This window comes from Pleurodeles waltl, chromosome 9, assembly GCF_031143425.1.
Source record: "Pleurodeles waltl isolate 20211129_DDA chromosome 9, aPleWal1.hap1.20221129, whole genome shotgun sequence".
Lineage (NCBI taxonomy): Eukaryota > Metazoa > Chordata > Amphibia > Caudata > Salamandridae > Pleurodeles > Pleurodeles waltl.
Genome location: NC_090448.1, coordinates 928,884,910 through 929,029,088, shown reverse-complemented (window position 1 = coordinate 929,029,088; position 144,179 = coordinate 928,884,910).

Sequence of the window (144,179 nt, the reverse complement as noted above, 5' to 3'; positions counted from 1 at the left end):
GCAATGTGCCTGTGACTGTGCTTTGTTGGGCTATCCTGCAGTTGCTGCTTCTGCCTGTGAAAGGGGACAAAAACTGGACTTTGTGGTATATTCCTGCTTGTGAAGAATCTCCAAGGGCTGGAACTGAGCTTGCCTCCCGCTTTGAAGTGTCAGGGCCATCAAAGACTTCCTCTGCCAGTAACTGGACTCTCTGCTGAGACTCCTGCCATGCCAAGTGGTGCCCTGTCCAGTCCCTTGAAAGATGAAGTTGCCAGAACAAGAGCTGAAAATCCACACACAGAACGCCATGCAGGGAAATTTTCGACACACCATCTGCAACATGGCTGATAAACGACGCGCCGTCAGCTTCGTGGCTATAATTGATACTCTACCTGCATTGCAGCTGGGAGGTCAATGCATTGTGGCTAGAGAAACGACACGCAACACCCACATGCGGCTGCTGATAATGACGCAAACTCCAGCAGCTTGTTTTTCTAACACCATGCAATCATATTTTCCACGCATTTTCCCTGGGCGTCAAAGTCAACCTGACTGTGCGAAGATCCAAGGTGCTCCATCTGGAAATCAACACATTGCTCTCTTGCGAGGGAGAAGAACAACGCATCACCTCCCTTGCAAGGAAGGCAATGCCATTTCCGACGCTCGCTAATCTGTGCAGCTTTGTTTTTTACGCTAATCAGGTACTTTGTGCAAAATTATTGTTTCTATTATTTTCTGGGGAGTAAGACTCTTATTCTTTTGAAAATTCATATCTTTACTTGTGTATGTTGGATTTTTGTGGTTTTGGTCTTGTTTGATTTAGCTAAATATTGCCTAGTTCCTAAACTAGTGTGGTGTCTATTTTGTATTGCTTTCACTGTATTACTGTCTGTGTTGGCACAAATACTTTACACATTGCTTCTGAGTTAAGCCTGCCTGCTCGTGCCAATCTACCAAGGGGGTGAGTGGGGGTTAACCAGGTGTGTTTCTCCTTTGCCCTGACTAGACTGAGAGTCCTTGCTTGGACAGGGAGTAACCTGACTGCCAACCAAAGACCTCATTTCTAACACTATGGATTAAGAGTGGCAGCACTGACAACCCTACAGGCTAGTATCAGGTTTAAGATCCTGTAGTCTACATTCAGGATTGCACTAAGCAGGTAGGATGTGAGGTTCAAAGAGTACTTCCCCAGTTTGAGCAATGAGGCCAAGGAGGCTTCATGTACCATAGCCAGAAGGGTTACAACAGCCAACACCCCTTTGTAGAGTTGGAGTAGCCACACAGCCAGCCTCCCCCTTTAAAGGACTTGTAAAATGTTTCTGTCTCAGATGACTTCCTGTACGTGTATCCTGAACTACAAAGGGGGTGTCAATGGCTGCCCGCTTAACTGGGATGAGCCTGAATAATTGCACTGAATCTAGAAACTCCCCTAGAGCCAGAGAGGGGGATTCTTTGGTGTGGGGCGGTAGAGGTCAGTTTAATAGACATTAAAGGCCTCATGAATCTCCTACTAGGAGAGAAGGAAGCTACTGTCTGAAGCACTTAGCTCAAGCAATGGCTTCTGCTTAGCAACCTTATTAGACAGTCATGCCAACATCTTGCCTGATCTGACTCTTAAATCATGTGCCCCGGCAGTGTAGGACACAAAGGGGGTGATTCCAACTCTGGCGGGCCAAAATTCCGCGGCCCCCATTCTGACATTCCCGCTGGGCCGGCGGGAATGAGGCCGCAACACAGGAGCCAGCTCCGAATGGAGCCGGCGGTGTTGCGGCTGTGCGACGGGTGCAGTTGCACCCGTCGCGCTTTTCACTGTCTGCCATGCAGACAGTAAAAACGCAGGCCGGTGCCCTGTTAGGGGGCCCCTAGGACACCCGTTACCGCCAGCCTCTTCCTGGCGGTGAAAACCGTCAGAAACAGGCTGGCGGTACGGGGGTCAGAATCCCCAGGGCAGCGCTGCTTGCAGCGCTGCTCTGGCGGATTCTCCCAGCCAGGGCAAAAACGGCGGATGACCGCCGGCCCCGGCAATCCGACCGCGGCTTTACTGCCGCAGTCGGAATGGGGATTGAAGCACTGCCAGCCTGTTGGCGGTGCTTCCGTCATTCGTGGACCGCCAGGGTCAGAATTACCCCCAAAGTCTAAACAGCGATGGTGTTCCAACAATCGAGTTTCAGTCTCCAGGAGAAGGGCCAGGGTAGGCAAGAGGTGGGGAGTCCTCAGCCACCAACCGCTCTTCAGCAAAGTAATCCCACTCGGTCCCCTCTAACTTATAGATAACCACAGGGTGGACCCTAACCACCATCTGTATACACTCACCCTGCAGCACAACCTTGATAGCCTCCCATGCCACTATTGATGAGGAAGCCATATCTCATTACGGTGAAACTATTCAGGGATTGTAGTGGCTAGTTGCAAGTCCCAGAATAGGGGTCCTCCTGGAGGAGAGCTGCCTCATAGGTATCAGGGAGGAAAGTCCACCCCAGTGGAGGTCCTCCAAAAGTGGGCTATCATTAGACAGCTCCATACCAAGATAATCTGGAGCAGGGATAAAAAGGCAGGGGGAATGAGAGGACGGAGGTGGGTGCTCAGATTGTGGTGTCACCACACATCTGAGAGCTCACATAGTCGCAACAAAGACCACAGACTCACTGAATTAACAACTGTGGGGATGAAGGGAAGCTAAGGATGAGAGCGCTCCAGCACAATCTAAAATTGCATTAAAAAATCACCTCCCATTAGCCATGGCAAGTGGGCCCATTGAGACAGAACAAAATGAGAGACAGTGCATGAACTGAAGCTGGTGGGTATTGAGGGGGTGCATACACCCCAGCAGAATATAATTACCATTAAGACATGCCTCTAAGAGTACACTCCTAACCTTCAGGTCAGTCTTCAGAGAGAAACCTTCTTAGAAATGGGGTCTTTGGTTGGCAGTCAGGTTACCCCCTGTCCAAGGAAGGACCCTCATTCTAGTGTAGGTAAGCCACCCACAATCCAAATTATCCTTTGCCCACCCTCTGGTAGCTGGGCCCTGAGCAGTCAGGCTGAACTTGGAAGGCAATGTGTAAAGTATTTGTGCAATAACTCATGCAATAACACAGTAGAACACCACAAAAATATACCACACAGTGTTCAGAAAAATATAATAGTTATCTGGTAAAATGCAGGTCAGAAAGACTAAGATGCAATAAGTATTTGTTGCGATATCACTGTAAAATTGATTTAAAGTGTCTTTAGTCTCTTAAAAGCAATACATTTCTTTTACAAGCACAAAGTACCTGGTTTGCATTCAAAATCTCCACAAAGAACCACAGAGGAGATGCGTGGAAAACAGGGAGGTGTGCGTCCATTTCTCAGGCCGCACACGGTGATGCGTTGTTTATTTTACATGCAGGGAAGGCTTTGCATGGATTTCTGGCACTGAAGCTTGGATCATCATCAGGTTGCGGGGTTTTTGGATGCCCCGGGGATGATGCATTGAAATCTGGCACTGACAGTACGAAGTCACAGGTTCTGCGTCGATCTGGTGGGTGTTGCATGGAAATTTCTACTGCACTGGTGCTGCGTTGATTCCTTTCAGGAAGTCGGCCTGCATCATTCCAGCTCAGCTTTGCGTCGATCCAGTGGGCCGTGCGTCATATTTCTGGTCGCTACGCTGGTGCTGCGTTGATCTTCTCCTTGCAAAGTCAGGCTGCGTCATTCCGGTTCGGTGTGCAGTGCATTTTTCATCGCGATTCAGTCTGTGCGTTGAGAGTTCTTCTTGCAGGAATGAAATCTTTTTGGACCTGAGACTTCAGGCAACAGCAGTCAAGCTCTATCCAAGCCCTTGGTGAGCACTTCTCAGCACAGCCAGAGAGCAACAAGGCAGCAAGGCAACAGCAACGCAGCAGTCCTTCACAGAAAGCAGTCAGGTGAGTCCTTTGGGCAGCCAGGCAGTTCTTCCTGGCAGGTTGCAGGTTCTGGTTCAGGTTCAGGTTCTCTTCTCCAGGAAGTGTCTGTGAGGTATAGTGTCTAACCCAGACGTGTCTAAGTTGGTAGGGTCAGAGACCCTGCTTAAATACCCAAATGTGCCTTTGAAGTGGGGGGGGGGGGGTTCAAGGAGTTGCTTAAAAGTGCACAAGGTCCCCTTTCAGTTCCATCCTGTCTGCCAGGGTCCCAGCAGGGGGTGTTGCAGTCCTTTGTGTGAGGGCAAACTACTGTCCTTTGACATGTAAGTGTCAGACCCTCCACCCTCCCAGGCCAGTAAGACCCATTCATTATGCAGATTTATGCAAGTGTGACTGAGCTTACTGTGTTTGGGATTTGTCTGAGTGAATGCACAAGAGAGCTGCCAACTAAACCTAGCCAGACTTGGATCAGAAGACATAGAAGGATTTAGGTGTAGAGAAATGCTCAATTTCTAAAAGTAGCATTTCTAAAATAGTAATATGAAATCCAACTTCACCATTAAGCAGGATTTTGTATCACCATTCTGGCCATACTAAATATGACTTGGCTACTCCTTTGAGATCAGGATCTACCACTCAAACAGTATATGAGGGTAACCCCAATGCTATCCTATTAAAGGAGCAGCCCTCACAGCAGTGTAAAATGAATTTAAGAGTTTTACACTACCAGCACAAATGTTCATGTCCTGCCTTTTACCTACACAGCACCCTGCTTTGGGCTACCTGGGGCCTACCTTAGGGGTGACTTATATGTAGAAAAAGGGGGGTTTATGGCTTGGCAAGTACTTTTAAATGCCAAGTCGAGATGGCAGTGAAACTGCACACACAGGCACTGCAGAGGCAGGCCTGAGACATGGTTAGGGGGCTACCTATGTTATTTCTTGCTGTCTAAGGCTCTTGAGGGATCCATCGCAAGTCATCATCACTTTGGTGCAGTAAGATGGAAATCTAGCCATAAGCATCAAATCTGAGCTAACCTGGTGCATGAAGGCTGATTGAAAATTTGCCTGTAACAGATACATTGTTCCCTGTCTAACCAGGCAGTGAGTTTGGCATTGCAATGGCACGATATGATAATGTGGGTATTAGCTGGCTTATGATCACTCTCCTTACTGCACTTATATCAGGGAAAGCCATGTTCTCATATATTTTTTTGGAAAACTCTGGTTATTGCTTGAGAGGCGTCCTTAGGGCTTTAAGGTGGGTGAGCTTGCACCCCCTTTCATCCACTGATATCCTCAAATACATGTATGCTGATGATCTCTCAACCTTGATGCTGTTCATGGTCATAGAACCGTTTTTCATCCACTTTCGACCAAAGATCACCAACTTGGTATTAACAGGTCTGCTAGGCAATGATTTCACAATCTGCTACTGATTTTGATTGCCCATGATGGTGTAACTCTAACCTTCACCCACTTGTCAGTGTAAAGAGTGACTATGCCCTTGGTACATCTTGTTTGCTGCTTTCAAGTATGGATGAATCTGTATCAGAAACCTTAGTACAGCCATTCATGTTCTTATTAAGTCATTGATTGTCTTGTTTGATTGACATGGGTATGCTCACACTCATCCCCGCAGCATTATATTTGAGGGAAAGGCCTTGGACTGTCCTTGGCTGGACAATTAAGAGCATTATTGATACTGTCACTGTGTGATCACTGGGTGCTCCTGCACAAAACCTTAACTGCTGAGTATCCTATTGGTGAAAAATAATGATGTATGCCTTTGTCTCCTTTGTTAGGTCCAGACACATCCTTAGCATCATTGGCAGGGAAGGCCATCGGTTTGCCCTCAAGGGAACACCTATTTTCTTTTTAAGTTCTGAGTCAGGTTCTGCTGAAGATTGCTTTTATTTCTGTTGTGCTGGCTCAACTATGTTTCACTTATTTTACTTATTCACTGCTTCCTCGTTTGATTAATTTCCCAAGCATGGGCTTGTAAACACAATGAGCTATGGGTGTCCATTATAGGTTGACCTTGGGTGTTAACAGGAAAGTCCTGGATGTTGAACACTCACCTGGTTCTGACCATGGAGACAATGCTGGTCCTCTTATTCCCCCAGAGGGTAGCTAATGACCAAGGAATAAAAACCATTTAATAATACACTGCTCCAGAGAGGAAGGGGAGTTGGGATAAAACAAGAATAAAGATAGACTTACGTCACTGGGTCTACTCTGCTACCTTGCAACACTGCTGAGGAGTTTCTGTACTCACTGGACCTTCTAGGGTTGATGACGGTGTGGTGCACTAGAAATAACAAGAATGGTTGTATTCTTATAGTTCTCAGCATATGGTATTTAAACTGTTATTTACAACAGTATTACTTACAGGCTCCATCACAAATCAAGCTTGAGAGCAGGTACAGTTCAAAGGAATACCAGAGTTTTCAGGAAGTCCGCTGAATAACTAAAACAAAAAAGCTAAATTCAAAACTTGAAAGAACAGATTGTGTACTCACATTCTTTCTCTGTTCTTAATACAAAAACGTGTCCATACATATGAAATGAAGACCTTCAGTTCTGAGTCAAATAAAGTTTATAGTACCCAGGAGGTAAAGTGTCCGGAACACTAGTACTTTTAAAACTTAGAAACACATAATGTTTGATTTCCAAGAATGGGCTTTCTCCTTGAAAGAACTCAGTCTTAGACACATCTCAAAACTTAACTAAGGATTAGTGTGCACTAATCTGAGAATCAAGAACATCGCCTATTCTTTGATTCTTCAACTGGAATCAGGAGGAAGGCTAAAGGCTGAGCAGCAAAAAGCCCAAGAGGACGTGGAATTGTAGCTCTGGATGTGAAGACATTGGAGACATCAATGGAGACAGGATCATGGGATCAACAGGAGGGCTTGGAAGACTAGAGTACTGGAGGTTTCTAGGCAACTCAGCAGGTAAGTGCGGGAAGATGCTTGCTCAAGCCTGGAATGAGACCAAGCCCCAACTCAGGTTCAGACAGGGAATTTATACCCAATGGGAGAGACTGTTCTAGAAGGGCATGTGGCTCTCATGAAAGGCCGGAAAGTTCCAATGGGAACCTGAGAGAAAGCATGTGTTAACCAAATGGATGTGATCTTTGCTGATGGCAGGTGCAAGTGACTCTTGAATCAGTTAACCAAAACATCAAGAACCAAAGAGCATTAGCTATTAGAGTAAATATGTTGTGACAAATGTTGCCAATAACTAAAGAAGATGGAAATATAAGCTTAAATGGTTACATGCAAAAGGTAATGGTGGATGGAGCTATTTAACTAGTAAACATGTGATACTCTTGCAAGAGTGCAACCAGGGGGAGCAATGGTAGAGGAGGTTCAAGGGGGTGAAGAGCTCTGGGAAGGGAACAATGGTTTGCAGGAGGACGTGAGGTGCCACAAGGGAAAAAACAACATGAGCCCTTTGTGCAAAAAACACAGTAGAGAAGGCACAAAAGGAGGTCATGACACTGGAACCTTTTTCGGAGAAGAGATTTGTGGTCGAGAGAACTAATGAACTGAATAAGTTCAAAGTTCCACAACAGGACCTTTGCTTGATCACAGGACCTAGTTTTGCAATTTTGCACCATGTAAAAGGACCAGGACTAACTTTGCAACATAAACAGCTTCTGACTTTAGAGTTTTTAGAGATTCAGATGTCGCGCACATTTAGGGCTGCATTTTGGCTTGCAGAGCATCAATGTTTATGTGAGAAAAGGGGGGCTACAAGTCACAGCAGGGTCGCCAGTCAAGGGCTTCTGTGAAAAGTGGAAGGCAAGAAGAAAGAAGATTCTCCGGTCCTCATCACCAGTTCCTCAGACCACCACCTTCAGCACCAGCCCCTCGTCGACCAGGAACCAGCAAACTATCCCTTTAACATTTTCCCTCTCGAGCCGCTGCTGCCTCTAATCCACTGACATAATTGCAACAACCAAGTTGGGGTGGGAGGGGGGAAAACAAATCCAAATAACAGATGTGGCTTGGGCCACAGACAGCAGCCGAGTATGGGGAGACACACAGACAGCAGGGCTGATCCAGGCAATGCAGGCAGAGGACAAATGAAGGTTGAGCTCCCCTCACCATCCCGGCAGCCACTTATAGGAGAATCCCTGCAGCTCAAGCACTACTGGTTTCATGTAGGCATGGGTATGAGGCAGTAGGGCTGTAGTCTGGACAAAGTACAGAGGCACTGGAGGTGTCGAAGTGGGGAGCTGCTTGGCACAAGGAAGCGCAAATGGGTGCTAGCCAAAACGGCAGTAAATCCTAGCAATGAGCAAACTGACCTATGGGAGACAGGAGCGATGAGTCTACTCACCTCTATAAAAGCTACTGAGTATGCTCACCGCTCCCAGCACTCCTGGTGCTCCTTCCATCTCACACAACACAGCTCCACCTCTTGCGACCTTGGATCACTCCCAACCTTCAACCCTCACCATGCCTTTACGGCTCCACATCGCCACACCTCCTCACTGTTTCGTTTCTGGGGTTAGCATCCTGTAATTAACATTAGGATTCATAGTTGGTGTAAGTCTATTTAATCCATGATATTAATGGATTTATTTCAAGGGGGGGCTAGTCTTGGGATTTTGTAAAAAGCCATTATCATGGTCGTTGATGACATTCAAAACTCCTTTCCATCCTCTTTCCTTCTTGGAAATGGTCAGATTTATCTCCAGTATGGAGTTCTCTGCTCCATGCATCAGGTATGGGATCCTATTATTTCTTCTCTGCTCTATCCAGCAGGGACAGGATCCTGCTAGGAAGATCACATGATCTTCGCATGAATGGGTATGACAACCTGCACCTGGTGCAGCTTTCCTTTCTTGCTTGCTTAATCCTGGGAATGCTTGTCAGTTCCAGAAAGCAGTAAATCTGCATTTGTGCTTAGATGTAAATCTCTTTACCTAGATGCATAAGGTGTAAATACTTTCTCAGTGAACTGGGATCCTAGTGACAGCTGAAACTGCCTGGGAACATGTGTTCAGGTTTCTGTCCACTGCGTCAACCAGACATCAGTGGTTGGGACTCCTTGCCCAGCAAATGTCCCATCAAAGTGTTGATAACACATTAGGATAAGGGCTGCTAATTATTTAGGAGAAAGTAACTGATCTCTTGGCACCAGCCCAGTGGAAGGTCTTGACCGGTTCCTCTGAATTCCAGCTAACCGATCCAATTAGAATACTGAAGCTGGCTTCTGTGCATAAAATTACATCCTAAAAACAACATCACCTAAGGGATATGTTTGCAAACCTTTTGGTGAATGGTAATAGTCCCTCATATTAGTTTCCTATGTCATGCAAATTCAAAGTCTAAAAAGAGCATTTACCATAGACGTTATGAAGCTGAAGTGGTTCTCGGAATGCATATAGCAGGTTACATTCAGTCTGTGGAGTAAGGATGCTTATCTTTCTAGGTCAGGCTTAGTGTAAGGAGGATAAGACTGGGAGAGAAGAAAATTAAGCAAAAGGCTAATTCTTGCTAAGAACCTCTCTAACAAGTGTTGTTTGCAAATAAGCAACCTTACATGCAGGAGTTGGAAGAGAAACATGGGTACCCGCTCCATAGTTCGAAATCAAGTCTGCAGGAAGCAAACAAGAGGTGAAGGTGTAGTATGGGTTTATTTGACAAGGAAGGGGATACTGAAGAAAATAGAAAGAGAAGTGCATAGACAAGAGATGCTAAAAATTACCTTGAATACAGCAAACGCACAAAAAGCAGACATAAAGATAAAGTGGACAAACATATAGAGGTCAAAATGGTCTCAATGATGAGACTTTAAAACATTATGGACGGGCGACAGGGAGACCTTAAAGAGAAGGCAATATCAGAACCAGAGGACAGCCAAAATCGATTTAGGAAACAGAACTAAAAAATGGTTAGTAGGCCAATAAAAAGAACCCCGAATTGGTGCCCAAATGCTTTAAAAGGTATCTCAATAAGCTTTGTTATTTTATGTATAAACGACTGGGTGTGCCGACCAACCTTGTATTCTTTTTGGAGATTAGTGAATCCTGAGGACCATATTTCTAATATATTTGCAAGCAAAGCGGGGTAATATTCATTCTTTACAAAATTCCTGGCCCCGAGGGAGGCAGTGGATGCTGCTGGTCGTTGCCATGTTTTCACTTCAAGACACAGCCACACTCAGCTCAGTACCTTAGCCAGCGTGCCCTGCAGTAGGCGGGAAGCAGTCTAGCTTGGTAGCAGCTCCTGCTAAATAAAGATGACATCTTCCTTGGTGCTCAGGGTGATGAGAGTTCAGAGAGCTCTGGTTTCGAAGTGGCAGTAGACTCTGTGGAGTTAAAGTGGCTGGGCAACACAATATTGGCTTCAATGTCATGTGGAAATTCAGGAGTATCTTCAATCTACTACAAAGTGCTTCGAGAGTTTCAAACCAAAATTGAACAAGAGCCAACAATTAGGGACGGAAATAATATCTATCCCAAGAAGTGATTGATAACTTTCTTCTTTTGGTCACAAAAGCAGGGGCTTGAGAAGGCCATTGAAGGAAAGTAAAGCAGTTATTCATCTTAGTTGATTGAATTATAAGGAAGGCATACTTTTTTCTGGACTCTTTACCTAGATAGACCAACTACACATAAAAAGCCATAGGAAACCTTACAATCCTTACTCTGAAAAACACCAAATTGACCCAGATTTAGAAAGCAGCTGAAAACGTTAATACACAAAACAGATGTAACATTCTGTAGTGGGCAGCAGTAAGATGATGGCACAGCAGAGTACAGCTTTACATTCCAGCACTCTCACTTCAAATTCCAAAGCAAATAAAATATGAAACGCATGTTTATTTGTCTCTGTATGTAATTACCGCGCTGGCAGACATTTTGACTTACATGATTACATAAATGATCATCATGCTTAACAAATAAGTTCAATTACGTGTTGATTGACATTCAAGCAGGCCTTTGGATCAAAAATGGAAAATAAATAAAATAAAACTTTTTTTTCAGCTCCATGAAGACCACTTACTTTATAAATATTTATCCCCAGGAACTTCATGAATGTGAGAAGAGGTGTTGTTATTCAAGGATTTCGATTACAAATTCGTAAGTGAAGAAATACGATTTTTTATGGATTCATGATAATTTTTATTTACAAATGTTTCACACACAATGAAACGAGTGATACTTTTCTCAAACGTTTCAAATTGGCTTGCATCTACTCTACAACTATTTTCAGTTTAAATTAGTTATAAATAAGATTCAGAGGCAACATTTTTGCTAATTGATCTGTGCAAAACAGAACTAAAAGGCTTTTTACAATATGGTTATCATTCATATTCTCTGATGAGCAAATATGCAGTGACATTGCTGTATCATTTTTAACATCAGAGTAGTTGCCATATCTCCTCATACGAAAAAGTCCTATTTTATTTTAACATAATAGAGTCGTTGTCAGATCTCCTCAGACAAAGAGTACACCAGAAGCAAAGATCCACGGAATAAGAGAGTCCCTGAATTAAAGCTGCCCAGAAAAATGAGATGCCATGAGCAGTGCTCCTCAAAGTCGTTGCTGCTCAAATTGAGAAGTCCTCGTGATAGGAAGATTGCAAATCCATAGCTCTTCAGACAAGAGGGTGTCAGAACATAACATACTTGCAGTGTCAGACTTAGACCCAGGGACTAGGGAAGACAGACAGGAGTCAATGTGAAAGTTGCCCTGTCAGGAAGGATATGACAGTCCTTCAGAATAGAAGTCACACCACAGTTAGAGCACATGACTATTTCATTGTGAATGAGTTGAGTTTCTCATATGAGAGGTTGTATGAGCTCAGATTACCATCAAAAACTCATAGAGCCCCTCAGTGTAGGACGTCACAACCCACAGACTGTGGGGTCTCAGAATCATATGGCATTAGAGCATTGGTTCATGAGGCCTACTCAGGGGATCTACAACTGTTTTACTAAATTCTATAATGTTAAAATGTATGTACCAATACAAAAGCGGTAGCAAAAATGAAAACGTGAAAACTTCTATATCTGATTTTGAATTAAAGTAAAGATTTCAATATTAAAGTATTTCCTTGTTTTTGTATTTTTTTGTTTTGTTTTGAGGTTCAAATCATCGGAATAATTCAGGCTGGGGGTCTCCTGGTTCCAATAATGACTCTGTGTGGGGTCCCTGGATTCCATTAATGATTCAGTGGGGATCCACAGAAGTCAAAACGTTAAGAACCTCTGCCTTAGAGTAATAGGGTATCAAAGTTTGTTCCCGCTTCAATACAGTAGAATCATAGCCTGATTACAAGTCAGGCAGAACGAAATGTATGCATGTTTTTATGCTTTAATTTTGCTTGACCTGATTATTAGTGGTTAGGTTTTTCCACACCAGAATTTACGGGGTACAAAGTACCTCACCGTATTATTCCAGGGAGGAAAAATTGAATGATTATTCCGGTGGGAAATTTGCATGGAACTTTGCCTGCAGCCACCACCACGTTTCATGCTGTTTTTTATTCTATTAGGGAAGCACACAAAGATTTCCCCTGCTACAAAAAATCCCCTTCCATTCTTTTTTAACCCTGACTTACCCTCCATCACCCTCTACCCCATGCTCTGTCCTCTACAAATGTGTACCCCCTGCTGATAGAAGATTGTGAATGTATGAAGTAAAGCCTTATAAAAAAAGGATGTCCATGTGATCTTATCACCAGAAAAATTGGCCTCACATGGTAATTCCCTATTTCATGGTGTTTTACTCAGAATTGCAATTTCACAGTGCAGTAAAGTGTCCACAGTGCAATGCAACTTGCAATTTGCTCCTCTGTGTCAAGATAATAAACTGTAAACTGTAAAAATGATAATGTTAAACTGCTACTTGTTAAAGGGAGGTGAGCTGCAATTCTTCAAAAAAACCTTTATTAAGTGCTGCTGAAAATAGGAAAAAAGGAAGGAAAAATCTGTTAAATAAATAAATAAAAAGAGGTGATTATGCTCAGCTCTGCCCAATGTTTACATGAATGGCCTGTGGTATTTTCACCATGCTGTAAGAGGACATCGGCAGAGTTGTGGCTTCACAAACAAGTAAACTGCACTTTTAGAAAGAAAACATGGGACTTCAGAATACTTGCATTACACTCCAGAGAACGCCATCAATCGCCAACGATTTGTAACTTCTTACATTTTCTCCATCACAGTCACGTTGTTTAGCGAATTTAGGACTTTAAGGCCATTAAATTGACCGAAAGAGTTTACACCAACAGATGGGATTTTCTTCCTCTTGTAATAATTTCTAATGCACATCTCTTTGTCCAGTAATGACTTGCACCCTGGTGTTGGAGTCCAGCAATCTCTCAGAACGAGCAACTTGTGTGTATTAAAACAGTTCACAATAACAAAGTCATAGAGCCCTCAAACTTAAAAAGATGCGAGTGCCCAAAAATCCATTGTCCTGGCAGTAAAAGGCACTAAAATATTTTCTAGGACCTGAGAGTTGTTCCTTTTTCTCAGTAAGAATTCCAGATTCCCAGCCTTAGTTAGATCTGGCTTACTGTTGTTTCAGCAGATCATCTTACAGGATGCATTCTATGAAAAAGAGAATGAACTGTTTTGTAAGACAGAGCTTAATATACATTTCTTTTGTATGTGTGGTATTGTTTTGGAGGCGCATGGGATTCTATCCTTTAAAAAGCATTCAGCCTGATTTAGAATATGGCGGATGGACTAAGTACTGTCACCATGGTGGAGTACTTCACTCCAGGAATGGTAGAAGTACATCACCTGCCAAATTTAGAGATGTCCACAGTTTCTGTAAATTCTTTGAACGATTGATGGCTCCATCAACATGATGGAGCTGTACTTCAAACCTTCAACATTTTGTTATTTTCAGAAACACAATCCCTAAAGCTGGATTTTGATTTTGTAAATAGAAAAAAACAATGACCTCCCTTACCATGGGGGCCATTATTTAGTTTTCATTGTCTCTTACTGACAGGTTTTACCTAATGGTGATGGACAGTGAAAACTTGAATTTGTTCACCCATTATAAATAGGGCAGGTGGTCACATGGCTAAACCTCTGATAGTCATTATTTGTTTGGGCCATCTGGAGCATATGTCAGTGATGGAGACAAAGCTGTTTCCATTATAGAATTTCTAAAGATCCATCCCACTCTAAAAGAAGTGGGCAGACTTTCAGTTTGGTGAAGAGGGTACTCTATTGTGGTGAGAAGGAATACCCTCTCTGCCAAACTCTAAATCAGGCTCACAGACTCACAGTACAAATTGACCATTATTGCATGTGATATGTATCACACCAATAAAAACTGACAACAAGGTGTTCAGCTTTTATTGACTGCATGAATTATCACCTATCGCCAGTTTTAGTAGAATACCACGCAGATTTTGTTGTGCCAAGCACACCAAAATCTGCTGATCTAGTATTTACAAGGCATATGTCTGCTGATAAATATCAGCATATTTGACATGCAAAAATTAAGGGTTGCAATTTTTTATAACAAAACTCATAGTTGTAATATACATGGTAAAAGGAGTTGCTGCACATTTTGGATTTTATCTGCTCACTCGCAATAAGGGCCATGGGGCTATTTACAAGGATTTTGTGCGGGTGTTAGTGTAGCTCAAAGTGATGAAAACCAAGTCAAAATGATTCAAAGTATCGCATCAGTTTTCTTACCAGCATTAAAGCCTGCAGGGCAAAATCGCCAGATCCTCGCGAGCGTCCTCGCAGCCAGGAGTGGCTTGTGGTGCATTGAAGGGTCGGGCGTGGCAGTGCGTGGAGGGGGAAGAAAAACGAATAAAAAAAATTCTTCCTGTTTCCCCACCTCTGCAGCGTTCGGATTGGCCGGAGTGCCAAGCCAGGGCACTCCGAGGCAGAGTGGGAGTCTCTGCCTACTGTCTCCAAACCGGCAACATAGTGCTGGGTTTGAGAGTGCGCAGTGCACATTGTGTGAGACGGCCGGCCAATCATACATGCGCACTGAGGAGAGTGCTGTGCACGCCCCCTCCGTGCTCGTCATAGCCCTTGGCCCCACCCCTTTAACAAGCATAGTTTATTATTGTTTTATTGCAAAAGTTTTGCAGCTGACCCATATTAGCCAAAAGCTTTAAAGTACACACATCAATGCACTTTTGTGGTGAAATGCAGTAAACTTGAATGTATAGGCAGCAAAAAATATAATTTTGAAAGCAAATCCCTCATTATGTCTGGTCCTGAAGGTGATGCATGCTAATCTTTATATTTATTATAAAGGTTTATCTGTGACAGGTCCTAAGAAACACATATACATTGTCATTTCAGAAGCCTATCTACATGCTTATGCTGTTGATGGACAAACCTAATAAAGTAACTTAGGCCCATGTGTTATTGTTAAAACAGGAGTAAGCAGTATTAGTGCTTGCACCATTTTTGCATGGCATCCTGTAGCTAATGGTAATTGCCTGTGCAAAACAGTGAACAAGGGATTATGACACATGCACCTTATTTCCTCTTTATTTACACACCTGTCGAAACTGGTCAAAAGCAAAAGCAGCCCCTTGCTTACACATAAAGGTAAATTAACGTGCAAGAATTAATGAGTGATCACGCTTGCCTAGCTCTCCAACTAGAACAAAAAATCTCTAGGCTCTGGGGTTAAACCTCAGCCACGTTCTTTGCGGTAGAAGAAATCAGGTATGAGGGTGACAGCAGCACAATATTCAGAAGGTAAAAGTTTAAGGTCGAACATGAAACCTTGACTTGTTCCCTAAGAAGAAATAATCAGGCAATCATTCCCAGCTTTTACATGGGTCAGAATGTATTGTTGATTAACTTGACTTAGGGCCATATGTACGAACACATTTTCCCATTGACACAGAATGGGAAAAACCCTTTGCTACATCTGGCCCTTAATGTAGCTCCGGTCGAGCAAACAGTGGAGTAGCAAAATTTTTTTTAGACCAAATAAGGAAAATAACCCCTTCCAATTGTTGATAGTAAGAACAGCTATATTTAGCGTACATTGGCACATCTCATGCCCCTGAGCCTCAATGCAACGGCACCTGCTGCACTATTGAAGGCTACGCCCCTTAGAGGATAGTGAATTTGGTACTGAGGCAGATTGCGATGAAAAAGTTCTGGAAAACTTAAAATGAAATAAACGTTGGAAGATTGGAAATGGCGTCGGTCAGATCTGACATGCCCATCATAGCTCTTCAGGGTGACATTTATTTAATTATTTTTGCTTAAAATGCTACTGTTTTATTTCTTTCGTGTTATATATGGTTTAAAACCAGCAACACTGAAAGCAGATTCCTAAGGAAACTGTGGCCCCATGCACTTTGATGTTTTTTATAAAACAAATCTATGCTATGCTATAATGCACATTGAATGTCTCTGCTTTTCTTTAAAGCAGCTTGCATGTTATCTCTAGTATTTTTTTTGTTGCTTGGCAGCACTCTTTTACTTTACAAATGATAGTTATTCCTATATAGGCTGAGGCAGTTACTCTTAGAATGTATCCAGTACAAAGAAAAGTATTTTCGAATCCACGCTCGATCCCTCCACTTTATTAACCTACCCATCTTCTATGAGGCAAATAAAAACTTTCACAGCAGTGAACATGGCAATATTTCACACTCAATGTCAGAACCGGACCCCCTTCTGCACATAGTAGTACAGTCACCTGACGATTTTCTTAGGCTCTCCTGCAAAGCATGACCTCAATTTGCTTGTCTGAAGGGGGCAATACAAATAAAAATCATTTGTTTTCCAATACTCAAACTGAATAAAAATGAATAATAGTACTATTCATTTGTGGAATGTTCGCAGCCCTTGGAAGCAACTATATCCATTGTGGGTCAAATAAAATTGAGTTTCCATACTAACTCAAGGTCATTATTCATGTCAGGTTAAATATGACAGATTGAATTTTCAGAGAGGGTGTGTCAAACAGATTAATAGGTGTCTGGAAAAAGTAGTATAAATGCTGTGGTGACTTCAATCTCTGTCAATAGCTTTTGCGATTTCATTGGTTAATGTGTGAACAACGTAGTAAACAATGGCAAAATGTGTGTTGGTCTAGCATTCCTGACTCGGTCAAAAAAGGGAAAACGATAAGCATTGATTACAATACAGAAAGGGCGTCTACAGCAGTAATGGGACAATATAGAGCCTGTTTCATTTCATCTTTCCTTTGCAATGGCAGACGTGAGGCTACTGCTCTTGAATCAAGCAAAGCACAATAACCACAATGTTACTGAACGTCCATAGGGATGACATTATTGTGCAATTAGGGCCAATGCACAAAGCATTTTTTAAGTTGCATCCGTTCCGACTGGGAGTTTGCAGCAAGAAAAACGTTGTTCAAATGTGCGTATCCTATTTTATGAATCAGCAACCTTCTACCAACTTCTAAATAAGGATTGCAGCCTTATATAAATTCTGCGTTTGGAAGGGGAAAGGTTGTAGGCATCCCTTACACATACTGAATTGAGATGAGCTATATCAATATTTTGCAACCCAAATCTAGTTGAAGAGCATTGAAAATTCACCCACTTCCAATTTCAGTGGAAAATGTATGAGAACCCTTCCTTTTTGTGAATATGCCAAAAAAAGCTTGTTGGGATGTAGTCAGAGGTCCAGGGGACCACTGCAAACTCTCAAATAAACTTTTCTAAAACATAAAACTTTTCTTTTTAAACACAGTCCTGTTTCCTTTAAGGAAAAACAGACCACATTTAGAACAAATGTTTACTTTATTGAAACACAATCACAGACATGGGGGTCTGTTGATTCTAACAGCCCACCACCTTGTGATGGCCACTAATTGAAGTGAGTCACAATTTGCATCCTACCTCATTAACCCCGTCCCTGCTATGCCTTTTCCCCCTCTGCTAAGCCCCTTTTTTGGCTATTTGGTGTAGTTCATGCTTAGGCCTCCATACTTTTGTGTCCACATCAGCTATCCATGCCAAATTTCTGTCCTTTTTTCCGACATCCTGGAGATTCCAAAGGTATCCAGGGTTTGTAGATTCTCCAGGAGGGGACGGAGAAAATAGGCAAAACACAGCTATGTTTTTTTTGGGGGGGGGGGGAAGTGGGGAAAAAGTGCTGAAGATGAAAGAGTCTGTTTTGTTCCCTGCAAAAGGCATAAGTAAATAGTCTGCAGTGCTACAATCACCATCTCCCCAGCTTTCAGGACCAGGGAAACTTGAATTAGAAAAACACTTTTTTTTAACACAGTTTTGATATCATACAGGGAAACAGCCCATTTGTTCCTATTTTTTGAACTTTCCATCTCCTTCCAGTTAGTGGTAGAAGGGAGTGTACAACAAATGATGGATACCAGAAAGCTATACATTTCTGAAATGTAGACAACAGTCTGAACTCATCAAAGGGTCATTTGTATGGATCCTTCAAGGTTTTCTTATAGAAAGTAACAGTTGAAATAATAAAATATTGAAATTGAGTTGACAAAAACAGCCATGTATGTCTATGTTTCATACTTAACTTTTTCTAACTATGGCAAATGTTGGCAGCAATATGTCTGCTGGAACCTTCTGGTTGTGGGGATACATAGGCTTGCAGGTTCTTCAAGAACCCGAGGTACCCAAAGCCATATTAATACGTTGCACCTTGCAATGGTTTTCATTGTGTACCAGGTACACAGCAATTAATTTGGTAAATTATAAAGAGTGAAAAATAGGTGTAAAAAAAACCTATGTGTTAGAAATGGGGTTTTTGGTTGGCAGTCAGGTTACCCTCTGTCCAAGCAAGAACCCTCACTCCAGTCAGGATAAGTCACACACAATCCAAAATTAGCCTGTGCCCACCCACTGGTAGCTTGGCACGAGCAGTCAGGCTTAACTTAGAAGGCAATGTGTAAAGCATTTGTGCAATAAATCATACAATACCATAATATAGCACCACAAAAATACACCACACAGTGTTTAGAAAAATATAAAATGTTTATCTGGGTATATGCAGGTCAAAACGATCAAAGATGCAATATGAATTTGTAAAGATATCACTGAAAAGTGATATAAAGTGTCTTAAGCCTTTAAAAAGCAAACAAAGTCTCTTTCAAGCACAAAGTACCTGGTTTCTGGTGGAAAATCTCTGCAAAGGGCAGCAGAAGAAGAGATACGTGGAAAAATGGTGTGTGCGTCGATTTCTCCCCTGCACACACGGACTTGCGTCGTTATTTTTCACGCGGGGAAGTTGGGCGTCGTTTTCCGGCGCGCCAACAGTCTCTTTCTGTGGTCGCGGGGATTACCAGATGTCCCGGGGTCTGTGCGTGGATTCTCCTGCTAGTTTTCCGGCTGCGCGTCGTTCGGCGGGGCTGTGCGTCGAAATTTCGCTCTCACGGCAGGCGTCGTGTCGATTTCTCTTCTGGAAGTCGGGCGGCGCTGTCCTTGCGAGGCCGTGCGTTGAAGTTCGGTCGCCCCGAAGGCGTCGCGTCGATCAGCGTCGGTGTGCGGAGTTTTTCTCGATGCAGAACAAGCTGTGCGTCAAATTTTTCGGTGCACGAAGAGTCCAAATGACAAAGAAAAGTCTTTTTGGTTCTGAGACTTCAGGGAACAGGAGGCAAGCTCTATCCAAGCCCTTGGAGAGCACTTTTACAGCCAGACAAGAGTTCAGCAAGGCAGCAGGCCAACAGCAAGGCAGCAGTCCTTTGTAGAAAAGCAGACAGGTGAGTCCTTTGAGCAGCCAGGCAGTTCTTCTTGGCAGGATGTAGTTTCTCGTTCAGGTTTCTTCTCCAGCAAGTGTCTGATGAGGTAGGGCAGAGGCCCTGTTTTATACTAAATTGTGCCTTTGAAGTGGGGGTGACTTCAAAGAGTGTCTAAGAAATGCACCAGGTCCCCTTTCAGTTCAATCCTGTCTGCCAGGGTCCCAGTAGGGGGTGTGGCAGTCCTTTGTGTGAGGGCAGGCCCTCCACCCTCCCAGCCCAGGAAGACCCATTCAAAATGCAGATGTATGCAAGTGAAGCTGAGTACCCTGTGTTTGGGGTGTGTCTGAGTGAATGCACAAGGAGCTGTCAACTAAACCTAGCCAGACGTGGATTGAAGGGCACAGAAAGATTTAAGTGCAAAGAAATGCTCACTTTCTAAAAGTGGCATTTCTAGAATAGTAATATTAAATCCGACTTCACCAGTCAGCAGGATTTTGCATTACCATTCTGGCCATACTAAATATGACCTTCCTGCTCCTTTCAGATCAGCAGCTGCCACTTCAACAATGTATGAGGGCAGCCCCAATGTTAGCCTATGAAGGGAGCAGGCCTCACAGTAGTGTAAAAACGAATTTAGGAGTTTTACACTACCAGGACATATAACTACAGAGGTACATGTCCTGCCTTTTACCCACACAGCACCCTGCTCTAGGGGTTACCTAGGGCACACATTAGGGTGACTTATATGTAGAAAAATGGGAGTTCTAGGCTTGGCAAGTACTTTTAAATGCCAAGTCGAAGTAGCAGTGAAACTGCACACACAGGTCTTGCAATAGCAGGCCTGAGACAAGGTTAAGGGGCTACTGAAGTGGGTGGCACAACCAGTGCTGCAGGCCCACTAGTAGCATTTAATCCCCAAGGCCCTAGGCACATATAGTGCACTCTACTAGGGACTTACAAGTAAATTAAATAGCCAATCATGGATAAACCCATCAATAGTACAATTTACACAGAGAGCATATGCACTTTAGCACTGGTTAGCAGTGGTAAAGTGCCCAGAGGTCAAAAGCCAACAACAACAGGTCAGAAAAAATAGGAGGAAGGAGGCAAAAAGTTTGGGGATGACCCCGTCAAAAATCCAGGTCCAACACTATGTATTAATGAAATGGGCACAAAGTATGGGGTTTAGAAGCAGTTGTTCTACTAGTCCGTGTTCCCCCAAGTCTCTCGATATAAATGGGACCTAACTTGTGTGGGTATGCCTAGTGCCCGCTTCAGGAAACGGCCCTAAATGCAAGTGGACACATCACTTTTTCGCACTGAAAACGGACTTGTTTTTTGCAACGTGCCTAGCTGTGTATTTTTAGCCCCAACACATCTAGCCTAGGGAAATCTAGCTCGTCAAAAAGCCAGGTCCCACATGACCCCCTACCAGCCTAAAGCCAGGGGAGAACAATCACTATCCTGATGTACTTCCCTGTTTGAGATGACAGAACAAGGACCCAGGCCCACAACAGCAGGGGCATTCTCCAGTTCTTCGCCTTCCTGACTCCAATGGGATCCCTCTGTCCATACTCTCAGAGCCCACTAAGCCAACCCATGGGGAACATTTCTCCTTACCTGCGGATCCCATCTGTGCAGCACCTAACCTTACTTTGTTCACAGATGTATCCCAGGAGTAGGATAGTACCACCAGGACCAACACAGTGGTGTTGCCCACTCTACCCCCGGGGTGTGACTCTTGTCCCCTCCCCAGGGATAACTCTGTCCACCTGGACAGCAAGCCACAGTGGTTTCTGACAGCTGTTAGGGATGGGAGCCAGGCCCCAGGCCTCTCAAGGCTCTCCCACCACTGGGGCTATGGAGAGTGGGGGGCGGTAGCCCCAGGTGCTGGGCACCCTTTAACCACTAGCCCTTCCACCAGGTCAGGGATGACAGCCTGAACCTGGTCCTCCCCTCTGGGGCTCCGTACCCTCCCACCTGGAGCGGTACCCCCAGAGTCCAACAGGGTCAGGGTACTTATAGAAGCCGCCCTGCACCATTCCTCCACCAGTGCAGGGCTGTTAACCTGCAACTGGCCCTCCAACCTGGGGTCTGTACCTTCAGGTTGGACTAGGGCCCGGGTGAGGCTTCCCTCCCCCTGCCCTACCTTCTGGGGTCCAGCACCCTCCAACTAGGAGTGGCCTCCTCAGAAGACAACATGGTAGGGGCACTGTTGTCAGTAGCACCCCCCTCCATTTCCGGGGGGACACCCTGAACCTGGCCTTCCAGCCCAGGGTCTGTACCCTCAGACTGGATCACTGCCTGGCAAACCAGGACTTTCTGGGGGGCACGCCTACCCCCCACCAGGTCAGAGTTTAACCTCTGAACCTGGCTATCCAACTCAGAGTCACCACCCTGAGGTTGAACAATTGCCTGGCATGCCAGGACTTCCTGTGGGGCACACCTACACCCCACCAGGTCAGAGTTTAACCTCTGATCCCGGTTATCCAACCCAGAGTCACCACCCTGAGGTTGAACCATTGCCTGGCATGTCAGGACTTCCTGGGGGGCACACTCACCACCCACAAGGGACACACCGTCCCCAAGGGCCACACAAGAGTCTGGTTGGCGCAGGTCTCCTGACCTCTGCCCATCCGGCAGAGTCTGGATCTCCCCCAAACCAGAAACTGTTTCACCTGGGTCATTCCTGGGGGACTCTGCTCTCAGAGCTGACCCCTGACTCTCCAGGTCCTCCACTGGGGTCCGCAACCCCCTCTCAACCCTCTGTCTGGACTTCTGCATCCCCTCACTAGGAGTGGTACTGCCAAACACCAGAACTGTTGGGATGCTGGCTACAGTCACCCCCTCAAGTTCTTCTGACACTGCGAGGCTTCCCTCAACAGGTGGCCCTACGGTACAGGCTAAGCTTCCCTCCTGCCGTTCCCTCATGGAACCCTCTAGGACCTGGGACAGACCAGGGACATTACAATCCTCTCCCACCTCACTTGGTTTGGAAACACCTAGACCACTCCCTTCAAGAGCACCCCCAAATGCCTCTTCAGACTCTCTGGTACCCACCCAGAAGTCTGCCTCCATTGTAAGCTCCTTGGGGTCGGAGAATTCACACTCCACTAGGTCTCGGCGTAGCTCTGGAAAATAAGGACCAGACATATGCTCTCCAGCAATTACACCACTCTGCCCTCCGAATGTATTAACCACAGTACCCTTCACCCAACCATCCAGTGACTCAGCCTTGAAAAAGCACTCTACATCACCCTCCTGAGACTGGTGAGACAGTATCTGACTGTCCCTGACAATCAACCCATACTCTTCTGGGATGTCTCTACACTCTATACCCAGGACGTCCACCAAGGGGGAACCCTTTTCTCTGTCACTCTCTTCTAGAGCCAGTAAAGTGTCCCTCCCCCAGTAGGGATGTGACTCCTTCTGACAGTTCCCCAATCCTTCTCAGGGACCCTGTGCATAACGGGAACTACCTCATACCCTTGAACCGCCTGGGGTGTGTCAACTCCCTTCTTCAAGTTGGGCACCACATCTCTGGGCTTGTGCCCTTCTTCAGCAGTACTGGATGCAAGATTTTTGCTGCCACCATCAGAACTGGACTCAGCCCTTCCGGCCTCCAGTTTCAGCTCTTCACAGCTCAGCTCTTGAGCTGCAATCCTTTCTTTTTCCAGGGCTAAGGCGCTCTCTGCCTCAGCCCTCTCAATAAAGTCATCTAGCTCCTCCATCCACCGCTCTTGAGCTAGGTGCCATTTATCTCTCACTGGTTTTCTTTCCTTGTCTGAGTAGTCTTCCGCCTCATCTGAGCAGTCCTCCTCCTCATCTGAGGAGTACTTAGTCATTTGTTTTTTTGCTGCCTCTTCCTCTGCCCATCTTTCGTCCCCCCAGGTTATGTAGGTATCTAGCAGTTCCATCTTAGTAGATCTCCTTGATACAGGAAGGCCCCATTTTCTGCAAAGCCTCCTTAAGTCAGCCTTAGTGAGGTGGTCAGTAGGCACAAAGTATGATATACGGTAGATACCCATTCTCAATCTGATAAGGTATCACAGGCAAAGACCAAAATCCAAAGTCCAAAATATCAATAATATATCCAGGAGGACATCAGAGAACCAAAAGCAAAAAGATGAAAAACCAAGTTGACCTTCAACTGTGAGTAGGTAGTGACATACTTAGCTACTGTATGTCACTGCACAAACACAAGTCCTATCCTCACCGCTGATCACCAATGTTAGAAATGGGGTTTTTAGTTGGCAGTCAGGTTACCCTCTGTCCAAGCAAGAACCCTCACTCTAGTCAGGGTAAGTCACACACAATCCAAAATTAGCCTGTGCCCACCCTCTGGTAGCTTGGCACGAGCAGTCAGGCTTAACTTAGAAGGCAATGTGTAAAGCATTTGTGCAATAAATCATACAATACCATAATATAGCACCACAAAAATACACCACACAGTGCTTAGAAAAATATATAATATTTATCTGGGTATATGCAGGTCAAAACGATCAAAGATGCAATATGAATTTGTAAAGATATCACTGAAAAGTGATATAAAGGGGGTCATTCTGACCTCGGCGGTAAAAGGCGCCTACCGCCGGTCAGAAATCCTCCATAATCCCGCCGCGGTCGCGGAAACCCGCCACGGTCATTCTGACCCGCAGAAGGCAAACCTCCGAAAATCCGACCGCCACAACAGACCGCCAGACCAGCGGTCGGCGGAAAGGTGGAGGTGACCAAACCTCCACCGCCACGCCAACAGAAATACGCCCATGCCATTACGACCCACGAATCCACGCGGCGGTCATTCAAACGCGGTATTCCATTGGCGGGACACACCGGCGCGGTCAGAATACACACAAACGAACAAAACTCAGCCACATTGGACGATGTGAATCCCACACACCTGATACACATACACACACCACTCCCACACACACAATACAATATAAAACACACACCCACATCACCCACAAACCCCTACGCTTAAAAATTCGTAAAGAAGACAAGAGCGAGACACCAGCATCCAAAACATAACAGCCACAGCCACTCAACACCATCACCCACACACTATCCACACACAAAACAACACACACCACCACACTCAACTCACTTAAATACACATACTCCACCCCACACATCATACACACCACCCCATGGCACCCCAAAGACAACCCCGCTTCACAGACGAAGAACTCAGGGTCATGGTGGAGGAAATCGTTCGGGTAGAGCCCCAGCTGTTCGGCACACAGATACAATACACCAGTATTGCCCGGAGGACGGAGCTATGGCAGAGGATTGTCGACAGGGTGAACGCAGTGGGACAGCACCCCAGAAATCGGGAAGACATCAGGAAGCGATGGAACGACCTACGGGGGAAGGTGCGTTCCATGGTATCCAGGCACAACATCGCCGTGCAGAAGACTGGCGGAGGACCCCCACCTCAACCCCCACAATTCACATCATGGGAGGAGGAAGTCTTGAACATCCTGCATCCTGACGGCCTCGCAGGAGTCGGCGGTGGATTGGATACTGGTAAGTTGAAGCTTCAATACTGCTTCCCCCCCACCTGCATGCCAAATCAGACCCCAACCCTCACCCCCATCCTCGAACCCCACCCTCACCCCCACCCCCATCCTCACCCCCACCCTCACCCCCACCACCATCCTCACCCCCACCACCATCCTCACCCCCACCACCATCCTCACCCCCAGCACACCTATTCCCCGCCAATGTCTCACCATCACAACCCACACATCCCAAAACCTAGGCCTGCATGCGTCCACTAAGCATGGACACCCATCACCAAAGCATGCCCAATGCATATACACATCCCCCCCACAAGCCACCCTCACCAAAGCCCCCACACACGAATGCCAGCACTTGGGGACACGAGAACCCATAGATACACCCATATGCCACTCATTGAAACTATAACCATACCTCTATACCCCTGCAGGACCCGACCGTCAACACACCGCGGCGGAGGGGCCAGAATTATCCACACCCCCCACCCAAGAGGCCGTCAGCGATGACAGCAGCTCTGTCGATCTGGACACCGATGACCAGCCCGGACCATCGGGGACCTCTGGACAGTCGGTTCCCCTCACACAGGCACAGGCCACTACAGACCCTAACCCCTCTGGGAACACCAGCACAGCTCCCACCCAGCGGGCCCATGCCTCTGTCTCCAGGGCGCGTCAATCTGCGGTGTGTCTACCACTACAGGGCACCCAGGATAACCCACCACCCCAACAACAACAGGGACCTGGGGGCAGTGGTAGTGGGCACACCGGCCAGGGGGCAGAGGCCCAGGGAAACAGGGCAACTCGGCGGGCAGCTGTGCGACAGGGGGGGGAGGAGAGGCCCAGGGAACCCACTCTCCACGAGGTCCTCACCACCATCACGGGAGCATACAACCGCTCCCAGGAGACGATGGCGACGGTACTGGCCCGGTTCCAGGAGATCCAGGCGCTGCAGGAGGAACACTATCGGGGGTACAGGGAGGACATCAGAGCCATCAACACCACCCTGGTTACCATGGTAGGGCTGCTGCAGGACCTCGTAAACAGCAGGGCGGACACTGAACAACACCCAAGGGCCCCTGCCACTAGCCTGGACCAAGAACAGCCATCCACCTCCGCCGGCGCTAGTGGACAGGAGGCCCCCGCACAGCAGCAGCCCACCAGACCCCCACCTCCTGCAGGAGAAGAACCACCCCGCAAGAGGGCCCTGAGATCTCGCAAGAAGACAGAGTAGGATGTCAAGACCCCCGCCAGCAATGGATACCACCTGATGTCATCCCACTGTCCCACATTGTCACCCTGTCCATCCTTGAACTGCCCATGCTCCATCTCTCCACAGGCCTCTGGACAATGCACCTGTGTGACTGTTACTCTGGACTCTGCCATGGACATTCCTTCACTATAGCCCCCACCCACTTGAAACCACCCATCCCATTTTGAGCACTTCAATAAACACCTATTTTGCACCAAAATATCAGGAGTCTGGCTGTGATTTCAATAGATTGTAATTGACATGACAGTGCAAATATGTCCTTGTACATGGTGAAGTCAACAAACAGCTGCCACAAAGCTGTAGTCCATGGGGAAACGAAGCACAGGACTCGTAGTGGGGACCCCAGATCTGAAATAGGGAGGGAAAAGCCAAAACTCAGTCATCATACACTGGGGCAAATAGACAGGCAGCAGAGATGCTGCAGAGTAGTTAACATTTACTAAATTATCTTTGAAATGTTACCTGTGTCCTATTGGAAGTACTGTTCAATGATTCTGTCCCTGTTGTCTGTTTCAGCCCCGTCGTCTTCCTCCTCGTCACTCTCCTCAGGTTCCACCGCTGCCACAACACCACCGTCTCGACCATCCTCCTGCAGGAAAGGCACCTGGCGGCGCAAAGCCAGGTTGTGAAGCATGCAGCAGGCCACGATGATGGGACACACCTTCTTAGGTGAGTACATTAGGGATCCACCGGTCATATGCAGGCACCTAAACCTGGCCTTTAGGAGGCCAAAGGTGCGTTCGATCACCCTCCTAGTACGCCCATGGGCCTCATTGTACTGTTCCTCTGCCCTGGTCCGGGGATTCCTTACTGGGGTCAGTAGCCACGACAGGTTGGGGTACCCAGAGTCCCCCACTAGCCATACACGGTGTCTCTGTAGCTGTTCCATCACGTAAGGGATGCTGCTATTCCTGAGGATGTAGGCGTCATGCACTGACCCTGGGAATTTGGCATTTACATGCGAGATGTACTGGTCAGCCAAACACACCACCTGGATGTTCATTGAATGGTAATTTTTTCTGTTCCTGTACACCTGCTCCCTGTCTCTTGGGGGAACCAAAGCCACATGGGTCCCATCAATGGCACCAATTACGTTGGGAATATGTCCAAGGGCGTAGAAATCACCCTTCACTGTAGCCAATTCGCCCACCTCAGGGAAAATGATGTAGTTCCTCACGGTTTTCATCAGGGCAGACAACACTCTGGATAACACCTTCGAAAACATGGGCTGAGACATCCCGGAAGCAATTCCCACGGTTGTCTGAAATGACCCACTTGCCAAGAAATGGAGTACTGACATGACCTGCACCAGAGGGGGAATCCCTGTGGGTTGGCGGATGGGGGACATCAGGTCGGGCTCCAGCTGGGCACACAGTTCATGGATAGTGGCACGGTTAAGACGGTAGGTCAGGATAATGTGGCGTTCTTCCATTGTCGACAGGTCCACCAGCGGTCGGTACACCGGAGGATTCATCCGTCTCCTCGCCCAACCCAGCGGACGGTGCCTAGGAAGGACAACATGGAGCACACAGTCAAGCAACCCACAGGTACGTACTCACAGCTAGCACAGTATACGATTCTCTATGCAGTGAATGGCGTGTCTGAGTGGCTATGCAAGGCCTAGGCCTGTGTGACGCAGTTGAAATTGAGCCATGTGGGCCCTGGAAATGGCGGCTGCCTGACCTGTGAAGTCTGACAATGGGATGTGAGGTCAATGCGCTGGCGTGGCACACCGCGGCGGGCGGCGGGCGAAGACCGCGGCGCGAAGCCGCATTGGTTAACATTGAAGCCTATGGGTTTCAGGAGCCAATGGCGAAGGGCGCCGGCGGTGGCGGGACGCACCGCCGCGGTACGCACCGCCGCGGACGTGACCGCCATTTTCTATCTACTTATCCACTTGCGACTTGAACTTTCACAGGAGAGGACCTATACTGCAAGTGTTGCTGTGACCTCGGTCTGGAAGGGACAATGGCTGCTGCGACTGGGGAAAGGGCCCCTGCCTTCACTGGAGAGGAGTTGGAGAAACTTGTGGATGGGGTCCTCCCCCAGTATGCGCTACTCTACGGTCCTCCAGACCAACAAGTGAGTTTAATTCAATATGGATTTGGGGCCACTGGCTGGCTTGGGGGCCTGGCGGGGATGGGGGGCATGTTGGGCATGGCGGGGGGCCTGGCGGGGATGGGGGGCATGTTGGGCATGGCGGGGGGCCTGGCGGGGGGCCTGGCGGGGATGGGGGGCATGTTGGGCATGGCGGGGGGCATGGCGGGGGGCCTGGCGGGGATGGGGGGCATGTTGGGCATGGCGGGGGGCATGGCGGGGGGCCTGGCGGGGATGGGGGGCATGTTGGGCATGGCGGGGGCCTGGCGGGGATGGGGGGCATGTTGGGCATGGCGGGGGGCCTGGCGGGGATGGGGGGCATGTTGGGCATGGCGGGGGGCCTGGCGGGGGGCCTGGCGGGGATGGGGGGCATGTTGGGCATGGCGGGGGCATGGCGGGGGGCCTGGCGGGGATGGGGGGCATGTTGGGCATGGCGGGGGGCCTGGCGGGGATGGGGGGCGTTGGGCCACTGGAAAGGAAAATGCTGAGAAACTTGAACGTGGTATTTCTCCCTCCCTGTACGTGTCACATAGGTCCGCGCCCATGAGAAGATCGGGATTTGGCGTGCCATCGCCAAGGAAGTCCGGGCCCTGGGGGTCCACCATCGACGGGGCACCCACTGCCGCAAGAGGTGGGAGGACATCCGCCGCGGGACCAAGAAGACCGCCGAGTCTCTGCTGGGGATGGCCTCCCAACGTAGGCGGGGTGCCTGCCGTCAACTGAGCCCCCTGATGTTCCGGATCCTGGCGGTGGCCTACCCTGAATTGGATGGGCGCGTGAGGGCAGCACAGCAGACACAAGGGGGTGAGTACAAGCATTATCTACTCTGTTGTCGCGCAGTGGCGGTGTCTGGGTGGGGGAGGAGGGCTGTGGGTCCCCCTAGGCCAGGGCGATATCTGTAGGCTGGGCACCCCCGTAAGCCCCTGTGTCCCCAGCCACCACCCTCAGTAGTTTGTCAGTACAGCCATCCCTGGGCCGTGTCATCCATGGGTGCAGTTGTCAACTCTAGGCGTGTAGGCCATGTTCCACGGAATGCGTAGCGTACCCCAAGTGCGCAACTTAGTGCAGGGGGCATCTGTGTCTGTCATGTCCGCTAACTGTACCGGAGATCCATGTACTCAATATCCCTTTATTTCTCTCTCCCCCCCCTTTTTGTTTGTCTTTCTGTGCTTGTGTGCATCAGCATCATCAGGCGGAGGAGAAGTGGCATCGGGGCAGGAGGGAGCTGCATCTCACATGGCCCAGGAGGGCCATGCCACAGAGTCAGACTGGACCAGTGAGACGGAGGGCGAGGGGAGCTCCACGACGGGGACGACTGGAGCCTGCAGCGACACGGACACGTCCTCGGAAGGGGGCTCCCTTGCGGGGGTGGCACCATCCGTGCCCCCGCCATTACAGGTACAGCCGCCACCCAGCGCACCATCTCCGCCCTCCCAGCAGCCCCTCCGCGTTCGCCCCGTGCCCGCTCTGCCAGGAAGCCGGGCATCTCCTTCGCCCCAGGCACCTCAGGCCCTGCCCCTGTTACCCCCGCTGCCCTCAGTGAGGAGGTCATTGACCTCCTCCGAACGCTCATTGTTGGGCAGACTACCCTTTTGAATGCCATCCAGGGGGTGGAGAGGGAGGTTCATCGCAGCAATGCGTACCTGGAGGGCATTCATTCGGGTCAGGCTGCCCATCAGCGATCGTTCCAGGCTCTGGCCTCAGCACTGACGGCAGCCATTGTCCCTGTCTCCTGCCTGCCTCTACTAACTCCCTCCTCCCAGTCTCCTGTTCCTCTGCCTGTCCCACCCACACCATCAGACCAGCCTGCACACACCTCAACACCCAAGAGAAGCTCATCCAAACATAAGCACCACAGATCACGCAGACATTCACACACGCAACATTCCGATGCAGACATGCCAACAGTCACTACCACCTCTGTGACCCCCACCTCCTTGTCTCCCTCCTCCCTCCCTGTGACGTCTACACTCACACCTCCATTCACCTCACCATCAGCCAGTGTTTCCATCACCAGCACACCCTCCAGTCCAGTCCGCACACGTGCAGTCACCACCCCCACTGCCATTTACACGTCCCCTGTGTCCTCTCCCACTGTGTCTGTCACCCCCTCTTCCACACCACACAAACGCAGCCACCCACCCACCCAACAGCCATCCACCTCACGACAGCCTATCCCTCCTGCACCTGCACCCAAAGACAGCAAACGTGACTCACCTACAACCACATCCTCTCCCTCCACTCCCATTCCCACTGTACCTACCACTCTCCATTGTCCCAAGAAGCTCTTCCTCGCCACTACTAACTTCTTTCCTGACCCTGAGCCCCCCCCTCCTTCTCATCGGGGTAAGAAGAGCACCTCAGCCACCACCAGCCCTGCAGCCCCCTTGACAAGGGTGCAGGGGTATTGGAGCCCGCCAGCCCGCATGTCTGGATCTTCGCCCAGCAGCAAGGGGACAGCCAGCCCACCCCCTGGGAAGAGGAGCAGAAGGCGGAAGGGGCGCCGCAGGAGCCCGCCTTCTACATCCCCCCCGGACACCACCCAGAGACAGTCACCAGCCACAGCTCCAAAGGGAGGAAAGGGCCACAGGCCGACGACTAAGGAGGGCAAGGGCAGCAAGTTGGAGAGGTCAGGCAGCAGGCCTGCTGCCCAGGAGGAGCCCACAACCCCCATAGCCGCTGCCCCGGGAGGAACCGGCACAGCTGCCCCGGGAGAGCCCACCACCCCCATAGCCGCTGCCCAGGGAGGACCCAGCCCAGCTGGCCAGGAGGGCCCCACCACCCACAGCCCAAGTGGGCAGTGAAGGAGCACCATCCCCGCTGCCCAGGAGGGCACCACCAGGCAATTAGCAGTTGGCCATAGACCGTCCGCCGTCTCAAGAACCGCTGAACTGGGCCCCGCCGTCTCAAGAACCGCTGAACTGGGCCCTTCAAGGCAAGAACCGCTGAACTGGGCCCCGCCGTCTCAAGAACCGCTGAACTGGGCCCCGCCGTCTCAAGAACCGCTGAACTGGGCCTCGCCGTCTCAAGAACCGCTGAACTGGGCCCTTCAAGGCAAGAACCGCTGAACTGGGCCCCGCCGTCTCAAGAACCGCTGAACTGGGCCCCGCCGTCTCAAGAACCGCTGAACTGGGCCCTTCAAGGCAAGAAGCGCTGAACTGGGCCCGCCGTCTCAAGAACCGCTGAACTGGGCCCCGCCGTCTCAAGAACCGCTGAACTGGGCCCCGCCGTCTCAAGAACCGCTGAACTGGGCCCCGCCGTCTCAAGAACCGCTGAACTGGGCCCTTCAAGGCAAGAACCGCTGAACTGGGCCCCGCCGTCTCAAGAACCGCTGAACTGGGCCCCGCCGTCTCAAGAACCGCTGAACTGGGCCCTTCAAGGCAAGAAGCGCTGAACTGGGCCCCGCCGTCTCAAGAACCGCTGAACTGGGCCCTTCAAGGCAAGAAGCGCTGAACTGGGCCCCGCCGTCTCAAGAACCGCTGAACTGGGCCCCGCCATCTCAAGAACCGCTGAACTGGGCCCCGCCGTCTCAAGAACCGCTGAACTGGGCCCTTCAAGGCAAGAAGCGCTGAACTGGGCCCGCCGTCTCAAGAACCGCTGAACTGGGCCCTTCAAGGCAAGAAGCACTGAACTGGGCCCCGCCGTCTCAAGAACCGCTGAACTGGGCCCCGCCGTCTCAAGAACCGCTGAACTGGGCCCTTCAGGGCAAGAACCGCTGGCCCTTTGGCAGACGTGGCAGGGCAGGATCTATCTCGGGCAGGGCTGCAGGATGTCCTCTGGCCAACTTGCCTCCTCCAGTGGCAGTGGGGTCTGTTATGGACTGTATGGACTGTGGCTTTGCTCTCCCCAGGATGGCCCAGTGGGCAGGCCACCCACTGTATGGACTGTATGGACTGTGGCTTTGCTCTCCCCAGGATGGCCCAGTGGGCAGGCCACCCACTGTATGGACTGTATGGACTGTGGCTTTGCTCTCCCCAGGATGGCCCAGTGGCCAGGCCACCCACTGTATGGACTGTTTGGACTGTGGCTTTGCTCTCCCCAGGATGGCCCAGTGGGCAGGCCACCCACTGTATGGACTGTATGGACTGTGGCTTTGCTCTCCCCAGGATGGCCCAGTGGGCAGGCCACCCACTGTATGGACTGTATGGACTGTGGCTTTGCTCTCCCCAGGATGGCCCAGTGGGCAGGCCACCCACTGTATGGACTGTATGGACTGTGGCTTTGCTCTCCCCAGGATGGCCCAGTGGGCAGGCCACCCACTGTATGGACTGTTTAGACTGTGGCTTTGCTCTCCCCAGGATGGCCCAGTGGGCAGGCCACCCACTGTATGGACTGTATGGACTGTGGCTTTGCTCTCCCAGGATGGCCCAGTGGGCAGGCCACCCACTGTATGGACTGTATGGACTGTGGCTTTGCTCTCCCCAGGATGGCCCAGTGGGCAGGCCACCCACTGTATGGACTGTTTGGACTGTGGCTTTGCTCTCCCCAGGATGGCCCAGTGGTCATGGAGTCCCCTCGTGGATCTGGCGTCGTGTACTCAAGTGGCTGAGGTGCCCCCCCTTCCCTTCCCCCTGAGGTGCCTGTCCTATTTTCTTTCTGATGCCCCTACAGTGTTCTCTCCGTGGAGTTCTTGTCGTGGGACTGGGCCTTGCCCCTTTGCACAGGACCCCTGTGATCCACGGACAGTGGTTGGACTACATTTAGTAGCTGTATATATTTTGTACATAGTTTATTTATTTATTGGGATTAATGGTGTACATATTTCAATATATCTGCCCGTTTATGATCTCTTCTTTTGGTCTTTGCATTATTTCGGAGGGGGGTGGTTTGTGGGTTGTGACAGTGATCTGTGGGAATGCATTGATGTGTGTGTTGTAGTGGGTGTGGGTGGGTGGGTGTGTGCCGGTAATCTTTTCCCTCCCCTGTGTCGTAGGTGCCGTACTCACCGATGTCTTCCGCGCCGCCGGGCGTGCTCCTGGTATATGAGGAGGAATAGGAGTGCGGGGATGACCTGCAACTCTGGCTCCATACTGCCGGAATCTCGCGTGGAGTGCGTAGAGGTGAGCGTTTTCCCGTTCGTAGTCTGTTTCCGCCGTGTTCTTATCGGCGGTGCTCCCGCCCCGGAAAAGGTGGCAGATTGGTGGGTCGTAATAGGGTGGGCGGTACTTTGTCTGCCGCCGGGCTGTTGGCGGGAACCGCCGCGCTGTTTGTTTGTACCGCTGTGGCGGTCGGAGTGTTAAGTTGGCGGGCTGTGTTGGCGGTTCCCGCCAGGGTCAGAATTGCATATTTTAGACCGCCGGCCTGTTGGCGGCTTGGCCACCGCTTTATCACCAACCGCCAGGGTCAGAATGAGGGCCAAAGTGTCTTAAGTATTTAAAAAGCAAACAAAGTCTCTTTCAAGCGCAAAGTACCTGGTTTCTGGTGGAAAATCTCCGCAAAGGACCGCAGCAGAAGAGATACGTGGAAAAATGGTGTGTGCGTCGATTTCTCCCCTGCACACATGGACTTGCATCGTTATTTTTCACGTGGGGAAGTCGGGCGTCATTTTCCGGCACGCGGACAAGCTCTTTCTGTGGTCGCGGGGATTACCAGATGACACCTAAGGGAATCCAGGATGGTGTCACTTGTGTAGGTCTCACCAGGTTATGTTACACAGAGTCCCCTGCAAACCTCAAAATGTGTGTAAGTCTCCCGATAAAAAAAATAACTTCACTTGTGTGGGTAGGCCTAGTGCCCAAGGCAGGAAATGGCCAAAATGTAAGTGGGCCAGCATTTTTATCTGCAGAAGTGGGGCAATGCTGGGCGGTAGGAATGTTTGGATTCCTGCAGATTCCAGAAATTTCTAACACAGAAATATGAGAAACACTGTGGGGGTCATTCTGACCCTGGCGGTCCATGACCGCCATGGCGGAGGGCGGCGGAAGCACCGCCAACAGGCTGGTGGTGCTTCCTGGGCAATTCTGACCGCGGCGGTAAAGCCGCGGTCAGAAAAGGGGAGCCGGCGGTTTCCCGCCGGTTTCCCGCTGGCCCAGGGTATCCGCCATGGCGGCGCTGCTTGCAGCACCGCCATGGGGATTCCGACCGCCTTCCCGCCAGCCTGTTTCTGGTGGTGGAGATGGCGGGAACGGGTGCCGTGGGGCCCCTGGGGGCCCCTGCACTGCCCATGCCACTGGCATGGGCAGTGCAGGGGCCCCCTAACAGGGCCCCACAAAGATTTTCACTGTCTGCTGTGCAGACAGTGAAAATCGCGACGGGTGCCACTGCACCCGTCGCACCCCTGTAACTCCGCCGGCTCCATTCCGAGCCGGCTTCATTGTTGAAGGGGCTTTCCCGCTGGGCCGGCCGGCGGTCTTCTGGCGGTCGCCCGCCGGCCCCGCGGGAAAGCCAGAATGGCCGTCGTGGTCTTTTGACCGCGGAGCGGTCTTTCGGCGGGAACCGCTTGGCGGGCGGCAACTGCCGACCGCCGTGGTCAGAATGACCGCCTTTGTGTTTTTAGTCAACGTTTGAGGTTTACAGGGCATGGTAGGTAAGAAAATGATGTGGGATGGATGTGAAGCTCACCATCCTGGACTCCCCCAGATGTCTAGTTTTCAGAATTGTGTGGGTCTAAGGTTTAAGGTAGCAGCCTACACAAGCACAAAAAGTGTTGGTGTTCAGCATTGCAATTGGGATGATACTGGGAGGTAGCCAAACTCTCCTGGCCCAATTGTAAAAACAACATCCAAAAGAATCAAACACCCTCTTGCTTGCCATTGGGATGAGGTGCTTTAGTCAACAGGGCAACAGAAAGACTGTTTCCCAATTTTTGAGGTGGTAGGGGCATGGCAATACCCTACAAAAAAAGGAATCCCTGGTGTCTAATGGGTTTTTTGCCCGGGGGGCAAATAGGGATATTTGCCCCCATCTGAACCCTGAGGAGGCAGAAAGACTTTCCCTTTTTGTGGGAGGGGCATGGCCATGTGCCTGATGGGCAGCCACCACTGATAGAAATTAAAGAAAGTACTCCCTGGTGACCAGTGAGATTTCTGCCCACCCCAGGGGGCAGATGGGGTAATTGGCCCCATCTGCCCTCTCGGATGGGCAGAAAGACTGTTACTCTGATTTTCTGAGGTGAGTGGGGCATGCCCATGCTGGGCAGCCGCCCCAATACAAAAAAAAATAATCTCTGGTTTCCAGTGGGATTTCTGCCCCACCTGCCCCCGTGGGGGCAGAAAGACAGTTTCTGTTTTTTTGGAAGGGATTGGGGCATGGCCACACCCAAGCTGGGCAGCCCCCACAGATACAAATATTAAAAAAGTAATTCCTGATGTCTAATGGGCTTTCTGCTCCCCCAAGGGAACATATAGGGGTGTTTGTGGGGCTGAGGGACATGCCCATGTCCATGTTGGGAAGCCCCCATTGATACAAATCAAAAAAAGTGATCTATTTTGTCCTGTGGGATTTCTGCCCTCCTAGGGCAGATGTGGGCAATTGCCACCGTCTACCCCCCACCGTTTCTGGGGGTGGGTTGGGAATGGCCAACCCCATGCTGGGCAGCCCCCACCCTTACAAATGAAAAAAAGTAATCCCTGGTGTCTAGTGAATTCCTGCACCTCTAGGGGACAGATTGACCTAAAAATAAGGCCACTCTGTCCCGGGGGGGGTGGGGAGGGTTCAGAAAATGGCCATAATAAATGATAACCCCATAATGGAGAGTGTCCCTTGCCCAATGGGCCGCTACCCAATTTTTTTTTTTTAAGTCCCTGGTGTCTAGCGAGGGGCAGAAAATGGCCAAAATTGATTCCCAAATGTTGGGCACAGACCATCCCTAAGGGGCTGCTCCTTGCTCCCAAAAAAAAAAAAATCCCTGGTGTCTAGTGGGGTGGTTCCCTGCTTGGGGATCGCCCTCCTTGGGTGAGCCCCAGGCAGAGATCCACTTGGGAGAGATACCATTGGAAAGCGGAGATTGTCCCCTTTCCAACAATACCTCTCCTGTGTGCTTTGGTGCTGAGGGCGCTGAGATAGCACTGTGAGCATCAAAGTTGTGAAACTGAAATGAGCCAATCGGCTCATGTCATTTTCAATGTAATGACATCAGCGTGCCGTGCGTGCGGTCGTCTTTACATTGAAAAAAATGCCTCAGACAGCTGAGAATGCTCTTCCTGAGACTCTGAATCACAAAAAAAACAAATAAGGAAATCCCTCTGCTGTTTCCTGCTAAGGTATTTCACGCCCATGTGATGAGGACAAATGGTTCCGTCCTCCACAGACAATTGCAGGTGCCTATGATGGAACCATTCTGTCAGGTGCACAGAAGGGATTAATTTTCATGAGGTAGGTTAGATTGTAATTGACTCTAAATCAAAAATGTAGTCAACTAACCTTTTAGTACTGAAGTAGCAGAAATGTTATTGCTACTTTGACATCACAATCTATTTGTAACCATAACTGTATTTTGTTATTTGAAGTCCTAGCAAGTCAAGTGTAAAGTAGTGCAAGGAAAGCCTATATTAACGTGCATTCACTGTAGAATAAGTGATGTGAAATAGCCCTAAAAACTGAAGTATAATCATTTGTAATCATTTTTACTAAAACAATAATTAATTTCTGAAAAGAAGTGCTTTAAACGTCACATGAAAATGTTGACAATCTGATTCTATATCATACCTATTAAAGAGTATTAACAGAGTTATGTTGTTTTAAATCTGCTGTAACATGCACACTGACAAAGCTTATTAATGAAGAACTCATAATTTTGAATGTTATGTGTGCTCTAATTGATATAAATGAATGTACCATCTTAATTTGATTTAGTTAGCTGAAGTGAGGCCTGAAAGACCCTGTTTCATAAAAAGTGTAGACAAATGTTTAGTTCTTCTTGCTAACGTGTCATTCTTTTCATACTACGTTCCCATGAAATGCTACCTTGCAAACAGATGTCCTATTGCTTTAGCCTTAGTGAGCCTCAGAAAGCAACTTTGAACCCAATACATTAAGGAACTGTGGAAATGGACTCTATGCAACTGTTTCAAATCACATGGATGAGCTAAGGTGGATGCCTTTCACATGCTGCTAAGGGGAATCTTTCTGATGTTTCAAGTGACTGTTGTACGATGGACTTTGATTGGACAGTGAAGTCTTTTAATTTATGTCCCACTGCAGATGGATGAATCATTAACCATTTTGAGCTTTAATATATTGCTACTTAGCTAGATTAATCACAATCTTCTTCTTTTCAGGATCTCCTTGGACTCTGAACGGTACAGACCTCTCTGCCCTCACCCTTCATTTTCAGTGCTTTGCTGAGACTTAGAATTTTTCCTTGACCCAAGAAGAAGACTCTCGGCCGAGCTTCTGTAATGCTGACACCTTCCCTTTACATCTACCTTTTGACAACTTTGGTTAGCCATATTTTGACCTAAATGTCATTTTTCCAAATTCTTTTTTGTCCTTTATTTTCTTTTTACTCTTTTCCCCATGTGCAGTAGCTCAGCACATGCTAACTTGTGACTTGTTAATCTGTTGGGATTTCCTCTGTCCTAGCTGGCTAAACTTAGATGGCTCTCAAATTGCCTTTATGCTTAAAAGAACTGTACAGCACTTCTTTTCAGATCACCACAAAATTCTCTTGATGTTTTGCATTGCTATTTTTGAGTGTTTAGTCCTTTTAATGTTAGTTCTCTAAACTTCTTTTGTTGCCTAGGACAACCCATACCAATTCTGTATCTTTATAGGTTTGTTTTGAGAATTTGAGCATGAGTTTGTAATAAAAAACACTAACTTCATTCCCAACTAGAGTTTTCCTTGTTTGGCCAAATGGGTCATACTGTCATTTTGAATTATTGTTTGTGTTTTGATGCCTAACCTTTCTTCCCCTTATGCTGGTTGAAAAGATCCATTGACCTTCTTAAAAGCATACCTTGGAAATCCTTTATCATTTTGAGTATCAATGGATGGTTTCTCCCATGAGGTAGGAAAGTAGTTAGGCATAGTGTTAGGGAGTTAGAAATTTATGTCATGAGATTTCCCCAGCCCGAAAGCTTTTGTCCCATGGTTCATTCTGAAGATAGATGGAGTTCCAGCATTGTTCCTTTGCAGCAGATGGGTGAGTGTTAATAGGGGTTGCGCTTGCATTTCTTTTAGATAAAGATTGTGGTGAAGTGTGATGGTATGAAGTGTTTAGCGGAGTTCATGAGGTTTTTGAGTGGGTGTGGCACTTTCTGCTAAGCGGCTGTGTTTGTTCATAGGTCCGTCGTGGAGTAAGATCCCAGGATAATGCACAAGTGTAGAAGGCACTTGGATATTTTATTGTCTGCAGTGTAAGGTGCTTGTGGTGCAACGTTGTTGACAGTGCCAAACGTACATCAACCAGGGTTACAGCAGCTGATCAAGTCTCATTTGTGCTTGTGCAGTTGCAAAATCATAGTCAGAAAGTGTGGCTCCGTACTTCTTTGAAGTTTTTGGCTACCCCATCTTGTAGTGAGCAGGTAGGTTGTTGATTTTGTTTGCAATATATTGCATTAGATTTACATGAAGAGTGATTGTGAGAGAAATTGTAAAGGAGGGGGAGCTGCTGCAAGGAGTGAGAAAAATATCACACTGCACTGAGCTGGTGTAGGTCAGTTGGTGTGAACCCAACCTGCTATTGGTGTACTATGTCATAGAGTGTTGCACTGCTATTGGTTGAGATCATCAAAAAGAGAATTAGGAACAGAGAATTACTTCCTGTTGTGATAAAATGTAAATTGTGAATTTTCCATTGTTGATTGAAAATGAAGTTCTTTAAAGCATTGAAAAGTCTGCTGAAATGTGATGTATTTGTCTCAGTTAGAGAGGGATAGAGACCGAACCAAAAGGTACTCCATGTCATCATGTTTTGTCTGAAGTAGGTTTTTATGCATGTTTGTGGCTTGAGCAATGGCATAAGGTTACGAGAAGATGGTTCATTAGCATTTCCTTGCTATGGAACATTTAATTTAAGAAATATTGAGAACCTGAGGCAAGTACTTTATGAAATGAAACACCACAAAGACCAGCACAAGTTGAAGCACTTAATACTTGGGAACATAGGGCTCATCAGAAACAGAGATAAATATGAGAATAGAATAAGGAAAGCAATAAGGACAGATGCAGAGGCAAGATGGGATAATTAGCAAAACACTTGGAGAGGAGACATCATTGAGGGACATAGGTTGTATCCAGCTGTTACTAGTGAAGAAGGAGAAAGCACTAGACTAAAGAGCAAGAAAACGACAGAAAAGGCAGAACAGACAACAGATACTGAAAAGAAAGATGAAACTTATGAGAGTGACTCAGATGATGATTTTAAAAATCAGTTATTGTCAAATCGTCCACCTCCACACAATTCTGAGCAAATAGGAGTGAGAGGTGAAGATGCAAGAATTGTGAACTTTGATATGCCTACTGCACCAGTTGAACAGACTCCTAATCAGTAGGACACACTTCCAGTACAAATCAACCAGTTCAGAGTTTTAACACAAATTAGTCAGTGTAGAGGTCTACCATGAATCAGCCAGCACTTACTTTTATTTCAAATCAGCTTGTGCAGTATTTTACCCCGAATCAGACAGGACATGGCTGAAATACTGTTTTGACAGGACAGAATTCAGGAATGGCAGTCCCACAGAATCCAAGGAATTACATGAACCCAGATGCATTGATAGTTGTAGTGACAAAAGGTTCAGTTTTTTCATTTGTATGCTCCAGACAAGGCTGATATAAATCCACACACCTTAAATGTCCTAAATGTTCAGAATGTTCCGAATACCCCAGTTGTTCCAAATGGTTTTTCATCAAACAGTGCACATGGCTTTGTAAGCCCAAGTGATTCAGACATAGAGAAAATAAATTCTCTTCTGAGACCATTGACCCCTACACACATTTCAGATCCTACTTCAATGACAAGCCAGACAATATTTATCCACGATGCAAGGTTTCCTCAGAGATCCTCACCATATTTTGTGCTCAGACCAGAATGGACCCCTAATATTGGTTGGAGTACCCCGCTTAGAAGGTTACCCTTTAACACTCCAGAAGATATGTCTATTGCAAATACCCCAGATCAAGCTATTGCAGGCCCTTCAAGAACAGAGGCAATGTTGAATACTCCAATACATTGGTGAGGTTCTACTGCTGAAGAATTAAATGATTGGCTGGATAAATTGAGTCCAGCGGGTAAAACAGGAGAAACAAACTGCAGTGCAAGAGCACAACACACTTCAGAAAGAGAAAGATCATTGGATAGCCTCAGATTAAAATTAGAATTAAATGAGATGATATTGGTAGCTGTAGACACAGTTCAATTTGATGTTTACACCGAAGATGAACTGCAGCTTGTCTGCAAAGACATTACAAAATGCATAGGACAAGCCTATGAGAGATTAGCTGAAGAGAGATATGATGTTGATTTGGAGAAATTGAAACCATTGAGAGATTGTTGCAGGCTTTCAAGCATTCTAGTGGAACTGAGGCCATGGACACTAAATATATAGGTAATTTTGTTTTCAGATTTGTACAGGGATTGAAGCCAGACATAAATAACATGATTCAGCAGCATTTGATTTGTTGGCAGAATAAACCAATTGATGAGATCCTGTGGTATGCAAAATACAGCAGTAACCAATTGGAATTAAAGCAGAAAAGTTGAAGGAGAAGTTGACGGTGATGTAATTGAAAGCTGCACGGAAAGCTAGTCAGAATCAAAGGTTGACAGGGAATACTGGCACAACGCAAGTAGTGCAATGAACAGGGAGGTAATCATTTCCAGCATCAAAGTAAAGAACAGGAGCCCACATTATAACTTTGGCGGTAAAAACCGAATACTGCCGTGGCGACCGCCACCAAAAGACCGTCGCCGCGGCTACCAGCCGTCCGTCATATTATGACCACAGACGGATTTCCGCCAGAAGAATGGTGGAAATCGGGCTGTGGCCAAGCTGGCGGATGGTGGTAAGGTGGCACTGCTACCACCAGCAGCGCCACGCCAGTAGATGGTGTTCTGCTGGTGGGTGCTACTGGCGGTAGCAGTGCCCCGTCCCGTCTCCAGCCGGAGGACCCCCTGGATCCAGGTAAGTTGGGTCTCCGACAGGGGAGGGTGGTGGGGGGTGTTGTGTGTGTGGGGGGGTGTTAATGTATGTGTGCGCGTGAATGCTGGTGTGTGTTGAGTGTTGAATGTGTGTGTGCATGTACGGATGTGTGACAGTGTATGTTGTGAAATGTGAATGCGTGTCTGCGTGTATGTTGGAAGTGTGTGCGGATGTGTGTGTGATTGGATGTATGCATGCATGTATGTATGTGTGTATGCATGTGTGTGTGGGTGGTGGATGTAGGGTGGGTGCGGGGTAATTGGAGCAGTGACCCCTATCAGTGACAGGGAAGGAATTCCATGGCGGTAGGCGGGGTCATAATCCTGCAGGTGGAACAATGGCGGCCACCGGGCTAGAGACGGATATCTCCCTGCCCATGGGAATACCGAGGGCCTACCTTAGGGGTGATGTACATGTAGTAAAAGGGAAGGTTTAGGCCAGGCAAGTGAGTACACTTGCCAGGTCGAATTGGCAGTGCAAGACTCCACACACAGACACTATAGTGACAGGTCTAAGACATGTTTACATGGCTACTCATGTGGGTAGCACAATCAGTTCTGCAGGCCCACTGGTAGTATTTGATTTACAGGCACTGGGCACCTCTAACGCACTTTACTAGGGACTTACTAGTAAATCAAATATGCCAATCAGGGATAACCAATCATAATCATATTTTATCCAAGGAGCACTTGCACTTTTACACTGGTCAGCAGTAGTTAAAGTGCCCCGATTACCAAAAAAACTGAAAAAACGAAGCCCAGCATACAACCAAGAAAGTAGGAAGCAGAGGCAAAAAGACAGGTGAAACCACACCAATGATGCCAGGTCTAACATTCAATTCTGTTCTGCTTTAAGCTTGGCACACACCACATAACAAGTTGAGGTTGATTTCAGTCTTTTTTACTGACAGAGTTTTGTTTGTTTCCTAATTTTTATATAATGTGTCATAATTCTTTAACTGGTTATCTGAGATGTTCTCAAAGATAGCTTGTGACAAAAGAACAAAGAATGGGTGGTGAAAATGTTTGGGTAGAGCCAGGGAAGAACTGAAACATTTGCCAAAGGACCACACGATATTACAATAATTAATGTTTTCCAAATTATTTTATTGGAATCCCTGCAAAACACCATGTAAAGGGTATCCTTACAGTCCTCATTCAGAGTAGTTAGGGTATACTGAAAGCATTTTCCTGGTATGAAGGGAACATTATTCTTTTCGTCTGCAAGATCTTCTTACCTTTGCATGGCAGGTCTGGGCAGGGAAGTTTGTGCGGAAGGGATCAGAGTCTGGAAGGGAGACGGCCTATGTATTAGGCACAAGGGTGTTTATGCAGGGCCAAGCCTGCTCCACTCCTGTGAGATATGTCACTGTTTGAGAAATCATTTTTTGGTTTGACAACTTAAAACTGTGTGCCTGAACGTGTCCGCCATCAGTTGTACCTAACGGGTGCAGCCATTTTCGTTGTTAATTAATTTCGTTGTGACATTGCACAGGCAGAACATATGAGTCACAGAGGCAACAAGCCCCAAACTTTTCAGGCTGAAGCCATGGGCTCATGTGCTTGCTCATTGGAAGGACCACCAGGCGGTGGAGCAAATATTTCCTCTTTGTCCTGTACATTAGACCTTACCTAAGTACGACTGAGGGTGTAAGGACTTGTAGCTGTTTAAGACTAATCAAGCATAATGCCTTTTCTCCAAGGTTGTCTTGTCTTCTATTAGCGACATGCTTTATCACTTTTTTTGTTAATGATTTAAAAAGCTTGTGATTTGATGCTGACAACCATGGGCTCTCCAGGCCTAGCAGCTCAGTTGAGGCATCTCAATAGTTTCGGGCCCGAGAGCAGGACTTCTTTGATATTTCCTATCATATGTAACGGTTTATGGAGTTCCCAGCTGCATTTCTCAATTTCTGGCAAAAATTGATGAAAGCTGCGCACATGGCAAGAGACAGTTTGAGCAGGCCAAACTCCAACCTAATCTGAGCTGGTGAGGTATGTTGGGGAAGCTGAAAAAGGTGCCGGTATATGATCACTATGATGTCATCCAAGACCTTGGAATCTCTGCCTTGAAGGGCAAGGCTTCCATAGGCCAGAGTAGGAACCACCTTTGCTCTAGCTACTTCTAACAAAGGGCTGAGTGTGAACTTATTCAGTTTTTCCAAAAGCGTTTGAAACCCTGAAGAGAGGTCTTATTTCGGCCCTGTGTCTAGTGAAGGAGCCATGGCATACAAACAAGTGGCCAAGGTATTTCTAGGTGTCAGTTTCTTCTAGCTTGCTCCTGTCTAGACTCCAAGCTGCCCCCTTGAGGGTTCTCCTGCATGAAATCATAATTTTGGTATTTTTGTGATTGATTTGCAGCCCGTTCTTCATCGAATAAGCTTTGGTCACATTCAGTAGGTGTGTCATTCCTACCCTAGGTCTGCTGAGTAATACAACGTTGTTGCCACAAAGGCAGTTTGACAGTACGGCCAAGCCCAGCTGTGGTGCCTGTAAATTAATGGAAGATAAAACTGTTGAAAAGTCAGCCAGGAAAAGATTAATTAAAGTTGGGGCCAGGACACAGCCTTGACTTAGGCCTCTAGTTGTTGGGATCCTCGTTGAGAGGTTCGATTAATTCCTCAGTTTGATCCTGACCCAAGTTCTGGCATACAGATCTCAATGGCTTTCAGAAGCTGTGGCAAGACTTGCCAGCTGTTGAGTTTCCCCCAGAGCTTGCTTCAGTTGACGCTGTCAAGGGCAGCTTTAAAGTCAATGAAACAGAGGGAGAGTGCAAGATTGGTGCCCTTTGAGAAGTTGAAAACCTGCGATAAGGTCGTAATGTTTGTTTCTGTACCTGTCTTGCTGGTGAACCCAGTTTGATTTGGGGAAATTATTGAATTTTGACTGGCCCATTAGTAAAGATGTTCAAGAAGGACCCCAGCATAATATTTTGCTTTGATGTCATTTAATGCTATCAGTCAGTAGTTCCTAGTGTCCGATTTGTTCTCCCTTTTGTAGATTGGAGAAATGATTGATCCTCTCCAGGATTCCAGAATTGACTCGCCAGCCAAGGAGTGATTAAAAAGAGGAACCATGGCATCCACCCACTTGGACAGGTCAGATTTGCAGATGGCCTGTGGACTTACTTTGGGCAGGGAGCCCCTGTTTTCCTCCCCCTGACTTTTAGCTGTCAGACAGCTTCAGGAGTGACGTTGGGTCTGCTAGCCTCTCTCGCGGTCAATGTGGTGGTCTGGTTCTTCAGAATGACTTGACCTAGCTGGTGATCTGGAAAGTGTGGTGTTCTCAGCGCATTTGTCCGGGTAGAAGGGAGCTTTTAGAAAAGACGCCCAATCGGCCTTGGAAATGCATGATTCTGATTTGTGGTCATGTGGATTTTCTAGGGCATTTACTGTATTCCAGAACATGCTCATGTTCTTATGTTTAATGTCCCAAATAAGTTTAGCCCAAAATGTCTCTAGGTTCTGCCTCCTGGTTCCTCATACAGCTTGCTTCGGATTAAATTTTGCTTGTTTCAGGTTAGCAAAATGGCATTCTTGTTTTGGGGAACAACAAACAAGCTGGAGCACTTGGTTGACATTTCTATTTGGTTGTCTCAGGGCACACAAGGGTAACCGTTTCTTTATGAGCATTGGGGTTTTGCTAGAATTGCCTCTAGGTGTGGTAACCTGGCAAGTTGTTGGGTATATGATTAAATAAATTATGACCATTGGCCTTTGACTGACCCTTCAGTTCATATTGAGGTTTGTAAATGATGAGCAGCTTTCTGAGCCAGGGCACCTAGTTAGGCACAGGTCCCTTTGAATATTTTTAGATGGCACAAATATTTGGAGATAGCAGGATTGGCAGAATGCTTATTCACTGGAGGGGTGAGGGAGAAATCCACTTCCTGAGGTAGGTGGTCACAATCTGAACTTTGGCCCAGTTTAAAGGAGAGGACCATCTGCAAAAGGGGCAAAGAACCCATGATAAGTCTTTTAATGAGTCACCGTTTGTGGAGTGAAATGAGAGAGATGTAGGAATGATTTCAATCAACCGAACTTTTACGGTTTTGAGACCTAGGTGCTCTAGTGAGCCCCTACCCGCTTCAGGATGGTGCTAACACAGTATCCATTTTCATGACCTAGGGGGTATAAAATGACAGATAATCGATGTGATTAGCATAATCTACAAAGCAGGAATTTGTGTCATTGCCCACCAATCTCCACCAAACATTAAATGGACTAGTTAGAAAAATACTGCAGCCGACCAAATGTGCCTGTTCCTTCAGCTTCAATACAAATGTATGTGTTTACAAGGTTACCCAGTAATAATAAAATTGTGGAGGTTCTGTTCAAGCTGCTTATTTTTTAATGTGACTATATCTTCTCAAGACTATCAGTTTTCATACTGTCACTCAAAATACATGCTTTAATATAATTAAGGTAACAGTAACAATACAATGGGAAATAGTGGCACCCTTTTCTGTTTAGAACTGTCACAGGTGCAGAAGGATGATATTATTATGATTATTATTATGATTATTTTTATGATTGCTGATATAATTTTTCTGTTATTATAATAATAATTATTATTATTATCTTAACGTGTATATACGTATATATATGTTATAACTATTTATTATTATTATTGTTATTGGTGTTATTCTTATTACAATTATATTTACCTTGACATGTATATACTTATAACTATGTTATAGCCATGTGAATGTTTGAAAAAACAATGCTATGGGGGTCATTCTGACCCTGGCCGCCGGTGACCGCAAGGGTCACCGACCACGGGAGCACCGCCAACAGGCTGGCGGTGCTCCCGAGGGCATTCTGACCAAAGGGTAAACCGGTGGTCTCCCGCCGGTTTACCGCTGCCCCATTGAATCCTCCATGGCGGCGGAGCGCGCTCCGCCGCCATGGGGATTCAGACACCCCCTACCGCCATCCTGTTCATGGCGGGAAACCCGCCATGAACAGGATGGCGGTAGGGGGTGCCGTGGGGCCCCTGGGGGCCCCTGCAGTGCCCATGCCAATGGCATGGGCACTGCAGGGGCCCCCGTAAGAGGGCCCCGCAAAGTATTTCAGTGTCTGCTTTGCAGACACTGAAATAAGCGACGGGTGCAACTGCACCCGTCGCACCCCTGCAACTACGCCGGCTCAATTCTGAGCCGGCGTCCTCGTTGCAGGGGCATTTCTGCTGGGCCGGCAGGCGCTCTTTTGGAGAGCGCCCGCCGGCCCAGCGGAAATGTCTGAATGGCCGCCGCGGTCTTTTGACCGCGGTGCGGTCATTCGGCGGCGGAACCTTGGCGGACGGCCTCCGCCGTCCGCCAAGGTCTGAATCACCCCCTATATTCCTTATTGTTGTTAACACTTGATACCAATCTCTGCATTCAGAAGCTGAACACCTTCACACATTCCATTTATCATTGTATCCCTATTGACGTTGTTCTTCCATTTGCGGGCACTATCTATCAGATTACATGCATGATTGAGATGGAGTGCATATTGCAGGGTCCATAAAGATACTTTTAAAAACAAATCTAAATATAATCAATAATAAAGACTGACAGGAGTTCAGTAAATTAGAAAACCTTGAGGTCTATTAAAATATTTAGCAGCAATACAAATGGCAAAAATATAGTAGTCTCAATAACTCAATCAAAATACATGGAAGTCAATTGTCATGAAGGTTCTTAGCATTTAAAATAGATGCAGCATTTAGCAAGATCTGGAAAATAGACAAAGGGCTTGATTTGGAGTTTTTCAGATAGGGTTACTCCATCACAAACATGATGGCTATCCCGTCCGCCGTATTAGGATCCCATTATATCCTATGGGAATCATAGTACGAGATATCCGTCATCTTTGTGACCGAGTAACCCGTTTGCCAAACTCTAAATCAGGCCCTTAGATGAAAATGTGCAGCAAATCAATATAAAATTGGTCAGCATACCTAGAGGCTCAGAATAGAGTTTGGCTCAACCCCGATTGGAGAGACGTTTATAAAAAAAATTGAAATGGAAAGCAAAACAATTACAATAACACAGTCAGCAAAGGGTGAGCAAATGTAACAATACAAGAAATACAGCATTATGAAATATCAAATAACACCACCATCCTAACACTATACCCTTAAATACTTATTATTTTCCCTGGCTAAAGTCATCAGAGGTGTCAGAACAAATCTAGATATAGATATGTCAAAAACACACTCTTTCATTTGGCACATAAAGCTAAGAGAAACAAGTCAGCACACCAGGATAGTCTTGGCAAATTTATTAACAAATGGTTCACAGGTTTCAACCTCCGGTCTTCCTCAGAGCCACATGTAAGAGCAGTTTTCCAGTTTTATAGAGTGTTAATGCTGTGAAAACTTGATTAAACTATTTTGAAACCTCTGAGCTTTTTTACTTTACAAGAAGAAATGAATTAACACGTATGACTCGATGTGTGAGAGTAAACACATGGGGCTTGACACACAAACTGCACTGTGTAATATGTTTTTAGTACTACATTATTTCTACACTTCTTACTGCAAAGTGCTAGCCACAAACTACAGGTTTGTAGTAACTTTCACTTTTGAAGTATGTCCGTACCTCTATTATTTGTTATGAGAGGGGGTTGCAGTACCAGTGGTTGGCCATGTGTAGTGCTATATTGTTGGAAAGTGGACTACTGATGAGGGGAGGTAGGTACCTACACTTAGCAATGGGCCACTAACCCCCACTGAGGTCCAGTTAGGTCTCAATAAATTAAACCCAGCTCAACCCTTGGTAGCTTGGCAACGAGCGACAAGGCTTATCTTAGGAGACAAGTGTGTAAAGCATTTGAAAGTCACAAAACAGTAAATAACTAAAACACAAAACACAAAAAAATCCAAACAGCAATTTATAAAGATAGATTATATTTTTATGTTTAAAATGGCACTAAAACAATTAAAATGAGGGGAACCAGAGGTATACATTTTTAAGGAATAAATATTTTCTAGCACATAAAAGCAAATGGTGCTCAAAGGATTAAAAAAAAGGTCTCACTGGGCAGGTATAAAGTCCAGAGTTCAGGCCACCAAAGATGTAGCACTGTTACACTTGCGTTCAGAAGTGTTTCTTGATACAGGAAAGTGGTCCACAGCACTAGCCAGGCATCCAGAGGCTCTGGTTTGCCTCTTGGGGTCTGGGACTACAACTCCCACAATGCACCTCTTCAACTTATGGAGCTGTTTACAACAGTTGCTCCAAAGCTCTCCAAAATCCTGGATCTTCTTTCAGAGGTCCTTTTTGGGTCCTTGAAATGTCCACAACCTGATCCAAGGTTCCAGACACTCTGAGTTGCTCCTTGGGGGTTGGGACTACAATTCCTAGAATGCACCTGGGCAGACTCCTCAAATCGCCACTGGACGCTGGTCAGCTGGGCTCTTCTTGCAGGACTTGATTCAGGGGACTCTGGACAGCTCCTTTGTTCCTGTAGCTTAGAGGGAATCCACTCCTGAAGTTAAAGAAGCAAGGCAAAGTCCTTTTCTTGTTGAAGCCCAAAGTGTGCAGCTGGTGTAGTCCTTATGAGTGCAGTGTCCAGGTGCAGGCCAGGGGTCCAGCAGGGCAGTCCTTCTTCTCCATTATTTTCTTCCAGAAGGGATCTTAGGTGTGGGTGCAGCTCTGCCACATTTGTCCTTGCTCTTGGAAAAGTAGGAAGGCCTGACTGTCCAATCACAGGCAAGCCACTTCCCCCTAGGATGACCACTACCTGGGAAGTGTGGCAAAAATCAGTCCCAGGGCGCAACATTCTTCAAAAATCCAACATGGCTGAAACCGATTTTTTGATGTTTAATCTGGCTGACCCACCCACTGGTGTGGCTAAAAATGCTAAACACACCCTCTTCTGACCTCTCCTAATCTAATCAAGAGGGCACCTAAATGTCTGGTATGGCAGGAAATGGGAGAGGTCCTGAGCTGCTCCAAATGTTCTTCCCTGCCTCTGAAGACAAGTTTGGCTGCTCTCCCCCTCTCCCCCCAATCCTGTTTCACCATCTTTTGTGGCAGATCCCCTCACCCAGGCACATTGTTTGTGTTCAGCCCAGGTCACTTCACACCTCATCAAGGTAGCCAGGCCAGGCTGCTAGAGGCTGGTCAATCAGAGAAGGGCACTACAGAGCTGAAGTTAGCAACTTTCAGGTAGAGTTTTTAAACTATTTACCTGAACTAGTTATATTAAATTCAACAATGGAAAGTTGTGGGATTTATTATAATAATTAATTTGATACCAAACTCAAGATATCTGGCTCTTATGGGGACGTTGTTAATTAAAATCTCCCCATTTTAACCTATGGAGGCCATTCACTACCATGATGCCATGAGGGAAAAATGAATTTGGCTATTTTACCTCACCAGGGCTTATAAACAATTTTTATAAGTTCCCTGCTTATTGTTTCATTGCACCCAATCTTAGGGGCACTTAGGGCACACCTTAGAGGTGACTCATATGTAAAAATAAGATAGTTTAAGACTTTGGAATTACTTTTAATTCCAAAGTCGAATTGGCATATACCTATAGTTTAAAATCAGCTAGCAAGGCAGGCCTGCCTATAAAATGACACTGGGCACCTCAGTAGTGCAACTATGGGTGCAATACCTATGCTCGGGTCTCTAAACTTACTTGCCATACCATATTCTAGGGACATAGAGGTAGGTTGATACTGCCAATTATAATTAGCCTAATTTGCATACTCATTTTACACACAGTGCAGGCCCTGGGACTGGTTAGCACTACCCAGGGCACTGTCAGAGTCAGGAAAACACCAGCAAAAAGCGAAAAATGAAGGCAAAAAGTTAGGGGGCATCTGCAATCAGCCCACTTTTCTCACATATAACTAATACAAAAGTACAGCTTGTGAAGACCAAAAAGTAGTAAACTTACTGAAAGCTGTAAACGTACTCAAACATTAAGGGGGTCATTCTGACTCCCGCCGGCCGCGGTAACCGCAGGGCCGGCGGGAGCCGCCAGAATACCGCTGCGCGGTCAGAAGACTGCTGCGGTTATTCTGGGGTTCCCGCTGGGCTGGCGGGCGACCGCCAGAAGGCCGCCCGCCAGCCCAGCGGGAAACACCCTTCCATGAGGATGCCGGCCCCGAATGGAGCCGGCGGAGTGGAAGGGGTGCGACGGGTGCAGTTGCACCCGTCGCGATTTTCAGTGTCTGCATTGCAGACACTGAAAATCTTTGTGGGGCCCTGTTACGGGGGCCCCTGCAGTGCCCATGCCATTGGCATGGGCACTGCAGGGGCCCCCAGGGGCCCCACGACACCCCATACCGCCATCCTGTTCCTGGCGGCCAAAACCGCCAGGAACAGGATGGCGGTATGGGGGTCGGAATCCCCATGGCGGCGCAGCAAGCTGCGCCGCCATGGAGGATTCCCCAGGGCAGCGGAAAAACGGCGGTACACCGCCGGTTTTCCGTTTTTGACCGCGGCTGTACCGCCGCGGTCAGAATGCCCATGGGAGCACCGCCAGCCTGTTGGCGGTGCTCCCGCGGTCCCCAACCCTGGCGGTCTCGGACCGCCAGGGTTGGAATGACCGCCTAAGTTCCTAATGTGAATAAGGTCCATGGTATTCATCTATATTTACGACTTATATCTATTTTCTCAACACAGTGGGACCTATGCACAAAGGATTTTTTTAGTATGTGAAAAAGTACATCCAAAGTGGGAATAAAATGGAAACATTCAGGGACTATTCAGATATATTTAGTGTAAATTAAACTGTGTCCTCTTTTCATTTTTGCTGAAAGTGTGTTGTACAGTTTGAGTTCAGTTCACAAAAGCATGTAAGAGTACGTAAAAGAGTTCTACAGAAGTACACTTTTACAAACTCAAAAATGCCTTTGTAAATAGCCTCAATGTGTTTGCACTGTTCTTATTGTGTCCAAAACTTGTAAGGTGCTTAAGGACACTTTTAGATTGTGTTTTTTATTATTTGCTTGGGTACACTTTATTTTCTTTCAATGAAAATATTTTCATAGAACGATAAGTCATTCCTGTATACACCCTGTGAAAAGATGATATGATGGTGTACTTTCACACACTTTCTGCATCACTTTTTCACCCTCCAGGAGTGAGCTAGATTTGTGGATTAGCGATAAAATGTGCAAATGCACAGATTCACTAGTTAGTTGGTATACCTTTTCCTAACCACCACTTCTTTGTAGTTTACAAATTATGATTATCATACACTACTTAAAAATCACACACACTTCACACAACCATAACTTATTACTTTTGGATGCCTAAGGAACATTTGCACCCAAAAAGGGTTTTTTAAAAATGTGCAACACAATTTTCAGAATCTGTGTCCACTTGTTACAGCTGCAATAGTAATGCATTTTGTGGCTCCCAATTTTCCTTAACAAACCAAAGATGTTTTGCAACCGGATATGCAAGAAATGTGACACTCATATATAATATATGTTCCCATTCACATGTACCAGTGAAGTAAAATATGAATTTCAAAATGTGCAATTTGGATGATTGGGGATTTTGCGCGCTTGACTCTAAATCCCCCAATTTACCTTCTGACATATCTAGTGTATTACTTCAAACGTATGTTTCCAGTTAATTTTAATGTCATAAGCTCAGTTTCTTAGAAATCTGACTGGTTCTAGATTAAAATATTCTACAATCCATCTTGCAGCACTGTGACAGAAAACCTGGAGGAAGGGAGACAGTAAGCAGACACGAGAGTGTGACAGGTAAGTCAGCTAGCAAAATGTGGATGAGCTTTTATCTATTAAATATCTGAATTATGGCAACACTGTGAATGATTTTCCTAATTAGAGGTTATTGGCAATGCCATCTCTGTGCTTTATGGATAACTGAGTTTTATGTGACCCAATTCTGAACAGAAACAATAGCAAGGAAAAGGTATGGGCATGGAGCAAAAACGATATACATTCGACTTGCTCTGCTTTTATCTCCAAAAATACTTAGACCAATCTTAACTCATTAAAGTCCATTCTGGTATTGTTATATTGAATATGATGAAAAGAACAATGTAAGTATATGACACACAGTCTGCACTGCAAATCATTCTAAAAAGGAACAATAATATATGTCATTCACTTAATAATAAAAACAAAAACAGAATAAGCAATGCAAGTGGTAAAGAAAAGGATACAGTTTTACAAATAGGACCTGCATATCAGGATGCATGGCACCAGGTAACCCTTCATCCTCATAGCATGGACAAAAGGCAAATTATTTCATATATCAGAATACCCGACAGCGAAAGAAATCAAAGATGTTTTCCCTTTGTGAGAAGAAGCACGTTTGAATTTTGTGTATGCACAAATGTGTGTTGGGAATTTGAATCATGCCTAATGTAACTAGGTCAACTACCTCATCAATACAGATTCAGGCTGCCACGGCTCAAATGAGGTTGACACAAGGAAAGCAAGAAAGAGCAGAGTGATGACACAAATTATTAGTGTAATCTTGACATGATAGCAGCCTCAGTTGACGCAATCAGACTGCTGCGAAGAACTTCATGTGCAGTTAATTACAAAGGACACAGGTGGCTAGCAAAATAACAGAAGGGCTAGCATGAGCTACTTTCACAATGGTTATCTGCTCACAGAAGTGGTTGATGAAGGTATACTCCTAGCAGCAGCATCTAATGCACATTTTGATTTGTACATTGTTTTTGTCATAGTAGGAGTGAAAGTGTGAACCATACACTGCAATCCACAGTTTCGTAGGTCGTACTCAATTAAACAGTAAGCTTCTAAAAAGGCAAGCCAGGTCTACAAGGTTACATCCCCCAGCACAGTATTCACTGAGAGGTTTTTGCAGTCACAGCTACATTACCAGACACCTATCTTGGATGGTTTACTATTGTTCTCTAGAGGACATTTACTACCATTGGTTGCTAAGTTGTGGGTACATTTGTGTGAATCACATTTCTCTGAGATTTATCTGTTCTTCTATTGACAGTATATTTGAACTTCTATTCGGTGAATATTCATATTGCAACGTATCGATTTCGGATCATCTGACATCATTGTCTAGTGCTAATAGTGTTATTGGATTTTTAAGGTATTGTGTTTTAGAACATTTTTATTTTGGTGGTTTTATAGCACTATGGGTGGCATGATTTTGGTTGTTACTGAGTTTTTTAAGGATTTTTCACGTATGTATAGCATACAGTTAGCTTCTACTTGTTCAGTGATTGTGGGTATTTGTGTAATGGTCCTTGAGGTTTCCTGAATGTGTGATCAACTTTCTTTTCACCAAATTCGGGTGTATTTTCAACTTTCATTTTTCACCTCCCTTTGGGCTTGGATACATATCTGTTATGAATTTGACGGTTGAGCATATTGGTCTTAACTCGTGTGTGTTGTTTATGATTTCTAGCCCTGAAGAAGTCGTAAGGGATGTTAATTATTCCCAAAGACGAAACACGTGTTGGCTGGAAAGCTGGAAGTACATATTGCTTTGGATTGCTGAATGTTCAATATGAAATCACATTTTCAATAAACTCTGGACTGATTTATTTTCTGTACTGATTTACTCCAAGACCTACTGGTGGCATCATGGACTGATTTTTGCAACAATATACATGTGAATTCTGTATCTATTTGTTCTTTGTGTACTTTAGGGGCACCTCGTTGTGCATTTTATGACTTTGACATAAGTCTACGAAGTGTGTTTTCCCTCCCACAGGTGTCATGGGTGAACATGGTTCAGTGCACCGGAGATAAATGTGAAAGACAAATTATTGTAGCCCTCTCAGCACTATTCAATGTGTAATTGATATAGAATTATTGCTTTCGGGTTAATAACAATTCCATAAAGGGGTCAAGTGCACCATGGAAACAGCAACAACCTTATTTCATTATCCCCAGTCTCACACGCACTGTACTAAGAGGAATTAACACCTTTAAGTCAAAAGTATTTATTACTCCAGGAACAATCTTATTTAGAACATCTAAATAACTATGCAAAATATAAAAACAGCATCAAGACATTTCCAGCAATGCTAAAAAGTTTTTAAAAATGTTATCTATTTCCTAACAACCTAACACCTACTTGTATGTGCTACACTACAGCATGATGGGCAGAGAAACTTGCAATCTAGAGTTTCTTAGGGAGAAAATATGCACTGCATACCCTGTTGACAGCAATGGTTGTCTTTATCAGAGGAGGCATGAAGACAGTGTTCCCCAGAAAGGGCAAACACCCACTGTGGTAGCAGTCAGTCGGTCTTCCTCTGAGACTTATCTTTATCGCCTCCAGTCTTCAGGTGAGATGTTTCATCTGCGAAGTAACAAGTGTGCGGGGAGCAGGTGAGATTGTCTCTGGCAGAACCTCCAACGATAATCTGGGTGAAGAACCTCTCCTGACAAGTGGTCAAGTGGCAGTCCTAAAACTCTAAATTTTATCAGAAATTGGAATTTCTGACATAGGTTTAGGAATGTTTGACATAGATTATGTACATCAAAGTATGCTTCCAAGGCATTTCCTTATGAACATATAAGGCAAAAGGATGTCAATTCTGACTACATTATTTTGGTTAAATGTCTGTATGAGTTTTTTTGTTTTACCTTGAAATGGTTAGGAGTACACATTTGACCCAGACAAATGTCACATTAGATGTTGTATCAATGTCATAAATTGAAGAACATGGCATTATCACACTTTAAAAGGCAGACATGGCAATGAATCTGCATAAATCAGGGAATATGGCAGCTTCCATTTTCTAAGTTTAGAAGATGGTAGCCTCTGTGAACTAAGGTGGAGTTAGGGGCCTAAATAAGATGGAGTCAGACATTAGGGACTTTATGTGCATTGTATTTAAAAAGTAGGAGATGTATGATTAACGTCTTACATACCCTGGCAGTGAAAAACCTCCAAAGTCATGTTTCACTGTAAAAAGGCTGGCTTTGACATAGGCTAACAATAGATTACACTATTGCATTTAATAAGTGCTGAATTCTGTTTGGCAGTAACTAGAAAGTTGGTTGAAGGACTCATTTAATAGTAAGTTAAAACTCAATTTAATAGTAAAGCCAGATTTTATATTGCTATAAAGGTGTAAGCCACTTTTAGAAAGTTATCTATTGTCTGCCTAACACTAAGGGCCTGATTACAACTTTGGAGGAAGGTGTTAATCCGTCCCAAATGTGACGGATGTACCACCAGCCGTATTACGAGTCCATTATATCCTATGGAACTCGTAATACGGCTGGTGGTATATCCGTCACATTTGGGACGGATTAACACCTCCTCCTAATTTGTAATCAGGCCCTAAGTGTTTTTCCGACCAGTGTTCACATGTCACCTGACCCCTGATTGCTCACCAGGAGTGAGATGTATATTGCTCCAAGACAGTGGACAAAGGACTTTGGGTGTGGTGAGGAGTATTTCCTCCTTCGTTAGGATGGCCTGGGGCTGACTGCAGCCCCTTGCTCATTGTCAAAGAATGCCTACCATGTCACTGGCAGATATAGCTCACACCGTGGCCTGCCTTCCTTTGGTTTTCCTGGTCAGGCTTGCTCCACACCCAATGAGAGTTGAGAGTGACCCTGGGGAGAGTTTGTCAGTTTCAATAACCACACCTCTAGGTGGGCACAGGGAGATCTGCACAGGGCACTAAAGGTTCTGCCATGTTGGGTATGGGTAGAGAAGTGCAGTGTGGGATTGTTTGCTGCTATGCAAATGGGAGCTGCGGCAAAAGTGAGTAGTGTTACCCCTGACAACCTTTTTCCCTAATGGTTAGTGAGATACCAGGAGTACCCCCACCCACGAGCTAGTGCCAGGCATAAATGTGGTACCTTAAGGTACCACATTCAGAATACTCCTGAAACTGTGAGACCTGTGAGGAGAACCCTAAGGTATGGACCTGTTCCAACTTCTACCTAGGGCAAATAAATAAACATCAAGGGTCAGTTGGGTGACTTCCTGTTAAGTTACAGGAACCTAAATGCTGCAAGAAGCACAACTGGACCTGCTCTGGACCTTGCTGGTGGCTTCTACTGGAGAAAATCCCAACCCTCAAGTGCTTTTTCTGAGTTCCTGGAGGCCTTGGCTGGTGTCAGAGTGTACTCCTCCTGCCTAATCCTAAAAGTTGGGACTTTTTGCAAACGTTTTGCCTGGAGTACCATCAATGGACCAGGACCAACCTACCAGCCAACCTTCCAAAGGTGCATCATCAGTTACTTCTCCACTAGATAACTGAATCCAAAACAATAGAGGATGCTATGATTCCATCCCACAGCTCACTCAATGCAGTAATTGACAAGGACCCTTTCTGTCTGCACAAGCCCACTGCCTGCTTTCCCGGAATGCTGTTGAAGAGGTAACTTTTCCAATGGTACAAGCCTGGTATCCAACTGGCAATCCATTGTGGTCGCCTAAAAACGTACTCTTGTCCCATTGAAGCATGACCAGTTGCCTGCCGTTGGCACTTTGTGCCTTTTTGTGTTATTTTGATATAAGACATTAAAAATTATTATCTACAGGTCTCTTGTGGGATGTTTGTCATTCTGCTTCCATTGCGTTTATTCAAATATTCTCTATTTTTATAAAGTTGAGTGTGATTTTTATTGTGTTGTTTTTATGATTTACTATATTATCAGCTTTCATTGTCATTAACTGGGCTTTCACTTTTGAAAATTATAGTTTTGCTTTGGTCTCTAAAGTTGAAACATCCATTTAAATTGCCATGGTATTTTTTACCATGACATTCCTTCCATCACCTGCAGTAGACTTACTAAGTGTGATGGGTATGCCCAGGTGTGGGTCTCATGTTCACTATATCATAGGATGCTAGCTATAACTCACTGATGAGACCTCTGTAAGTCAATACTGGTCTGGGGTTTCCTGTGTTTTGCACTGCAGCAGTCAGGGTATAATTGCAATCCTGAAGCTATGTTTTCCTGTGTCACACCAGTGGATGGCCTGGTGAGTGCCACACTCCACTGGTGACTGTTTTTCTTCCATGAGAGCCAAACAATACAAGTGATTTTCTTCTGAACATTATTCTCCAGTTTTCTAACCCACAACATCACTCATGAGAAACATTGTTATTGGATTTAACTTTTCTTTCCCAAGGATGAATTTAAATCTCATTCTGAAATACACAGTATAATTGAAGAATAACTTGTGGCCATTGTTTTAAAATCAAAGATTTAACTGGCAATTAAATTCTAATAAAAATTGCAGACTACCAATTTTATCCTGCAAAGAATAAAAAACAGACGTTTATGAATCCATATTTGGAAGTTTTTTTTCAGATCACGGATGGGCCATATTTCTCTTTTATGGAATTTCAAAGTATTTTCTGTGAACAAAACTGTAAAAAAAATCTACAGTGGCTACATCTCATGAAAAGCAAAAATGCTACAGCTCTTTGGATTGCTGCTGGGAACCTTATCCCTCATTCCTAATTCAAACTTCAGAGAGCTTGTTTCTGATTGTATTTCTGTACTGAGAAAACTGCCTTGGGACCAGCAATGTTACTCTGTGAAAACATTTCCAATTATAACATTGATGAATTTGTGGATGGTGTATTACGATTTTTGATTGTCAATAATGGAAACATACCATTACTTTTGATTTTGGAACACTAATGCATTGTTTTCTGCGTACAGTACGATACCTATATCCATTTTAGACTTTCAGGCTTTGATTCAATTTAATCCAAACAGGCATGTTTGGTACCCTCAATAGAAATGTGTTCAGTAGTGCATCGTAGTTTCTGCTTAGTTCCAATTTTGAGTTATCCTACGTCTAGTTGAAAGACCAAGGACCAGATTTATACTTCTCCACGGGAAAGGATGCCAAAAGGGTGGGGGAGGCATAGGGGAAACCGGGGCTTGTGCACCGAATTATGGTGCTACCCTGTTTAGAGGCAGAAAAATCTAAAGACAGGAGCCATGCCCATCACCCCAATGGCTATGTCCAGGGGACAAATGTCCCCTGGGCATGGCCATTGGGGCCAGTGCCATGCAGGGGGCCCCAAGTCAGACGAAAATACTTACTGTGACTTACCTGGGATAGGTCCCCCATCCTGTGGTGTCGCTCTGGTGTGGGTGTCCCTGGGACCAGGGAAGGGCACCTTTGGGCACTTTCCATGGTCTCTGACCATGGAACTATGCCAACAGGTACCCTTACACCTACCCATACCCAGGCGTTAAATAATGGCGCTAAGCAAGCTTAGCGCCATTATTTAACTCCCTCATCCCCCGTGCTGGATTTTAGCATAGGGATAAATATGGTGCAAAGGCTATATCGTCCTTTTCTGGATGGGAGAAAATACCTTACATCTCATTGACGCAAGGTAGATTTTCACGTCCAGAAAATTATGGTAACTCCATAACTTTAGCACTAGAAATGTCTAGCGCCAAAGTATAAATATGGAGTTAGGTTTGCGCTGAATTAGCGTAAAAAAAATTATGCTAATTCAGCGCAAACCGAGTATAAATATGGGCCCAAGTTTTATATAAAATCTTGACAATCACCAATCTATCTGTAATCTCTTCAAAAATATATTTTCGACTATTATATTTTCGGTCATTGATCCACAGATTACTACCACGCCAGACATCAATAGGATCAGAAGTGCAAACTCATAGCTAGAAGTGAATTTCTCATCCCACTATGTATGTATGCTATGCAAAAATGCAGATCTAATGAATCCTATTCTCACTGATATGTCTAGTTTTATACTGCACAACATTTCATGTACAAGGGAATTCTTTGAGAATAACACAAAACATTTGCAGATTCAATATATTGTTAGTTCATGATTTCAGTAGCCAGGTTCTATTTTTTTATTTATTAAATAAAAAATATTTGTTATTTTAAATCCTATGAAACCAAGACCATTTCCACAGATAATAACACTGGGGTATTTTATTTTAACTCCTTAGATATGCTAAGGCATTGACAGTTATTGAAAGGGACTCCTGCATCATTATCAGCCGGTCTAGAGGGTCAGTGGACTAATACATCGATGACATGTGCCTGTGCTCATCCGCAAGATTCCACGTTTGAATCCCAGCACATCAGCTCCACTCTTCCATCCTGTGACAATGGCAAAAGAGCTCCACTGATTTGAGTAACAATAAGCCTTATTTCCAGGTCGAAGACACAGTTTTGGTGATGAGCCAAAACTTTACAAAATGAATTGTCATATGTGTGTCATGTTAAACAAGAGACAATAGAAAGGGCTAGTTAATGGCTCTTTAATCTCACACTCCACTATTCTTGACATATTTGGATACTTTAATGAACTTTAACATGATTAAATACCGAGCTTTCTTTTGGTCTCCTGGTTGGTTTGAGTGAGTGGCTGGACAGCCTTCAAATCATTCCAAGAAAGGTGAACCAAACTGGTAACCATGGATCGTAAGTGTCATTTAAAAGGTCATCGGCGTAAACCAGGGTTAATTGCATGTACCTTATTTATGAGACCAGTTTGGTTGTCAGCAGAATCCTTGGCACATCACTTACATAGGCCCTCATTATAACATTGGTGGCAAAAACCGTCTACCGCCGCTGCGAGAGCTGCCAAAAGACCTTCCCTGTGGCTACCAGCTGTCCTCCATATTATGACCACAGCCGGATTTCCGCCAAAAGAAGGGCAGAAATCCGTCTGTGGCAATAGTAGCAGATGGCGGTAAGGTGGTGCTGCTACCACCAGCAGCGCCACACGGGTATAACGCCGCCAGCCATATTATGAGAAATAATATGGCCTGGTGGTGTTCTGCTGTTGGGCGCTGCTGGTGGTAGCAGCGCCCCGTCCTGTCTCCTGCCGGAAGACCCCCTGGATCCAGGTAAGTTGGGTCTCCGACAGGGGAAGGGGGTGTTGTGTGTGTGGGTGTGTGCATGTATGTGTGTGCGTGATTGCAGGTGTGTATTGAGTGTTGATTGCGTGCGTGAATGTATGGACGTGTGAGTGCGTGTATGTATATAAATCGTAATGCGTGTCTACGTGTATGTTTTGAAGTGTCTGCGGATATGTGTGTGATTGGATGCATGCATGCGTGTATATATGTGTGAATGATTGTTTCTGCCTGCGTGTGTGTGTGTAAATGGGGGTCGTGGATGTTAAGTGGGTTGGGGGTGTTTGGAGAGGTAGGGGGTGGGGGGTGTTTGGAGAGGTGGGGGTGTGGGGAGGTGTTTGGAGAGGTAGGGGGGTGGTGGCCTCCTATCAGTGACAGGGAAGGAATTCCCTGTCACTGATAGGTCCTACGCCATGGTTTTTGTGGCGCTATGAACGCCATGAAAACCATGGCAGTAGGCGGGGTCATAATCCTGCAGGCGGTACAATGGCAGCCGCTGGGCTGGAGATTGTTATCTACACCCAGGCGGCTGCTACCACCATGGCAGCCGGAGTGGTAATGTCATAACGTGGCAGTTAGTACCGCCAGCCTGTTGACGGTACTACCGCCACATAATCACTGACCACTGGGGTCATAATGACCCCCATAGTGTATTGATACGTGTAGCCCAATGTACTGCCCATTGAATGTCAAATTCTGCCTGATATTTAGGTTAGGAGTGATGGAGGAAGAATTGTTTGTTCGGTGTGCCAGAGGATTGGTTTAGAGATGTTGCTGTGGATAGTTTGCACCTGTTGGAAACCATGCCTATTATGACTGATTTATATAATGTATGCTTATCTCATAACCTATGAAGGAAGCATTAAATGTCATGAGGCCTGGAGGGTGCATCAGTTGTGTCACTGTCAACCTGGAGCTGTGCACTAAGCATATGAGTGATGAAGAGATGTGCGCATGGAAGACAATTATGCTTTTCAGTAAAGATCATCTTCAATTGGGCTACTGGCTGTTAGAGGAGCCTACACTGTAAGACAATCTTAATTGGGTGAAAAATCAAGTCAGTTGCACCAGCAAGTCTTTTACATATCTATTTAAGTAGAGTGTCAGTCACCACTATGTAGTTGTAGTCAGGATGGTGTTTCTATCGGAAATTACGTTTTTTGTTTGCTAATAACTTTGGCAACGTTTGAAGAATCTTCATAAAACTTTGAAAAAGTGCTCTTTTTGGTTAGTTTCTTCATGGAAAGTTTTGGATTTATCTGTCTGAAAAAGGCAAAAGTCGCAAATTGCAAAATTTCCATGCATTACCTTAGATTTATTTGAAAAAGGCTACAGTGAAAATGTCTGGACAGAATTACACAAAATTTGGCAGGAAGCTAGATATTGGTCCAGAAAGTGTAAAGTGTGAGAACTATAGGTTCAAAATATTTGCATATCTGGACAGTTGGGTTTGCAAGAGACTTGTGAGAGTCCTCCGACCAAGCAAATCAAAAAATTGAACCATCTGAAAGTGAAGGGGGCTTTTTTCCCTTCATACATCATGCTGCTGCAGGTGAGAGAGGATCCTGTGAGTCCCAAGGAGGTATTGGCCCCAGGGGCAAGGGGGGTCCACCCCCCCCCTTTTTTTAAAATAAATAGCCCCAGGGAGGTGCTGGCCCCATGGGCCTGGGGGTTTGCAGAGTCCCCTCTATTTCTTTTATAGTATGTAGCCCCACGGAGATGGTGGTGCACAGGGCCCTTGGGTCTGCACAAAGTCCTGCATAATTATGTAATATAGCCGTGGGGGTGTGCTGGTCCCTAGGGTCTGGGTGGTCCACTGGGACCCCCTTTTTCATGAAATTTTGTAGTTCATCATATTTATGACATTTTGCCCTAGGGAGGATGGTGTTCTCGGGGCTTTGTAAAGCCCTAGGAGGGGGGACCCATACATCCCCTATTCATTTTTAATAGGAAATTATGCCCCGGGACCTGGCCCACCCCGGGCAATATTAAAAGCAAGTCCAGGTGGCTTCAATCCTTTTTTTAAAAAAACATCACAGATAAATTTCTGAAATTTGCTGTCATTTAAAAAAAAAAAAAAAATTCCCTGGCCGGGCCCCAGGGGGACCCTTGGACCAAGGCTAGGGGCTCAGAGTATTCCTACCCTGCCCCCTTTTCCTTTTTGTGTCTTTTATGTGGGACTCAACTGAAGCTGAGTACCAAAACAGCTGCCAACCCTTTCTGGTTGAAGTGCTGGGTGCCAATCGGATCTGGGATTTGTGAGGATTTATGCAGGGTTGGCTCCACTAGATATACAAATGTGGTAATGTTTTAATATTTCAATAACTACTTAACGGATTTACACCAGTAAATGGACCAAGAGCTACCTTTCTGCCAAATTTGGTGTGATGCCGCCCAGCGGTTCAGGCTGCAGTTGTGTCTAAGACCCCTATGGGAATCAAACATGGGGAAAAAACTAATTGTGACCCCCCCCCCCCCAGCTTGAAGGATCATCCCAAAACATTCCATACACAACAAGACCCAACTTCACACTTTGTTTGGAAAATTTTGTGAGGATTGGTCAAACTGTGCCAAAGATATAGGCAAGTCAAAAATGTTTTTGTTTTTTTATAGAAAATAGGTCCTACCTATATCTACCTACTGCAATCACCAGTAGGTAATATATATATATGCTTTGTGTGTCATGGTCACTCATGCACTATTAAGGTGGAGAAAATGTGAAAATAAAAGTATTAATCAGACCTGGATTGTGCCGCCTCATCTGCGATTTCCCTTGGGGCTAGGTGGAGAATTTGGACCATGTGGGGAGACAAAGGGTGTAACGAAAAAAAAAAATAATAAATAAAAAAAAAATATATATATATATATATATATACTCCAATTATATTTGTACTCTTATTTGTTCTGTTAATTTGCCCCTAGTACCCTATCAAACTTGGGCATATGTGTCATGAACATTTTCCTCAGAATCTCCCCTAATTTGCAGCAAGGGATCAGGTCAAAGGCAGACTTTAGGTCCACAAACAGTAAGTAAAGATGAGCCTTCTCGAGGATAACAGTCTTCTAGAAGATGATCAGGAACATAAAGAACTGGTCAATGTTGCTTATCTGGTTCCTAAAACCCTGCCTGAAAATATGACCTGGATTGGTGCTCCTCTATCCATAGGTCTAATTTTTTCAAGATCTGCCTACAGAAAATCTTCTGAGCTATGCCAATAAAACATATTGACTGTAGTTCAAAGGGGGAACTCCTTGGGCTCTTTTTGTAAACTGGGCTAATTTCTGTCACTTTCCAGCTTCTCTGGATATCTGCCACCACCACTTGCTTGTGTATAGGGCCCAGTTCTCAATATCTGACAGAAAAAGGCCCCCGGTAATACCATCAGGCATGGCAGCTTTGACAGCCACTGTGGCCTTGATTGCCCGCAGAGTCCCTCATCTCGATCTTTGGGGGGGAGTGGTGGCTTGTCTCTCTCAATTTAGAGGGGCCCTAGCAACCACTACCTGCACTGGAGAATAATCATAGAGATCAGAGACATGCTTTTGCCAGGTTTCAGCATGGATAGAGTGCTAGGAGAACTAAAGCAGTTTGCCCCCCATCAGCAACCACCTGCCAAGATTCCTGGTGTCTTTAGAGATAGCTGCCTCATAAATGTCTTCCCAGTCATGGTGTGCTTTCATTTGGGCCAGTTTATACTTTTTCTGCCTAGCTCTAAGAAGACTAATATCACCACACTCAAGGGCCTGCTGAAATTTAACTTTTCTTCCACTGCAATATTTGTTATTCCCTGTGTGGACAGGTTTAGCAGCTGTTGCATTAGACACATGATGCTGTATAAATTATTTTCTTAGAGTATTAAACAATTTCTCATGAATCAGAAGGACTAGAGTTTCTATCTTGTCTAGATCAGTTATGACATCCATCAGGGCCCTGTTAATTTTATACCTAATGTCGGGCACAGTGGCTATACTGTCCCATTTTATCCTGTGCCTGTTAATAAAAGGGATCAAGTCAATAGCATGTGATAGTAGGATATTTGCCAAATGATTGGACGTACCCTTTAATGAGCAATGAATGGCATTATGGTCACTATCAGTCTGGGTAAGTACCTTCATATTACCCACGCTACTCCAAAGAGAAAGAGAAATTAAGATGTAACCAATTCTGCTGGAGTGGCCCATCCATTAAAGGTGTGGGTGGCATTAGGGTCAGATGGTGTGCAGCCATTACATGCCCTCTGACCATATGATAATGTGAAGGACAGAGACTAATAGGCTGCATCTCTCCATCGCTTTACTGAGGTGGCATTGAGAAGAGGGGGAATACTCCTGGCCCTATGCATCAGATGGGGAACAGCTATTGTTGTCAAAGGTCTCCTGGGTGGTGTTTACGTTGCCTGTGATTATTAGGTAGTAGTGTTTGTTATAGAGGTATAGTAGTATGTGTTGAAATCTGCACCTGTGATGGTTATGCCTAAAATGCATTGAGAGACAATGGGAAGAAAATACAATTTAACATTAAGGGCGGCTAGTAGCCAAATAAGAAGGCCATCAGAAGTGAGATCCTTGCCAACGTGACATGCAAGGATGTAATAGTTAACATAGACCAACCCATGAACAGACAGGATAGAGACTCCAGGTTTCTTGGAGGAGGCATACATCATCAAACTGATCTATATATGCTCCCCAGACAGGGTGGCCAAGCTTTGATTTCACACCTGCAACATTCCAAGTCAGAATATCAATATTATTGGGGCACCTGGGTGGCTCTTTCAGGGTGGAATTCTAATGTGGCGGGGCTGGTCAAGTTGTATTCAGCCACGATAGATCATTGTCATGCTGTAGTATCTCATTGTTAATAGGATGCCCCCTCCCCCAGTAGAGTGTGGGAAGTCTGCATCTCCCATCAGTCCACTGAAGATGTACCCAGGGTCTCTGGTGGAATGGAGTTTGTCAGCTAATTTGTCATCTGTGAGTTACTAGTAGAGGGTGGATTGAGTTCAAACGTGCTGGAAGGAGGTTCCTTGAGCAGGTCAAAGCCTACCAATCTGTCTACCAGGAAAGTGGGCTTCAGATGCATCTTCATGCAATCAAAAGTACATGTATGTTCTGTGGGGCCGTGGATTCGCCCAGCACACAAAATATCTGAGTGGATGATAGAGTGGTAGTTGCACACTGGTGGGATTTGGTGTATGCAAGTATTTATTAGGGACTCCTCATCTTTTTCCAGCTTGGGGACCTTTGTCATGTAAACATGGCCAAGATGTCCAGCCTAAGCCACCCTCGCCCACCATACCTAAGATTAGCCACTCCCACCCATGGTTTATCAAAGCCACAGGACTGGGCACGAGAACAGGTCTAAAGCATCAGTCTGTTGGAACAATCAGGGATAGGATGGTAAGTATGTTGTATCACAAGACGATGTGTAACCTTATCATTCTTCCCCATATTCCTCTTGTCTATTAGGGTCGAGTAGGTGGAATGTAATATGTTTGAAGGGGATTTAAAACTGGGTGGTTTTACAGAAGATTTCAAATCTCCTGCTGTTAATGATTCTAATTGTGATCTGAGATCCCCAGCCTGTAGACTTCCTACCAAAATAACAATACTAGCAATGTTGAAGTTAGTGTTGCTTGGGACCAATTCAAAGGCTACAAAAGGATGGGTGGTGGAGTTCAAGGCACCAATCTTCTTCACAGGACCCTTGTCGATAGTGTGATTTGATGGAGACAACACAAGGATCGAATATCTATTAAAATATTTAATTGAGGGAGACATTGGCAAGGGGTTATAACCAATGGTGGCAGTGTCAGGAATAGGGGCAATAGGGACAGCCAACAGTCCCTCAGAGATCAAAGCAGAACCAGTGGTTTGGGTTGCATTTGGAACCAATGGGTTGAGCTTCTTTTTCTTCAGAAAAATGAGGCTTTACCTAAGGTTGGGTCTTCGGCTTTATCCCCTCCCAAAAATGTTTCAACTTCTTCAATTAATATAGCTATGTCTTCAAACGTTGTTAGATCTTTCACTGTGCCCTGAGTGGCCGTTGGGCGAAGTGTGGATTTTTTTTTCTTCTTGCCAGGTAAAGTATCTGTTGCCTTGCATTTGCCCTCTGCAATGCCCTCCATATAAGCAGGAAGCTGAAGCAAAAACAGGGATTAAGTTAAACTTGGGTGCAAAGCTTGAGACAGGAGGCTCATATGGAAGTGGAAGTCAAACTAACTCCCCCTACACAGGGGGACTCTAGCCCAAATACCAGCAACCTCACAGAGACGATAGGCAGAGCGACCTTGCGAAGACAAAAAGTGCGTAAGCAGGCTAAAAGATATGCCACTTCAGATGGCAGTGGTGGAAAAAGTACAAGGTCTAGGTCATCAAAAATGGACAAGTACCAAGCATCTTCAGTCTAGCCCTTTGTAAGCTTATCCTTGTCACCCACTCAACCCATACAGCACTACTATCAAATGTAACCAGGGCTCGGTCTATTGGTATGGGGGGGCCTCTAGGATCTGGGAGGCTCGAAACAACTACTTTGGGTTGCCACCAAGCAAAGACCACAGGAGGGGCCAAGTGTTCAGCCCACACAGATATAATCAATGGTCAAGGAGGGATTTAGACTTAATATAAGAGGTCTTACCACATCAGTTTTGTTCTGTTCAAATGTCAAACCAAGGGGGGTGGCCCTGCCCTGCCTCTTCCTGGAGCTGGTGGGCACAGGATGGGCCCGCACTTGGCCCAGCCTTTGCCCAAGCCCACCCCAGGCATGTCCCAAGTGTCAGACTGCAGAAGCGCTTATGAACGTGTTGGAGGAGGCCCTACCCTCCTACTACAAAGAACAATGGGGGATGAAGTCCCCGGGTTTTAGCAGGGTCCATGGGGGTAAGACCCTCACAAACGTGCATCCATGATGTCCCACGAGGTGGAATTGCAGAAGTGCTTATTAGCATGTTAGAGGAGGACCTACCCCCTTAAACACTAGCCTGGATACATGCCTCGTGGCACAAAGAATGGTAGGGCATGAAGTCCCCAGGTATCAGCAGGTTCTGTGGGGAGTGAGACACCCCAAAGCTTGCCACTAAAATGTCCTGTGTGTTGGAACTGCAGAAGCGCTTATGAGTGCTTTGGAGGAGGCCCCGCAACTTTAAATGACAGTATACAGCTGTGCCTTCTATAGCATAGAATGGTGAGAGATGAAGTTCCCAGGTATCAGCAGGATCCATGGGGTTAAGACACCCCATAACTTGCCACCAAAATGTTTCCTTCTAAATATAAGCAAGAACAATATACATTTTAGTTCACAAACAGTAGGGAAAGTGCTGGACTAGTAGGGAAAGTGTTTGACTTTGGAGGTGTTAGATTTATTACTCCCACTCCAGTCTAAGAATCAGTAGAGAATGTGCTAGACTTCGGAGAAGTTAGATTTATGATTCCCACTCTAATGTAAACAACAGTAGGGAAAGTGCTAGACTTAGGAGAGGTTAAATTACTATCCCCACTCCATCGTGAGCAACAGTATGGAAAGTGTTGGACTTTGGAGGGGTTAGATTTACTATTCCAACTTCAATCTAAGCTACGGTAGGGAAAGTGGCAGGGTCATTTTCACTTTTCCCACTTCACTCTAAGCAACACAAAGAATAGTGTTGGACTTTGCACATATATAGATGTAAAAACAACATTAAAATGTATATATAAATTAAATATAAAATTATTGAATACCTTAACTGCCAACAAAAATAACAAAATTATGAAATCATTATTTATTTGATCTCTAGTAATACATAAACAAATAAAATATAAACATAAAACTTATTCCACAGAAAAAAACTCACAAACATTTATTGTTAATAAAACGTAATAAAAAAACAATATACATAATAATAATTACAAATTAATAAACTACACATAAATATCAAATAATAATTAAATATTGTACATGTATTTTCTTCCCAAACTACTCCCCTACTAAAAACACAGCATTAAGCAGTATGTGTAATAAATATAAAAAAGTAAAATACATATTAAAAGAAATAAAACAGTACAATTACACTATAATGAATACATTTAGTAAATTACATGATTTATAATCAAATATTATTTAATTAGCAAAAATATTTAACATTAAATTAAAATACATTTAGTTGAATTTAACTTTCCACCCTATTCTCCTACAAGCCCAACAACCTGCAACTTCAATATATCCCTTGAGCATCTGTCTTTTTTGTAATTATTATCTTTCACTAACTGGAAACCTATTTCAAATATGCATGTATTTCAACAATCAAAGCCTGCACCTGTATTTTATACGCATGTTGCTCAATATTCAGGTGTTCGTTAATCTTGGACATTTTCTGAAATCAGCTTTTTCTAAGTGGAAATGTTTAACTATGTGACCAGTTCTCTTTTTATTAAATGTAATTTACCTTAGTATCTTTTTATCATAGTGTTGGTGTTTTTTTATTGACTGCAAAGCTTCTATGATTGTTTTAAAAAATTCAGATAAAGCTTTGTTGAAGATGATAAACTGAAAACAAACACTATTAAACTATTTATATAAGTAACAATCAATTAATTAATTAGCAATTAATTACTAAATTATAATACCTTGAAATTATTTATGCATTAATTAACTTCGCTCCCTATAACAACCCACTAATAAAGTATAACTTACTATTACTAATGACGAATTTAAAATTAAAATTACAATTTTAAATTGAATATCTAACAATTAAATAATTTAAATAATTATCAATTAAAAATAATTAACAACAAAAACAAATAACAATTACATTAAAAAAATGTCTTACCTAAATAACATCCACCCTATTCCCCCTACAAACCCAACAACCAGCTACACTACAAATTACTAATAACATTTAAAAAAAATGAATAAATCATTTAAAATTGCAAACTATACTTTGGCAAAATAATAATTATACCAACGATACTGACACCGAAAATGAATATATCAGCTAGAACATATTAAAATAATTTTAAAAAATGTTTCACAACTATAGTACTAACATTTTTATTAAAAGAACTATATTCTTGAAAACTATAATTTTTACCAAAACAACAACAAACTTGACAATGATACTCTACTGTATACTACAATATTTTTGCATCGTGTTATCCAAACACAATGTGTGTGGCACATATATAAATTGTCACTTATTTGCAGGCCATCATTGTGCAGATGTGTTAGATTATAGGCATCCGAGGAAATCTACAGAAAAAGTTAAAACTTTCAAAACGGAAGGAAGTTGCTGCTTCACTGGTTCACATTCTTCACAAAACCTAGCACTTCATAATTTAGCTCTATTCTCATAAACCCATGACATTCACCGTTGATTTCAAATTAAACATACTAATCTGTACACCTAGTTATTATCTCTTTGGATTCATGTGTTTGCCCCGTTTTTAAGAAATAATGTTGGTGTATCAGCCAATAGTTTTGATCCACATGTGTGGGCACTGTTTCTAAATGGTTTCTGTTACCTTGATTGTCGATAGTAAGGTCAGTTGATCAAGTTGAACACTGTTATTTTAAAAAAGATTTCCATTATACATCTTATCTGAACCATCTTTTTGCTTCTACTGTAATTTAGAATTATAGTGAACAAAGAGAAGGTAAAACTATTTGATTGTGAAAGTATACTAACCTTTGTACTACAGTAAAATAAATAAAAAAAATACTGACCTGTTTGTCTTTTTTGGTCTCAAGACAATGGCCATCCATGTCTACGTTATGTGGAAGTACATATTTATATATTATGCACCTTATTACGACCAGCAGTCCGAGGACCGCCAATGCTGCGGTGGCAGCCGGACTGCCACATTACGATGTTGGCAGGCAGACCCGACAAACTACCACCGTCCCCGCCAGGATCTTCACTCTCGACTGGCTGATGGAGGGTGCAGGTTGTAATCAGCCAGGGTGGCGCTGAAGTCAGTGCCGCCCTCCTCTTTACAGCCTTGTTCTCCGCCAGCCTTTTCATGACAGTAACACTGCCATGAAAAGGCTGGCAGAGAACAGTTGCAGGGGGCCAAAGGGAAGGTCCTTGCTCTGCCATGCCCATACCCAGTGCCCGGGTCCCCCTGCCCAGCACCCTCTAAATGCAGACTGTCTGCTGTGCAGACAGTGCACATTTCGATGGTGCAGGTGCCCCCTGTGAGCCTGCGTAAGGCCTGCTGCCACTTTCCCACTGGGCTGACTGGTGGAAACCATATTTTCCACCAGTCAGCCCAGTGGGAAAGTCATAATGGGGCTGCCGAGGAGGTCGCCAGCAGGGCGGCGACCACTCCATCTGGAGTTTGGCAGACGGGTGTTCCCGTCCACCAAGCTGGTAATCCACCCCTGTATATTATCAAACTGGCTGGATTCTGTACAAAGCTCAGGGCTAGTGAGCATGCACTCATTGCAGGTTAGAGTTTGCTCACATGCTTGTTGTGTCTGTGAGTGTCTGCAATCCAAAACAGACACTGAACCATCAAAGAATGGCCTTGTCCGTAACAGCTTTCACTATTGGAGAGTGTCCCAAAGACATTCCAATCATAACAGCACAGTCTAAATATGCCACTGCAAATCATCTGGATGATTTTTTCAGAGGCGTACCATTTTTCATGCTTTCATCAGCCAGTACTCTACCAGATGTTTCAGTGACCATACTCCCACAGTGCACAGACAAAGAAAGCACAAGGTGAAACTAGTGTTCCATAGTGTCACACAAACAATCATATTAAAAAATAAAGGATGCAAAAGTCCAAAGTTGTTCTAAAATTATTTGACACACAGAAATGCTAAACAAATCTGTTTAAGGTGATCAGGAGACTTTTAAGTTCAAGAAAACATCCCTGCAATTAAATAGGAAACAGTTTAATTTAGTCAATGGGAAAAGCTTGTAATCCAATTTGAACCTTTAATAGTTCTCAGCGTCCAATCAAGGCCTCCCCATGCACACATGATTTTATTGGTGTTGAGGTTTGGGTGAGTTCAAGATTAACCTTTGAAATTTGAAATGTTTTTGGAAGGATAATCTGTCTTTTCAGTCAAACAAACAGGCTATCTGTGTTGAGATGGCATTGAAGTCAGAAGCTCATTGTTCAAAAACACGGTGAACAAAGTAAACGTTGTCTAAAGGATAATGAAAGGTTGTTGGATAAGATTGAAGGCTTTTCTTCCTCAGTGCTTCTTCTGTGAGATTGCTAGTTGTGCAGTCCCTGCAGGTGTTGCTGATGATCTAAATACAATGCAGGCCAATAGCCTTTCAGATCTTAGGTTTTGCCCATCCAGAGACAATAGTGGTCGTCAATGGAAGGTGGAAGGATCACCTGAGACTACTGGAGTAGATTATGCAAGTACTGCAGAGAACAGACCTAACAAGGAAACCAAGTTGCAGAGTACAGTGAACTTGGTAGTCTACCTTGGACATTGTTAAGGTGGTGGGAAGAACGAGTCTCAAGTGCCTAATGATAAAACTGTTTTGAACTGGGAGGTTCTCAGAACCCCAATAAAGGTGAAGATCATTATATGGCCTGCCCACCTTACCTCTATTTCATGGAAAAGGAGGAGACCAAAATTTCTCAACTGATGGACTTCCAAGAAATGGCCCATACAAGTTAAGTGGACTGCAGAAGGTCAAGAGATCTTTCATGGGGCTGAGAAGAACAGTGCCTTCTATTTCAGGAGCCTGAATTTGAAAAGTTCTTTATTACAAATAGGTACCTATTATGCCATCTTATAAAAAATGGAACAATGTTGGTTTTGAGCACCTGATGATTTTCATCAGTTATGTTATTTACCCAAGCAGCATAAGAAAGCATCATAAGAATGACATGGAAAAGGCTCTGTGTTTGTTAGTGAAGAGCCACCTTCACATCCAGATAGACCACACATTCTTACACTGTCTAATGGCCATGAAAAGAACGAAAACAAAAAATAGTTTTGATGTTATGATTTCCGGCAAGTTCTAGACTTCACTGGATGGCTCAAGCTTGGACTAAAAGAGAGAATGTAAATCGACTTGATTTAAAGTTTACCTTATTAGGGGCCAGATATACAAACGATGTGCATGTTGCAAATCGGCTGTAAACAGGGTAGCCAATGCAAAAAGGGCTGTATGCCATGAACGAAACCCATTCGGTTACCCTAAATTCCGAAGCAACCAAATTGCTACTCGCAAAAAAATTGGTATTAGGGAATCGCTAGTACCACCAAGCAAACACAACAAGCAAACAGCATTATGAGGCAGTCACAAATATCAGTAGTCGCTATTTGAGCACCTGATGATTTTTGTCAGTTATGTTCTTTACCAAAGCAGCATAAAAAAGCATCATAAGAATGACATTGAAAAGGCTCTGTGTTTGTTAGTGAAGAGCCACCTTCACATCCAGATAGACCATACATTCTTACACTGTCTAATGGCCATGAAAAGAACGAAAACAAAAAGTTGTTTTGATGTTATGATTTCCGGCAAGTTCTAGACTTCACTGGATGGCTCAAGCCTGGACTAAAAGAGAGAATGTAAATCGACTTGATTTAAAGTTTACCTTATTAGGGGCCAGATATACAAACGATTTGCATGTTGCAAATCGGCTGTAAACAGGGTAGCCAATGCAAAAAGGGCTGTATGCCATGAACGAAACCCATTCGGTTACCCTAAATTCCGAAGCAACCAAATTGCTACTCGCAAAACATTTGGTATTAGGGAATCGCTAGTACCAACAAGCAAACAGCATTATAAGGCAGTCACAAATATCAGTAGTCGCTATTTGAGCACTTTGCACATGCAATGTACCACCAATATAATCCAGGTGGTAAATGGGTGCAAACTTTAAAAGCAGGCCCAAGATGCATCACTGTTGTCCATAATGGCAGCCCTGTACCTGATAGCAATTAGGATGCGCATACTGGCTCCACAGCGCAGGAAGATGCGGAGACAATAAATATTTTTTTGTGCCATGCTGACCCTTTTCAACAAAACAGAGGAGCCACGTTCCCCATGTCATAGGCTGTACAGATGGGACACATGTGGCCATATGTCCACCATCCCACATAGAATATCTATTTTGGATTTGCAAAAATACCCATTCCCTGAACATTCAGGTTGTATGCATTGCCCACAACATAATCACTGGTATAGTGCCAGAATTTCCTGGAAGCACCTATGACTCCTACATGTTTAGGCACAACAGAATTTACAGAAGACTTGAAAGTGGGAAGTTTGACAATGGATATATAAAAGGTATAGTAAATATATGTCCAAACGATTATGTAACTGCACAATGCACACAATATGCATGTTGTCTCACACCAATGTATGCTCTGAAGGTGACAGTGCGTATGCCCTACTCCCCTTGATTCTCACACCCTACCTCTCTCCCATCAACCGGAATGAGAAGAAATATAACACGCCACATTGTCATACCAGAACTGTGATTGAGTGCACATCTGGGCTCCTGAAATTCTGGTTTTGTTGCCTGCACAAAAGTGGGGGTGCCCTGCCTCACAACATTGCCTGCAGCAGAGGCCTACACATTGTCATGTCTGAATCTGATTCTGAGGATGAAACACCCGGACACTCTGCTCAGCATCCAACATAGGAGAGGAGAGCAGTGGAGGGGAGGAGGTCCAGGGACCACATTGCCACACATTACTTTTCAAGGTACGTCGTTCATATCAACATGATGATAAAAAAAATCTCACACAATAGTTTGAGTAATCAATGTTAACAAACCTTTATTGTCAGATGTTACATATCTGTATTAACATAATTAGTTTTGCACATTAATGTATGCAACTGTGCCTACAAATGTTGGCAGGTTATATCCTCAAACTAACACTAAACCCAAAATAGACCCTCCTGGATCCATATTCTTCATTTTTTCCTGGGACTGCGTCCGGTAAGGGAGGTACCATCATGAAGAGGTGCAGGAGTACAGCTACTACTATGTTTCTGTGCTCATATATCAGCAGCTGAGCTGTTCCTGACGCTCAACATTTCCTCACTATCAGGTTGGCGATCAACACACCCACATGCTAGCTGCACTCTCTGCATGGTCTCCATTGCAGTGGGTATCTGGGTAAGGACCTTTGCCACATCCCCACTGAAATGCCCATTTCGACCTGTAGTGTGACATTTCATTTTGATAAGGCTGAGGTGACATGACACGAGATGGGCATTGGACCTTGTTAAGGCACCCACACACACAACAGTGCTCCTCTCTCTGTGCCTCTGGTTGCTACTGTCCTCTGCTATCTGTGTGCATAGTTTAGCAATTACTTCAGTTAGGTTGTTCAACTTAGTGACCACTGTATTGAAACCCACTGATACAGCATACTGAATGTTATGCACTTTACAGTTCACTGATTTTGTTTGTTTGTGTTGCAGGCACTAAATATGCAGCGTGGATACCTCAAGACCACACAAAATCACTTCCTGTTCTGTATTTGGCTGGGAGACCGATGGCGCCTTCACATGAGGAGTATCACGGCGCCTATGGGCATGCACTGCAGTATGCTGGTATTGGGGCCTGACAATGTCTGGCTGGATTGTGGTGAGCAGCTGGATGCCATCCTCTTCCTCACATGATAGTGGCTGTGGGGCGAAAGACACACTGCAGGAGTGGGCATAAGGTGGTGTGAGCACACTATACCCCAATATTGTTCCTTCCTCATCCATTTGGACCTGTTCCTCTCCCGCACCAGTTGGACATTCCAATTCTTCATCAGGTGCATCTATTCAAAGAATGGACATACTATGAATTTCATTGTATGGGGAACCTATTTCAGTTGTACAGAATGTTTTGCAATAAATGTCTAATAATGAGTGCACCTTGTAATTACTTGACTACAAGTCCCATGACACACCATGAGGGGTACTTTTTCAACGTAATGGTGCCACTCTAATCTGCCTGTGTCTGTTCTATTATCATATGCATGTACTATACAGTGAAACAGGGGTGCATTTGCCTTGCAATGCTGCAACTGCTGATGTGTCAAGGCTGCCAAATCCAATGACTGCTTCTGGCTCCAGTGTAGTTTCCACCATTGCCTCCAGTGTTGTGAGGAAGGGGGCACAGTTGAGGGACCACCTCCTGTTGCCTAGGACTCACTGAGACATGTGGCCACCGCTTATTGGTGCGAGACAGGAGGTCATGCTACCTCTTACTTATTTCTTCCACTGAGCACTGTGCCACACCAACAGCATTTATTTTCAGCTGCATGTCCTTGCAGATCTTACATTTCTGGGTCAGTCATGGATGTGAATACAAACAGCTGCTCATGGTTGTTGCAACACTCCTCTGTCCTCTGTATCGCCAGTTCTTTGTCAAGAACTTCAATTTACACTTCCTTGCCCCTGCCTTCTTTTGTTTCTGTTGGCTGGACATTCCTGCGCACATTGTAATGCTTGTAGCACTCCTCAAATCACTAGTGGTGATTAGCAGTTCTCACCTCCTTACTGTGCCTGCTGTCATGGCTTCTCCTCGGCAGCACTCCCTGTGTCTGGGATCCTTGCCATTACCCAGGAAGGATTTTATTTTTTTTCCAATCTGGTCGCAATTTGTGATTGCATGTGCAATTTGCAACTGTATTCGCAAATTGCAACCAAATACAAATTTCAAATTGTGATTCCCTATTTAGCAAAGCGCTCATTGTTGAATCGCAATACAGTATTAGGCTGGCCTGCCCGCGTGCATCCCTAATTGTGAATCACAGTGGTTCGCAATTAGGAAATCACAAAGTGGAACTTTTCTACATCTGGGCCTTAATGACAGACAATCTTCCGAACAGGAGTAGTCTATAGCATATTTGAGCAAGTAAGTCCAGGCTTTTGGGTTGTAGGGCTGGAGTGCTGAAATTGCCTTGCATGATCAACAAGCACCTTATTGCTCCTCATTTCTTTATTCAATTTGACCTTGAATGTTTTGCTCTGCAGAGGACTTATATCAAATCTACTTGTGAGTCATTCATACATTTGTCTATTGGTCCTGATAGAGTTATACACTATACAATACACTGTTGGAAGGCAGGTTCTGCTGAAAGTGGCCCTGCCTTTATAACAGGTGAATACAATCTCCATCAGCAAGCCACAATCCATATAGTTGTTGGTGGCAGTCAGTCATGGATATAAGCAATTTTTGTTGCACCCATGGTGGAGAGACTACCCACTGCATCTAGTTCACAAGAGCCATGATTTTGTTTTCTACACTAAGTCACCTCAATCCCTCGGAACATGAGAAGTGAGTTTGAGGAAGTGCTTGGATATATGAGGGTGGGGTAGCCCAATGCAGACTTGACCCATTTGTATGTAGTTCTACGATTGCAGGGTACTTCATATGTTTATTGGTAGTCAGAAGGCTGTTGTCTATCATTACCTGCATTGCATCTTCCACTTCTCTCACTACTCTGTCAATTGCAATCCAACAACTTGTCTACATTGCAGAGGTGGCTGGGGTCCGTTGAAAATGGTGGAGCATACATAGCGTAAATCTTTCCCCCCAGTATTGACATAGCATGATCTCTCACATTATGGGAGTGCTTAACATGAGCACTCATTACATTTCCATGTGCTCATGTTAGGCGCTCCCATACTGTAAGAGATGGAGTTCGCGCTGTGTAAAAAACGGGAGAAAAAACAATAGACCTGTAGCGGCCGCATGGTGCTTCTAATGGGCTTTTGACATAAACAAATGTCACATTTGTGATGTCACAGGGCTATTGGAAGCATGCGTGTGCTACACAATTCTATTGTTTTTCCCTGGATTTTACATGTGCCTCTCACAGTATGAGAATGCTTAACATGAGCATTACTTACATTTCCATCTGTAAATGTAAATATTGTTCATGTTAAGTGCTCCCATACAGTGAGAGATTGAGTTTGTGCTGTGTAATATTGTTTTCCCCTCGATATTTACATTGCAAAAACTTGATCTTTTACAGTATGGGAGCACTTAATAGTAGTGTTATTTACATTTATAATACACAGGCCTCAAACAATAAAAAATAAAAAACTTACCTTAACTTCTTTCCATGTTGTAGCCCGTTTTTTAAATCCACAGCGCTGTCTGTCTGCTGCTGTCCTGATGTTATGCATTGGGGCACTAGCACCACACGCACCTCAACCAAAGGAAGCAGTGCTCTTATGCTGTTTATATTAGTTAACAGCATAAGAGCACTGCAATGATTGGCTGAGATAGAGGAACACAGCGCTCCATCAGAGATCGATAGGGCTGTGTGTCTGCTTCCCCATCTCCCAAACGCTGATGACTGGGAAAGTCTGAACTACACAGGACAGGCCGGCTGCAAGCAAAATACCGGCCAACGTGACATGCGCAGCTCAGATAAACAGCCCCAGCTGGTCATGGCATGTAAACCAAGCCTCTAGCATTACACCTCCTGTCTGCCGGCATAATGTATGCAGTATTATAGCTGGCAGGCAGGGGCTCAATGCCCCCTTGCCCTTATAGAGAAACCACTCCTGCTACATTGAAAATCATGTCCTTTTCAATAATGAAGATCAATTTCTTTGTGTCTATCCAAAGGCGGCCCCTCCACGAGAGTGGAGGAGCGTCGCCCGCTAAGGAAAATGCCCTGAGGAGAGAAAAATAAAATGATAATAAACTTTGTTTATTACCATTTTATTTTTCACCACCCCGTCTTGAACCAAGTGTCAGGACGGGGAGGAGCAATTGCTGTTGAGTGGAAGTAGGGAGCTGTGCACTTGTTTAAAGTGTGCATGTCCCTTTGGCGAGCCGTCTTGTGACATCCAACCTGACATGCGCACTTTCAATTTCTCCAACCCAGCTGTCTTAGGACAGCTGGGTTGGAGAAGACACAGGTCTCCAGCACTCTGGTGACAACTGAGAGACCCGCTTCCACCAATCCTGATGCTATTTTCATGCTGGTTACCAGCATGAAAGTAGCACCAAGATTTGCATGTGTAGTTTCCTGGGTCCTGTTGCACGTTGGACCCAGAAGAGAAGGAGAAACATCGAGAGGAGGACAGCTGTCTTCAGGTAAGTGGCGTTTTTTCTCATTTTTATTTTATTATTATTGTACCTCCCTCACACCCCATTGTAAACAAGAGTCAGTCGCCGCAATGTCCATCATTTCCAATCAAGCCACCTCTAGAATACCAGTCCATTGCCTGAGAGAAGAGTGACTTGAACAAAGGACTGTAGATACATGCATGAACAATGCAACATTCCTTCACAAAGGAGAAAGATTTCCAGTCCATACTCTGTATGTTTTTCCTGGAATTGTTGGTGGTGCAAGAGTCCTCATTGTACAACTTTCGACACATTCACTAGTGAAGTTTACATTATGGCACTTCAAAGAGATAGCATTTGTTAACAACTGTTGTCACATCTGTAATTGGGCACTATGGAGTAAGAAACAATGAGGCAATTGAAAGGCACCACTAAAAAATAGTTCCTTTCAACAGTTTGCACATATTAGAAAAGATGAGGCTCATCTGGGTCTTTTTATTAGGCCTCTGAGAAATCAAAATGACTGCAACGTAGTTTTGAGAATGTCACATTATCCTTGTAACGCATAATACTCAAAATGATGTCAAATTGCGTAAACATTTGCTGTTCATGCTATTCGTTTACAGTGAATTGTGGGAACAACAGAAGACAACCAGCTGTTTGTGGTGCTCGGCCTGAGTGTCTATCTGCTGTTCAGAAGGCTAATAAATGTTTTGTATGTTTTTTTTATTCACTAATGGTCTGAGTATTAGTTGTGAATGCGTCACTGATATTGTTAAAGTAAAAGAGTGCAATAAGAAGGTAGCTGTTTGTATACATGTTCCATTATAGGAAGGCCATATCATTATACTGTGTGTGTGTGTGTGTGTGACTTTTACATTATCTCTGACTAAATGGTGCTATTTTTGTCCTGAAAGGATTGCCATATGAATTGAGGCTCCCGAATTTGACCCTGCAACTTCGAAAGAAGAACCAGCACAATTTGCCCTTTAATCAGTTCTTTAGAATGATCTCTTCTCTTAATTTAGTCTTCGGACGTGTTGGTGTGTACCTGGGCTTTTAACAAAGCCCACCTCACGCCCATCACTACCACTCGTTCATGGGCTTGCCCTTCAAAAATCCTTTGATTACATTGGTAAATGGTTTACCTTTGTCCCTCCTTAGGGAGGTTTTGTTACCGCCTTGGCCATCGCCCCTGTTACACGGCTAATTGCACTTTTGTCGATAAGTTTAACTGCGAGCGAACTTCTTTTCCTTTTGTGTATCTCTTCACGCTGATGCTCATGGCGGCCGTGGCACTGTGAATTGGCTGCCTTATGTGAAAGTGTTTAACTTTCAATTTTCAATTTATGTGCCAAGAAGAGTCGGGTTAGGAGTTTATAACGCTAATAGCTCTAACTCGAGCAGATGCGAGACCCATTGCATGGCAAATGCTTGTTTACATTGGAGTAATGAAAACAACCAAACGCGTATTTGAAATATTAGTAATTGGTATTAAGACACTCTCGGCAATGTAATTCTAATGCAGTACAATTTCTGCCTGTGTATTTCCTTTCATTGTACAACTCTGCACATTAGCATATATTTGGAATAATTGTGCCCCTATCATAAATCTTGCACTTAATCCCAAATCCACTAATCCCATCTTTGAAGGTGGTATGTTTGGTTTTGTAGACTAAATATGCAACAGCCTAAATTCAGGTTAAGTTATTGTAACACGAAGTAATCGCTGAAATATTTTTGCTAGACTATATTCTGATAGTGAAGTGGTTTTATTTTTAATACCGGTTCAAATATTCAGACCGGGTTTCAACATGCAAAAACGATGATAGCCCCGAGGTTACTTTAAATAAAATACACAGTCTAATGACAACAAATTAAATTATGCCTTTCAAAAATTGCAAAGTTAGACTTGCAAAGATCTCACAATCTGATTGGACAAGAGCACAATATTTTTTCAGTGGCAATTAATCTAGGGAAATTGTAAAGTCGGCCGGCTAAAATATGAGCACCTTCCGGATGGCTGAGAGGGATCTTCGGCAGCAAAGGATGGATGCCTTTAATTGTTGGGCTGGCGTTGGTCAGAAAATAATTGACAGAATACTGCCCAAAGCCTGAACTGCTTACAGAATCTCAGTATCAGATGTTTGATGTCTTAACTACTAACGCTCTTCAGCTTGAAGAGCTGTCCGTTTGCCTCCCCTGGTGCCTTTTTCTTGATACATTTGATGTGTTCAGAATGACATCGACCAAATCATTTCAGCTTTAGGCTATCACTTTTTTCATTGGAATCCAGCAGTTCTTGCAATGGTAGAAAATATCTTATGAGTCCCAAGACATATTCTGCCTCCTGTGATTTTCTATCATTTTCTGCGATCTTTCATTTTATTAATGTAATTTAAGGTTTTTTTTCTGGTGGCATTCTTTTCCCTTCCATGGTTCTCAAATACATTTAGGAGAAGGTGTTATGTAACCGAACACCCACAGTCTCCTTAACAAGATTAAGACGGATATAACTTTGAGGAGCATTTGGGATCACGAGGTCTGAATATGGCATAAGGGATGCCTAGTTCTACAGCATGGTTTTACATGATGCCTCAAACGGGGATAATGAACAACATAACACAACATAGCATATACACTAAGGGCCTGATTACAACTTTGGAGGACGGTGGCGGATATACCACCTACCGTATTACGAGTCCATTATTTCCTATGGAACTCGTAATATTGATTCATTGCTCGATGTGGACCTACGTTTTATACCACCTAAATTCTGAAAATGTATAAATTATACCTTCTTGGAGCATATTTGTGCAAAAACCATTTGAATCAGGTTCCACAAGAGTTTTATGAATATATCCCTGTATTCTTTTTACAACCTAATCAATGTGTGACATGAGCTGCTAGAAGCAACAGACATGGTTTCTTCAACATACTAATAATGTTAATCTCTCTTCACCTTTGGTATAGCTGAATGAAATATCCTCCACCATCAACCTCAGTTAGAAGCATACAGCTACACCCATGCTCCCAGTTTGTCCAGTTGCTATTTTTTTAATCAGAGTGAAATAGTTAAACTTGGGACTGGGCTTCCCACTCAGTTATGTCAAATATAGAATGCCTCAAAAGTCCCCATTCCACTCTTTTAAACATTTATGTCAATCCTCTCATGGACTGCCTCAGAAATAAAAAAGAATGCACTTCAACTAACTCAAATGCTGATGATACTAAACTACACCTAAGCATCTCTGGAGGAAGTAACTAACTCTTAAATGTTTTACAAAGAACTCAGTGCAATAGGGCCCAAGATATGTCAAATACCCTTACACTCTGTTAGACCTGACATCCTTGGTGTGATATTTCCCCAGACGTTTTGCATTCCACCCTTCTGTTTTGCTGAATTTGTTTCCATTGGCTTTGGGAATCTGAGCACATTACCACAGCTAACCAGGGTTTTTCCCTCCAAATAAGCTAAAGTTGGCCTACCCCTACTTGGCATATTCAATTTGCTTGTAAGACCCTAGTAAATGATACTACATGTACAAAGGGACTGTAAACTAAATGTTATTAGTGTGCATGCAGCCCTCATTGTGCCACCCATTACAGAAGCACCATAAACATGTCTGAGGCCTGCCAATGCAGCCTATGTTGCAGTTTTAAATTGCCATTTTAACCTTACAAAGACAACATTTTGCCAATCCAAACCCTTCCTTTTCAATACTTATAAGTCACCCTTAGGGTAGACCCTAAAGGTGTATTGGGAAGAGTGCATTGAAATTAGACATTAGGATGTGTACTTAAGCTTTACATGTCTTGGCAGTGACAAACTCCTAATGTAATCTTTTACTGCTGTAAGGCCTGTCAGTCCTATTGACTAACACTGGGTTACCTTATTACATTTAATAAGTGCTAACTTTGGATTCAGAGCAGATAGAGATATGCTGTTTACACTCAAATAAATGGTCATTTAAAACCCTCTTTATTGGTAAAGTCAGATTTTAGGTACTGAAAATGCTACTTTTAGAATGTTGGCATTTTCGTGTACCAATCGTTTGTGCCTTCTGCCTGTGTTCTGAGTCACATGGCTGTGAATGGATCTGCTGTTTGGGTTTGTGTATTTCTCCCAGGCAGTAACATAAAGGGGGCTTTGGTGTGGACAGGCTGGGTCACCCTGACATTATATCGGAAGAAGGCTGTACACAGCCCTACTTATGGTTCAAAGGGCTTTGCTTCTTGTACACACAAAGGAACCTGACACAGGCCTTCTGTGTTTTATTTGCCATCCCATACATTTTGGATCCTCTGCAAGGAAGGGGAAGAAGTTTCCTGAACCGGATGTGGGAGTAGGATTGGGAGTCTGACTACACAAAGCTGGCACGAGGTAAAAATGTTGGCTCCCCACAGTCATTCATAAGAACACTTCTGGACTGTGGACATTAAAGAAGAAGGACTGCTCTACTGCCTGATGACTGCCCTGATGCTTTAAGGACTGCCTTGCTGTCTGAGAAGGGAGATTAGATTTCCTTGCTTTCATCACAGGCTACCCAGAGTGACTACAAGTGTCAGTTGGCTGACCTATTGTGTGAGCCCCAGGAATACAACAAGCTTTAGAGGCCTTCCTGCAACTCAGCTTCTGAACCTGGACCTGCTTGGACCTGCAACTGGACTTCCATGAGCTCTGCTGGCCTCTGCTGGAGTGAGTCCCTAATCCCAAGAGGTGCTTCCCTAGTTCGTAGACCCTTTTCTGGCATCAGAGTGCACTGTTCCTAAAGAAAAAGGTTAAAATTCTGAAGTTTAGGCACCTTGAAACTGTGAACAGGCCTGTTTGCGCCAAGAGCTGTGACAACCACCAACGCAAATAACTGGTGAGACCTGCTTTTCTCATTGACAGCAACTGCCAGCAACTGCACTTTGTGCTACAGCAATGGCAGCCTGAGATGACCCCCAGCGCTCGAAGCAACAGCAATGAAACTACACCAAAGACTGTCCCTGACGTTCAGTCTTGTGGCCTTCCTCCAATGTGAACATAACTCTTTGCACTGGTCTTAGATGGCAACTTTTATGTGGGACTAACCTGGTCCCTGTGTGCAGTCCGAACTCTACTGCAGTCAGCTTGAACTTGTGAATCGTTATTACTATGTGTGTGCTGCTTATATTCTGAACACACTACCCCTAAATTGTGTGTGAATGCTTTTGTTCCAAACTACCAGAGATTTAAGCACAGGTTAATTTGATTACTTTGTGGTTCACCTTCACAAGTATTGTGGTTGTTGCCTGAGTGGGGCTTCCACCCCTCTCAACCAAGAACCCAATTTCTTATGAACTCCATGCTTCAAAACTAAGAAGCTAGCATGAGACCCTTCCACTGAACCAATCCAATGAACTTGCTGTGGTTCTCATATATTATTCTTTAGAAAAATAGTCCACATCAAAGTCAAGGCAAGGAATGTAGGAGTTACAGGAGGTGCAGACATTGGCATCAATAACCAAACAGGATTAGTAGTGAAATTTGCATTTTACTAATTAAAAACCTGTTCAAAATCTTGGCATTAATTTCTTCAGACTTGTACCCTCTCATCAACTTAGATCTGGACTACATCAATGCTCAGCCTCATCTTTCATGTCCATAATTTCTTTAAATAATCTTACCTCGATTACATGCCCACAAGACATTGGTGTGCACCCTGAATATCAAACTCACAATATTGGTGGGACAGAATATTGAGGACAAAATAAAACAAATATCAGGAAGGATGTAAGTCTAGACCTCCTATACCTGGGCTACATATGTCTAGATCTTCTATATCTAACTCCACATATATGTACCTATGTGGCACACATATCTTAATGGAATGTAGATGTGGAATTAGGAATAGTAAATCTATACGTCCATAGATGTACTTCCCTTTTAATAGTATGCTCCATAATATCCTGTCATCTATATTCTTGTACCATGATATTGATGGTGTCACTATTCAGTAGCACAACTCAAAACATCAGGAAAAGATCAAATGTTACCAACGTCTACCAACTTCTTTTCTGATCAAGCTCACTTCCTGGTTGTCCCAGACCTAATGTAAGACTGAAGGAAGCAGTCACTTCTCTGTTATTGGCCACACGTATTACATCTGCAGGGCATCTACAACATAAGAAACCCTAATTCTCTTCAGAAGTAAACAAAAATATACTATTTGACACCTACTAACGATGCATGGTATGGGATGCTGAGATAATCATACCTCAGAGTATAAATAATGAACGTGCCATTAATAGGAGTTATTGCTGGAGCAAAGCTGTCAGCAGCAAGTAATGAAATTGTATTATGATCAGCAAGGGTTCCTTTACCAAGGACCCTCAAAGGATATGTTCATTGAATTGAAATGTATTGCATACAGGTAGTACATACACCAAATCGGGGTATGTCAAAATATTAACATAGGTAGACAGCACCCATTTTAACCAATGGAGACCCATCCCTTATTACAACAATATGGCAGGCCTGATTAAGCTATCCGATTACTAAGCAAATGTTTAGAGTGATTTCCTAGTTGCTACAGTCTGAATAGGTGTAAGCAACTTTGAAGTGGCATCTGCAAATGCAGTAATTAATTGGAAAAGTAAGCTTTAGAGCTACGGAATTTTGTTACTGATGGTCTTTTGTTTAGTTCAAATCAGCTCCATTCTGAAAACAGAGAAAATAGGGGGAAATATTTGAGATCGCCAAACAACACATACACTGGAGAAAAAAACGTAGTCAGTGCATGCCAATTGACTCCTTTATTTAAATGCCATTAATGGTCTGGCAGACGACCAGGCCATCTCCTTCAGAGAAGCACTGCAAAGATTAAGAGAAGCTGGCTGCTAATTTACTCATATGGAAGTGATTTTTTCTCGCTGTTCTATGGCTCTGTTGTGGACAGATGGAATTAGCGAGCAATCCAAAAACTGTGAATGCAAATACACAGGGAAAACGCAGTACCACAAGGAGGGCAGACTACAATCTAAAATAACAAATGAATGCATGCAATACCAGCCCCTTACACTAAACATATTTTTTTGCAGTCATATTACAATATCTATTTTTCTCTAACTGCCCTTATTATCATAAACATGACAAGCTATTACTCGGCTCTTTTTTCGCGTGAATCTTCCTGGTTTGCTTCATATGCTTTTGTGTGTTTATAAATCATCTTTTCTCGTACAGCCAAGAAGCTCTTCTCGCGATCTTTTGAATGTTGTCATGTTTGATACTGCCTGCATGTTGCCTGCTAATTTAGTTCGTGTGTTTCAAAAAACTGTAATCTTGTTTTTTTACTTCATACAGGTTTCTTTTCCCATGCTTCTCAGTATTGTAGTTGAGAAGAATGTGTATTTCTTTATAGGAGCTCACATCTGTACCACACATAAAAATGTATTGACTATGCATGAATAGTTTGATTCTGTAACATTAAGTCAACACCAACGATATTACTAATGGCTTTTCTTTACAACGTGGTTCTGTAATCTGGACAATACCGGTTTAGACAGATCAAATGAAAAGGGAAAGGGTGCAAGGTCTTTCTAGAACTGCAAAATTACATGTAAAAATAAAATAAAAAGAGTAAGGATTCTGATGCAGAAACGACCCATACATTCCCAACCAGACTTTGGAATTACCAAATTTGTGATTTTCTGCTGTGTATAATTTTAATTGAAGAGTGTAGTACCTTCAAGGAAGAGAGTAGTCCTGGCCCCTTGATATACCCCAGTAAAAGAATTCTTGTCCAGAGATTTCCATTTTTGAATGGTATCTTTCTATCATTAGAGAAGTAATTTATCTTGGGTAGACATTGCTAATCTGGGTCGACTTTTTCTGGACGACATTGTTAAAAATGACAGATGTGTTGCAGTGATGACGTAATGTTTCAGGAACCATGAAACCTATATACTTCATTTTGGTGTCAAAACATAGGTTTTATTGGTCAAGTAGTCTTATAGACAGAAAATAAGTCCTTACAGCAAACCTTCTGCCATTTTCCAAAATGGCGGGTCTATAAAGATGTGTTTTAGCCATTGTAGTAGTAATTAATTTTAATGTTGTTTTAGTTTCAGGTTTTCTGTTGATTCAAATAAGTAAACATGAGCGAAGCAGATGTTAGCGGAGGATCTTTACCTCCTGACAGAGTGTTGCTAATTACAAAATCTGAGGACTGCTTCAACAAAGAACAATGTGTCATATGCCAAGCTAATCCAAAAGAATAGCTAACATCAACTGCAGATCGACAGAAGAAAGTTCAAGATGCTGAAGAAATACAGGCAAAATGAAGTTCACAAATGATTGGAACTGATGGACGATGGAGTTCAAATGGAACTGATGGGCGAAGAAGATCAAATATTTCATAATTGTAAGAACAAGTGGTACAAGTCGTACACAGTTGAAAAAAGCCTGGAAAATAGCAAAAAGCATTGAATCACAACAAGAATTTGAGTCTTCTGAGAAAGCAACGACAACCAAACCCAATGCCCATCCACTTAGAAGATCAATGGGGACCCCTCCTCCAACAACTGATCGGAAAGCAGAGGCTCTTCAAAGTGTTATCTGTGGTTTGGCCAGAACAAGGGCCAAAGGCATTGAAGAGTGAACAAAGTACACAGTATGTTAGTTTCAAAGGGCAAACATGTTTTTATCTGCAGCTAGTTTCTTCCAAGATGAAGTTTTCAGCCAAGTAGCTAATCTGAACAGCAAGGTGAATAAATGTGCAGTGGATTTGTATGCACAACTGAACTGCATGCATGCATACATAAATATGAACGTACAATGAGATCCCAGCAGCAACGTAACTGCCAACCTTCTGTTACATTTCACTCTTTGAAAAGTAAATTAAGCTTTAAAGCCATCCTTGAGTGTTGGCTACGGGTTCACACTCAGTGAGATCAGAGAAATAATGGTCAACATTGATGAAACTGTATTGATCCATAGTAAAGAAATTAATATTTTTCTGGTGAGAATGTACAATGACAGAATTCACTTTTGTCAGTCTAACAAAAAGAATGAACCACATAAGGTCTTCTCAGCTCATTTGACTCCTGAAGTTCTTGCTGCCAAAATAAGATTGCAGGATGCAGTAAAATCAGTAGGAACCATTTTAGAAAATGTTCTCAAAAATTTAGATTCTGTACTTAATGACACATTTTGTGATGACCCAGACCTCCACAAATGATGGGGTGCAGAACAAATTGGCACAGATCAGCAATACCTGCCCGAGCTAAATTGCTTCTCCAATGATCCAAAAACACAAATCAAAAACGAAAATTTCTGGGCAACAATTTTTTTTTACAGAGGAATATCAGGAGGCCGGGATTAGAGCATTTAGTTCGCTTTTATGGACAAAGTCCTGGGTTAATTGATATAAGGAAGTAATAACATAGAATGATTTTGTTAGTATACAATATTGGCACAAACATTTGGCTCAGGCATTCTCTAGTTTTAAATGTGAAATGTTTTTAAAGTAAAGGTTAGTTAAAGTTTTAGAAATAAAAGTTGACCTGATAATGAATACGAAATAAAAACCTGAATTATCGAATTAGTGTCTTCTTTTCTGCTGCTTCTGATTCTTGGGGCAAACCCAACCTGATACGAAGGCACAATAAAAGATAGAAGAAAAAAGAAAATTAGTGTATTGATGATTAACAGCTTTTTATTATTTTCGGTAGACAGGGGCCATCACCTTTGTTACTGCTAATAGTGGGTAATCTTGATATTTGGTATTTTACTAAAAACACAGCAATACAATTGGACTTGAACTAGATAAGTACTAACTCTCTAGTGGTGAACAAAGTCGAGGATATCTCATTTGAAAATTGATAGGCTCTTGTTTGCAGGAAAACAAATCTCCTGAATATTTGGCACAGACCCATGATCTGGCACAGACCCATAACAAACAGATTCCTGAATAACAGGGGTATATTGCTAAACACATTTTTTTCAACTGATAGGAATAGCTGAGAAAGGACGGGAGAGTCTGATAAGAATGGCTAGGAATTCTGGTTGCAGAACAAATATCTGGAGGTGCGATTGTAGCAAAATCTTTATCAGGCTTTGGAAAAGGCCTGTGTTTTGGAAGGAGCTAGAGATGCGTTCCATATGGTAAAAGTTCAGAACTGAACATTTCATAGCCAGTTATGTAAAAATCTGCAGAGACCTTCAAATGCAGAGAACAGGATGACGCTTGTCTGACATAGCTATCTGACACACAAAACTTAAATTGTGATAGTTTTTTGGGGTAGTGGGGGAATGTTGCTTCACCCTTCATACTGGAAGAATCATTATTAGACTGAAGCTCTTTGAGTCCCAGAACATCATTTTTTGAAGTTCTTCTTCCAGTTGATGCTAAGATTGTGAGTAAATTCAGTAGATTTCAAGTAGCTATTTTGAGAGGTTGTGACTTTCTCAAGTAATTCTTGATTTTCTCTTCTCTGTAAAAAAAATGTTGATTTAAATGTACTAAAAATACTGAGTATTGCTCATGATGTTGTTTTGGGACCCATTAAAAATCTTTATTCAAACATTTTTTCTGACAAAAAGTAGATCTATAGTGCCTCATGTACACAAAGTACATTCTGTAAAAGTGGTTGCATATTGCACACCAACTTTTAACAAGTTGTTTTTTATTTTGCAAACCAACCGATTTACTAACAGGTTGGTTTACACAATACATAGCGACTTGCAATTTGACCTATCTCATCAATATTCATGAAGTAGGTCCTGAATTGTAATCCACCAAGATTGACCACAATTACAGAAACAGTGGCCTGCTGGGGTTAGCAGACCACCATGTCTATGATTGCTATTACAAAAGCAATCTATTTTATTAAAATTGCAGCCCATTTCTGTTAAAAGAAAACAGGATGAGTATACCAAAAAATGCAAATTTACACACATCGCTTTTTAAGAGGAAATAGTGGTTCTAGAACCCACTGCTTACTCCAAATAAACATTTTTGTCAACATTCACAAAGTATAAGGGGGTCCATGGTGACCCCTTCTTGTTTGTGAATGGGTTACCTTCTTCTTTTAGTTGGTGGTAAAATAATAATGTGCTGCAACCTGATTTTAGTGTAAGTCATTAATCCATACCACAAAGAATCAGTATTTGGAAGAAGCATCAAGGAGGTGCTCCATGGGTAGTACCGGGCATTCACATGGAACCAACAATGGGTATTGCTGCAAATTCCTATCTTCTAAAATTAGTAGACTGGGATTTGCACCAAAACATTATGCCTGCTCGAAACAGGCATAATGGAGGAGGCATATTTTATTTCTCCATATTTTTCAAGCTATGCATTTTTGCTGCCCCGTACAAAACACAAACAAAGCAGGAAATATTTAAAAGCATAGTTGTTTTGTACTGGAAGGCTCATCTTCCAGTACAAAACCTATGCTTGACAGAATGCACTCTAAAGTGTGCCAGCACATGTAGAGTGCAAAACAGATCCATCTCATTAGATATGATGCTTTTCTACTCTCTCCTTTACATGCTGAACAACAAGTTTGGTTGCTAGGCTAGATCACTTGAAATACAAAAATCTACTGCTATATTTATCTTGTGTGATATATATATAATTTGTGATATGTGGTCCTTGCCTTTTATCTGCCTTGCCTGGAGCCAGAGAGATCTTTGAGCTAATGCTAGTCCATTCTGACAGAAGTAACTGAATGACTTTTATTCTGCATATAACTGTGTAAATTAGTTCATCCTGACAGAGAAAAGTCAATAGTGCTTACTACATATGTACCTATGTGCCTCTCCTGGAAATTGTTACTTATGGTGGTCGGCTGTTTTGGAATTTTCACCCTTAACTTTAAATGCACATCGAATAAGCACAAAAAATCACCCCCAGTTCAGACTTTCATAAATTCCCATCAAGCTTCAAACTGAAGTTTGATGATGTTGATGTTGTTGTGCCTAAATGCTAATATTGCCCTTTACATCACAGAGCAACCTTTATTTAATCGTGTGCCCTGGAGCTGAATGTTTCAAGCATAAAGTAATTATGTTCCTTTACTGTCACTGATAAAACCACCTTTGCCAGTAAATGTGGGAGGGACTTGAGAAAGTGTTTGGAATATTTGATCATGAATGGGTGTGGTTAAGATAAATTGAAGTACGGGTTAAGGGAGAGGCATGCTAGTGTATTGCATGCACCCACAATAGACTAAGACATTTAGTGGGAAATCGCGAAACTAGCTGAGGGACGTGAAACCCTACTCAAGCAAGAAACACACTCTCTTGTAGGGTGAAATACAAGCAAACATGCATACCCCATATTAGCTTGTGCTTAGCCCTCTGGTAGCTTGGCTCAAAGTAGTCAGGGCTAACTTAGAGGCAATGTGTAACTTATTTGTGTAGCAAAAAGAAAAGAAAAACCGCACACCAATTTAGAAACATTTAATAAACTATTTGAGATCAAAACAACAAAAATCCAATGCGTAGAACTAGAGATGTGCAATTTTAATGTTTTAGGTGAAAATAGTGTCTAGAAGCACAAAGCGGCAACTGTGGTAATCTGGTTATGCCAGAACAGGATAAGGACACTAGTTCAGGGAGACTGCAATAGAGCATGGAGTGAATACAGGACCATGTTAGGTCCCTTAAACAAAGTACCTTTAATCCTGGTTGTGGAATGTTGCAGGATCCCACGTAGAAGATGTGTCACACAGGAGCGGTTCCAAGGACCTGTGAGGTGGCATTGCAAAGTCCTGCATCGTCGTCGAGGATACCATCAGTGCGGGGCTTGTGATGCAAAGTCCTGTGTACAAAATGCATCACGCACCGTGATTCTCAAGAAGCTGTGGGGCTAGGATGCAAAGTCCTGTATCACCGGTAAGGGTGCCATCAACGAGCTGCTTGCGATGTGAAGGCCTGCATACAGAAAGCATAGAGTAGCTCCAGGGAGACTGGGGTTGCAATGCAAGTCTCAGCACTGGGGATGTGTCACTCTGCGGCAGTTCTGAAGTGGGTCTGCAGGGAGATGTACTGTGCTTCAACAGTTCTCACCACAGCTGGGCTGCCAGAGCACCTTCCATCACACTTCAAAGGGTCCAAGACTGGGGTGGCTCTGCTTGGGGAGGTAGGACACACAGCAGACATAGTCCAGGTGGTGGGTTCAAGATGGTAGGAGCCTCTTCTGTCAGGTTCTGATCAGGAGGTCTGTCAAATAGCCCTTGGTGACACTCTGAGGGTTTTGGAATCAAAATCCAGGTCCAGTCACTTTCACTCAGGCAGCAGTGTAGCAGAGTAGTAGTCCGTCTTGCAGAAGAGCACTTCTTCTGAGTCTTTCACGAGTCAAGACGTATACAGAAGATTGGGTCTGAGGGTCTTATTTTTTTTACCGGGTGCCTTCTTTGAAGTAGAAAATGTTTCTAGGGAATTCCATTTGAAGTGCTTGAATGTTTCCTGCTTTCCCTGCCCTGGCTCCAAGCTGGCTGCACATATATTACAGGAGTGACATGTCCTTTGTAGAAAGGCAGAGCACAGCCTGCTCAGTTGCAAATGGGGCTGTGTCCAGCTCTGCCCCCCATCCTGCCAGTTGAAGGCGCATCCAGGGATACCTAATCCTGCTTCTACATGGCTGCCTGGTAGGTATAAACAAAGTCCAACTGTCAACTAGTCCCTGTCATGGTGACCTAGGACGGGATGCAGGCACCCAGTAGCTTAGGTAGGAATATTCCAACTTTCTAAAAGTGGCATTTTCAAAATTGCAAGTTAAAATCTGACTTTACCATTGCAGAAGATATTTAATTACAATTTCTCAGACAACAAACCTTCCATGATTACCTGTTCCCAATCAAAAGTTAGCATAACTTAGCTGTAATAAGGCAACCAAATGTTGCCCTGTGGGAGAGGTAGGCCTCACAGTAGTGAAAAACAAATGTATGAGGTTTTTTTCAGGACATGTAAAACTTAAAAGTACTTGTCTAACCTTTCAAATGCAATGCACCCCAACCTATAGGCTACCTAGGGCCTACCTTGGGGCAATCAATAAGCCTTTACATAATTCTCTGCATGCAATTATGAATGGTTTAATATCAACAACTGATGGGTCTTCCAGTGATCCACTGTGTAGATTTCAATGAGAGGAGATCTACATATGCAAATGTACCTTTGTGAATATACCCCAAAACATATGGGCCCACACTATATCCTCTACTAATATGAAGATAACTCCTAGCCATCCATTCATTATGCTATGCTAAATACATAAATTTGATAATCCAGAGTTCCTGGTGAATCCTATAATGGTTAAAAGTGAACATAATCGATGCCTATAACTTCCCTAGTTTCACACGAGCTTCTGACTGCTGAGCACAAGATCTTTAGGCAGACTATTTTAAACACCAGAGTGAAGAGAACCTACTGAGAAACTCTACCCTGCAATAGAGTTAGAGACCAGCAGAAAATACAGTCATTGTATTTATATCATTGTGAAAGCTTCTGAGGTTTCTGATGTTGTTTTAAGGTAAAGCCCTATAATCTAATTGTATATATAACAATGCCATCCCACCCCTTAGAATACAACAATTGCTGTAGGGAATATTAAGCCGTAAATCTTGACAGGACAGAGTTTCATTACAATATTATAGAGGAACAAAGTATCCAAAGGTAAGTGCACAGAGGGAGGTAAGGTTTTACTACTCTTAATTCCAAATCTAGGTACCTTGAAGGAATATGGGGTGTATATATATATATATATATATATATATATATATATATATATATGTAGATATATATGTATATATATCTATATATATATATATATATATATATATATAGATATATATATATATATATATATATATTAACAAAAAACATATAAGTGGATTTAAATGTAAAGAAACTTACTTTTCATTATTTTGCCCCTCAATATTCTTTGCCATCAAGAGTCAGGACTTTCCAGCCTACACCAATAGGTGCCTTTTCATGCCCATACAAAGGTATTGTAGGAAGATGGGGTCTGCTCATCTAGTCTACCCAGAATTTCACATTTTGATTGCCTGGTTTTGGTCCTTTTACTGTGAGGGATCCTCATAATCTGGGACTCTCCCACAGTTAACTCATGGAGAATGGACTGAACTTGTTTACCAGTAGTGTTTGCCTTTTAAGATAAGGCTACTACAGCACAGCAAGGGTAAGAGGCACCTGGCTGGTTACACATGAGCACATGTGCACACAAGTGTGCTGAAGTGTGAGGGCTGGGCATAGGATGCTCCCATTGTGCACAGCCCAGTAACTGTGCACAGATAGCCTGCCACAGGGGGCACTCTGAAGGATTGAGTATTGACCTCAGGTAATTCATATAATGTTTCTGTACACACATAGGGAAAATCAGTGCGGTTTACCGTCTTGTCTGCAGTGACACTCCATTATACACTTATGGGTAAGGCTTCCTCAGAGTGCAGCTCTGCTTCCCCTTGGTCTACAGACACCAGGGTTGTACTGATTTATTGTGTAAACTATGTTAAAAGATGAATTCTGAAAATTCCATAGACATATCTGTACAGCTTATTGGTCATCCAGGAATGTCATATTTCTTTGGCTCAGCCCAGAGTGAGAGCCCAGGCCCTTTGTCACCCTGTTGGGCTAATTACTTTCCTCTCCAGTGGCAGGAACAAAGGCCTCCCCACACAAAGGGAGCAATGTCAGTGCTTAACTCAGTTCCTCTTGAGGAAAGGGGTAGGCAGAATGCTCTGCATCGATGACAAGCTGTCACACTTTGACAGGAAGAGGACAAGCCCAAGCCCACTAAACAAAGGAGAGACCCAGACCTCTGAAGCCAAATCAGGAGAGGGCTTCCTTTGAAGCTTTGCCGGGGAAGGCCCTGACAGTGATGTCAGCGAGGGGTGGAGCTGATGACCCCGGGCAGATTTGGCAACTAACCTATGGGTGATGTCAGTTTGAAATATCTCAGCAAGCTGTGGAGGAAGATTGGGTCAGAGACGGAGAGGTGATGTGGTACCTCAGGATAGGTCAGAGGTGCTTCCCTGCTGGAACCTCCTACCTCCAATTAAAAGGTCCTGTGCTGGGGAGAGAGCTCTCTCTTGGGTGTGCTTTTCTGCTGGACACTGGAACTGGAGGCAGCCGCCATGGGCAACTGGAAGGAAGAACCCTTTGATGGCCATTTGGATTAAGGACTCTGACTCTAATTGAGCCCAGCACAAGTGGGTCTCTCCCCAGGACCTGGGAACAAGAAAATGGTCCAACGGGGCTCAGGATATTCACGCAAGAGGGATTTTGACCTTTGACCCCCAGGTTGAGTTTGAAGCTTGTGGAGCTCCACTGCCAGCTGCTTTCTAAGCCAGGACCAGCCACTTGAAGGAATGTCAATTTACAGACTGGGAGGGAATGTGAGTGGGACCCTCTCCCCAAGGGAACAGGGGGGCCTGGGGACATCAACTCCGAGGGTGTTTCATCCATCTGGAGGCCCAGGACCCCAACTCCATGCCAAGACCTCCTGTTGAATCAGGGAAGTGCTGTCTTACTTCCCTAAGTCCCAAAAAGAACAGAAGGTGTTTGAGTGCTGTTGCGCTGCCTGTGAATGCCCGAAGGCACCCAGGACCATATCGCGACAGGGCCTGAGAAAAAGAATGAGGCAAGGCAGCATTATCGTGCTCCTGAACAAGTGCAGGAGGGGGCTAAGGCCCCATCCCTGAACCCCAAGAAGAAGAAAAGAGAGAGGGGGAGCATGGCTGTGCTCCCCTCATGTTGCTGGCCATCCAGCTTAGTGTGCTGGTGACTGGGGGGAGTGGGAGCCCACCAGGAGCAGGCAAGGAAAAAGAGTACTGCTGGCTCAAGCAGAAGCATGCAGGAGTGCTACCCAAATGGGGAGCAAGGGCGGGGATAGTTAGGGGTGGGTTTCCTGAGCAGTCCCCAACAAAATGGGCAATGCAGGGTGTCTGGGTGGGACTGCTCATCTTTGGACAAAGAAAAAGGGCAGCACAGTGAAAGGCTGCATGGCGAGGATCATAGGCAGTGGCTCTCTCCAAGGCAGTAGGAGAGCGGTTCATTCAATGTGCAAGAAAGCTTTGAGGAGTGCCCCATAATACCCTGAAGAGCTTGCCTATTTTTTTTCACAAAAGCTTTTCATTTTCAGTCTGTGGTGTCCCCAGGATTCTGGGGCCATCACCAAATGAATTGCAAAGTTCAGGGGGAGCTGCAGCAGCCACATAGCCTCCCACCAAAAGGATTCCCAGAGTCCCCATCCTAAGTTGCGTAAGAATCCAAAAGTAAAAAATATCAAGAGTTTCCCAAATATTTTCAAGCACTCCCCAGGTTGGGGCATTTGCTGTTCAGCTGGGAGTGCAGCACTGTCTGGCGGCAAAGTCTAAGTCTGCAGTGTCTGTGGCCTAAAGGTGTTCAACATGCGTTTTCATGCTGTGCAACACCTTCTAGGGGCAAAAGTCTGTTACTGGAAATGTGATACCCTTAAGGGGCTATGTTTTAATTGCATTTTTCATGCTAAAATATAAAATGAGTACCCAATCACCTAGACTTGCATATACATTTTGCTTGTAAATGCGTTATTGAAATATTATCGCTGACAGCCACTCATGGCTTTATTGCTAGTAATAAGTGTGTTCAGTTAAAGTTATATTCAATGATTCCATTTAAGTAGAAGTGGATTTGTTGACATGTGATTTGTTGAACTAGATCCCCTTTGGGAGGGGCAAAAGTGATTATGTATCGTCACTAGAAGTATTTTCATCAACCTATGAATATATTTAAATTACAGAAGAGTATTGAGCAGTGCATGTGTAACAAATGTACTTTTGCCTTTTTCAAAAGAAAAATCACAGACTAGACAATAATTTATTGAGTGTTATTGGTGTGTACCTGTGAATAGTTATTACTAGCCTCAACCACTTCCCTTGAGTAGGTCTTGGACTGCTCTGCTTCGCTACCCTGAGAGAGTCAAGTGGGGTGTTTGGCTCCCATTGTAGGACAAATGTGGACCCATTACCTGTGCTGGCTACACAACTTACGGACTGTTTTCTTACAGGTATAAAAATGCTCTTGAGATAGAGATGAGAACATAAGCAATATTATGAGTTTAGCAGATGGGGTATTTTATTAAAACATAGAGGATAGCCTGTCCACTGTACTATAAGTCCAATAGTACATAGGCCATAATGTCCTCTTAATATGTTGATAAGGACATTTGTCGCATTTGTGATAGAGTATTCTATCCTCCAAGCTCTAGTTAAGGCCCTTAGTATAACCGTTTATAAATGTGTATGCTTAAGAGACCTCATCTAAAATTTGAAAATCATTTTCCCTTCCTGTAATTTCTGCATTAGACGCTATCACTGCAAGGCAAAGTGAACTCATTTAACCCAGTCTCAATCTAATTCAAATAAATTAGGGGGATTTTAATGATTGAAAATATAAATAAGTGAAATATAAGATTACACTAAAGACACTTGTAATTTCTCTCAAATAAATCCTGGGAAATTGACAGAAGAGCATTAACACTTGTTTCCCAATATCCTGGAATATGGAAGCAAGAAGTCAGCTCTCTAAAGTATAACTAGGGGTATGGTGGCAGGAGGAAGAGAGGAGAGTATTATTTTGTAATAAATTAATTTGCTTTTTCCAACCATGATATGTCTGTGAATGGGAAGAGTGAATTATCACAAGATATTTGTATACTATGTAAGAGGACATCCAAATGCCTTGAATCAGAAATGGAAAATACTGTTTTATAATATTGCTGACTCAGAGCTTTAGAATAGTGTAGGAAAGTACCATCTTGCCGGGCATGTTACCCCCATATTGCACTGTATATATGTTGTTATAGTCTATGTGTCACTGGGACCCTACCAGGCAGGGCCCCAGTGCTCATAAGTATGTGTCCTGCATGTGTTCCATGTGTGATGCCTAACTGTCTCACTGAGGCTCTGCTAACCAGAACCTCAGTGGTTATGCTCTCTCTGCTTTCCAAATTTGTCACTAACAGGCTAGTGACTAAATTTACCAATTCACATTGGCATACTGGTACACCCATATAATTCCCTAGTATATGATACTGAGGTACCCAGGGTATTGGGGTTCCAGGAGATCCCTATGGGCTGCAGCATTTCTTTTGCCATCCATAGGGAGCTCTGACAATTCTTACACAGGCCTGCCAGTGCAGCCTGAGTGAAATAACATCCACGTTATTTCACAGCTATTTACCACTGCTCTTAAGTAACTTATAAGTCACCTATATGTCTAACCTTCACCTGGTGAAGGTTGGGTGCAAAGTTACTTAGTGTGTGGGCACCCTGGCACTAGCCAAGGTTCCCCCACATCGTTCAGGGCAAATTCCCCGGACTTTGTGAGTGCGGGGACACCATTACACGCGTGCACTGTACATAGGTCACTACCTATGTACAGCGTCACAATGGTAACTCCCAACATGGCCATGTAACATGTCTAAGATCATGGAATTGTCACCCCAATGCCATTCTGGCATTGGGGTGACAATTCCATGATCCCCCGGGTCTCTAGCAAAGAACCCGGGTACTGCCAAACTGCCTTTCTGAGGTCTCCTTCAGCTGCTGCTTCTGCCAACCCCTCAGACAGGTTTCTGCCCTCCTGGGGTCCAGGCAGCCTCTGGAAATGCTTTGATGGGCACAGATGGTGCCCATCTCTGCATAAGCCAGACCACACCGGTTCAGGGATCCCCCAGCCCTGCTCTGGCGCAAAACTGGACAAAGGAAAGGGGAGTGACCACTCCCCTGACCTGCACCTCCCAGGGGAGGTGCCCAGAGCTCCTCCAGTGTGTCCCAGACCTCTGCCATCTTGGAAACAGAGGTGTTTGTGGCACACTGGACTGCTCTGAGTGGGCAGTGCCAGCAAGTGACGTCAGAGGCTCCTCCTGATAGGCTCTTACCTCTCTTGGTAGCCAATCCTCCTTCCTTGGTAGCCAAACCTCCTTTTCTGGCCATTTAGGGTCTCTGCTTTGGGGAATTCTTCAGACAACGAATGCAAGAGCTCATCAGAGTTCCTCTGCATCTCCCTCTTCACCTTCTGCCAAAGGATCAACCGCTGACTGCTCAGGACGCCTGCAAAATCGCAACAAAGTAGCAAGACGACTACTAGCAACCTTGTATTGCTTCATCCTGCCGGCTTTCTCGACTGTTTCCAGGTGGTGCATGCCCTGGGGTTAGCCTGCCTCCTCTATGCACCAGGAGCTCTGAAGAAATCTCCTGTGGGTCGATGGAATCTTCCCCCTGCAACCGCAGGCACCAAAAGACTGCATCACTGGTCCTCTGGGTCCCCTCTCAGCACGAAGAGCGTGGTCCCTGGAACTCAGCAACTCTGTCCAAGTGACTCCCACAGTCCAGTGACTCTTCAGTCCAAGTTTGGTAGAGGTAAGTCCTTGCCTCCCCACGCTAGACTGCATTGCTGGGTACCGCGTGATTTGCAGCTGCTCCGGCTCCTGTGCACTCTTCCAGGATTTCCTTCATGCACAGCCAAGCCTGGGTCCCCGACACTCCTTCCTGCAGTGCACAACCTTCTGAGTTGTCCTCCGGCGTCGTGGGATTTATTAACAGTTAGATCAGCAGTAGAGTTTCCCTCCTTCTGTAAAAGCTATTTGTCAGTTACTGCCAGGTAAAGAGACTTCTGTAAAGAAAAAAATACCTTTCTTGAGGACCTCATGCAAACGATAACCGAGAGTCAATGTGGCTTTCCTTCTACCTTTGCTCGCAGAGCCCTGTAGAGGATTTCAAGTTGAAGTGACTGAAACCGTCTGGGGAAGTCCTTTTTGAGCCACAGGTGTTGGAGTGTGTCTTTTAAAAGCAATATTAATACGAAAACTTGCAATATATTGTGTGATGAAGCTGCATAGAAAATGTGTTAACATATAAAAATAATGCACACGTCTGAAATGTGCCCACGGGGAGTGGCTACCAATGTGTATGAAGACTAATGAAAAGGCTTGTTAATTCTGAATTATTATGCAATAATGTTAGAATTTGTATTAGCATATCATAATTAGAGTTATGTGTTAAGAGTTTGCTTCATTAAACAAAAAGGGCTTTAACTTAGCAAGGGCTTGTGACCTAGCTGCCTGGCCTCATATTGAATTGCATTTTCTAACGTGTAGTGTGCTGTTTTTCCTGAAGGGCACAAAGTTGTACTTTTCCAGGAGCTATATGTGTGTAGCCGTAGTAAATTCTTTCTCATGAGAACCGGCTTGCTCAAGGCGATGTTCTTGCTAGATGCAACAGTGTAATTCGTAACAGGAGCAAGGTTAACTCTCCTATGAGAAGACAATGAAGACACTGACTGGAGCGCAAAGTGTAACATTTTCTACCTGACATTGAAACCGTTGAAGACGTCAATAACATGGACCAATCCGTGACATGGGAGCTGTGAACTATGGAAAATTCTAGCAAGGTGCTTACCAAATTATTGGACAGAGATAATGATGCAGCAAACTTTATCCAATGAGGAATTAGGGAATAGTTAGACAGTTTTGACTTAACCGCATGACTCGAGAAGAAACAATTCCCATTTTGCCATTCTTTCATGCACCGCATTGCCGCTTCTACTTCCAGACACTCCAAGCCCATACTTTAAGATACTTTTAGCCGTAAGCTTAATTGTCCTATCACCCAATCCATCCTCTGCCCACCTTTTGCTTGATATTATCTTCTCCTCTATCTGAGGGAAGTAATATGTTCCTAGCTATGCTATCTGAAGACTTTGCCCTGTTCTAACTTTGCTGATGCTGTTGAACTGATGTCCTGAGGACGAAAACTGACGCTGCTTGCTGATCTGTTGGATTGGTAACTATCCGATGCAATTTGTAATTGTCTGTTTGCCTTAGTATGGATGTTTTCTAAATTTGTGTTCACTAAAATGTTTTGCATGAAGCCCAACATGCTAATGCTAATTTGAGGTTAGTTAAGGCGTTCAGTAATACCTTGTGCAAATAGACAAATGACTGAGTTCTTGCTTTGTTGATTCATGTACTTATGAGACTCTGCTAAGTTGATTCATATTAATGATGCGCCTAAATATTGAATGAATATAGTCCATGCATTGATAAAGTTGTGCTCTGATTGCTAAGTAGGAGTGTTTCTGATGTGGGTTATTGATGTTGAGTTTAACAGACATGATATTAGATTGTTACCAATAGGGAAATAAATATCCTAACCCTTAACTAAACTGGTGTGGTTATTCATGACTGAAAGGTCATGGTGTGTTCAATTATTGATTCTTATTGATCGTTTAATGATTAGTGATTGTCATTATTGATTGTTTAATTGATTTGTTGATCGATGATGTCAAGAAAGTATTTCGTACTGGGAAGTCCCCAAACGCGGTCCAAAGGTTTGTCGACCTAGACGCGTCTCCTTGTAAGTTTACTTATCGAGGCTCTGACGCCCTAACACAGGTGAATTTTACATCCTATGAGTAGGACAGGAATGTCCATTTTAAGAGAGTTACGCTCTCAGTTGTTTCAAGCTTCTGTTTGCCATACCATTCACTGTTTCAGTATTTGTACAGGGACTAGAAATTGATTAATGTTGCACTTGGTGATAAATCAGGCCATGGCGCCTATTTCATAAACCGCAATATACGTTATTCAAATGATCCTGAAATCGCCAAGGGCCCAGCATTTAAAACACATAGGGCCAGATTCACAAAGGTAAGCTTACTTTTACTAATAGTATCTTTAATACTGTGGAGTCTCCGCAAATAAAAAGATAGGGCAGTTCTATATTTTTATGCGCGGAGATTCTGCAGTAATAAAGATACTGCCAGTAAAATACCGTTGTGAATACAAACAATCATAAACTTACACAAAAGTGTTTATTTTTGTGAATCAAGCCCTCAATCTTTAAATATTTATTTTAAGTTCCAAATCATTGGAAGTATAATGCAGTCAATGTATGTGAAAAAAATTGAGCACAGGATAAAAACTAAAAAATTAGAATATAGATTCAATTAGTCGTATTTGTTAGAACATACTCTACAAAGAAGGTTAAAATAACATAACATTTATGCCATGCTTTAATACAACCACCGACACAGTGCTTAATTTCTATTAACTGGAGACAGCAGCATTTGTGAAGTTTCACAAGCAATCATTGTTTTCCCATACATAATTTATTTTTAACATTTTACTCATAATTAGTATTCTTTTACACTGTTTGGAGCCCTTGCACTTCCACAGTTGCATGGTTTCTTTGATCGCCCGCTCTACTTGTCTTCACTAGCCAAGGGTTTCATAAATCTCAGAACGTGGCATTTCCTAGAGGTTTACAACAGCCCAAGTTTGATGGCACTGAACACTGTGTTAAAAAAATCTCCTGCAAACAAGCCCATTCCTGAGTTCCTTTCTGATCTATCTCGGCTTCTGCCAAAAGCATCATCTTTGGCACACTATTTCGAACTGAGTGTTTATGGGCTTCTATTACTGTTGGCAATATGGCAGCGGTTCAATCAGTACTCTCATTACAGCCCTTTTTTCATAAATTGCGAAGACACACCACTCTGTGTGAAATATATTTCAGGTAATATCTCTATGATGTATCTTTTTCAGTTACCTTCGTAACAATCAATCAAGTGGTTTTGATGACTGAAAGATTCATAGAAATGATAATTTCAAGTATTTCGTTGGTGAAGTCTTTTTTGTTTTAGGTTTAAGTTAGCACAACAGAAAGTGAAATATTTTCTTTGTTGTACAGTAAAAGACAAGAGGTTTTACAAGTCAAACACAAGATAGCATTTCTCAAAGCCTAGCTGTGTGTTTCACTGAACTTTCAATGTAATGTTGCCAAATAGGCCCTTTAAAAGGTTTTGTCATGACAGAGGGAGTAGCAGATATGACAGGACAACGGTTAAAAAAAAGGATGTTTTACCATTGTTAATCTGCTGAATGGGAGGAGTTCAGAAAAGAACAAGCCTAGGAGTGAACATATTTCAAGACACTAGTCTTAATTTTCTCTTTGAATTACAGAAAATGTAATTTCCTTCTGTGAGAAAGTGGCACATTAGTTGTGGTGGATGGTAGCCCACCACATGTAATAATGTCACTATTCTTATTAGGCCCAGTAAAGGTTTCAGTAACTCAAATTAGTAATTCAACCACTGGCAGCTATAGCAAGGTGCAGACAGGCTTAACTTAAGAAGAAGTGTGTTGGACCTGGCTCTTTTTGCAGCGTTATCCCCAAATGTTTTACCTTCTTCCTTCTATTTTTTTCTGACCTGTTTTTGTTGGCTTTAGGACTCTGGGCACTTTACCATCCCACAGTGCCCCTCTCCAACTGAAACCAATATGGCACAAATGTTCATCCCCTGTGCAGAGCTCCTGTGCCCACTCTAGAACGGTGGCCAGGGAAATAAGCAACCCCTCATCTGTGGTCACTCAAAAACAATTCAGCAGGCAATATCTCACCAACTGTTATTGGTGCCTGACTGACTAGGGAGTTAAATGAGGAGGCAGACCCAGGTGTTAGTTATATCTGCCTCTGACAAAATAGGCTTCTTGGAAGTTAATTAGGTTCCTGGACCACAGCCTAGTCCAGTCAAGGGAACCGGACACCTTCCCACACCCAAGACCTTTTTCTCAGCTCTGAAAGTAAGTTCACATCTTATCAAGAGGGATATTCAGCTCCTGGGTGACAATATAAAGTTCATGAATATGGGTCTATGCAACAAAAAGGTAACCTTCTTAAAGTATGTTTTCCAAAATATTTGTGACAGAGCCTAATTTATCAGTGGATTGGGCTTGTAATGAATACGAACTTTATAACTGTTTCCAAGTAGGAGATAATAATATTAAATTTAATATGATATCCCAGTGCTTTCCTGTGGAACATCTAACTATGCAATGGAGAAAATAGCTTTTGGGCTCTTTTCACTGTAATGACATGCTTGGAATAAAACATTTCATGCCTGCTTTTAAATACCATGCACTCTGCCTTATGATATTAAGGCCTACTTAGGGATGACTTATTCATATTTAAAAGGAGGCATTAGGCCTGTTAAAAGGGGCTATTTTGATAGGTGCAATTTGCAGTTTTATAACTGCATAGACAGGCTCCACTGGTAAACCTGAATTAATGTTTGCACTATCATAGTAGTGGGTGGCACAATGGTTGCTGCAGTCTATTAGTGACATTCAATTTATAGTACCTGGGTACACTTGTTACCATATACTAGGGACTTATGTGCAAGTTAAATACATCAATTAGGAGCGTAGACACTTTTGACATCTATTAGGAGGTCAGAGCACAAACACTGGGGCCTGGTTAGCAAAGTCACAATGCACACAGTTTGAAGCCCAACAGCATCAGTTAAAAACACTAAAAATACAGCAGGATGATCATGTAAAAAGTGATATTTTTCTACAGCTTGTAACTAGGCAAATTGGATGTTCATCAACATACTGTCATGTTTCCTAATTTCAATGTTATCAGTGTTTTGCACTACACATTGGCTCACATTACAGCTGCCCTTTGTGATTCATGTTCTTAGAACTGTGTCTGATGTGAGTGTCAGGTACATGAGAGGAAAACATTGTGTTAAGGAGCCTACATGTTCACATATATGCTTTCCATGCATTTATCCTAACAGAATATTGTAGGAAAGTACCATCTTGCCTGGCATGTTACCCCCATATTTCACTGTATATATGTTGTTGTAGTATATGTGTCACTGGGACCCTGCCAGCCAGGGCCCCAGTGCTCATAAGTGTGCCCTGTATGTGTTCCCTGTGTGATGACTAACTGTCTCACTGAGGCTCTGCTAACCAGAACCTCAGTGGTTATGCTCTCTCTGCTTTCCAAATTTGTCACTAACAGGCTAGTGACTAAATTTACCAATTCACATTGGCATACTGGTACACCCATATAATTCCCTAGTATATGGTACTGAGGTACCCAGGGTATTGGGGTTCCAGGGATCCCTATGGGCTGCAGCATTTCTTTTGCCACCCATAGGGAGCTCTGACAATTCTTACACAGGCCTGCCACTGCAGCCTGAGTGAAATAACGTCCACGTTATTTCACAGCCATTTACCACTGCACTTAAGTAACTTATAAGTCACCTATATGTCTAACCTTCACCTGGTGAAGGTTGGGTGCAAAGTTACTTAGTGTGTGGGCACCCTGGCACTAGCCAAGGTGTCCTCCTGGGGTCCAGCCAGGCCTGGCCCAGGAAGGCAGAACAAAGGACTTCCTCAGAGAGAGGGTGTTACACCCTCTCCCTTTGGAAAAAGGTGTCAGGGCTGGGGAGGAGTAGTCTCCCCCAGCCTCTGGAAATGCTTTGATGGGAACAGATGGTGCCCATCTCTGCATAAGCTAGTCTACACCTGTTCAGGGATCCCCCAGCCCTGCTCTGGCACGAAACTGGACAAAGGAAAGGGGAGTGACCACTCCCCTGACCTGCACCTCCCAGGGGAGGTGCCCAGAGCTCCTTCAGCGTGCCCCAGACCTCTGCCATCTTGGATTCAGAGGTGTGCTGGCACACTGGACTGCTCTGAGTGGCCAGGGGCAGCAGGTGACGTCAGAGACTTCTTCTGATAGGCTCTTACCTGTGTTACTAGCCTATCCTCCTTCCTAGGTAGCCAAACCTCCTTTTCTGGCTATTTAGGGTCTCTGCTTTGGGGAATTCTTCAGATACCGAATGCAAGAGCTCATCAGAGTTCCTCTGCACTTCTCTATTCACCTTCTGCCATAGGATCGACCGCTGACTGCTCAGGACACCTGCAAAACTGCAACAAAGTAGCAAAGACGACTACTGCAACCTTGTATCGCTGATCCTGCCGCTTTCTCGCCTGGTTCCTGGTGGTGCATGATCTGGGGGTAGCCTGCCTCCTTTCTGCACCAGGAGCTCTGAAGAAATCTCCTGTGGGTCGACGGAATCTTCCCCCTGCAACCGCAGGCAACAAAAGACTGCATCACCGGTCCTCTGGGTCCCCTCTCAGCACGACGAGCGTGGTCCCTGGAACTCAGCAACTCTGTCCAAGTGACTCCCACAGTCCAGTGACTCTTCAGTCCAAGTTTGGTGGAGGTAAGTCCTTGCCTCCCCACGCTAGACTGCATTGCTGGGTACCATGTGATTTGCAGCTGCTCCGGCTCCTGTGCACTCTTCCAGGATTTCCTTTGTGCACAGCCAAGCCTGGGTCCCCGCCACTCTAACCTGCAGTGCACAACCTTCTGAGTTGTCCTCCTGCGTCGTGGGACTCCCTTTTCTGACTTCGGGTGGACTCTGGTTCACTCCTCTTCCAAGTGCCTGTTCTGGTACTTCTGTGGGTGCTGCCTGCTTCTGTGAGGGCTTCCTTACTTGCTGGGCGCCCCCTCTGTCTCCTCATCCAAGTGGCGACATCCTGGTCCCTCCTGGGCCACAGCAGCATCCAAACACCCTAACTGCGACCCTTGCAGCTAGCAAGGCTTGTTTGTGGTCTTTCTGCGTGGGAACACCTCTGCAAGCTTCTTCACGACGTGGGACATCCATCCTTCAAAGGGGAAGTTTCTAGCCCTCTTCGTTCTTGCAGAATCCACAGCTGCTACCATCCGGTGGCAGCTTCTTTGCACCCTCAGCTGGCATTTCCTGGGCATCTGCCCACTCTCGACATTGTCGCGACTCTTGGACTTGGTCCCCTTGTTCCACAGGTACTCAGGTCCGGAAATCCACTTTGGTTGCTTTGCTGGTGTTGGTCTTCCTTGCAGAAACCCCCTATCACGACTTCTGTGCTCTCTAGGGGATATAGGTGCACTTTACACCTACTTTTCAGGGTCTTGGGGTGGGCTATTTTTCTAACCCTCACTGTTTTCTTACAGTCCCAGCGACCCTCTACAAGCTCACATAGGTTTTGGGTCCATTCGTGGTTCGCATTCCACTTTTGGAGTATATGGTTTGTGTTGCCCCTATACCTATGTGCTCCTATTGCAATCTACTGTAACTTTACATTGCTTGCATTACTCCCTTTTGCTATTACTGCATATTTTTGGTATTGTGTACATATATCTTGTGTATATTTGGCATCCTCATACTGAGGGTACTCACTGAGATACTTTTGGCATATTGTCATAAAAATAAAGTACCTTTATTTTTAGTACTTCTGTGTATTGTGTTTTCTTATGATATTGTGCATATGACACCAGTGGTATAGTAGGAGCTTTGCATGTCTCCTAGTTCAGCCTAAGCTGCCCTGCTATAGCTACCTTCTATCAGCCTAAGCTGCTAGAAACACCTCTTCTACACTAATAAGGGATAACTGGACCTGGTACAGAGTGTAAGTACCCCTTGGTACCCATTACAAGCCAGGCCAGCCTCCTACAAATATCCACTAACTAGTGATCTATTAACATGCCTCAAAATTCAGATATTCACTAGACGGAATCAAAGGTACTGGAGGATGAATATTACTATCTGTCCTACTCCTCAGAAGGAGACGCTTAATCTTATTTTGTAAATATGTAGAGCATTCACAGGCATTTTAGGGACTATTCATAAAAGTTATTACACACATATACAGTATATTCACTTATGTATACATTTACTACCAGTTAATATGTCAATTTGGAGCATCCCCAAATTTTGCCATCTTTTAGGAGGTCTAGGGCCTCGTTAGCAGAGTCACACTGCACACAGTCCAAAATCCAACAGTTGTTCTGCTATTCAAAATTTCACGATTGTAGAGTTGCACCTATATATATAGACTCTCATGTCTCCTTCCCTCACCTTAGAGTGCAAGGACTCCTGCAACATGGTTCATGATTGTAAGGGAACTACTAGTAACTCTGTTCATTTAGGTTGACATCTTTGCCACCATGTCTAACATTTTTTTTAATTAATATGTAGAATATATTGTTGAAAAATCCTGAGTTTATGTAATCTTCATTATTTTTTTTTCTTCTTAAAAGCCAAATACATAGTTCTAGTGTAGGTTTTTTTTATGACATACATTGTGGTACAATGTCATTATAGTTATTTCAATATATTTGTCAATGCCTCACTGTTTTAGTATAAGCCTTTTGTGAAAAATCAATAGATTATGGTTTGGACTCAGCAAGACCGAATGAATGTAGTACAGAAATCCAGTCTTTCAGCTAGCACGCAGCCCCTCATTCTGCCTAAGATGGTAGATATCAATTGAACGCAAACAGTGTTTGCCTCTGAATTGACATACTTGATTCTCTCTTGTGCAAAATTCACCAAGTAACACCAGAAGAACTGCATTTTACCCTCCATTTCAAACTGTTAAACTTGAAATCAGGCTATTAAACCAGAAGTGAACAAAAACACACAGTCCAGTAACTACATTTTCAGATGGTTAGACCTACCGGTCCTACAGTGCCAAAGACAAGGAGGGCCACCGTTTCTGGGTTTGTGCATTGCCCTCTTATGGTAGAGATCACCAGGCTTCATCGCCACAGAAATAAACTGTGAGAGTGCAAGCAGCATGCAAAATGATCTCTTGCAAAGTCCATCAGATGGCGTGGCCTTAATTTAGAAAGGATCTTAATTTTAGAAGCACTGTGTTCTGTATTTAAATTTAAAGATGCAATTGTTTGGCTGAGGCATTATTTTACATGTAATTGAAGATAGAGTGTTTCCAACTTTTGTTCCAACTGCATTAAACGACCATACACATTTTTATAAAACAATTTTATAGAATGCTTAATAGTGGAAAACCACTCTCTGCACTGCACACATATGATAAGTGACCCATGTGCCTCACATTATAACAAGAACAATATAATGACTTAAGATCTTAAGTGAAGCACCATATAAACACGTGCAACAATAATAAGGCTGAAAGTACTATCACCATGTAAGTATGTTTCCCTAAATTCTGGTAAGCTAGAAGTGTTTTTGATCTTTCCTAAAAAAAATCTGTGACATTTTAAGTCAATGCATGAAGGGTATGGACTGCTCAAAATGCTAATCTTCAGAAGAAAGGTTCTACTTGCTTCCACTTTTAGAGATATTCCAGGCCTTATTTACAAACATTTTTGCTCCTCTAACCAAACATAGCTTGGGTGTGCACAAATATATGATTTGAAGTTCCAGATCCTGATTAGCAGAATCAAGATTAGTCGAATTTTTAAAGCTCAAATAGCCCTTACAAATACAAAATTTCCACATTTCACAAACATTCTAAAGATCATTAGGGGGGCAAGAATCGCTAAGTAAAAATGAAGCGAACTCTCACACACTCACAAAATACTTACTAAACTCAGTAATATTAAAAGTAGTTCTGCTCCCGTAAAGACACACAAAAATGTTTGTTAAAGGCATGATTAAAAGCATTTTCATGGTGAAATGGGAAGCACCCGCTGTCATAATTCATGTGGGTATAGGAAAAGTGATTTATCGCAGTGAAACATGTTTACTTCTTCAGAAAAGAGAATCTGCTTCAGTAAATTTTTAGGAGTATGATTACTCCTGGAAATAGATTCATATTATAGATTTCTAGGCGTAGTATTGAGAAGATTTTCAAGCATACAGAAATCAAAGAAAATGTAAGAACACAGGTGTAAACCTACATGAGTAAATTTAGGACATCTCAAAGCAGCACATTGTGAACAACGCACACACAGAGGACATGTTGAGTTGCGACCATTGAGCTAGTTACCCTGAATATCGTCAAAGCTTGCGGTTAAATGTAATAATTTTAAATTCTTCTTCATTGTCTAGAGGAAAGAAAAATAAAGAGCATGTAGAACAAATTAAAGTCATGCAGTGAAACTTTGGCCCCCTCACAGGCGGTTGTTACATTCTTATGTTAAACTAAGAGCATTCAACTCTATACTCTATCAAAAAATATTTTTGTTACAAACTGTGTTTGTGTTAACCACTTCAGCGCCAAGGATGTAATGGTTACGTCCGGGGGTGCAGCGTTGAGGTGCCACTGATGTAACTTTTAGATCCTGGAACTGGCCCTTGGGGAAGCGCTAGTGCTCCTCCGAGCGCCACGCCCCCACCTCCCTAGGCACGGATGGAAGGGGAATCACTTCCCCTTCCAACTCCAGCCCCCCCCCCAGTGACGTCTGATGAGGTCAGCACACCTTCGCGCTGGAAGCTCTCGGAAGAGAAGTGCAAAGCATTTCTCTTCTGCATGGGATGAGGGGGCAGGCAGAGACATCAAAGGAAAGGAAAGGATTTTCCTTTCCTTTGATGTAATTCTGAGCACTTCTGCAGCCTGATCGTGAAGCGATCGGGCTCCAGAAATGGCCACAAGACAGCAGGGAGTTTGTTATTTTTTTTTACAAATGAAGGGGAGCAATCCCTTGGGCAAGGGTCGCTCCACTGGGGGCAATTTACATTTAGGCATTTTCTGCCACCCCTCGGGGAGATCGGCCTATTTAAATTAGGCCGATCTGCACCAACGGGGGCAGAACTCACTAGACACCAGGGATCATTCTTTTTTTTTTTTTTTTTGGGTGGGGACCGACCCCTTACGCAAGAGTCACTCTCCTGGGGGGCAAATGATTTTTGGCCATTTCTGCTCCCATCTGTGCAGATTGGCCTATTTTTTTAGGCCAATCTGTCCCCAGGGGGGCAGAAATCGCTAGACACCAGGGATTGTTTTATTTTTTTGCCAGTTTCACGCAAGGGGAGCAAACACTTAGGCAGCGGTCACTAATCTGGGGGGGGGGGAATTTATTTTAGGCCATTTCTGCCCCCCTTGGGGGAAGATTGGCCTATTTTTCGTAGACCAATCTGCCCCCATGGGGGTCAGAAACCACTACACACCAGGGATTTGTTTTTGTGGCAATTTCACGCAAGTGGCACGACCCCTTAGGCAAGGGTTGCTCCTCTTTTTCTATTAGGCTGATCTGCCCCAGGGGGTGCAGAAACAATTTAGGAACCAGGGATTGGGGTGTGTGTGTTTTGTTTGGGGGGACAGCCCCTTGGGCAAGGGTCACTCCCCACGGGGCACATTACTGTTGGCCATTTCTGCTCCCCTTGTGGGTAGATCAGCCTATTTTTGTAAGGCCCATCTGCCCTCAAGGGGGGCAGAGAGCCCATCAGAGACCAGGGAATTTTTTTTTTTTTTATAAAGAGGGCGGGTATGTCCATAACCCCACCCCAAATGAATGGGGACAAAGTTGTTCTGCCCACCGGTAGGCAGATGGGGCAATTACCCCCGACCCACTCCCCAGGGGGGCGGAAAGCCTACTAGATGCCAGGGAATAAAAAAAAAATAGTGATGGGGTGGCTACCAACCAGTATGGGCATGGTTATGCGCCCACCCCAACTGAAGGAGGTAACAGTCTTTCAGCTCTACCCCTGCACACTAAACATCTTATCCCATAGCAAGCAAGAGGACATTTTAATATTTTGGTTTTTGGTTTTACATTTAAAAATACTGCCCCACTTGTCAGCCTGAAAAAGTTTTCTTTCAAACTGCCCTTTTGGACCCGCTTTGGCTCCCCCTCATTTTTTTACATGTTTTTGGCTCTTCCCTGTCACAGGCACTTGGCTAACCTACACAAGTGAGGCATCATATTTACCAGGAGACTGAGGGGAGAGTTGGACGGTAGGAAATTTGTACCAGTGTGATGATCCACACAGAAATATGGGAACAATGTGATTTTTTTAGCTACATTTGAGGTTTGCTGAGGATTGGGAATCCACGCAAGTCACACCTCCCTGGACTCCCGTTTTGGTAGGTTTCCCTAGATGGCTGCTAAACCCAGGACCAAAAACGCAGGTGCCCTCCCCCCAAGAAAAACAGTTAATTTTGTATTTGATCATTTTGAAGTGTCCACATCGTGTCTTGGACATTTCTTTTTGTGAGCACTAGGCCTACCACACAAGTGAAGTACCATTTTTATTGGGAGACCTAGGGGAACGCTGGGTAGAAGGAAATTTGTTGTTCTCCTTAGACTACAGAACTTTCCATCACCGAAATGTGGGGAAAAAGTGTATTTTTTGCAAAATGTTGAGGTTTGCAAAGGATTCTGGGTAACATAACCTAGTGAGAGCCCCACAAGTCACCCCATTCTGAATTCCCCTAGGTATCTAGTGTTCAGAAATGTATAGGTTTTCTAGGTTTTCCTATGTGCCGGCTGAGCTAGAGGCCAAAATCCACAAATAGGAACTTTGCAAAAAACTGCTCATTTTTCTTTGGGAAAATGTGATGTGTCCATGTTGTGTTTTGGGGCATTTCCTGTTGCGGGCACAAGGCCTACCCACACAAGTGAGGTACCATTTTCATAGGGAGACTTGGGAGACTGCTGGGTGGAGGGAAATTTGTGGCTCCTCCTAGATTCCAGAATTTTCCATCACCAAAATGTGAGGAAAAAGTGTTTTTTTGCCAAACTTTGAGGATTTCAAGGAATTCTACGTAATAGAACCTGGTGAGAGCTCCACAAGTCGCCCCATTCTGATTTTCCCTAAGTGTCTAGTTTTCAAAAATGTATAGGTTTCCGAGGTTTACCTAAGTCCTGCCTCAGCTAGAAGCCAAAATCCAAAGCTAGGCACTTTGCAAAAAACAGGTCAGTTTTCTTTTGGAAAATGTGATGTGTCCATGTTATGTTTTAGGGCATTTCCTGTTGCGGGCACCAGGCCTACCATAAAAGTGAGGTACCATTTTTATCTGGAGACTAGGGGTAATGTGGGTTGGAAGGAAATTTGTGGCTCCTCTCAGATTCCAGAACTTTCTATCACCGAAATGTGAGGAAAAAGTGTAATTTTTGCTGAATTGTGATGTTTGCAAAGGATTCTTGGTAACAGAACCTGTTGAGAGCCCCACAAGTCACCCCATCTTGGATTCACCTAGGTGTCTAGTTTTAAAAAAGGCACAGGTTTGGTAGGTTTCCCTAGGTGCCGGCTGAGCTAGCGGCCGAAATCCACAGTTAGGCACTATCACGTCAGATTTCAATGTAGAAATGTGCTGTGTCCATGTTGCATTTCCTGACACAGGCATTAGGCCTACGCACACCAGTGAGGTATCATTTTCATAGGGAGACTTGGGGGAACACAGAATAGCAGAACAAGTGTTATTGCCCCTTGTCTTTCTCTTCATTTTTCCCTTCCAAATGTAAGACAGTGTGTAAAAAAAAAGACTTCTACTTGAGAAATACCCTGTAATTCACATGCTAGTATGGGGACCCGGCAATTCAGAAATGTGCAAATAACAACAGCATCTCAACACCTTATCTTGTGCCCATTTTGGAAATACAAAGGTTCCATTGATACCTATTTTTCAGTCTTTATATTTCACCAAATGAATTGCTGTATATCCGGTATACAATGAAAACCCATTGCAAGGTGCAGCCCCTTTATTGGTTCTGGGTACCTAGGGTTCTTGATGAAACTACAAGCCCTATATATTCCTGAGTCCAGCAGAGGTAACAGTATATTGCTTTAAAAAATCCGGCATAGCTAGAAAAAGTTATAGAAGATAATGTGGTCAGAAATGGCTCTTTTTTTCACCTCAATTTCAGTATTTTTTTTATCTTAGCTGTTCCTTTCTTTAGGAAAACCTTGAAGAATCTACACAAATGATCCTTTGATGAATTCAGAATTGCATCTACTTTTTAGAAATGTTTAGCTGTCTGGGATCCAGAAGTGGTTTCATACCCATTTCTGTTACTAATTGGATTGAGGCTGAAAGCACAAAAAATAATAAAAACGGGGAATGTCCCAGTAAAATGCCAAACTTTTGTTGAAAAACTCCGTTTTCTGATTTAAGTCTGCCTGTTCCTGAAAGCTGGGAAGATAATTATTTAAAACTACCAGCCAAGCCTTAAACTCTCTTTTTTCTACATATGTCACTCGTAACGTAGGCCCTAGGTAACCCATAGGGCAGGGTGCTTTGTAAGTAAAAGGCAGGACATGTACTTATGTGTTATACATGTCCTGGGAGTGAGAAACACAAATTCATTTTCTACTACTGTGAGGCCTGCGCCACTCATAGACTAGAAATAGAACTGCCCTCATATACTTTTAAGTGGTAGATTCTGATCTGAAAGGAATAGCCATGTCATGTTTAGTATACCCAGAATGGTAATAGAAAATCCAGCTTCTTGGTGAAGTTGGATTTCATATTGCTGTTTTAGAAATGCCACTTTAGAAAGTGTCACACTTAAAATTGCTTCTAGAGGAATTGTTTAGATATAGTTTGTGTCTTCAATTACTGAACAAGACAACTCCGTACTGTTAAAATCTAATATATTACTCAATAGGATTCAGGATGTTCAAAAAAATGTACAACAAATGCAACAAATGTCCATCTCATAAACAACAACACTGTATGTAACCCCCTAGATCACAACATTAAATCCCTACAGAAGATCCAAGAAGTGGTTATAACTCGCCTCATGACACAGTCCTGCACAATAATTGCCTTGTTTTCAGTCCCAGTTCAAGCAATATCATGGAATTTCAATTCAGCTTGTCAAATAGAAGGTAATGTTGACGTTTCGGTCATTGGTGGCAGTCAGAGGTCGTCAGACCATCATCAGGACTCAGGTCCTCATTCTAACTTTGGCAGTAAAACCGCCTAATGCCGCGGCGACAGCCGCCAAAAGACCGTCCCCGCAGCTTCCAACCATTTTATGACAGCAGCCTGATTTCCACCACAAGAATGTTGGAAATCCGGCTGTGGCCATGCCAGCGGATAGCAGTAAGGTGGTGTTGCTACCACCAGTAGCGCCACACCAGTAGACCGACGCCAGCCGTATTATGAGAAATAATATGGCCTGACGGTGTTCTGTTGGCGGGCACTGCTGGCGGTAGCAGCGCCCAGTCTCATCTCCTGCTAGAGGACCCCCTGGATCCAGGTAAGTCGGGTCTCCAACAGGGGATGGGGGTGGTATATGTGTGTGTGTGGGGGTGTGTGAATGTATGTGTGTGCATGAATGTGGGTGTGTGTTGAGTGTTGAATGCATGTGTGCATTTAAGGAAGTGTGAGTGCGTGTATGTTGTGAAATTTGATTGCGTGTCTGCGTGTATGTTTAGAAGTGTTTGCGGATGTGTGTGTGATTGGATGTATGCATGCGTGTGTGAATGAGTGTGTGTATGCGTGTGTGTGTGTGTGTGTAGGGGAGGCATGGATTTAGTGTGGGTGTGGGCTAATTGGAGAGGTAGGGGTGGTGGGGGGTAACTAGAGAGGTGGGGGGAGACCCCTATCAGCGTCAGGGAAGGAATTTCGGGTCCCTGATATGGTCTACCGCCATGGTTTTCGTGGTGTTACGAATGCCACAAAAACCATGGCGGTAGGTGGGGTCATAATCCCGCAGGCGGAACAATGGCGGCCGCCGGGCTGGAGATGGATAGCCACATTATTTTAGAGATATTTTTATGAAGACAGAATCTCCCATATATATAAAGATGTGCTTATAATTGGGAGTGCTTGAGTTGAACAGTGTGTGTCTGTCATGTGGTCATGTGGTCATTTTGACTCATGTTGTGTGAAGACAAAAGTTGACCTCTTATTGTGCTTTTGTCACGGTAGTCTAGCATATCATCAACCAAAGTTAGTGAGAGATGGGATTCTTAGGTCAATTAATCACTAGTGGGCGGTTGGTAAGAAACTGAGAAACTCAAGCACAACCTGTGGTAGAAGCATTTTGTTGACTTGTATGCACTGCAGGATTATCATGTGATGACATTGCAAATGTTTAGTTGTGCTTATGCTTGAAGGGAAACAAAGGGAGATATAGTTAACAATGAGCACTATCATGATTAGAGATTATTTGGCTGGAGACAAGTATGCCCCCATGGAATGAATCTCTGCTTCATAGTAATAATGTCATATTTAGATTAGATAAGACATCTGTATGAAATTGGGTTATTAGATGAGAGGAGTGAGAGTCCCACTCAAATATTAAATATAATCCTTGTCATGATGAACCACAAAAGTCACTAAATAAACCTGTGCTTAGCCTTGTAGTAACTTGGCACAAAGCCGTTTGGCTTAACATAGAAGTAATCTGTAAAAAAAAATATGCAGCCCTTTAACAGTTATAAAGTGAATACATAACACAAGAAGAGTCCCAAGTAGAAAGGTGGAGTATATTTTAATGAACTAAATTACACCAATAAGACAAAAATCAAATCAGTAGAACTTAAGGTATGATTTTTTAAGGTTTTCAATAGAAATAGCACCAAAAAATACAAAGCACCAATCGTGGTTATCTGGTCATGCTGAACTGGGTCAAAGTCAACCTTCAAATTCAAATCATAATATTTCAATTACAGTAAGTAGCCATAAGAGCACAAAAACAAAACAAGTGCATATCCATATTGTAAAACAACAGCAAACAGAGCTGTGTGCAACATAGTCATAGCTTATAGGACTACTTCACATTAAAGTAAATCCTCCTTCTCATGTATCTATTTCTGTCCTTCTTACCTAGACACTAGTAACAGTAAAAATTCAATAGCAAAATATTTTATAATAAACACCCCACTGAGGAAACCACATACTCAGCCAAATCACAATTCATTTGAAATTATCAATAGCCACAGATCCCTTACTGAACCCGCAATTACAACCTCCTGAAATATTCTGTGTCATGAAAACATCAATCAATGATTTCCTTCTATTGAGTGCACATTTTAAGAAGGAATAAATAATGTTACATTTGGATGAGGAATCCATTGGCTGCAGATAAACCAAGGGTAGTCTAGAACTTCTGATCCCCCACATCTTAATAATGGGAATTAAAAACCTTCTAGTAAAAACAAGATAACATTGGCAGAAGAAAGTAAAATGGAGCAAGCTCTGTGAAGAGGATTTTTCACAGTGGCAAAGTAAAGCTTCAGATGAATCAAAATGTCCAAGGGGAAACCAGAGAAGCCAATGTCAAAAGTTAAGGCTGAATACAATGGACAGTGGGATGGCTACAGGGACCAGGTTTGTACTGGTGGAAATTTTACCTTCTAACTTAGTCCAGTTTCATCTGAGAAACACTTGTAAATGAGTTAGTCGGCAGTTGGGCTGCAGGCAGGATCCAGGAAGGGGGCTCATTTACGGTGGGTTGCCGAAGTTCAAGGCCTTGGTTGTGACCTCTAATTGTCCGTGCAGTCATCACTGATAGGAAGAGCTGGTCAATGATCAGAACGTCCTGTTGGTCGGAAACAAAATACATGAGCATTGTTGTAGCTTGAACAGGAGGTCAGCCAACCGACCCTTGGAGTCACTTCTGGGGTCCTGGGTTCAAGACAAGCAGGTCCAGCTTTCCTTCAGGCTTTAGAGAGTAGGACAGTCCTTCCTCTGAGGCGCCACTGGTCCAGGAATATTCCAGTGAGATGTTCTGTGGGTCTCACTTTAATATCCAGTGCCACCCTGTGTGTTGTAGACACCCCCTTTGTCTCACCCTAAATTAGATATGGTCAGTTATTCCCCTTCCCCAAGGTTTGGCCTAGGTGTAGACTAGGTGTGGGCTGCATTTTCCAGTGACAGGGCAGGCATCTACTGAAGTCAGGAAGGGGCTGAGTGTAGGCCTCATGTTACTCTTTGAAGGTCAGGATGAGTACAACTCCTTCAGGCAATGCTGCTCAGGAGATGAATACTCCTGGCACCCAAGGATTTTGTCTGCTCTCTGGAATAAATACACATCACACCACGGGAGAGGAGAGCTCTTACTGGTTATGTCATTTTGAATAAAGGCAGATTTGTTATAGGCAGAAAAACTTCAACTTTCTGAAAGTGGCATTTTCAGCAAAGTAATTTGAGGTTACCATTAAAGAGGATTTTAATTTACAATTTAAAGGAGTGGAATAGGCACTTCTATATCGGCTCCCAGACTGATATTATCAATTAGTGAATATTAGAAGGTAAGCCAGTGTATGAGAGAGCTGCCCATGCTACAATGAAAAATGACTTCAGAAGTTTTTCACTGCCAGGACATGTAAAACATAAATACACATTCCCTACCTTTTAGATACCACACACCCTCCCTATGAGCGTTCAGGGTTTAATTTAGTGTGACTTGTGAGTATTAAAAGTAAAGGCTTAGACCTGCTAATTGTTTTTTTTTTTTGTAAGGTCAAAATAGTAGCTTAAAACTGCACTTCTGACTGCAATTGCAGGCCTAAGCCATGTTTTTCATTGCTACTTTAGTAGGTGGCACGAGGAGTGCTGCAGCCCACTTGTAGCATTTAATGTGGGGGTCCGGGGTAGATGTAGTAAGATTTACTAGAGTATGATAACTATATTGAATGTGCCAATTACGTGAATACAAATTTTACTGTGCTTGAAAGGGGGAGCGTAAGCAGTTTACTACTGGTTGGCAGAAGTGAAGCATGTACTAAAGCCAACAAAATGGGTTCAGCAAAGAATTTAAGGCAAACATTTTGAAGAATATCACACAAACAATGGTCATTTCTAACATCATCCCACTGTATACATTTTGTGTTCCAGCAAAATAATATTATGTCCATTTAATACCAGCGTATGCCTGCACAAAATGTGGGGTTTATGTAATATGTGTGTGTGGGTGGGTTTGTGTAGCTGTGTGGACATGGAACTAAGTTTACTAATGTAAACATGGTTGTAAAAGAATGTTTTCGGTCTGAATGTACCTCTTTTTTATATCTGCCTGAGATTCACAAATGGATTCCTCAAAGATGTCAGCCCATTTACATATGTGGTGAGCTTCACCATGAGTGTGGAGTTCTCTGGACCCATAAATCTGGCTCAAAGGTTGGGACAATGGCTGTTCCTGATGTGGAGTTGGCAGTGGAAGTTTGACAAGACTGAGAAACGTACATTTGTGCAATTCACAAACTTTTCTCCTTCTCCTTTGCACTTTGGAAATGGATATGATTCTCACTCTTGCCAAAGCCTGGCATAAAACACTTTTGATTGTGGAATTTAGATTGGATCACCCCCATATGTGCTGGGTGGGCAATGGAATGGGTTCATGGGAAAAGTATTTCCCCAAAGAATAAAAATCAATGTGCATTTGTATACAGAATCCTATTACACCAGAGTGTCAATCTGTGCATTGGCAACCTCTGTGTGGGCAGAGTGGGACCCTACATGGAAAGTTAAATGACCTTCTCACAAGCAACTCTGGAAACTTGTGTCTGGCACAACTTTCCAGGCTTACTCTTTAGGATGTTTGTGAATTACAGAGCATTAGAAAATTACATCCAAGTAGAGACAAGACCTCCAACTGAACATTTCTTGCTTTCTTTGTGAAATATGGTATGTCATATCTCACCCAAACCATTCTATTAGTAGCACAATACTTTGAGAAACTTAAGTGTTTGATTGATTTTAAGAAAACATGTTAAAAACTTCATTGTTAGAAAAAATCCTGCTTGAAGGAATACCTTAGGAAGTTCTCCTGGGGCAGAATTAATGTATGCGGTCCAGGGACACAACACACATTTGTGTCTGCTTCTTGCACCGGCAAGGTACTTTTGAAATATAGAAAGGGCTACAGATACCTGGTTGCATAATAATATAGTTTCTCCTGCATTGATGCACATTTTACACCAGCAGGATGACGAGAGGGTGTTGCCTCATTTTTACACAGGGGCATGGCCCATGCAGATGGCAAAACACTTTGGCCCAATTTACTAAAATGTCATGCAATTCAACACAGCAGGACAACTTGCTGCAATGTGAGACAGAGAAAGAGCAGAAATGTGCAACATCTACTAAAATATGACACATTCCTGCTCTGTCACTGCTCCGGCACACTGTTAGCTGTCTAGTGCCAATGTAGGCACCCTTGCACCGTGGTGCAACTGTACCTGCATTACAGGCAGGGTTCTTTTGTGCAGAACGGTGTCCCTTCCTGCACAAAAACAAACCTGCCCGCAATGCAGGCACCCTTCACAAAAGCAATTCTTAGATGCATTTTCCTCTTTCTATGTGTGCTGCTGAATTCAACACATGAAAAAAAAAAGAAATAACAAAAATAAATAAACATTTCTCCTTGTTATGCCTTTGTGGGGAAGTCAAAGCATTTTGACGAATATGCCAAAATCCATGGGTTAATGTGTGGGTGACGCACACACTCAGTCCATGGAATGCCTTCCCAATGCTAAGTAATGAGGCCCTGAGATGGCGGTTTGACTGTCCGCAACATTGAGATGCACCCTACTTGGGTCCTAGTTTAGCGATAATCTACATTTGACCTCATAACGTTTTTGTTTCAAAGCACATACATTTGTCCCAGTTTTGAGCATTAAAAGCATCATCCCTAAACAAAGGCAGTGTGTGTTGTATTGTGTTCGGTATATGTAATGGAACCCGGCTGTCTCCCGGCAACGCGAGGAGGGTTCGAAGAGGGGAAGGAAGGCGGTTGAGAGAGGAGAGTCGTGGATGGCAGCCAGGCGGGGTCGTGATAATAAACTTACTTCGTGTCAAGAAACTCCGCGTACATCGATTCTGTGCGGGAATACATTATTGGCGACGAGGATGGGACATATGACATCTTTCATTACTTCAGAGGGGGCGTTCCAATTTGTTAGGATGCCATTTGGGTTGGCATCCGCCTCTGCTGTGTTCCAAAGAGTGATGCAATTTTTTTTACATAATGTTAATAACACATTAGTGTTCCAGGACGATGTGCTAGTTTGGGGGGATAGCGAACAAGCACATGATGAAGTACTGACAACAGTTTTAAAGAAGTTGGAGAGAGCTGGTCTCACCATCAGTAGGAACAAGTGCAGGTTTGGAGTGGAAGAAGTGGAGTATTTGGGACACACACTGAATCAACAGGGAGTGAAACCAAAGAAAAAATTAATTGATGCCATTGCAAAGGCTCCTGCACCGCAAAACAAAGACCAGCTAAGATCGTTCCTGGGCCTGGCTGAATATTACACCAAATTTGTGGATAATTTTGCCGAAAAAGTACATGTGCTAAGAGTGTTGATGAAAAAAGGGTGCCATTTTAAGTGGTCTGATGAGTGCCAGGAAGCATTCGAAGTGGTTAAGGAAGCTATTGTGAAAGCCATCACCTTGAAACCATATAACCCGGAAGATGAGAGTATAATAGTTGCAGATGCTAGTAATTATGGGTTGGGAGCAGTATTGTTACAAAGACATGAGGGGAGAGAAAGAGTAGTGGCGTTTGCATCACGCACGCTGAAGGGAGCAGAGCCGACATACTCTACCATCGAGAAAGAAGCTTTGGCATGCTGGTGGAGTGTGCAGCATTTCCGTATATATGTTTGGGGCACAGAGTTTGAGCTACGAACTGATCACAAATCCTTAATTGACATTTTTTCCACTAAAGGGGCGAGTAGAGCTACACCTAGGATTGCAAAGTGGATGTTTAGACTGCAAGAATACACATTTAAAATGAAATATGTACCAGGGATAAAAAACATAAATGCAGATTGTATGTCTAGATTACCGGTGATTGACAATGAAGTGTGGGAGGAAGATGAATGGGTGGTGGCGGACATATCAGAAGCAGGGGGTGCCATAAGTCGAGTGGAATGGGAGAAGGCTATGTGGGAAGATGTGTCGTTGGACAAGGTAATCAAGGAGTTACCTTTGGTTAAGAAGAAACGTTTGGATGTTGACATGGGTGAGTTTAAACACGTGTGGGATGAATTGTCGGTTGTAGATGGCGTTTTGAGAAGGGGAAACAAATTGGTGGTGCCGGAGGGTCTAAAGGAAAGAGTGTTAAGGTTGATGCAAGAAGGGCATGGTGGCATGTCTGCTATGAAGAAGAATGTGCGGGAGGATTTTTGGTGGCCAGGCATGGATAGGCAAATTGAAAGGTACGTGAGGAATTGTGTAGCGTGTATGTCAAGTGACAAATCGCATGTGTTGTTAGAAACAACGATTAAATCACAAGAGTTGCCGGAAAAAGCATGGCACAAAGTGGCCATTGATGTTTGTGGTCTGTTTGAGTGTTTAGGAAGTTCTGATAGATATGCCATGGTTATGATGGATTATTATTCAAAGTGGCCTGAAGTAGCATTTGTGAGGGAGGCAAAATCCAGCAATGTCATTGCATTTTGCGAGGAAATATTTAGAAGAGAAGGGTGTCCTGGGGAAATGATTAGTGATAACGGACCACAATTTACTTCTAATGTGTTTTCTCAAAAAATGGGGAATTAAACATTGTAGGACACCTGTGTATCACCCCAGAGGGCATGGTATGGTGGAACGATTTAACCGTGTGCTAGGGGAAAGCATTCAGTTAGCTCTATATAATAATTTGTCATGGAAGTCTCAAGTCAGGGACATGTTGTGTAATTATAGAACTACACCACATAGTGTGACGGGTGAGACTCCGTTTGTGCTGATGAAGGGAAGGGTACCATGCACTGTAGCTGTACCTGTGTGGATGAGTAGAGAAGGAAAAAACATAATTAATAGTGAACACATCAGGGATAGGGTGAAATTGTATCAACAACAGTTTGAGTCAAGACACAATGACAAAGTCAAGAGAGAGCAAATGGAGTACAAAAAAGGTGATTGGGTAAGAGTGATGGTAGGAAATTTAGCAAAAAAGGGAGTGTCCAAACTATCGGAGCCGAAATGTGTGTTGATGGCGAAGGGAAACTGCGTAAAGTTGTCAGATGGTAATTGGTGGAATGTGAGGAGGACAGTAAGGTGTTCAGAGATAGAAATAGGTGAGTGGATGAAAAGGAAAGAGGTGGAAAAGAGTGATTGGGTAAAAAAGGGTGAGTGTGAGAATTTAGTGAAAAGAGTCAGTGCAAGAAGGAAACTACCATCTAAGTTGTTGAAGGATTTTATTTGCAATTAGTAATGTATACTTACTTGTAATTGTTTCTGTTTATAGTAGTTTGTAGGATTGGGGATGTGTTGTATTGTGTTCGGTATACGTAATGGAACCCGGCTGTCTCCCGGCAACGCGAGGAGGGTTCGAAGAGGGGAAGGAAGGCGGTTGAGAGAGGAGAGTCGTGGATGGCAGCCGGGCGGGGTTGTGATAATAAACTTACTTCGTGTCAAGAAACTCCGCGTACATCGATTCTGTGCGGGAATACATTAGTGGTGTGACAGAAGCCCCCGCATCCCCCGCAATGTGGAAGGGCTCGAGCTCCAGGGGAGCCCCTCAGCATAGTACCCTGGCCTGAGAGCTCCTGATTGAGTTCAGAGGTCCCCTCCATATACTTTCCAGGACCCCGCCCCACTTAGGTTTGGTTACACCGCTGCAAGGGTTTCAGTCTTCAAATATTTACTTCACTACCTTGTCTGTTTTTTCAATTTTTAAAGAAAACCGTGGTTTGGTATGGGGACTTTTTTGCATTAAAAACAGTGATGTAGGCACTGCACGCCAAGTGCTACATCATAATGTAAAACCTGTGGACTGTATCTGAGTATAAAATTCGTCTCTGGCATTTTCAGTAGTGGTAAAATAAGTGCATTATATGCGTTGTGAGTGTTTTTCCTTTTTATAACATACAATATGGCCACATACAAATAGCATACCTTTCAGAAAGCATAATTATTAAATCATTTCAGGTATCCATGTTCATAGGGACAGGACGATCCCTTTCATCTTTCGAAAGGAAGGCTAATTGGCTGACTACATAAAAGGGTTGCAATGTGGAACGCACAAATACGAGGCCCAGCATTTATAGTGCAGAGAGAGAATGGCATTCTGGGGTCTCTCTATCTAAGCTGCCATAAGCTACATTTTCAGTGCACAGTTGTAAGTAAATTTCACTTTCAACTTTTCTTGTGTCCCACATGAAAGGCCTGGTGACTTTTACACAGCAGACTGGAGTTTTTAAAATGTAATAAGAAGAATGTTTACTCTAAGTAAAACATCATGGGCCTCGTCACAGACGTTTAAATGGCATTTTCCCTCCAGCTGTTTTTATTTATCCTTAAACTTCCAATAAAAGTTGTTTTATTTCAAGAGGCAATCCATAATTAACTTTTCAACTGGTGGCGGTGGTTTCTGCCTGTGCCACCAACAGTGTTGAGCTAGCTGTATTTAAAAGGAAAACGGGTTCATGATTTGGCGGTCCAACAGAGAGGAGAATTTAGCTTGGAGAAGTGTATAACCACACAAGAATGCAAGAGAACTCAGACTGGATTATGTGAGTGACCTTAGAAATGAAAGTGAAGAGGAAAATATACGTTTCTCTTATAAACATCCCTGCGCTAGGTGTTATCTTTTAGGGTTGGCTGTTTCTCTGTGCAGATATTGACATGTGTATGTGTGCATTCAGCCATTGTGCTTTGATAGTTGAGATGTCACACATTTTAAAAATGATTTTAGCTGGAGATGAGAGTGTGATATAATTAATAGCACTGTAGCTCTGTGTAGCTTTATATTGGATCTTGAACATTATTGTAAGACTTACAGATTTGTTTCAAGATAAATTAAGCGTGGACCTTAGCATAAGCATCTCTCTCACTCATTCTCTCTCTCTCTCTCTCTCTATATATATATATGTATATATACATATATATATATATATATATATATATATATATATATATATATATATATACATGTATATATATTACCCACTGCTGGTTGTCAGTAGGTAGTTATAGTTAGGACCATGTTTCCACAGAAAAAGCATTTTTTGGCTTGCATATAACTTTGGCACTGTTTGAGGAATCTTCATCAAACTTTTCCAAAAAAGTGTGCTGTGATTCTTGTTGCACACAGAAAGTTTTGAGGTGATCATTCAAGCGGGGGTGAGAAAAGGGGAGGGTGGTAAAAAAACGAGTGTTTCCCATGTTAATTCCCATAGGAGTTTTGAATACGACTGCAGCCAAACTGCTTGGCGGAACTGCACCAAATTTGGCAGAAAGCTGGATTTTATTCCGCAGATAGTGCTTTTGGTTATTTGGTGTAAATCCATTGAGTAGATTTTCAGATATTAAAGGGAACATACATTTGTATATCTAGTTCCACTGTTCCATCGTGACGTTTTTGGAGCAATTTGCGCATATTCTGGAATGCGTTTGACACCAGAAATGCTATGAGTGGATGGCCACAACCTGAGCAGAAAGTTGTGACTGCCATTTTATGTTAGAGGACACAGTTCCAGGGGCTGAAAATATAAATGATAAGTGGCATAAGGGGTCAGGATGGAGGTACACTGACACCATGGGTATGAAATAGGAGTGTTTGAAGGTCAAATTATGACCTTATCATTTTTTTTCATGGAGCACAATATTTGTGAGTACGTCAAAACACTCAGCACGGCCCCCCGTGTAACCTTGCGATGAATTCATGACTATCAGCTACAACAACAAAAATTGACACAGTTATTCATACACTAATTCATTCACTCATAATAGCACTCCTAGACTCATGCACCCACTCACAGACCAACTCAAAGACTCACACACCACTCACAGAACCACTCAGAGACTCACGCATCCACTCACAGACCCACTCAGAGACTCACACACCTACTCATAGACCCACTAAGATGCTCACACACACACTCACAGACCCACTCAGACACTCAGTCTCCCACTCACAGACCCACTCACACGTTCATGCAACCACTCACAGACCCACTCAGACTCTCACACATGACTCACAGAGACACTCTCACATCCACTGTCACACCCGGCGACACCCTCTCACACCTACTCTCACACCCAGGCAGACACTCTCACACCCACATAGACCCTCACACACCTACTCTCACACCCAGACAGACAATCTCAAACCCACTCTCACACCCAGAGACACCCTCTCACACCAATTCTCACACTCAGAGAGACAGGCCCTGCAGCCAACTCCCACTGTGCATGGACAAAGGGCTTGCAAAGAGTGGAGTTGGGTGTTTAGTAGTGGGGTTGTCTTAGGGTGTAGCCACAGGCTAAGCCCTGTGGCCGACCCTCACCACAGTGCAGGGTTGGGTGGTTATGGGGTTTGGCCACAGGGCCTGGCCACACCTGACTGCGGCCAACACCTGCCATGCACAGCCAAAGTCCATGCAAGGCAGTGGTTGGATTAACATTTGGTTATGGATAATACTTTATGTTAAAAAAAAAAGCAATTCACTGAAAAAAAACAAAGGTTATAGGGAAGTTATAGTTAGGAAATAGAATTTAAAAAAACATAGAAATTCAAATAAAAAACCAAAGGGTACAGGGACGTTATAGTTAGGTTCTGAATTTACTCGCACAAAACCAGAGAAATTCAGCAGTTATAACTATAATATTACAAGTAACTATAACTTGCGGCCTAAGATATCTATAACTCATGCCCTCACCATACGTTGCTAATTACCCCAGATATTACAGCAATCATGACAACTTTTCTAACATTAATAAAAATATCAATAAAATGTTAGCAGTCAAATTATTGAAGACAAAACTGTGCATAGCGGGTGCATGAATTATAGTTACCTTAGCCCATCGTGCTTCTTTTGGCAATAATTAAAAATGTATAGATGTAGAAGTATGCATATTGATTATCCAGTAGTGGTCGCTATTGGGAAGTTATGGTTAAGTCGCTGCTTCTATAGAAAATGTGTTTTTGTGGTGCTAATAACTTTGACCCCATTTGACAAATCTACACAAAGGTTTCTAAAAAGGTTCTACTTTTTAATCAGTTTGTGCATGGAAAGTTTGGGGGTGTTTCGTCAAGCAGGGGCCGAGAAAAAAGGAGGGTCACAAAACACAAAATCCCAATTAATTTCCATAGAGTTCTTGAAGAAACAGCTACTGCAAAAACTGCCAAAAAGAAATGACAACAAGATTGGCAGGAAGCTAAGTTTTGTTAGGCAGATTGTGCTTTTTGTGATTTGGTATAAATCCATTCAGTATTTTTTGAAGAATTGTGATAAAAAAGAGAATATAGTCATCTGGGCAGTTAGGTTTGAAGGACTCTAGCAAAAGTTCATCAAACTCAATTAAAAAAATAGAGGGTTCTGATTGGGCCAAGGAGCTTGTTATCGCTTTCACAAATTCGCTCTTGCGAGTCAGACACCCACAGGAGTGAGCCCTCTGATTGGCTGTCAGCAATATGAGAAAAATATTGCTGGCATCCATTACATGACTCGAGGACTTAGGCCCTCATTATGACATTGGTGGTAAGTGCCGCTTACCGCCATGCTGACTGCCGCCAACATACCGCGACTGCGGCGGTATACTGTTACGCGTATTATGACTCACTCATAAAAATCCGCCACAATACAGACACACACACAAGTCCACCATACCAAAGGTCAGTGATAAAATGGCAGTGCCAAAACCCACACTTTTATGCCAACACAAATACGCCCAAAGCATTATGACCCACGAATCACTGCGGCGGACATTTAACTGCAGTAAACCATTGGCGGCACATACCGCCGCGCTCAAAATACACAAACACATACACAACAACACAACATTGGTCAATACAAACTACACACACCTGACACACATACACACACCACACCCACACACCGACACTACCATAAAACACACACACACATTACCCACAACCCTTTACCAATACAAACAATTTACAACAGAGAGAGAGGCACATCAGGAGCACCCACAGAACCAGAGCCACAGAACACCATCACCCATACACCATCCACGCACCTTACAGCACATACCCCAACACATCACCCCACACACCCTCACACACACACACACACACAGACTACACCCATGGCACCACAAAGTCACCCCAGATTCTCAGAGGAGGAGCTAAGGGTCATGGTGGAGGAAATCATCCATGCAGAGCCACACCTGTTTGAATCACAGGTGCAGCAGCAGCAGACATCCATTGCTAGAAAGATGGAGCTATGGTGGAGAATCGTGGACAGGGCCAATGCCGTACGACAGCACCCGAGAACAAGGGATGACATCAGGAAGAGGTGGAACGACCTACTGGGGAAGGTGCATTCTATGGTAGCAAGACACCAGATAGCAGTACAGAGGACTGGTGGTGGACCCCCACCTCCTCCCCCACAACTAACAACATGGGAGGAGCAAGTCTTGGCAATATTGCATTCTTAGGGCCTGACAGGAGTAGCAGGAGGACTGGACTCTGGTAAGTCAACTCTTGACTGCTTTCAACCCCCCTACATGCATGCCATCACATACCCCCACCCCTACCCTCACCCCATCACTCTATCACCTCACATACACCCCACCATCACAACCCACCCATCCCAATACCAAGCCCTGCACGTAACACCAGTGCGCGGACCCCCATCACAGACCTGCTGGACACACATCACTAAAGCATGTACATTAGAGAGAATCACCTAGCACAGAAAATCACTACTCACACAAGGCAAAGCTGACAGGGCAATCACAACCATAGAGGGCAACACACCCATGTACAAGATGTCACACGCAGAAACAATAACACTGCATTTACATCCCCACACAATGTCACCGGAGAGGAGGTGCCAGCAACATCCAGTCCCCCCACAGAAGAGGCCCATAGTGATGACAGCAGCTCTGGACACCTAAATGCGGATGACCAACCTGGCCCATCAGGGATCTCCAGACAGTCGGTTACCCAGGCACAGTCCCATACCACCACAGAGCCTCCCCCTCAGGAAACACCAGCACAGCACCCACCCAGTGGGCCCATACCTCTGTCCTCAGGACACGTCAATCAGCAGTGTGTCCACCACTACAGGGCCCTCACGACACCACACAAACACAGGACGATCAGGGACCTGGGGTCTGCGGCAATGGGCACACGGTTCAGGGGACAGAGGCACAGGACAAGAGGGAAGCTGGGAGGACTGCTGTGCAACAGGGGATGGACAGGCCCAGGGAACAGACTCTCCAGGAGGCACTTGCAGGGATCCTGGGAACATACCACCATTCCCAGGAGAGGATGGGCCAGATACTGGACAAGTTGCAGGAGACCCAGCGGCTTCAGGAGGGACAGTACCTGGGGATCAGGTAGGACCTGAAGGACATCCACACCACCCTGGTCACCATTGCAGGGGTGCTGGCAGACATGGCAAACACCATAAGGGAGGCAGTGACACACCACCGGGCCCCTGACACTAGCCACACCGATGTACAACCCTCCACCTCTTTTGCCGCTAGTGGACAGGAACAAGAGGACACCAGCACCCCTTCTCCTGCAGAAGGAGAACCACCCCACAAACGTTCCCTGCAATGCAGGCAGAAGCCAGAAAATATTGCAAAGACCCCCGCCCGGAAATAAGCCTCTCCTGATTGTCACCCTTGTGTACCACTCTGTCTCCCTGTCCACCTTGAACTGCCATTGCTCCCCTTCCTATGCCCCCTCGGACAATGCACATGTGATATAAATAGATAGGACTCTATCCTGGACTTTGCTCCACCATCAACCCAGCCCATTCCACTACCCCCTCTACTTCTTAGCACTTAAGTAAAAAAACATTTAAAAAATACAAGTATGGAGTCTATCAAATGACTGAACAAAGTATTTGTTTAACAAGCTTTAAACACTGCAATACAACTGTACAGGAAAAAATACATAGGAATGACCTGTAGTACGCTGCAGTCAACATACCAGGTGCCAGTGTGGGGAACAGATGTCTGAAAATAGAGATGCCAAAGGGTACAGTAAGTGGCCATAGAACTGGAAGAATCTGCCTGTCATGTACAATGTCAAACACAAAACTGTCAATGTAAAGTGAAGTTACAGTGTCTTACCTGTGTGTCACTGGACGTACTGTCATATAATTGCTATTCTGTTGTCCTCATCCTCATCCTCTGCCTTCTCATCTTCACTGTCCACAGGGTCCACTGCTGCCACACGCCCATCTCCAGCCTCATCCTCCTGCAGAAAAGGCACCTGGCGTCTCAAGGCAAGGTTATGCAACATGCAGCATGCCACAAATATCTGGCAGACCTTCTTGGGTGAGTAGTACAGGGATCCACCAGTTAGATGGAGGGAACGAAACCTGGCCTTCAGGAGTCCGAATGTCTTTTCTATTCTTCTTCTTGATCGCCCATGTGCCTCATTGTAACGTTCCTCTGCCCTTGTCCTGGTATTCCTCACAGGGGTCAGTAGCCATGAGAGGTTGGGGTAACCAGAGTCACCTGCAAATACTGAGGGATACCTGTTAGACACACACTAACCCTTATTGCCAACACCATACCCATATACCACCACACACTGGGTGGGAACCAGGGCTCACCTAATAGCCACACCTGGTGCCTCTGGAGTTGAGCCATTACATATGGGATGCTGATATTCCTCAGGATAAAGGCATCATGCACAGACCCAGGATACTTTGCATTCACATGGGAGATGTACTGGTCTGCCAGGCACACTATCTGCACATTCAGAGAGTGAAAGCTCTTTTGATTTCTGTACACTTGTTCATTTCTCTGAGGGGGGGCAAAGGCAATATGTGTACCATCAATAGCACCAATGATGTTGGGGATATGTTCCAGTGCATAGAAGTCAGCCTTCACTGTGGCCAAATCCTCCACCTGGGGGAAAACTATGTAGCTGTGCATGTGTTTTATCTGGGCAGACAACACTCTGGTCAGCACGTTTGAGAACATAGGCTGTGACATCCCTGCTGCCATGGCCACTGTCGCTTGGAAGGAGCCACTTGCCAAGAAATGTAGCACTGATAGGACTTGCACAAGAGGCGGGATCCCAGTGGGGTGACGGATAGCTGAGATCAGGTCTGGCCCCAATTGGGCACACAGCTCTTGGATTGTGGCCCTATCAGGTCTGTAGGTGAGGATAATGTGCCTGTCCTCCATTGTTGCCAGGTCCACAAGGGGTCTGTACATGAGAGTATGTCTCCATCTCCTATTCATCCTCAGCAGTTGAACTCTAGGGTGAAAAACAGTGAGCAGATGGTCATATTCAAACATATCCTCAGAGTAAAATGCCTTGCATGTTGTGACAGAAACAGTATGTGAACGTGTAGTTACGTAAATGTGCCTATGTCTGCTGTGATGCAGTTAGGTGCCATGGCCTACCCCCCCCAAAATGTTGACCGCCTGACCTGTGTGGAGGGACAAGTGGAAATGAGGTAATTTGCCATTGTGCGCCGTTGCGGGAGGTGGTCGACGACCGCCGTGCAAAACCTCATTGGTTATCATTGGGCCCTGTGGGTTTCAGTAGCCAATGGAGATGTACGCCGGCGGTGACAGTAAGCACCGGCGCGGACGTGACTGCCATTTTCTATCTATTCACTCACTTGCTACCTGACCTTGAACAGGAGAGGACCTTCACTGCAAGTGCTGCTGTGACCTGTGTCTGGAAGCGACCATGGCTTGAGTGTCTGGGGAAAGGGCCTCTGCCTTCATTTCAGAGGAGTTGGAGAGACTGGTGGATGGGCTCTACCCCAGTACCGTTTACTTTTATGATCCTCCAGACCAACAGGTGAGTACACTGTGAGCACGATGCATGGGGCATGAATGCATGGAGTGCTGTGTGTGTAAGCCTCATGTGAGGGGGGGTGACTGAGGGGTATTGGGCAGAGTGCTGCTTGTATGGTGGTCAATGTCTGTGCGTAAGGGGATGGGAGGGATATGGTGGGCCATGAGTGTAAAAGGCCGGACGGTATGGCTAATACCTTTTTCTATGTATCTTTTTCTGCAGGTCAGCACACATCAGAAAAAGGGTATTTGGCGTGCCATCGCCAAGGATGTGCGGACCCTGGGGGTCTTTGACCGATGGAGCACTCACTGTTGCAAATGGTGGGAGGACCTGCGCCGCTGGGCAAGGAAGACGGCGGAGGCCCAGCTGGGGATGGCCTCTCAACGAGGAAGGGGTGCCCGTCATACCTTGACCTGGACCAGCACCGCCCTCCCAACAGCCCCTCAGCGAGTTTCCCATGCCTGCTCACCCAGTAGGGTGGCCATCTCCTTCATCCCAGGCACCTCAGCTCCTGCACTAGTCAGCCCTGCTGCCCTCATTGAGGAGTCTATTGACATCCTGCGATCCATCTCTGTTGGGCAGTCAACCATAGTGAATGCCATCCAGGGTCTGGCAGGGCATTTGCAACAAACAAATGCATTCCTGGAGGGAATTCACTTTAGCGTGGCGGCCAAACAGAGATTATTCCAGGTTCTGTCCAACTCCCTGATGGCAGCCATTGTCCCTGTCTCTAGCCTCCCCCTCCAACTTCCTCTATCCAGTCCCATTGCCCTCAACCCCAGCCTATCCCAAGCACACCTTCAGACCAGCATGCACCCAAATCAACACACAGAAGTGGCCCAGGCAAACACAAGCACCACACTTCATCCCATAGGCACTCACATAGGCACAATCCAGATGCAGACACACCAACATCCACTGCCTCCACTGTGTCCCCCTCCTCCTCGTCGTCCACCTCCCTCCCAGTAGCATCTCCACTCACACCTGCATGCACTACATCCTCATCCACTACCCCATCACCATCACGCCTATCACTACATGCACCTCACTGGCAGTCACCACCCCCACATCCAAGCACATGTCCCCTGTGTCCTATCCCACTGTGTATGTGCCCCCTCCTCCCAAAGTCCAGAAACACAAGCATCAGACACCTAACCGCCATCCTCTTTATGACAGCATCCAGCGCATGCACCTGCACCCAAACACAGCAGACAGACCTCCTACCACCACTTTCTCTTCCAGCCCCAGTGTCCCTAAAAAGCTTTTCCTCTCCACCCTCGACCTATTCCCTGCCCCTCCCCTCTCCCGTCCTTCACTTCGGGGCCTGGAGGTCAGGACCTATGCTAGTACCCCAGCCTCCCAGTCCACGGGCACTGTTGTTTCTGCAGCCACTGCAGTTGTGAGAGGCTCTGTGAAGACACCCACCACACAGCCAGTGTGCCTGCACCAACTGCCAAGGGCAAAAAGGGAGCACTAGCTGGCAAAATCAAAAAGGGAGCAACAGCTGGCAGAAGCAAGGAGGCATCACCAGCTGGCAGAAGCAAGGAGGCACCACCAGCTGGCAAACGCAAGGAGGCACCACCAGCTGGCAGAAGCAAGGAGGCACCACCAGCTGGCAAACGCAAGGAGGCACCACCAGCTGACAGAAGCAAGTAGGCACCACCAGCTGGCAGAAGCAAGAAGGCACCACCAGCTGCCAAGGGCAGGAAGGGAACACCAGCTGCCAAGGGCAATGACAAAGGCACTGACGCCGCAGGCAGGATGGATATGGAGCATGGTGCTGCAGCAGCATCTGAGCAAACAACACCATCCATGGCACTTCAGCTGTCCGAGGCTGCGGGGGAAGGGTGGGGGCCTTCCCCCACCACAGGCAGCACCGCCGCCAGCACCACTGCCAGCAGCAGCCCAGTGGGCAGCCATCCGAGGGTGCGGGGGAAGGGCTGGAGCCTCTCCCCACCACAGGCAGCACCGCCACCAGCACCACCACCTGCACCGCCACCAGCACCACTTCCAGCACCACTGCCAGCAGCAGCAGCCCCAGTGGGCAGCCATCCGAGGTTGCAGGGTAAAGGCTGGAGCCTCCCCCCACCACTGGCAGCACTGCCGCCAGCCCCGCCACCACTGAGCAGCTGTTACCGCCAGTGTACAGTGTGCAGTCCTGCCTCCATGGGCTGTAGTGCGTCCTGGCCCCTGCAAAAACTGTAGGTGTGACACCCAGTTGAGAGACTGTGACCTTGCACCCTCCAAGATCTGCATCACAGGGCAAAAAGCCTCCTTCAGAACCAGTGGAAGAAGGCATCCACTTACCCCCTCCTTGCCAGGATGAAGCACACTGGGCACAAGGCCCCCTCCAGAACCAGTGGAAGAAGGCATCCACTCACCCCCTCCTTGGCAGGATGAAGCACACTGGGCACCAGGTCCCCTCTAGAACCAGTGGAAGAAGGCATCCACTCACCCCCTCCTTGCCAGGATGGGGCACACTCGGCACAAAGCCCCCTCCAGAACCAGTGGAGAAGCCATCTACTGTGGCATTGAACTCCCTAGGACCAAGCAGTGGGCAGACCACCAACTTGAGAGACTGTGGCTTTGCACTCCCCAGGACCAAGCAGTGGGCAAACCACCCACTTGAGAGACTGTGGCTTTGCACTCCCCGGGACATTGCAGAGAGCACGTAGCTGCCTCCAGGAGCAGTGGCATTGTACCATTTGCCGGCTGAGGTGCCCCCCCATCCGCTTCCCCCTGAGGTGCCTGTATATTTCAATCTGATGCCCCAGCAGTGTTCTCTCCGTATTGAGGTAGGAGTCAAGTGGGGCCATGGCCTATGTGATATGGCCCTGTGGCCCTCGGACATTTTGGACTGGGCAGTGTCCCTCCATTTGTATATATTGTGGATACTGTTCTGTGCTTTGAGGACATATTTATGGAAATTTATTTCACACTGACTTTACTCACTTCCTTTTGTCCTTGCGTTATTCCTGAGGGGTACGGGGTGGATATGTAATCTGTTTGTGTGTATGGTGTTGGGGATGGGGGTTGGAGTGTTGCGTGTGTGTGTCACTCTCTTTTTCCTCGCATCCTCTATTGTGTGCTAGGTGCGGTACTCACTGTGGTCGTCTTCCCGCTGTTCGTGTTCCTGGTTTAGGAGGAAGTAAACCAGCATGGGTAACACCTGTAGTTCGGGCTCCATGGCGTCGTGGTTCTTCCTTGAGTGTCCAGAGGTGAGTTGTTTCCCTTTTGTTTACTGTTTCCGCTGTGCTTTTGATGACATTGGTACCACCCCAGAAATGCTGGCTGATTGGCTTGTTGTTATAGGGTAGGGGGGTACATTGTCTTCCGCCTGGCTGTTGGCGGGTACCGCTGCGTGCTTGTTGCTACCACCGTGGCGGTCGGTATGTTAAAGTGGCTGTCCATGTGAGCGGTTTCCGCTGTGGTCATAATTAATTTTTGTTCTCACCGACCGCCAGGGTTGTAATGAGGGCCTTAGTCTCCTATCCTGAAGTTAAAAAATAAATAAATATCATAAGGGAGGAGGGTAGGGATAATCCACTCCCCTAGGCCTCAGGGGTGGTACCCAAAGGGACTGCCCCTGGAGCCAAAATGCAAACAAATCAGCAATTATTGCTGAAACCCTTCAGGACTCCCACATAGATGTGAAAAAATGGTGGCTGGGGAGCATTGTTCAGTTATTGGGCCCAGGGACCCCCCCCTAGGGCCACATTTTATTAGGGGAGGTGGGTGCATGGCCCCCCTCCCTGAACTATTAAAGGTCACTGAGAGCCCACCCCAAGGCCCTCCTCCTTGAGCCTTCTTTGGCCTTGGGGAGCTCAACCCAGGGTCCAGTTCACATACTTTGTGCCAGGGAGTCTGCCCCTAGGACACAGTGGTTTCCCAGCCGTATGGGCACGGACAGGGAAACTTGTTTTTTATTCCACATGAGGAGCATTTTTTTATCATCTGCGACGCTGGAACAAACACAAAGTCTGCTCTCAGTGAGCAGTAGCTTTGAAAATACACCAAACATCTGAGAGGAGACGTTTAATCTGTTTTGTTGCCTGCACTCACGTGGGGAGGGAAAGAGATCAAGAGATTGCTCCCTCCTGGAGGGAGCTGCAGAAGTATCTGCACTCCACCCTCCCTTTAGATTTTGGTCCCAGAGGTAGGGTTCCCAGGGCCTGATAAGTCTCAGAAATGGGGGACCGTGGAGCCCCCTCCCATTTTACACAAAAAGGCCTTGGGGGTGGGGTTCCAATGGCCTAATGAGGCTCAAGGAGGGGGGCCACCCAGATCCTATCCCCTTTTTAGAAAAATATGGCCCAGAGGGATGGAGCCCCCAGGGCCTAATGAAGCTCAGGGAGGGGGGGGGCATGCAACCCCCTCCCCTTTTTTCACTGGTATTGTCCTTGGGGATTGGATCCCCGGGCCTAATAAAGCAGGCGGGCTGCATGGTCCCCCTCCCCATTTTCCTGGTATATGGCCCCAGATGGGGTCTCCGGGACCCAAAGGCCAACCTTATGCTGTACACAGCAAGGGCCATGTGCAGTGTGGCGCTGGCTGCCTGCTTAGGTTCTGACTGCAGGGCCTGGTGGCCCAGAAGGCCCAGTTGGCTTTATGTATCATAATAAAACATTATTTTCCATTTAAAAAATCCTAGAAATTCACTGGAAAAAAAAGGTTAAAGTACTGTTAAAGCTAGGTGTGAAAAAATGATCCTTAAAAAAACCTTGTAAATTCATTGGAAAAAACAAAAGTTAAAGTAACATTATAGTTAGGTGAATATGTCCATGACAACATTAACATTTTGAACTAAAAAAACACAGTCATTCACCAGTTATAGTTAGCAGAGTTGACCATAACTTGTGCCCCACCAAGCACTGATGCCATCGATGATATCATGAGTGATGTCATAAATGATGTCATCGAACATGTCATGAGTGATGTCATATGTGAGATCATAAGCAGTGCATGGTGGGGGCACAATTTATAGTTAGTGCTGTTAACTATAGCTGGTGAATTTGTGTTTTTTTTAGGTTAAAACATTATTGTTGTCACTGAGAATTTCACCTAACTATACCGTTATTTTAACCTTTTTTTGTGAATTTCTAAGGTTTTTTTAATCAAAAACTCCCTGAAACCTGTGATCTACTTTTGTGAGAGTCTTACGAAATTGCAACAAAATTGTACTGAAATACTAGTATGTGGGATGAGTATCCTCTCCACTGAGACCTATCTCTTACAAAACAGGTGTTAGTAGTAGGGTGTGGGGAGAGACTTGCACACAGACCTCTGTCTCAGATGACAGGTGTTCTTAGTAGTGTGTTTGAAGGGACTGGCCTCTCCAGTGAGACCACTCTTTGAGATAATGGGTGTGCATAATACAGTGTGAGGAGAGTCTGGCCTCTTCCCTGAGACCTCTCTCTTGCATGAAAGTTGACATAGAAGGGTGTCTGCAGGGACTGCCCTGTTTTTCCCACACCTCTTTGTCAGATAATGGGTGTGCCTAGTAAGGTGTGTTCATGGGCTGCCCTCTCCTTCCCTTCCTCTCTTCCAGATGGCAGGTTTGTATAGTAGGGTGTATGGAGAGATACTGCCTTTCCACTTAGTCCTCTCTTTCCAATCACAGGTGCACATACTATTGTGTGTAGATGGACTGCACTCTTCTAAGATGATTGCTGTACATAGTGGAGTCTGTACATAGACTACCCTCTCCTTCCAGACCACTCATTCAGATGACAGGTGTGTGTAGTAGCCTGTACGGAGAAAGACTGGCCTCTTCAGTGAGATCTTTATCTCAGATAAGGGTGTGCTTAGTAGGGTGTTTACATGGACTAACCTCCTCTGTCAGAACTCTCTCTCAGATAACAGGTGTGCGTATTAGGATGTATACATGAACTGGCCCCTTCTGTCACAACTCTCTCTTAGATGACAGGTTTGTGTAGTCGGGTTTGTGGAGACAGAATAGCATCTCCAATGAGGCCTCTTTCTGTGATAACAGGTGTACACAGTATGTTCTGACCAGGAACTGTCCTCTCCACTAAAATGTTAAATGCTAAAGATGCTAAACCCCGCCTATTTGATAAAGGATGTGTGTGGTAGGGTGTGGAAAGAAAATATTCCCTAATTACAACTCTTACAAAGCTAATACATAAACAGTACACTCTGACATACACCATCTCCAGTAATATTCCTTCCTACAGTAAAAAGTATGCATACTACAATGTATATAAAGATCACCTACTGCCTTCTACTTTTCACAATCCTGCATGAGTCTTGAGTGCTCCTCACTGTTTTTGAGAAAATAGGAATTAATCATATACTCATCACAGTCCTAATCTCTTACACACTTCCTCTCAAAAACTATAACCACAATATGAATTCCTACTAATGGAGTGTATTTGGAACTCATCTACCCTTTTTTACTAATCATGGCAATCACGTGAGAGTTCTGCAAGATCATAAAAATTAGGTAAAAACAATATATTCATTTACTTTACAGATGTTATCCCTCAGACACCTCATCTCTAAATCTAGAGGAAAAGCATGCAGTTCTGCTGCCCTTTTTAAAGCTTTTTTATTTCATTTCCAGAACATATCACATTTTTCACAGTAAACAGTAATGACCGCCCTTTAATTTCCAACATTCCAAAGCCATCCAATTAGAGCTCTTGCCCCCATGAGACTTGCAGAAGCCTCTCACTCCCACAAGGTCATAAAGGTACATGGGAAGAACAGGCCTCTCGACCAATTGCAGGCCTCCATTTATAAATTTGCACCCCTGCCTAATGCCCAAGGGACTTTCATGAGCCAAACCATCCAAACATACAATTATTTTTTACCCTTAATTTCTCAAAAACTACAGTACTGTTGGATTTACACCAAATCACAGAAAGCACAATCTGTAGACCAGGGACTAGCTTCCTGCTGGATTTGGTGTAACTCTGTTTAGCAGTTTTTGATGTAGTCATGTCTAAAGAAGTCTATCGAAATGCATGAGGATTTTATGTTTTGGGACCACCCCTTTTTCGTCAGCTCCTCCTTGATGGATCACCCTAAAGCTTTCCAGGAAGGAGCTGCGTTGGATGAACATGTTTTTTTAGAAGGTTTCATGAAGTCTCGTAAATCGGGGAAAACGTTATTAGCCAACCAAAAAATGCTCTGTCTATGGTAAAGCAGCTCTAACTATAACTATCTGCTGGTGACCGCCAGTAGGTAGTGTATACACCAACACATGTATATACATATACACGCAAACACACACACATACACGCACACATAGATCTAGATAGAAGGAGAGAGAGAATATGTCATGAGTAACTGTGTAATATGGGTTTTTGGCCAGGGGCTCTGGTGACATTTGTAGACCATGAGGACAAAGGCCGAGTGATCTATAAATGTCACCTGAACCCCGAGATGACAATATAAAAGCATATTACACATTAGTGATATATTGTTAATATAACTTATTAATTGATTCTAGTGCTCTTTAGAAACATTTAGAGTATTTGTGTATTATCCATTATCACATATAATAACAATGGATGGCACCAGTACAAACAACACTAGTAGCTGTATAAAGGCATATTTAAAAAGGAGAAGCACACAAGGTGTGGTGGTGGGCAGGGGACACAAGGAATTTGGATGGATATGAATCTATCTCACTGTGTGCTAGAAAGTGGATAGTTGAAACTGGAAAAGGAGAAAGGCATTGTCAACAAGAGATAGGCAGAAGTCTATACTTTATTAGAGCAAGTAGGAACTAATGTAACACATTGAATTAGAACACAGATGTTTAATAATGAAGGACTTTTGATATACTAAATATTGCAGAAACTGGAGAAAGTTTGCAAGAGAAAATTAAGTAAATTGTGAGATGCCACCTCTCTCCAAAATGTCTTGCAGTGTACAGAATCCCACGAGGACTCAGAACATATAATATTGACTCTCAAGAGGGTAGCAAATTCTGGTGAATGCTCCAAAGATATTCTTAAAATCTTAATAAAAAACATACAGGAAGACTATGAACTGATCCTAAAAATTGTAGTAGAGATTATAAAAAATGTGGCTGAACAAGATGAAGTAAGGAAACCTAAGGAAGGAATGCTGAAAAAACAGCCAAATATGAGGAGGATATTGAACAACACAACCAGTGGACTTTTGCCCATAACAAGAGAGACTAAGGCCCTCATTACAACTTTGGCGGGCGGCAACCGCCGGCCGGCTGATTGTAACCGATGCGCGGCCGCCAATGCGGCGGCACTTCCGCGGTGGCCATTTCGACATCCCCGCTGGGCCAGTGGGTGGAAATTTAGTTTCCACCTGCTGGCCCAGCGGGGATGACAGCCGCAACATGGGAGCCGGCTCCAAATGGAGCCGGCGGTGTTGCGGCGGTGCGGGGGACTCGTAATCCCCTCTGCAGCGCTGCCCTGGAGGATTAAATCCGCCGGGACCAACGTGGCGCACTTCTGCCCCGGTCGTAATTCCCAAGATTGCACCGCCATCCTGTTGGCGGTGCAAAAGACAAAACAGCCCTGGCGGTCTTGGACCGCCAGGGTTGTAATGAGGGTCTATGACTTATGGAGGACATTAGTTTTTTGTCGCAAGATTTGATAACATCAAGGACCAGGAACTAAGAGATGTGACTAAAATCAGACTAAAATGAGAGCCTACTATTACAGAATTCAAGTTTATAAATAATGCAGAATGCAGAGAAATCATGCACATCGGAACACATACAAAGCCCTCAAGTAAGAAGGCCTTTTTTGGTATGATGTGGAAACTAAGACACAAGGGGCCATATTTATACTCTGTTTGCACCGAATGTGCATCAAAACTTTTTACTCACATTCGGCACAAACCTTGCCCCATATTCAAACTATGACGCCCAACCCCGCGGACATCAAAAAACCTCAGTGTGCGTGATTTTTTGGATGCGGGAAACTGCCTTGCGTTAATGATATGTAAGGTAGGCGTTCCCGTCCATAAAATGACTTTAAGGCCTGTGCGCCTTATTTATACTCCTGTGTCATTTTGACGCACAGGGGTGGGCCTTAAAAACAGCGCGCAGCCTGATGTGTGCCGTTTTTTAACGCCTGGGTGAGGGCAGGCGTTAAGGGACCTGTGGACTCACTTCCATGGTCTCAGACCATGGAAGCAGTCCAGAGGTGCCCTTCCCTGCCCCCAAGACACCTCCTGCCACCTTCACCCACACCAGGAGGACACCTATGGATGGGGGGGACCCATCCCAGATAAGTACAGGCAAGTTGAGGTAAGTATTATTTTATAATTTTTTTAAGTGACATAGGGGGGCTTAATTTGGGCCCCCCTACATGCCACTGTGCCCAAGGGCCATGCCTAGGAGACAGAAGTCCCCTGGGCATGGCCATTGGGCAAGGGGTCATGACTCCTGTCTTTGCTAAGACAGGAGTCATTCTAATGGGGGTTGTGTGTAAAAAAATGGCGCAAGTCCGGTTTGAGCCATGATTTCTGACTCAAACCTGGCTTGCACCATTTTTTTACACACAACACACATTTTCCTCTACGCCGCCGCTGCCTGGTTTGAGTCATGTTTTTTTTTACTCTGACCAGCCCGCAGCGCCAGCTAACGTCAATCCTTAAATAAGGTGCCCGCATGGTGCGTAGGAATGGCGGTACATTTTTTGGCGCAAACCAGCGCCGGCGATGGTTTGCGTCAAAAAGTATAAATATGGGCCAAGGTCTGAAAACCAAATAGGGCAAAGATGGAGAAAACAGAGACAATGCAATAAATGCCAGATTGAAGGATTATAAACAAAGCAGGAAATAAAAGAAGAATCGATTAAACACAACAATCAAAATATGGATAGTATCACTATAATCAACATTTTCAAGAGAGAACTTATTTCTGAAGAAGGTAAAGGGCCAGATGTACGACCTTTTGTTTTGCGACTCGCAAATTGTGAGTCACAAAATAAAATGTACAACAGTGTTAATCACACTGTTTGCGATTCTCAAATGGGTCGCAAGTGACCTACCTCATTAATATTCAGGAGGCAGGTCTCAATTTGCTACCTGTTTTGGAATGGCCACAAACACAGGGATGGTGGCCTAATGGGGTCAGCAGACCACCATGTCTGTGACTGCTTTTCAATAAAGCAGCTGCTTTTTTGTTGGAAATGTAGCCCGTTTTTCTTGCATTTTAAAAGTGAAAATGAAAAGTTTACTTTTCATTTTTTCAGAGTATCCCCTTCCTAATTGCAAGTCGCAATCTTTGTGAGCCGTTAACTGGATACCAACTCGCAAAATAGGGATGGTACATTCTACAAGGCCATTTTGCGATCTCAAAAGGTGATTTATGCCTTTTGTGACTGCAAAATCACATCATAAATCTGGCCCAAAGTACTGTGTGTTTATTCTTTTACTATGTCCAAACTCACATAGACCTGTTCCAATTCAATTCAAGACTTAAATCACTAAAGGTGAAATATAAGAAAAGTAAACTCTATCCCAAACTGCATTTAGTATCGAGACAAATTCATGGACAGCTGGGATATTGAGGGACTATGTGCTACGTATTACCTGAATGTTGAAACTGAGAACATGGAGAATTTGGAATTAGGATAAAGTAAGTCTGAAGATTGTATGATTAAAGTCCTAAATTCCACAGAGGTAAAACCAATGCTTACAGTAAAAGTTGATTTCAAGTTATTTCCAGGACAATGGCTTTGATGACATACGATTCATTTAATATGTTTCATGAAGTAATCCAAGAGGAATTGAAACATCAGCAATTTTTGAGACAGAGAAAACAAATCAAACATAGTCCAATACTAATTTCCAAAAAACTTGAGGTGGGATGAACTGATTGTTATCATGCCATCCGACAAATGAGGTGTTGCGTGGTCCATGGACAAATACCTCGGCGAAACACCACAATTGAATATGCAAGATTGATATATATTAATGTAAAATCAAAATCACCAAAAACTAGTCAGAAGATATCATGATGTGCTTACAGCATGGGAAGAACAGGGTATGTTTGAATATGAGGAATACCTATATCTAAAAACAGAAAACATCAAAATATCAACCTTTTACCTTCAATCCAATGTGCACAAAGACAAAAACACCGGTAAGACCGATTGTTTCCCCAATTGGGAATCTTTTTCAAAAGGACTTCCATTTATGTTAACCACTTTTTGTTCCTCCATGCAGAATAATTACTGTCACACACCAAAGATAGCTCTGAAATCCACCAAAAGTGAATACATCCAATGAGGTTGTAAATACCTGATAATTAACTCTAATTAACAGTCTTTATACACAAGCAACCAACATGCAGATAGAGAAAGGGCCTATGAATAATTCTCGATGGGCGGTGGGAGGAGCAGGTGTCTGTTGATCTAGGAGTGCAAACATTTATGTCTCTGGTGTCTACTCTACATTAAGCATTTGTTTACCACTTAGAGAGTCAATTCACGTGAACTAAATTAAATTTTTGCCATACTGATTTTTTACTATACTGAACAATAAGTTGAATCTCATATTTTCCATAAATTACAGTTTGGCTGACATTGGATTTCTAGGCCTATAGTTAGGAGTCAGGCATGGCGAATTAGATACTTCATTCTTTAGGAAGAAGACTGCAGGAAATAGCACCCTCTATGCATGTAGCAGCAATCTAACTTCTGTTAAGAGGAAACTATTATAGGTGGAACTAGTGATTATTAAAAGAAACTGTATCAGTTAGGAAGTGTTATAAATAGTCAATAAAGATACAGAAGAATGTTTCACACAAAAAGGCTATCCAGGGAAAACACACAGAAGAAGCTATAGAAGAAATAAGCACTATTACCAGACAAGAACATTTATATAAACCTAACTCTACAAAAAGCACTAGCAATGCTAGTCAAGGAACACACAAAACTGTTTGGAATAATAACAATATTTTCAAATCAAGCGCTTACAATTTGAGAAATACTTTCAAAACACTGGAAAAATGACAGAATAAGTTTCACTTGGAAATGCCTCTAGTATTACCCATAAGAAGAGCAAATCATTGAAAGATATAATAGTTCGAAGTCACTTCCTTCCCAACGAACCAACAAAAAGATGTGAGAAAATGTAAAGGGATGCAAAACCAAACTAGAAATAGAAAGGAATGTGAGATCATAGGGCAAGATACTCTTACAAAAGCTGACAACTTTATAACATGTAACCCTGACTGTGTGGTGTATTAAATGTATTCCTGCCCAGAGAAGTGCACAGGAAACATCATCTTCCCATTGAAAAAAAGGAAATTAGAACATGAGAGGGCAATAATAAAACAATGATTCAAATACTCCATGGCTTGACATTTGTTCATGCATCACAATGCAGAGTGGATTAAATGAGCATCCTTTGGTATAGAGTAAAACAAAATCCAAGAGGATGCAATTGAGTAAAACAATATCAAGAGGATGCGATCAGGTTGCTGAATTAAGGAAATAAAAATCCTGTTATATTATACATCTAGAGACCTGTGAACCAGATGGTCTGAGTAGTAATGAACACTTGAGTGTACATTGTGAACTTTAGGACAATGATGACAATATATGGAAATATGCTTTTCCTTTGTAAGTGGTTTGCATTTGAATAGTTTTTATGTACAAAATGAAATGTGCTTTTTATTTTTTGATTTTCTTAAATAATTTTATAATAAACTGGAGCACCTTATATCTGTATAATATTAAATGAGAAATTAATATATAAGAAACTACATGCAAGTGTATGAAGCATTTTTGCGGTCGCAAATTGCTGATTGGGCCGTTTCCAACTGCAAAATGCTTTTAGGAACGCACAAAACAGAAATTACAATTCGGTAACAAGTTACCGAATTGCAATTTGTGTTGGCTATTCTGTATTTGAAAGGGGCTTCTTTAGGGCGTCCCATCCAAATACCGAATACCAGGTGGAAGGCAGGAGTGTTTCAAGACTAAATTACAGTTGCAAACGCTAATATTTTTGTGATTCTTTGAAGGAGGTGGCAACCCATTTAGAAATGGGAAGGTGGTCCACAGGGGGCCACTTCCCTTTTGAGAGTGGAAAACAAATATTTGTTAACAGCAGGCAGGGGTCCAACAAAGTTTATTAATTGCTTTAGTAATAAGAAATCACAGACATAGTGGTCTGCTGACCTCAGCAGGCCACCAGCCCTGTTACTGCTGAGATTCCTAATGGGTGGCAAGTTGTGACTTACCTTAATAATATACATGAGGTAGGTCGATTTGTGACCCACTAGACCGACTAGGAATCGCTAATGAAACTCAAAAGAGTTTCATACATTAGGAATACCAATTTCCTAATTTGGATTTGGAGATAATCACAATTAGGAAACCAGTATTACTAATGTTAATACATCTGGCCCTACATATTTTAAACTATTTTACATTTATATTTCAGAATGAAATATTTTGTTGCTTTTATTTAAAGAATAATATTGTTTAATCATGTTGCTCATATTTTCCCATAAGTAGATATCCACCACAGTGGCTGAGTGAGACTTCTACTAGTGTGTGAAACATTACTGCGACATATTCACAAAAGGCACTTTGTAGTATGTTTAGTAATATTACAATAGTGCAACTCACGTTTTCTATACAGAAATCTTCTCCCCATTTGTAGAGGTCTTTCCACACTT